This window comes from Dendropsophus ebraccatus, chromosome 3, assembly GCF_027789765.1.
Source record: "Dendropsophus ebraccatus isolate aDenEbr1 chromosome 3, aDenEbr1.pat, whole genome shotgun sequence".
NCBI classification, from domain to species: domain Eukaryota; kingdom Metazoa; phylum Chordata; class Amphibia; order Anura; family Hylidae; genus Dendropsophus; species Dendropsophus ebraccatus.
This window is the reverse complement of record NC_091456.1, coordinates 195,883,112-196,007,040: the sequence shown is the minus strand read 5'-3', so window position 1 is coordinate 196,007,040 and position 123,929 is coordinate 195,883,112. Positions and strand designations below refer to the sequence as shown.

General features: G+C 46.6%; 3 protein-coding genes and 2 long non-coding RNA genes across 7 annotated transcripts in view; all 5 read left to right on the top strand.

The window, feature by feature from the left end:
* Positions 1 to 13,290: 13,290 nt before the first annotated feature.
* LOC138786890 (uncharacterized) lies at positions 13,291 to 14,845 on the top strand. The gene is made up of 3 exons (XR_011362244.1): positions 13,291 to 13,314; positions 13,476 to 13,646; positions 14,344 to 14,845. It is a non-coding gene; the product is annotated as an uncharacterized lncRNA (long non-coding RNA).
* A 705-nt stretch (positions 14,846 to 15,550) lies between these two features.
* LOC138786660 (uncharacterized) lies at positions 15,551 to 83,621 on the top strand. The gene is given in 17 exon segments (XM_069963637.1): positions 15,551 to 15,636; positions 17,968 to 18,101; positions 18,266 to 19,323; positions 28,354 to 28,446; positions 28,742 to 28,853; positions 30,661 to 31,984; positions 32,576 to 32,663; positions 41,776 to 41,940; positions 42,408 to 42,699; positions 43,343 to 44,574; positions 44,576 to 44,681; positions 45,060 to 45,254; positions 51,900 to 52,031; positions 56,363 to 56,921; positions 58,549 to 58,654; positions 75,054 to 76,254; positions 82,636 to 83,621. Coding segments are annotated over 16 exon segments (7,761 nt in total). The 5' UTR covers positions 15,551 to 15,636; positions 17,968 to 17,989.
* Positions 70,925 to 73,562, top strand: LOC138786880 (uncharacterized). 3 transcript variants are annotated; one of them, XR_011362235.1, is made up of 3 exons: positions 70,925 to 70,976; positions 71,715 to 71,853; positions 73,353 to 73,562. It is a non-coding gene; the product is annotated as an uncharacterized lncRNA (long non-coding RNA). The 3 variants fall into 3 exon arrangements; XR_011362233.1 differs by having other exon boundaries at positions 70,927 to 70,984; XR_011362234.1 differs by lacking the exon at positions 70,925 to 70,976 and adding an exon at positions 71,160 to 71,247.
* A 6,280-nt stretch (positions 83,622 to 89,901) lies between the features above and the next one.
* Positions 89,902 to 94,391, top strand: LOC138786758 (gastrula zinc finger protein XlCGF26.1-like). Its single transcript, XM_069963792.1, has 5 exons — positions 89,902 to 89,989; positions 90,874 to 90,998; positions 91,203 to 91,578; positions 91,665 to 91,829; positions 92,978 to 94,391. Exons 3-5 carry the CDS (start codon positions 91,494 to 91,496, stop codon positions 94,225 to 94,227), a joined length of 1,500 nt encoding a protein of 499 aa, XP_069819893.1. The 5' UTR covers positions 89,902 to 89,989; positions 90,874 to 90,998; positions 91,203 to 91,493; the 3' UTR covers positions 94,228 to 94,391.
* A 17,019-nt stretch (positions 94,392 to 111,410) lies between these two features.
* The window catches only part of LOC138786760 (zinc finger protein 84-like), a 790,489-nt gene continuing 777,970 nt past the window's right edge, over positions 111,411 to 123,929 (top strand). Inside the window, exons 1-2 of the mRNA XM_069963796.1 lie at positions 111,411 to 112,157; positions 112,243 to 112,444. Of these exons, the coding sequence (XP_069819897.1) occupies positions 112,426 to 112,444 (19 nt within the window). The 5' untranslated portion in view covers positions 111,411 to 112,157; positions 112,243 to 112,425. The remainder of the gene's footprint in view (positions 112,158 to 112,242; positions 112,445 to 123,929) is intronic.

Sequence of the window (123,929 nt, the reverse complement as noted above, 5' to 3'; positions counted from 1 at the left end):
GGATTATTACAACCCGTCAACACATTGGATTGATGCAGAAAGTTATAATGGAGGGGAATTATATTCTTTGTGTTTTTGTACTTTTTGCAATAAAAAAAATATATAGTCACCAACTGAATCACACGTAACATCTCATGACATTTAAACCACAGCCCACAGTCCAATTAGCATACACCAGCCTAAGCAGAATACCCACGGCATAAATACATCGATTCTAGGCAGGGAATTATGCAGCAGTATCTAACTAACTTGCAAAAGGATAGTACCTGGATAAATGCAGCAAGAGTTTAATTTCATTTGGACACAGACTAAGTTATTACGGCCATGTGATTGACGCCAGACAGCCAAAATCAGGCTTCTTGGTAAGACATGTTTCCTGTAGATCTTGCTCTGCAAGTTTCCTTTTCAGGAACAGATGTCAGACAGCATTTTGATAGGATGGTGACATCGGAAATATCAATCTTAAGAAGTAATATTAAGCAGAATTGTCAAACTGTTCGGGTTCATGTACATTACACACATACAGCTCAGCTACATGTACATTACACACATACAGCTCAGCTACATGTACATTACACATATATAGCTCAGCTACATGTACATTACACACATACAGCTCAGCTAAATGTACATTACACATATATACAGCTCAGCTACATGTACATTACACATACAGCTCAGCTACATGTACATTACACACATACAGCTCAGCTACATGTACATTACACATATATAGCTCAGCTACATGTACATTACACACATACAGCTCAGCTACATGTACATTACACATATACAGCTCAGCAACATGTACATTACACATATACAGCTCAGCTACATGTACATTACACATATATAGAGCTCAGCTACATGTACATTACACATACATACAGCTCAGCTACATGTATATTACACATATATACAGCTGAGCTACATGTACATTACACATATACAGCTCAGCTACATGTACATTACACACATATACAGCTCAGCTACATGTACATTACACACATATACAGCTCAGCTACATGTACATTACACACATACAGCTCAGCTACACGTACATTACACATATACAGCTCAGCTACATGGACATTACACACATACAGCTCAGCTACATGTACATTACACACATACAGCTCAGCTACATGTACATTACACACACATACAGCTCAACTACATGTACATTACACACATACAGCTCAGCTACATGTACATTACACATATACAGCTCAGCTACATGTACATTACACACATACAGCTCAGCTACATGTACATTACACACATACAGCTCAGCTACATGTACATTACACACATACAGCTCAGCTACATGTACATTACACACATACAGCTCAGCTACATGTACATTACACACATATACAGCTCAGCTACATGTACATTACACATATACAGCTCAGCTACATGTACATTACACACATATACAGCTCAGCTACATGTACATTACACACATATACAGCTCAGCTACATGTACATTACACATATACCGCTCAGCTACATGTACATTACACATATATACAGCTCAGCTACATGTACATTACACACATACAGCTCAGCTACATGTACATTACACACATATACAGCTCAGCTACATGTACATTACACACATATACAGCTCAGCTACATGTACATTACACACATATACAGCTCAGCTACATGTACATTACACACATATACAGCTCAGCTACATGTACATTACACATATACCGCTCAGCTACATGTACATTACACACATACAGCTCAGCTACATGTACATTACACACATATACAGCTCAGCTACATGTACATTACACATATACAGCTCAGCTACATGTACATTACACATATACAGCTCAGCTACATGTACATTACACACATACAGCTCAGCTACATGTACATTACACACATATACAGCTTAGCTACATGTACATTACATATATACAGCTCAGCTACATGTACATTACACACATATACAGCTCAGCTACATGTACATTACACATATATACAGCTCAGCTACATGTACATTACACACATATACAGCTTAGCTACATGTACATTACATATATACAGCTCAGCTACATGTACATTACACACATATACAGCTCAGCTACATGTACATTACACACATACAGCTCAGCTACATGTACATTACACACATACAGCTCAGCTACATGTACATTACACACATATACAGCTCAGCTACATGTACATTACACATATATACAGCTCAGCTACATGTACATTACACACATACAGCTCAGCTACATGTACATTACACACATATACAGCTCAGCTACATGTACATTACACACATACAGCTCAGCTACATGTACATTACACACATATACAGCTCAGCTACATGTACATTACACATACAGCTCAGCTACATGTACATTACACATATACATCTCAGCTACATGTACATTACACACATACAGCTCAGCTACATGTACATTACACACATATACAGCTCAGCTACATGTACATTACACATACAGCTCAGCTACATGTACATTACACATATACAGCTCAGCTACATGGACATTACACCCACACAGCTCAGCTACATGTACATTACACATATATACAGCTCAGCTACATGTACATTACACACATACAGCTCAGCTACATGTACATTACACACATACAGCTCAGCTACATGTACATTACATATATACAGCTCAGCTACATGTACATTACACACATACAGCTCAGCTACATGTACATTACACACATATACAGCTCAGCTACATGTACATTACACACATACAGCTCAGCTACATGTACATTACACACATACAGCTCAGCTACATGTACATTACACACATACAGCTCAGCTACATGTACATTATACATATACAGCTCAGCTACATGTACATTACACATATACAGCTCAGCTACATGTACATTACACACATACAGCTCAGCTACATGTACATTACACACATACAGCTCAGCTACATGTACATTACACACATATACAGCTCATCTACATGTACATTACACCCACACAGCTCAGCTACATGTACATTACACATATATACAGCTCAGCTACATGTACATTACACACATACAGCTCAGCTACATGTACATTACACATATACAGCTCAGCTACATGTACATTACACATATACAGCTCAGCTACATGTACATTACACACATACAGCTCAGCTACATGTACATTACACATATACAGCTCAGCTACATGTACATTACACACAGGGCTCTGCTGCAGGCATATATAACACACACACACACACAGCTCTGCTCCACACACATCACACACACAGCTCTGCTGCATACACATCACTTCAGCTCATCCAGCACAGCAGAGTCCTGCATACACTGAGCAGCAGCCCCTGATCATGTGACTCCTCCACCACCATGTGACTGATCACATGACTGTGACATCATGGCAGGTCCTGGAAGCACAGGGGAAGCACACGGCTCCTGTACGGTTGAGACTAGAATGTAGTTGCCAGGGGTAGGTCCTACCTCTGGAGACCGGAATCTAGCCCATTCACTATGAGCAGGCTAGAATGTAGTTGCTAGAAGTAGGTCCTACCCCTGGAGTCCGGAATCTAGCCCATTCAGTAGGAGAAGGCTAGAATGTAGTTGCCAGAGGTAGGTCCTACCCCAGGAGTTGCTAAAAAGTAATTTTTACCCCTGAAGTACAGAATTTAGACTGTTCTCTACTGAGCAGGCTAGAATGTAATTGCCAGAGGTAGGTCCTACCCCTGGAGCCCGTAGTTGCCAGAAGTAGGTCCTACCCCTGGAGTCCGGAATCTAGCTCATTCACTGTGAGCAGGCTAGAATGTAGTTGCCAGAGGTAGGTCCTACCCCTGAAGCCCGTAGTTGCCAGAAATAGGTCCTACCCCTGAAGCCTGTAGTTGCCAGAAGTAGGTCCTACCCCTGGAGTCCGGAATGTAGCGCATTCACTATGAGCAGGCTAGAATGTAGTTGCTAGAAGTAGGTCCTACCCCTGGAGTCCGGAATCTAGCTCATTCACTGTGAGCAGGCTAGAATGTAGTTGCCAGAGGTAGGTCCTACCCCTGAAGCCCGTAGTTGCCAGAAATAGGTCCTACCCCTGAAGCCTGTAGTTGCCTACCCCTGGAGTCCGGAATCTATCTCATTCACTATGAGCAGGCTAGAATGTAGTTGCCAGAGGTAGGTCCTACCCCTGGGGCCCGTAGTTGCCAGAAGTAGGTCCTACCCCTGGAGTCCGGAATCTAGCTCATTCACTGTGAGCAGGCTAGAATGTAGTTGCCAGAGGTAGGTCCTACCCCTGAAGCCGGTAGTTGCCAGAAATAGGTCCTACCCCTGAAGCCTGTAGTTGCCCGTAGTTGCCAGAGGTAGGTCCTGGCTAAAAAGTAATTCCTACCTCCGGAGTCTAACCTATTCAGTGTGAGCAGGCTAGAATGTAGTTGCCAGAGGTAGGTCCTACCCCTGAAGCCCGTAGTTGCCAGAAATAGGTCCTACCCCTGAAGCCTGTAGTTGCCAGAGGTAGGTCCTGGCTAAAAAGTAATTCCTACCTCCGGAGTCTAACCTATTCAGTGTGAGCAGGCTAGAATGTAGTTGCCAGAGGTAGGTCCTACCCCTGAAGCCCGTAGTTGCCAGAAATAGGTCCTACCCCTGAAGCCTGTAGTTGCCAGAGGTAGGTCCTGGCTAAAAAGTAATTCCTACCTCCGGAGTCTAACCTATTCAGTGTGAGCAGGCTAGAATGTAGTTGCCAGAGGTAGGTCCTACCCCTGGAGTCCCTGGTTGTCAGAGATTGGGGGTGGGGGGCTTTGGTAACCTACATGGCAACTCATCACTCACTAAAAAGCTGAGCCTGACAAGCTCAGAGAGAGAGACAGCCACAGTCCTTACACCACACAGAGGGAACTGATCCATCTACAAGGAGAATGGGAGGTGGATGGAACTCACTGATCCATCTGCCACATTATACAGGCAGGAGAGATGTCAGCACATGGGTATTGTAAGGGTTAGTGCCAGAGATATGTAATTTCCTTAACAAACATCCAACCTTCCAGTATATATTAGCTGCTGTATGTCCTACAGGAAGTGATGTATTCTCTTTAGTCTGACACAGTGCTCTTTGCTGCCACCTCTGTCCGTGTCAGGAACTGTTCAGAGCAGTAGAAAATCCACATAGAAAACCTCTCCTGCTCTCCAGACTGGAAATAATAAAGTAATCTAAAAGAGGTTGCAGGGCGGTTCTATGGCCTCCCTTCCCTGCTTGCGCTCGCTTTGCGGGGTTTGCGGTCACTGACCGACAGTGTGTAGTGTAGGGACTCAGGGGACCTGCACGTGGTACACGAGGCAATATGGTTTAATCAAATTATATACCATCATCCTGGCATTGGTTTTTAAATGTAGCCGAGAAGCATTAGGGCCCATTCACACAGTGCAAGAACGGCGGAATGCCGCCAGCCTTAGTGTCTTAATGACACTCTATGGGAGGTGCACACTGCATCTCTCGGCGCTGAAGAATGAACATGTTCATTCTTCAGCGCGGGGAGAGGAGCCGCGTGCGCCTCGCATACAAGGTCATTATGACACGGAGGCTGGCGGCATTCCGCCGTTCTTGCTCTGTGTGAACAGCCCCTTAGTGTCAGCCATAGGTGTGAGGTGCAGCAGCTCCTTTCTCTCCATGCCGTATAATCTAAGAGGTTGTTTCTGATAGGCAGGCTTTAAAGGGAATCTGTCAGCACCGGGCCAGACCCAAGGTGCTGACAGTGTAGTATAGGTGTGCATGGTCACTTTCTACAAAGCCTCCCTGCAGTAATTTGTTTAAACTCCCACAAACGCACTCTAACCAAATGTCAAAGAGTACTGGCTTGGCATTTGGGCCACACCTCGGCCCGCCTCACCCCATTTTCATGCATTTTACCCATTAGCCTGCCTCCTGCTCCCCGTCGTAGTCACGTTGTTGCACGTCTGCACAGACAATTCCCTCTGAGGGCGTGCTCCTGATAACACCATTCCTGCATGCACCATAGGGGGGAAGAGGAGGGTGCAGAGGGCATTGGCTTCAGGCTCTCAGCATGTGTGCACCGCACTTCTGCCCAACAACGCATGCACGATTAGCAACATAATGATATCGGGGAGCAGGAGGCAGGCGAATAGGTATATATGCATTAAAAAGGGGAGGAAGAAGTAGTGGTGAGGCGGGCCGAGATGCGGCACAAATGCCAAGCCACCACTCCTCTTTGACGCTTGGTTAGACTGTTTGTAAAGTGGAAAAATCCCACTGCACAGAGGCTTTGTAGACAGGTTCAATGCACACAAGGGGATACACACTGTTAGCACCTCGGGTCCAGTCACTGACGGATTCACTTTGGGGCTATGTTCACACTGCGTATTTTTCTGTCCGTAGTGCAAACCGCGAATATACGCACGTAGTTTTGAGGTTGATGCGTTCGCTTGGAAGTATACGATATACGCCTGCACAATGCACACTACGTATGAGCTTACGGCAGGATCGTATACGGCGCCATGAAAAATGAACAAGACCATTGTTTGAGGACGGAAATGTTGTAACTCACGGCCGTGGATTTCAGTGCGGTCCCGTACGGAGTACTTATGTCAGCCAAATTGAACTTGATTTTTAGATCCAAAAGGTTCTGTGTGTTTTATTGGGCTGGGCGAAGATTTCCAAGTAAATGACCTGTTTCAGATCACTACGAAACAAGCTAGGGAAGCATAACAAGCATAACTACGGGCGTATGTTCGCAGTTTGTATCATCCGGCCGCATGTCGATTTTTCCCACGCCCGTAGTTTCGGCCGCACATGTACGGCGGCGTACGAACTACAGCCGGATTCATACGCAGTGTGAACATAGCCTAAAGCTTAAAAATGTAGAAAAATAAAAAAACTAACCCACATGGGGAAATGTTGTAACTTTTACATTCTGAACCCTGCCAATGAGCAGCACGCAGGGAGACGCATCCCCCAACTCACTCGGAATATATATGTATGTGTGTGTATAGGGTACCCAGCAACCTTGGTGCAGTGGGTACTGGGGTAATAATGGGGGGAAGGTGGGGTTAGTGTTAGCCATTTTATACCAAGATGACAAGTTGAAAAAAAATAATGTTTTATTCAAAAAATAACCCCCCCCCCCCCTCCTCGTTGACCACACTGGTCATTGACATTGTCCACCGAATCAGTCACAAGCCTGTTTACCAATATCTGAAAAACAAGAGGGGAGACACAAAAAAGGGCAGGAGCAGAACACCCATCATTTTGACACACCTTACAATATACAGCATCTTGCCAGATGCTGCTTACACTCCGGTACACAAGGGGTTAAGTGAGGATGCATCGCATCTCCACTTAACCCTTTTGGTGCCATACTGAACAATGTGGCCCACGATGGGGTTGTGAGGATGCACTGTATCCACACCAACTCCCTAGTGGCCAGACCAATCTCACTCTTTACCCATCCCCGCAAGGAAGGGGGGTTAAACGCCCCCTTCCTTTCTGGGATGGGTGCAGTGCGGGTAAAGCTTCCATACTCACCTTCAACATCTTCCTTCTCCAGAGCCCAGCACACTGAGCTTTTAGTGTGCTGTGCTCTGTCTCTTCAAATCTACCATCAGCCACTCAGCAGCTGAGGCGGGGCATTGCTGCAGGCGATGACTGGCTGAGCAAAGACTTGTGCAGTGTCAGCTCAGCCAATCAGCAGCTGATCACCTCTCCCCCACCCCAATAAACACAATGAAACAACACCCCCAGCTCTCCCCCACCCCAATAAAAACATGAAACCATTTTTTTTTAAATAAACTTTTATTACAAACAATTTAAAGATTAATATTGCACAGTGATCTGTCAGCAGGTTCTGGTTGTATAAACTAATAGTGTGTACAAGGCTTTTTATGCAATCAATATTATACCTTTATTTTGAAAATTAAGGTTATATTCACAGTTTTTTTTTGTATCCGATGCAGGGATATGTCGCAAAGATGTCTGAGACAGCCCATAGAGGTCTATGGAAATGCCGGAATTCTGGACACTTTCCTGATGCACATCAGGAAAGTGTCCGGAATTCTGGTGACAGGCCAGGCTGGGTGCAAGTGACAGGCCGGGGTGGGCGCCTGCATGGAGCTGCGGGCGCCTGCATGGAGCTGCAGGCACCAGCCCCCCGTCCCAGGCAGGCACAGTGCCAGTGCAGCGGACACTAGACTGGGAGCACTAGGCTGGGAGCAGACCACAGGCACTCTTGGCAGCATTCCTCTATCTAGCAACCCTCCCAACCTCAGCACAATGATGACCGCAGCAGTGATGTTTGCAGCCCCACCCATCTCATTCTCGCCAGCAGTGATAATTGCTGAGAAACAACTCCTCCCCCCCCCCCCCACACCTATCATGTGTTACAAATCCAGAAAATCTGTCCAGATTTCCAGACCCATAGGGGTACATTAGTCATGGACACATTTCAGGATTTTTTCTGAAGGGTGTCTGTTCCGGAAAATAGGTCAGGATTTTTCACATTCTGTCCTAATTTCATCCGAAATTCTGGCACAGATGCCCCCGTAGAACTATACGGGAGCACCAGAACTCTGGATGCTTTCCTGATGCACACCAGGAAAGCATCCAGAACTCCTGATTTGGTGGCCCAGTGTTCCTTTTACAGACCTCACTGTGCAACGATGAGTTCCCCTTACCCACCCTCACCCCTGCCACCTGGACCCTACCCTGCAATAAGGAGCGCACCCCGTACCCTGATTGAGTAGCACCCCTTGTATCTCCCGGCTGTGTCAACGCAGAGCACAGCGCACTACTCGCTCTCCCCTTGTGTCCCTGCCGATCCACAGCAATCCTCCACCCTGGACCCTTCGGAACCTCAAAAGTGCTCCCCTTCTTCCCCTTCCCCTCAGGAGTAATACCACCAGGACCTCAGGAGTGATCCTCCACATCCCAACTGTCCCCAACTACCCCACCTCAGATCTCGGCAGTGAAGACATCAGCAGTGATGGACAGCCTGATCGAACTGGAGGTGGCCTGACCAGGAACCATGAGAGCAGAAAAATTCCCCTTCAGCTGGGGGCGACAGAGGGGGGGGGGACTGGGGCAGCTGGGGGCGACAGAGGGTGGGGGGAACAGAGGAGACTGGGGCAGCTGGGGGAGGGGCTGGGGGTGCCAGATGGGACTGGGGTAGCTGGACACACCTCCTCCCGGCCGCACATGGAGCTCCTCGGTCTCTGGAGGCCGCGGGGACTGCAGGGTAAGGTGATCGCATTGCTGCAGGCTCTGGGGCTGTACAGCAGGATTGGGGGTTTACACTGCACCCCCTGATCCTGCTGTAAAGCTCCAGGACTCGTAGCAATGCGATCACCTTACCCTGCAGCCCCCGCGGCCTCCTCCAGAGACCGGGGAGCAGGGCTGTATTTACCTGTTCCGCTTGCTCTTCCCCCGGCTGCCAGTGTGCTGTGACATCTGGGGGCACTCCGCTGCCGGCTGTACAGGGAGGCGGTAGTCCCCATGTGGCCGGCACTCTCTGGGACATGTCCTTCTCCCCTGCAGTACGGAGTGCACCCTCTGCTCCCAGGCACCGCCCACCTCTGAACCCGCGCACTAAACGGGTTTAGATGGTCACTTGCGGTAGAGTGACTGTGATGGGCGTCTCGCTCCTGGTGTTTGGCCGGTAGAGAATGCCGGCCACAAGAACCACGTTCAGCCTTGTGCAGCTCTTTCTCTCCTCGTGCACCTCACCGCCCGCAATGATTTTTACGATGAATTTACGATTTTCACAAAAAATTCAAGTCAATTCTAAAATTCTGGGCAAATTAATTGAATTTGATTAATCGCCCAGCCCTATGGTCTAGTGTGCCAACATACATTCCACACACATCACATGTCCCCTTGTGTACTGTAGTGCTTCATATCACCACACCATGCTGGGAGATGTAGTTCTACTATGCCACTGCCGCCTCCTCCTCCTCCTCCTATGCTGTCATCCTCTAATCTGCTGCAGAACTAAAACTCCCAAAATGATCAGCCTATAAGCATGATGGGGGTTGTAGTTCTGGATGGCCACAGGCTTCAAAACTACAACTCCCATCATGAGCTGTTAGCAGGACATGGTGGGGGTTGTAGTTTTAGGGGGTAATCTCACCTCTCCTGTCAGGCTGTCACTGCTGATATTTTCACCGCTGAGTTCCGTCAGACCTGGGATGGAGGATCAGCCCCTTTGTCCGGGGGACGGTTATAATGCTGAGGTTCGGGTGGGGGTCCGGGGTATGGTGAGGTAGGGGGATCTTCGCCTTCAGTTGGGGGGGGGGGGGGGGGGGGTAGGAGAACTTCTGAGGTTCAGGGGAAGGGGGAGTGTGGAGGTGGACGGAGGGGAAAGCAAGCAGGGCGCTATACAAGGGGCACCACTCCATCGGGCTCCCGGTCAGAGGGGCACTCATCACTCTGCACTGTGAGGTCCCCCCATCTCACCCGCTGGGGCCTTCCTTTAAAGCTGCAGTTGGACACCATGGCAACAATCCAGGAATGGGGGGCCCGATCATTAATCATTACAGCTGTCCAGGAGCCCAGGGCCCGTCTTCATCAGTGAGGGGGGAGCTGTGCCACTCAGGGGGCATGATCTTAACTGCGAACCCGGGTGGGGGGGGGATGATGGGGGGGAGGGTACAGGCTGGTTAGGGGCTGTGACGGCCAGCACCGCAGAGGTCCGGTGGGGGGGGCGGGGGGGCTCGGTCATAGTCGATCATTACAGCGATTCAGGAGCAGAAGCCCAGAGCCCGTCTTCATCAGTAAGTTCGGGGGGGGGGGGGGGGGGGGGGGGGGGGGGGGGGGGGGGGGTAGTTGTGCCACTCAGAGAGCCACTCAGGGGGGGGGGGGTCCAGGTAGCGGGGGGAAGGGGAGTTGGGGGCTGTGGTGGCCAGCACTGAAGGTCCAGGGGACAAAGGGGTACGGTCAGTGCCACAGGGTGGGGGTATCACTGCTGGCGGCTGGGGTGCACTGGGCTTTCAACCAAAGCAATGGATCCACACACCCCTGACCCTGCAGATCATCTCACAACAGTGCATCCACACACCCCTGACCCTGCAGAACATTGCATACCAGTGCACCCGCACCCCCCCTGCAGACCATCTCATAACAATGCACCCACACACACTGACCCTGCAGAGCATCACATAACAGTGCACCCACAAACCTCTCCCTGCAGAGCATCACATAACAGTGCACCCACAAACCTCTCCCTGCAGAGCATCACATAACAGTGCACCCACAAACCTCTCCCTGCAGAGCATCACATAACAGTGCACCCACAAACCTGTCCCTGCAGAGCATCACATAACAGTGCACCCACACACCTGTCCATGCAGAGCATCACATAACAGTGCACCCACACACCTCTCCCTGCAGAGCATCACATAACAGTGCACCCACACACACACTGACCCTGCAGAGCATCACATAACCGTGCACCCACAAACCTCTCCCTGCAGAGCATCACATAACAGTGCACCCACACACACTGACCCTGCAGAGCATCACATAACAGTGCACCCACAAACCTGTCTCTGCAGAGCATCACATAACAGTGCACCCACAAACCTGTCCCTGCAGAGCATCACATAACAGTGCACCCACACACCTCTCCCTGCAGAGCATCACATAACAGTGCACCCACACACACTGACCCTGCAGAGCATCACATAACAGTGCACCCACAAACCTGTCTCTGCAGAGTATCACATAACAGTGCACCCACAAACCTGTCCCTGCAGAGCATCACATAACAGTGCACCCGCACACACTAACCCTGCAGAGCATCACATAACACATAACAGTGCACCCACAAACCTGTCCCTGCAGAGCATCACATAACAGTGCACCCACAAACCTCTCCCTGCAGAGCATCACATAACAGTGCACCCACAAACCTGTCCCTGCAGAGCATCACATAACAGTGCACCCACACACCTCTCCCTGCAGAGCATCACATAACAGTGCACCCACACACCTCTCCCTGCAGAGCATCACATAACAGTGCACCCACACTGACCCTGCAGAGCATCACATAACAGTGCACCCACAAACCTGTCTCTGCAGAGTATCACATAACAGTGCACCCACAAACCTGTCCCTGCAGAGCATCACATAACAGTGCACCCGCACACACTAACCCTGCAGAGCATCACATAACAGTGCACCCACAAACCTCTCCCTGCAGAACATTGCACCCACACACACTGACCCTGCAGAGCATCACATAACAGTGCACCCACAAACCTGTCCCTGCACAGCATCACATAACAGTGCACCCACAAACCTGTCCCTGCAGAGCATTACATAACAGTGCACCCACAAACCTCTCCCTGCAGAGCATCACATAACAGTGCACCCACAAACCTGTCCCTGCAGAGCATCACATAACACATAACAGTGCACCCACAAACCTGTCCCTGCAGAGCATCACATAACAGTGCACCCACAAACCTGTCCCTGCAGAGCATTACATAACAGTGCACCCACAAACCTCTCCCTGCAGAGCATCACATAACAGTGCACCCACAAACCTGTCCCTGCAGAGCATCACATAACACATAACAGTGCACCCACAAACCTGTCCCTGCAGAGCATCACATAACAGTGCACCCACACACACACTGACCCTGCAGAGCATCACATAACCGTGCACCCACAAACCTCTCCCTGCAGAGTATCACATAACAGTGCACCCACACACACTGACCCTGCAGAGCATCACAACAGTGCACCCACAAACCTGTCTCTGCAGAGCATCACATAACAGTGCACCCACAAACCTGTCCCTGCAGAGCATCACATAACAGTGCACCTACAAACCTCTCCCTGCAGAGCATCACATAACAGTGCACCCACAAACCTCTCCCTGCAGAACATTGCACCCACACACACTGACCCTGCAGAGCATCACATAACAGTGCACCCACAAACCTGTCCCTGCACAGCATCATATAACAGTGCACCCACAAACCTGTCCCTGCAGAGCATCACATAACAGTGCACCCACAAACCTCTCCCTGCAGAACATTGCACCCACACACACTGACCCTGCAGAGCATCACATAACAGTGCACCCACACACCCCTCAAAACAGTGGTTTACCTCCTGCTGATCATATACACCGCACTCTCTATACTGCTGCCTCATGAAAGGCCCGGGAAACCAGCCGCCTCATAGAAAACCGAGCAGAGGATGATAGCTCCTCCCACACATGAGGCTGGTCACATGGGCATGACATCATCAAAGGTCCTCAAGACCTACCTCTGGCAACTACATTCTAGCCTCCACCCTCCTGTACAGCTCTGCAGCTGGAGGTACAGTATATATATATACATAATGGTATGCCGGGCTGTATATATATATGTGTTCTGTACAGTGTATAGATATATGTGGAGTCTTATTCTTTATCAGTTGATCTCGCTCTATGAAATTATTGTGGGATGTGATTTCTTTTTTTTTCATGACACATTTTCAGGAACAAAGAACTTGGTCCGGGTTCACACTGCATTTTTCCTGTCTGTTTAATCTGTACGTTTGGGGCAATGACAAATCAACCAGCAAAACACAGTAATGATTGAACTCAAGGAGATCAGTGAAAAAACTCCTGTGAAGTATCAATCAGGAGTCTCCACTGATGCCCCAAAATGTAAATATGCAAAACAGGAGTCCGTGGAGCCTCGGTTGCGAGTCTGAAAACACGAGATAGCCAGATATCTCTAGCCTGATGCCACGGGGTGCCTCCATGATGGGGAGAGCACCACACCACCCTGATAGATAGCCCCTTAAAGTGACTGTACCATCAGGCCCGGGCTGAAGCACTGGAGGCGGCTGACCCACCCCCAGTGGGAGGAAACCCCGGATCCTCTATGACACGTCTCCATTAGAATCAATGGAGCCCTATCATAGAGGGGCGGGGGTTTCCTCCCACTGGGGGTGGGTCAGCCTCCTCCAGTGCTTCAGCCCGGGCCTGATGGTACAGTCACTTTAAGTCCCACTCGGTTGTAAGTATTGGAACATAAATAGGGAAACACCAGGGTGGCCCCTTTTTGTCAGCGTCTAACTCAAGGTGCGAGTATTGCGATCATGACAAGGACCACCCTGTTGTTTCCCTATTTATGTTCCAATACTTGCAACCGAGTGGGACTTAAGGGGCTACGTATCAGGGTGGTGTGGTGCTCTCCCCATCATGGAGGCACCCCGTGGCATCAGGCTAGAGATATCTGGCTATCTCATGTTTTCAGACTCGCAACCGTGGCTCCACGGACTCTTGTTTTGCATAATTTGTAAGTTTAACGGAAAACCTCATTCTAAAACCAATTCTAAATTGTCTTCTTTCCATTCAGAAATCTACAGTATTGGATCATGTGCTCAAGTTTCTGATTGACCCATCAACCATGGAGAGAGACAGGAACAAGATGGCCGAGAGGATAATAACCCTCACCCTACACATACTCTTCCTGCTTACTGGGGAGGTGAGGGATTCTGGGAGTGATGTCATCATGACATCATTCTTATCTATGGAATAACAGATGGATAGGACTGGAGAGGTGAGGGATTCTGGGAGTGATGTCATCATGACATCATTCTTATCTATGGAATAACAGATGGATAGGACTGGAGAGGTGAGGGATTCTGGGAGTGATGTCATCATGACATCATTCTTATCTATGGAATAACAGATGGATAGGACTGGAGAGATGAGGGATTCTGGGAGTGATGTCATCATGACATCATTCTTATCTATGGAATAACAGATGGATAGGATTGGGGAGGTGAGGGATTCTGGGAGTGATGTCATCATGACATCATTCTTATCTATGGAATAACAGATGGATAGGGCTGGAGAGGTGAGGGATTCTGGGAATGGATGGAGTGATAGTAATGTGTCTCTCCATACACAGGATTACACAGTAGTGAAGAAGTCCTCTAGTGGGCGCTGTGGGGCCCCTGGGTGTGAAGGATGGGGAAGAACCCTGAGCCCAATCCCGGGGCCCCTGATACATGAGGAAATGGAGGAAGAGAAGATCCTAGAAGTCACCAACAAGATGGTGGAGCTGCTGAGTGGAGAGGTGAGACTGTGGCTGCTGGGAATGCTGGGACATTATACAGTAACACCACTGGAGGGGTGGGGGGGATGACTGTGTGATCATTGTGTGTGTCAGGTTCCTATAAGGTGTCAGGATGTGGCGGTCTATTTCTCCATGGAGGAGTGGGAGTATGTAGAAGGACACAAGGATCAGTACAAGGATGTGATGCTGGAGGATCAGCAGCCCCTCCCATCAGCAGGTAATAGACAGGACTATATACACACCTCCTCTCTGTATTATCTGGATGGAAAGAATGAATTCAGTCTCTGTATGTGTTCCCTCCAGTCAGATCCAGTAAGAGAACAGCACCAGAGAGATGTCCCCGTCCTCTTCTCCCACAGGATCAGGATCAGGTAGATGGAGATGTTCCCTATGATCTGTACCTCCCACCTGACTTCTCCTCCTGTCTGATGACTTCTACAATATTTCTCTCACATCTTATGAATCAGGGGGAAGATCTGAATGATATTAATGCTATAGACATAAGGGTAAAAGAAGAACAGACAGATGACGGCAGTGATGAGCAGTATAAGGAGGACATCACTACAGGTAAGTGTCCTGGAGGAATATTATAAGCTCTGTGTCCTGTCAGTCTTCCCTGCTGTATATCCCCCATACAGTGACACATTATAGGAGATAACACACACTGTGCATCTATAATATGGACATGAAATACATAGGCCGATATCTACATCATCTGCTGTCACTGATGGGGGAAGAGTCTGCAATAGAAGTTTAGTGGAAACCACATGGAACAGGAAATGGACAAATGTTACAGGTCTGTGGATTTATTAAACATGTAGGTATCAAAGAACACGTGAGATTACCGACATGTTTAACACCTTTCCAGTTATATTTGCTGCACTGCCTGCAAAATGACTGCCAAGTTTTCAGGATTTCCACCAGTGCTGATTACAGGGAGGCCGCCGTGCTGGATCCTCGCTGCAAGGACAACACTGTGTCCTTCATACCATCAGTATAGGGTGATAGGAAGATGCGGGAAGCAGAAGCTGGTGGATGCACCTCTGCCAGAGTTTACAGATAGGGCGCGGTGGAAGCACAAGGCCGAGGAGGAGGAGGTCAGGCTCCAGAAACACCTTGGAAGGGAGGGTGAGCATGGCCGCTATGTGGAACACCTCCCTCAGTACTCGACAACATCCACCATCACCATCAGACATGGCATGTATTGGCAGGTGGCAGAATGGGGGGTGAGTACGTCTCAGCCTCCTGGTACTGACTGATGGCTCCTTGTTTAATTACTTACGAAATCAGACATCTGGCCAGAGCTCGACCTCTATGCCTTGGAGGATGCTGGCCTGCCCTGCAGCAAGTGTTGGCCGGACCTGGCGAACCACGAATTTTATCAGGTCCGTTCAACACTAGTGATGACTGAATTTTGTGAAATGTATTTCCCGTCTATCGGATCAGTTGTCAAGTTTTGATTCTTCTTCAAAGGAGTTTTCAATGTTTGGAAACGTCACGATCAGAATCTACACAGTCTCCATAGTTCTCTCCATTACTGAGGTATAAGCCTGTTTATTATTAAAATGAATATAAGGGTTTTTTTCTATTATGCAAATGAGGCTCATGTGCCCAGTGGGCGGTGCCCTGCAAGACAAGAGCCCAGGTAAGTCCAGTCCATGTCCTTTACATCCCGTCCCATGGCCTGCTTACATCCACCTACCTTGCAGCTAGATAAAGAGGAGAGGGGTTGAACCTAACTGGGCTCTTGGTGTGCTGGGAAACGCCCCCTGGGCACTTGAGATTATTATTGCTTATATCTCACTAATGGATAGGGCTACTGAAAAACATAAGGCATGATCGGAATCCTAATTAGAAGCTTTTTCTATCAGCCTCAGAGACCCCTAATAGTGCCAGCTTAATAGACCCCCTTATAATGCCAGCCTCACAGACCCCCAAATACTGCCATCCTCAGGAACCCCCTAATAGTGTCAGCCTAGGAGACCCCCTAATAGTGCCAGCCTCATGGACCCCCTAATAATGCCAGCCTCAGGGACCCCCTAATAGTGCTAGCCTTGGAGACCCCTAATAGTGCCAGTCTCAGAGACCCCCTAATAGTGCCAGCCTCAGGGCCCCCCTAATAGTGCCAGCCTAGGAGACCCCCTATTAGTGCCAGCCTAGGAGACCCCCTAATAGTGCCAGCCTCAGAGACCCCCTAATAGTGCCAGCCTCAGGGGCCCCCTAATAGTGCCAGCCTCAGAGACCCCCTAATAGTGCCAGCCTCAGAGCCCCCTAATAATGCCAGCCTCATGGACCCCCTAATAATGCCAGCCTCAGGGACCCCCTAATAGTGCTAGCCTTGGAGACCCCTAATAGTGCCAGTCTCAGAGACCCCCTAATAGTGCCAGCCTCAGGGCCCCCCTAATAGTGCCAGCCTAGGAGACCCCCTAATAGTGCCAGCCTCAGAGACCCCCTAATAGTGCCAGCCTCAGAGACCCCCTAATAATGCCAGCCTCAGAGACCCCCTAATAGTGCCAGCCTCAGAGACCCCCTAATAATGCCAGACTCAGGGACCCCCCAATAGTGCCAGCCTCAGAGACCCCCTAATAGTGCCAGCCTCAGGGACCCATAATAGTGCCAGCCCCAGAGACCCCCTAATAGTACCAGACCACTGCTTGTGTGGAGAGATATTAGGAAGTATTGACTGTCACAGAGCAGAGGCCGGCCGCTCACACAGCTCCTGCCCGTCTCACTGCTCGCCTGCTCGAACATGTGTGGAGCCGAATCAGCAAAAACAGAGTCCAAAACCCGCAGTGGCCGGGCCTGCACTCTGATTCTGCCCCAGTGAGTCTGACGCTTTCACAGCACACAAAGATCCTGAACCCGACCAATGTAAACTGTGATTTACATTACATTTAGGAGAGATACGGCTGGGGCAGAGATGTCATGTACACACCCGGTGCCATCACCACACACCACAGCGGGGAGTAACATCCGGAGCACACCCTGTCATTCTAGTTTTCTTACAATCTGCACCGACGCACACTGGCCAGGTGAGGGTGCCAATGCACAGTGCACATTTAATCCCTGTCATTTAGCTTAGACTGACTGACTAACATGACAGGTGAGAAGTTGTCACTTTCTGGATAAGATGCCGCACAAAAACTTAAAGATAAATGAACGTTTTTAAGGTAAATAATCTCTTTTCTATTGGCAGATGAAAAGATCTGGAGATCAGAGGGAAATCTGATTTATACAGAGATTAATGTAGATGATTATATCACACAAGATACATATGAAGAACATTCTATTCCCCCAGATATACCCCCAGCCCCTCACAGCAAAGATCTGGCATCTCATCCTGTTATACAAGTCCTGTCTACTGATCCATCACAGATTACTAATCAAAATAAGGAGAAGCCATTTTCATGTTCAGAATGTGGGAAATGTTTTATTCAGCAATTGAATCTCATTCTAAGTCAGAGAACTGCCAAGGAGAAGCCATATTCATGTCAAGAATGTGGAAAATGTTTTATTTTTAAATCATATCTTGTTAAACATCAAAAAACTCACACTGGGGAGAAGCCATTTTTATGTTCACAATGTGGAAAATGCTTTGCTGGGAAATCATATCTTGCTCAGCATCAAAGAATTCACACAGGAGAGAAGCCGTTTTCATGCCAAGTATGTAAAAAATGTTTTTCGCGAAAATCAAAACTTACTGAACATCAGAAGATTCACACAGGAGAGAAGCCATTTTTATGTCCAGAATGTGGGAAGTGTTTTACTCAAAAGTCAGATCTTGTGAAACATCAAAGAATTCACACAGGGGAGAAGCCATTTTTCTGTTCAGAATGTGCGAAATGTTTTTCCCAAAAATCAGATCTTGTAAAACATAAAAGAACTCACACAGGAGAAAAGCTGTTTTCATGTTCAGAATGTGGGAAAAATTTTACTGTGAAATCCAGACTCATTGAACATGAGAGAACTCACACTGGAGAAAAGCCATTTTCATGCTCAGAATGTGGAAAATGTTTTACTCAGAAATCACATCTTATTACACATCTGAGAATTCACACAGGAGAGAAGCCATTCTCATGTTTAGAATGTGGGAAATGTTTTTCCGAGAAAGCTAAACTCATTGCACATGAAAAAACTCACACAGGGGAGAAGCCATTTTCATGTAAAGAATGCGGGAAATGTTTTACTGTAAAATCAAATCTTGTTAAACATAAAAAAATTCATTCAGGGGAGAAGCCAATTAATATCACTCAGTGATCAGTCAGACGTCTGTTCTCCAGAAAGCAGATAGAAGCCAGATACCACAGCTATGTATTCCCCATGTACAGAGGAGATTTGGCGGTAATACAGATATCATATACCGCAGCTCCAAACTTCTCACCAATTGGTAATAAAATGTTTCTTCTAAACCTCAGTCTCCTCTCCCTCCATCTCATGTGGATATATATATATATATATAGGGTTATGATGTCAGTGCTCCTCATCAAGAAGACCCAACACCCCAGGGGGAATCGCTGCCGGAGATCCAACCTCCTCGGAAAGAAATGTATTTCTGTCCACAAGGTATGAACTTCAGGTTCCATCTTCTGGCATCTCTGACATTCTGAGGCAGGAACTTTGAGGCCAGAGGAGTATCTCGCCTCAGGTGGCAGATAAAGAAAATAAATATCAGGGGAGAGAACTCTTGTGCAGCTGACGGTTATTAAGCCATTTGGTAACACCAAGGTTACAGGAGCGGGTAGTCCTAAATGGGGGTTCCCTGCAGCGGAGACAGGAGTGGGGCAGCTACTCACAGGTGGCACTCGTCATTCATCTACTCTGTGACACATTAATGGACAGCCGGCTGGGAGGGCAGCTCCTCTATGCTGCGTCCCCTCCATGCTCCAGCCTGCAGCCCTCCAGCTCCATGTCCCCCAGCCCTCCGCTTCCCTTTAGCCGGGGGGCTGCCGCTGCTGGTGCCCTCTCCTCCTATTGTCTCCAGCCACAAGACAAGGCAGAATAGCACAAAGGGCAGAGGTGAGCAGACAGGCAGCTGGTGGATGTCCCTGCAGATGGCGGCCAGTTTGAATTTAACGCCAAGTTTTACCAGCGGCCTGCTTCTGCCTCTCTCCTGCACCTGACCCATGGAGTGTAAAAAAACCAAACACATTTACATTGTTCCCTATGGGAACTTACAGCTCGGTTCGGTAACTGCCTTCCAGAACTGATAGTGTTCAGGAACAGATATATTACTGTATCTTCTTTTTTTAAAGCCTGAATTAGATGCTTTGTAACGTTTATTTACAAGTGCTAATCACAAAGCATATACAGATGTAATAGTAACGTTTCAGTCAAAAGACCTTCATCAGACTCATTACTTGGTATACGCATGCTCGCCAGAGTGGAGCACTTCCTATGGGCATGGCATCCTGCTGCCAAGTACCTCCTGCAGCGATGCTTTCCATATTTGTAATCTGGACCGCATATCGATTGTTGTAGTCACCGGCCTCTTCTCTACTACAGATGTCAGGTAACTGGTGTGTAGTCACCGGCCTCTTCTCTACTACAGATGTCAGGTAACTGGTGTGTAGTCACCGGCCTCTTCTCTACTACAGATGTCAGGTAACTGGTCTGTAGTCACCGGCCTCTACTCTACTACAGATGTCAGGTAACTGGTGTGTAGTCACCGGCCTCTTCTCTGCTACAGATGTCAGGTAACTGGTCTGTGGTCACCGGCCTCCTCTCTGCTACAGATGTCAGGTAACTGGTCTGTAGTCACCGGCCTCTTCTCTACTACAGATGTAAGGTAACTGGTGTGTAGTCACCGGCCTCTTCTCTACTACACATCAGGTAACTGGTCTGTAGTCACCGGCCTTTACTCTAGCTGGGAGGAAAGGGTGTGGAAGTCGGCACTCCTGAACGTAGAAATATAAAATTTAACTTTTATTCGTGCATAATAAAATTCGATGGTGGGCATAGCAGGACCTATGCGTTTCGCGCTACTGCGCTTAATCATGGTCTCCTGTCTCTACTCTACTACAGATGTCAGGTAACTTGTGTGTAGTCACCGGCCTCTTCTCTGCTATAGATGTCAGGTAACTGGTCTGTAGTCACCGGCCTCTTCTCTACTACAGATGTCAGACAACTGGTCTGTAGTCACTGACATCTATAGTAGAGAAAAGGCCAGTGACTACAGACCAGTTGTCTGACATCTGTAGCAAAGAGGCCAGTGACTACAGACCAGTTGTCTGACATCTGTAGTAGAGAAGAGGCCGGTGACTACACACCAGTTACCTGACATCTGTAGTAGAGAAAAGGCCAGACAACTGGTGTGTAGTCACCGGCCTCTTCTCTACTACAGATGTCAGACAACTGGTCTGTAGTCACTGGCCTCTTTGCTACAGATGTCAGGTAACTGGTCTGTAGTCACCGTCCTCTTCTCTGCTATAGATGTCAGGTAACTGGTCTGTAGTCACCGGCCTCTTCTCTACTACAGATGTCAGACAACTGGTCTGTAGTCACTGACATCTGTAGTAGAGAAAAGGCCAGTGACTACACACCAGTTACCTGACATCTCTAGCAAAGAGGCCAGTGACTACAGACCAGTTGTCTGACATCTGTAGTAGAGAAGAGGCCGGTGACTACACACCAGTTGTCTGACATCTGTAGTAGAGAAAAGGCCAGACAACTGGTGTGTAGTCACCCCCTCTTCTCTACTACAGATGTCAGGTTACTGGTGTGTTGTCACCGGCCTCTTCTCTACTACAGATGTCAGGTTACTGGTGTGTAGTCACCGGCCTCTTCTCTACTACAGATATCAGGTAACTGGTCTGTAGTCACCGGCCTCTTCTCTATTACAGATGTTAAGCTAACTGGCCTGTAGTTACTGGGCCCTTCTCTACTCCACTTCTTTTGGATGGGTATGATTGGCCATTATACAATCGACAAGAACATGGTAGGAGACATTGGTTATACAGATCTGTTAGAGGCCAACAATCACATTTCAGAGTTCTATAAGAACTCTGGAGTGCAAGCCATCTGGACCTATTGTCCTATTTAAGAACTCTGGAATACAAGCCATCTGGACCCATTGTCTTATTCAACTTTAAACGAGCAAGTCCCTGCATCACTCCGACTGCACTTTACCTCCTGTTTCTCTCCCCGTACCTTATAGAGTGTAATCCCTTGCGGGCAAGGTCCTCTTCCCCTATGTACCAGTCTGCCATGTTTTTGATCTTGTATTGTTCCTGTTTGTTACCCCCTATCTGCAGCAAGCCGGGGCGTGTGAAAGAGAATGAGGGGATGGTGGTGGTTGTAGTTTTAGGCTTGTAGGTGGTTATGCATCTCCTGTGTGTAGCGCTGAGCTCCTGAGTGAGAGGTTCCTGGAGGGGGGCTGCACCTGGGTGTAAGGTGGTGAATGGTGTGGACCTGTAGTTCCCCCGGGGCCAACCCCAAATACTGCTGTCCGGTGATTTGGCCCTTGATGGTGGTGTGGTGCAGATAGACCAGGACAACAGGGAGACAAGGAGGGAGGCAGGATAACAATAACTCCTTTACTGATGAACTTGTAGGTGTTTACAGTTCTGTGGCATACAGCTGGTAATACTCGCGGCCTTGACTGGGTTACTGTGCTTGTGGAGAGATGATCTGCCTCAGATCCTGGTCTGTCAGTACGTGTGGGACGCTGGTGAGCACTGTGATCCTGTGGATCTCTTCCCCAATGATGCTTAACCCCTTTTACTTTATGTTTAAAAGGCCATAGCACTTGCATTTTTTCACCAAGAGACCCATATGAGCCCTTATTTTTTGCAAAACCAATTGTACTTTGTAATGACAGGCATTATTTTTCCATAACATATGCTGCGAAACCTAATAAATCTTACCCCCGAATTCAGAAAAGAGATGGTACAGAGACCTAAGGTAACTCTGCTACCCTATACAGTAAAGTCCAACAACTTGGGTTCCTGATCTGAGGATTCCCATTGACTAGAGATGTGCTGGCACTTTCCTGAGGGGGCGCCTGACAAACTTTCTCTCAAAGTCACTCTCTTTTGATCTGTTTATAATCTCTCTTTCTCCTTGTTCCCCCCAGCAGCTTTCCTTTTTTTACTCTATGGTGATGTTGTCTCCTCAACTTGTCTCAGCTACACACTGCATCTGCAAACCTTTTATGAGGAGCCTATTAGCATACTCCGCCCACTTTCTAACAAGTTCTAGAAGCTTACTACACTAGCTAGAGCAGTTCCCACTAAGGACAGTAGGTGTCACTGTTCTGTGTGGTGTGCAGTGTAAAGCAGTGATTTTCAACCAGTGTGCCGCGACACATGGTCGGGTGTGCCGCGGGGAAAGTTCCCCAAACTATGGTGCCCCTGTGAAACAAGAGGAAACAATGGGAGAGAAACCTGGGGATGTGGGAGAAACAGGGGAGAGAAGTATGGTGGAGAGAAGTATGGTGGAGAGAAGCATGGGGGAGAGAAGCATGGGGGAGAGAAGCATGGGGGAGAGAAGCACAGAAGAAGCAGGGGGGAGAAGTATGGTGGAGAGAAGCACAGGAGAGAAGTAGGGGGGAGAAGTATGGTGAAGAGAGGCACAGAAGAGAAGTAGGGGGGAGAAGTATGGTGGAGAGAAGTAGGGGGGAGAAGTATGGTGGAGAGAAGCACAGGAGAGAAGTAGGGGGGAGAAGTATGGTGGAGAGAAGCACAGGAGAGAAGTAGGGGGGAGAAGTATGGTGGAGAGAAGCACAGCAGAGAAGTAGGGGGGAGAAGTATGGTGGAGAGAAGCACAGCAGAGAAGTAGTGGGGAGAAGTATGGTGGAGAGAAGCACAGGAGAGAAGTAGGGGGGAGAAGTATGGTGGAGAGAAGCACAGGAGAGAAGTAGGGGGGATAAGTATGGGAGAGAAGCACAGCAGAGAAGTAGGGGGGAGAAGCACTGGAGAGAAGTAGGGGGGAGAAGTATGGTGGAGAGAAGCAGGGGGGAGAAGTATGGTGGAGAGAAGCACAGGAGAGAAGTAGGGGGGAGAAGTATGGTGAAGAGAGGCACAGAAGAGAAGTAGGGGGGAGAAGTATGGTGGAGAGAAGTAGGGGGGAGAAGTATGGTGGAGAGAAGCACAGGAGAGAAGTAGGGGGGAGAAGTATGGTGGAGAGAAGCACAGGAGAGAAGTAGGGGGGAGAAGTATGGTGGAGAGAAGCACAGCAGAGAAGTAGGGGGGAGAAGTATGGTGGAGAGAAGCACAGCAGAGAAGTAGTGGGGAGAAGTATGGTGGAGAGAAGCACAGGAGAGAAGTAGGGGGGAGAAGTATGGTGGAGAGAAGCACAGGAGAGAAGTAGGGGGGATAAGTATGGGAGAGAAGCACAGCAGAGAAGTAGGGGGGAGAAGCACTGGAGAGAAGTAGGGGGGAGAAGTATGGTGGAGAGAAGCAGGGGGGAGAAGTATGGTGGAGAGAAGCAGGGGGGAGAAGTATGGTGGAGAGAAGCACAGGAGAGAAGCAGGGGGGAGAAGTATGGTGGAGAGAAGCACAGGAGAGAAGTAGGGGGGAGAAGTATGGTGGAGAGAAGCACAGGAGAGAAGTAGGGGGGAGAAGTATGGTGGAGAGAAGCACAGGAGAGAAGTAGGGGGAGTAGTATGGTGGAGAGAAGCACAGGAGAGAAGCACAGGGGGGAGAAGAAAACAGGCCCAGGTTTCACAATGAGTGAGTATAAATACATTTAGAATCTATATTATTAACTATATGTATAATATGTACTGTTCTAGTGTCATTTTGGTTGGTGGTGGGTCCCGGGATTTTTTAAGTATAAAAAGTGTGCCGCGGCTCAAAAAAGGTTGAAAATCACTGGTGTAAAGCATGTGGTACAGAGAAATACACATAACAGTTTAACATAACACATGTTACCTCATAACATATATAAAATACAACTTGTGGACAGGTGCCATCCTTAGCCCAGACGCAGGCATTGCACTCTGGTATACTACATATCTCTTGTATAGTGCTCTGGAATTAAGGGCTCTCTATATAAAAAATAATAATAATAATAATAGTCCCTGTGAAACATCAGCTATGAGAACACTGGAGTTATGCCCATACACACACACAGGGCTCTGCTGCAGGCATATATAACACACACATACACAGCTCTGCTCCACACACATCACACACACACAGCTCTGCTCCACACACATCACACACACACACAGCTCTGCTGCATACACATCACTTCAGCTCATCCAGCACAGCAGAGTCCTGCATACACTGAGCAGCAGCCCCTGATCATGTGACTGATCACATGACTGTGACATCATGGAAGGTCCTGGAAGCTCAGGAAAGCCCAGAAAACCAGCAGATTGAAGATAAAGCCTTCCACACATGAGACTGGTCACATGGGTATGACGTCATCAAAGGTCCTTTAGCTCTTCCTCTGGTAACTACATTCTAGCCTCCACCTTCTAGGTAAGCACACGGCTCCTGTACAGCTCTGCAGATGGAGAGACACATTATTTGTGAGGGAAATTCAACCCTGCAGGTTCCTATAATAGTGAGGGGGTCTCTGGATTCTGGGGGGTCGCTGCCATTGCTCTCATATCCAATGTGTATACAACCCGTCATATTCAGCGTATACCGCTCTTCATATCCAGCGTATACCACCCTTCATATTCAGTGTATACCGCCCTTCGTATCCAGCGTGTACCGCCCTTCGTGTCCAGCGTGTACCGCTCTTCGTATCCAGCGTATACCACTTTTCTTATCCAGCGTATACCACCCTTCATATCCAGTGTATACCGCCCTTCATATCCAGTGTATACCGCCCTTCATATCCAGCGTATATCGCTCTTCACATCCAGCGTATACCGCCCTTCATATCCAGTGTATACTGCGCTTCATATCCAGTGTATACTGCGCTTTATAGCTAGTGTATACCGCCCTTCATATCCAGCGTGTACCGCCCTTCATATCCAGCGTGTACCGCCCTTCATATCCAGCATGTACCGCCCGTCATATCCAGTGTATACCGCCCTTCATATCCAGCGTATACTGCCCTTCCCATCCAGCGTGTACCGCCCTTCCTATCCAGGGTATACCGCTCTTCCTATCCAGCGTGTACCGCCCTTCCTATCCAGGGTATACCGCTCTTCCTATCCAGCGTGTACCGCCCTTCATATCCAGGGTGTACCGCCCTTCATATCCAGTGTGTACCGCCCTTCATATCCAGGGTGTACTGCCCTTCATATCCAGCGTGTACCGCCCTTTATATCCAGCGTGTACCGCCCTTCATATCCAGCGTGTACCGCCCTTCATATCCAGCGTGTACCGCCCTTCATATCCAGGGTGTACCGCGCTTTATATGTAGTGGTATATTACGGATTATTATTATTTGCACCATTATCCATAGTTAATATTTATTCCCATGTAAGATTAATAACATTACATGTTAACAGATCGGACGATTCCACATACAGTGACACCAAACATGTTGATTTTCTTTTTTTTTTTTTTTTTTTACATTTTTATTTTTCAATCACTTTTGAGGTCCCTCTAGAAACCTTTCATAACCTCTGGTGAGGTTGTAAGTTCTGATCTTAGCAATGCTATAACATGATCAGTGAGGTCGATACTTTGCTATTAGATTCTGTCTGAGCCAGAGATTAGCAGAGACACGGAAGGTAAGTATAGATCTCTGGCTGCCTAACAGGCACCTAACAGGTTCAGCAATTAAAGTGCCACCATTGATCTATATAGCTACATTTAAAGGATTAAAGGGGTAGTGTGGCGCTAAACAATTATTCACAAAATAACACACATTACAAAGTTATACAACTTTGTAATGTATGTTATGTATGTGAATGGCCCCCTTCCCCGTGTTTCCCCCCACCTACGCCAGACCTGGAAGGGTGATGCACTATACTCACCTTATTCATGTCGACCCCGGTCCGCCATCTTGTGACAATGATGTCATCTTTGGCCGCCCGAACCGCTCCATCCGTCTCTCGTGTCGGCCCCCCTCTGCCGCGTCATAACTGTGCTCAGCCGCGATTGGCTGAGCATAACTGTGCTCGTAATAAACGTAGCAAACATTTTATACTCTCCCATCCCGATCCTGCTCCCCCAGCCCAGTCTCCTTTAAATGTAATTACTGGAAAGTCACATGACCACAGGAATTGCCCGGTCAGCCAATCAGTAACTAAAGAAAGTTCATCTCCATCATCTGCACTTTCCTGTCTCCTCCCATGTTCCCCCATATCCCCTCCTGTCCATGTATATTTCTATCTCCAGGAATCTAGAGCCGCATTACATTGTCTCCTCCTCTTCCCTCCAGGATCCTCTGCTGATATCTTCTATATAAGAGACCGACCCATCAACCATGGAGAGAGACAGAGACAAGATGGCCGAGAGGATAATAAACCTTACCTTACAGATACTCTTCCGGCTTACTGGAGAGGTGAGGGATTCTGGGAGTCAGGGATGTAGCTAGGGTTCATGGGTCCCCATAGTAAAGAACTGCATTGAACCCCCACAATTCCTTTCCTGCGCATACACATCTACTCCCCCCAGCATTACTTTGTTATCCTGGCTCCCCAACGCTATGTTGCATTATAGTCTGGGGTGGGGCGGGATCTGGTGCGGGCCTGAGGGGTGGACAGTGTGCTGCCAGGGGCCTTCAGGGCTGTCTTTGAGCCATACCATGTAGGCAGACTACGCTTCGCTGGGGACAGCCCTGGGTGCCCTTTCTGCTGCATGGGTCCCCTTGCAATTGCGTGGTCTGCCACTCCTACGCCACTGCTGGGAGCGATGTCAACAGATGCGACTGGAGAGGTGAGAGATTCTGGGAATGGATGGAGTGATAGTAATGTGTCTCTCCATACACAGGATTACACAGTAGTGAAGAAGTCCTCTAGTGGGCGCTGTGGGGCCCCTGGGTGTGAAGGATGGGGAAGAACCCTGAGCCCAATCCCGGGGCCCCTGATACATGAGGAAATGGAGGAAGAGAAGATCCTAGAAATCACCAACAAGATGGTGGAGCTGCTGAGTGGAGAGGTGAGACTGTGGCTGCTGGGAATGCTGGGACATTATACAGTAACACCACTGGAGGGGTGGGGGGATGACTGTGTGATCATTGTGTGTGTCAGGTTCCTATAAGGTGTCAGGACGTGGCGGTCTATTTCTCCATGGAGGAGTGGGAGTATGTAGAAGGACACAAGGATCAGTACAAGGATGTGATGCTGGAGGATCAGCAGCCCCTCCCATCAGCAGGTAATAGACAGGACTATATACACACCTCCTCTCTGTATTATCTGGATGGAAAGAATGAATTCAGTCTCTGTATGTGTTCCCTCCAGTCAGATCCAGTAAGAGAACAGCACCAGAGAGATGTCCCCGTCCTCTTCTCCCACAGGATCAGGATCAGGTAGATGGAGATGTTCCCTATGATGTGTAGATGTGAGGCTCTTGCTCTCAGTCGGGTTTTCTCCTACACTATTATATCGATGATACTTGTTAGGTTGAAGCTCAGGGTTCTGGGAAAGGACAATACAATTTTCCTCCAACACGGCTCAGGCTCTTGCCCGATATTCTGCCCCTATAAAAGGTCCTTAAGAGGTACACCAGCTCCCTTCTGTCCTCCTCTCCTGTAGCTCCTCATATCTTCTCTCTGCATTAAAGATTCCTGCTGTCTCGTCTTCACCTTTTTTTTTTTCTCAAAGATCACAAATCAAGTTGAAAAAATCAACTATATTGCTGGTATAAACATTATAGTGAAAGAAGAAGAGACAGATGTGAGCGGTGATGAGCAGTATATGGAGGCCATGACTACAGGTGAGTAGTCACCAAGCAGTAGTAGTAATTGTTAGAAGCAGCAGAACAAATTGGGAAGATTCCATCTTCCTGCAACAATAGGACAGATGACATCATTTGAGATTTTAATAGCACAGCCTGTAAAGTTTTGCTGCATAAACACTTTATTTGGCGTGGTGGTGGGGTGTTAGTCTGTGCTGCTGCTTCTGACTATGGGAAAGAGAATGTACAATGAGTAGAAATTACACTTGCCCTTATGTCTTTAGCAGCAGCACAAATGGGGACTTAGCAGGAATTTTTTCGGCATGGGGGAGGGTACTTAAAGACATTAGCACCTCTCTACCAAAGGCCAACTGCTCACAATATCTTACGTCCAACTGGTAACGTCTTGCATCATGATTTTTTTTTACATACAAGTGTTCAAAACAATTTAGTTCAATGTTTTCAAATGTAAAATAATGCACTTGGGAAGAGAGAATTCCCTCTCTGAGTATCGTTTTGGCAGTTCTGTGTTAGCAAGGACTTCAGAAGAGGAGGATTTAGGGGCAGTGATTTCTGACACCTCACAATGAGTCACCAGTGCAGCCAGGCGATAGGGAAAGCTAATTGTATTATATATATATATAATGCATACTGGGCTATATAGCTAGAGGTATAACCAGTAGGAAGAGGTAGATTGTGATCCCGCTGTATAAAGCTCTAGTGACATCACATCTGGAATACTGTGTCCAGTTCTGGAGACCTCTCCTACAGAAAGATACTGATAAAATAGAACGGGTCCAAAATGGGCTACAAAAATGGTGGAGGGTCTGAGGCTTAAAACATTTCAGGATAAGGAAGGGGGGGGGACATGATGGAAACTAACGGGTCTCCTTGCTTGTCAGTTACCTTGCTTTGCACACTGAAAGGACAGAGAGCCGTGACTAATTCACGGCTGTCCCCCTGCTTTGCGTGCCGGATTAAAAAGCAATTTACCCGACATGAAGCCTATGGAGCCCGGAACCCCCGACACCATGGGAGACTCGGCTGCGAGGTTCGTGCAGCCGTTCTGGGAGCCCAATCAGCGCAGATGTGCTGATTGGTTCCCTTGGTATCGATATTGAACTCAAATTTCGGGCATTGGGATATTTCAATCTCTTAACACTGCCATTCTCCGAGACCCTCTTAGTTTGCCAGTGACCCCTAACAGTGGCAGTAACTGACCGCTGCTTGTGTGCGATGGCCTGGAGAGTATGCATAGTCACAGACCAGAGGTAATCTATGATACAACTCCTTCCTGTGTCACCACCTGCCTGGCCGAACAGGTGTTGTCAGAAGCCAGGCCAGCAGAGTTCTAGCGTTTCAGGGACGGGAGGGTCCCACGATGGAGGAAGAGTGGAGGGCTCCATGATGTAGGATGACGGGAGGGTTCCACGATGTAGGATGACGGGAGGGTTTCACGATGTAGGAGGACGGGAGGGTTCCACGATGTGGGAGGGTTCCACGACGTAGGAGGACGGGAGGGTTTCACGATGTAGGAGGACGGGAGGGTTCCACGATGTGGGAGGGCTCCACGATATGGGAGGGCTCCACGACGTAGGAGGACGGGAGGGCTCCACGACGTAGGAGGACGGGAGGGCTCCACGACGTAGGAGGACGGGAGGGCTCCACGACGTAGGAGGACGGGAGGGCTCCACGACGTAGGAGGACGGGAGGGCTCCACGACGGAGGAGGATGGGAGGGTTTCATGATGTCACATTCTGGACAAGATGCCGCACAAAAAAAAAAGTATTAAAATATTAAACATTTATAAGGTTATTACTCAAAAAAAAATATTTTCTATTGGCAGGTGACTGTACCCGAAGATCAGAGGGAAATCTGATATATTCAGGTTATAAAGCAGAGAATCCTATCACACAGGATACATATGAAGAATGTTCTATTATCAGAGCTCAACCCACAACTTCCCACAGCAAAGATCTGTCATCTGATCCTCTTAAAACCGTCCTATCTGCTGATTCATCACAGTTTATTACGCAAAATAAGGAGAAACTGTTTTCATGTTCAGCATGTGGGAAATGTTTTACTCTTAAATCAGCTCTTGCTAGACATGAAATAATTCACACAGGGGCAAAGCCCTTTTCATGTTCAGAATGCGGAAAATGTTTTGCTCGAAAAGCAGATGTACTTAAACATAAAAGCATTCACACAGGAGAGAAGCCATTTCCTTGTTCAGAATGTGGGAAATGTTTTGCTCGAAAAGCAGATCTTCTTAAACATAAAAGCATTCACACAGGAGAGAAGCCGTTTTTATGTTCAGAATGTGGGAAAAGTTTTACTTGTAAATCAGCTCTTGTTGGACATCAAATAATTCACACAGGGGAGAAGCCATTTTTATGTTCAGAATGTGGGAAAAGTTTTGCTCGAAAAGCAGACCTTCTTAAACATAAAAGCATTCACACAGGAGAGAAGCCATTTTCATGTTCAGAATGCGGGAAATGTTTTACTTATAAATCAGGTCTCATTGGTCATCAACTAATTCACACAGGAGAGAAGCCTTTTTCATGTTCAGAATGTGGGAAATGTTTTACTTATAAATCAACTCTTATTGGACATCAAATAATTCACACAAGAGAGAAGCCATTTTCCTGTTCAGAATGTGGAAAATGTTTTACTGAGAAATCACAGCTCACTATACATGAAACAACGCACACAGTACAAAATCAATTTTCTGAACTAGAATGTGGGGAACATTTTAATATAAAATCAGAGCTTGTTGAACATATCAGAACTCCCACCGGGGAGAAGCTGTTTCCATGTTCAGAATGTGGAAAATGTTTTAACCGAAAAGTAAAACTAATTGAACATGAAAGAATTCACACAGGGGAGAAGCCATTTTCATGTTTGGAATGTGGAAAATGTTTTACACGAAAATCAAAACTCAATGAACATGAAAGAATTCACACCGGGGAGAAGCCATTTTCATGTTTAGAATGTGGAAAAAGTTTTACTCAGAAAGCTAGACTAATTGAACATCACAGAATTCACACAGGAGAGAAGCCATATTCATGTGATAAATGTGGGAAATGTTATACGCGGAAAGATAAACTTATTATTCATCAAAGCAGTCACTTGGGAGAAGCCAGTTTAGAGCGCCCAATAATCACTCAAATGTCTGTTCTCTAAAAAGCAGATAGAAGCCGGATACCACAGCTATGTATTCCCCATGTACAGAGGAGATTTGGCGGTAATACAGATATCATATACCGCAGCTCCAAACTTCTCACCAATTTTTAATAAAATGTTTCTTCTAAACCTTAGTCTCCTCTCCCTCCATCTCATGTGGATATATATATATATATATATATATATATATATATATATATATATATATATAGGGTTATAATGTCACTGCTCCTCATCAAGAAGACCCAACACCCCAGGGGTCCTCAGAAAGAAATTTATTTCGGTCCAGATGATACTACAAGTTCCAGGACCTGACCCAATCAGATGCATAAAATCCGGTTCTATCTTCTGGCATCTATGACATTTGGAGGTCGGAGCTTTAAGGCCGGAGGAGTATCTCGCCACAGGCGGCAGATGACACAAGACCTGAGTGGGCGGCAGCGGCCTCCTCTGTATAGTTAGTGACTAGTTAGTTAGCAAATCGCTTCCTTAGGATCGGCCAGCAGGTTTTCGGGCGCTGGCTTTGAACTCTGTGACGCTCTCCCCAGGTGCTGCTAAAAGCCAGAACCTTCTCCCAGATTCCGAGGACTGGATCCAGCTTTTAGTGGCATGGAAATCAAAGCCAGCAGCCTGACAAGCTGCCAGCCGACCCTGAGGAAGCGACTTGTACAATACAGGAGCAGGGAGTCCGGTAATTAGTAAAGATGAGCGAACTGCTCGGACTTTTGGTCCGAAAGCAGTTCGCTCTCTCATCATGTCTTTGATCCTGGCCGCATAGTTGCGCTCACGGGAATATGCGGCCAGGATATTCCAGGGAACGCCGTTGAATTCCCTGGAATATCCTGGCCGCATATTCGCGGGATCGCAGCTATGTGGCCTGGATCAAAGGCATGATAATAAAGCGCCGATGCCGTCGGACTTTAGGTCCGCTCATCCCTAGTAATTAGCTGGCGTCCCTGCTGCTCTATGTACAGTGTATTAGCACAGGGTGTTGTACTTTGTAAGGCAAAAAATGAAATGTAAAATTCCTTATCACTGCAGCCAAACTTCTTATACCTGGGCTCTAGAAACAGGACACCCCTCCATCCTTCTACGTAAAGTATGTTGTTGTTTTTTTTTTGTTTTTTTTAAAGGGCCATCAAAGTTGCAGAGAGAAACCTTTGGAATCCGTCAGAAACAAAAGCAGGATTTGGCTTTTTTGGACGAACGTCTTAGTCTGTTAGTGAAAATATGATTAATTTAGAAATCAAACCTGCAAAGAAAAAAGTGGAGCAATTAGAGCGTAAAAAAACGAGTTTTTCAAGGGAAAGACGTTTTTTGAATTGTTTGGAATCCACAACGTGATGGAATACTGCAGTGACTCGAAGAAGCCGTGTTGAACGCCGTTCAGGTGGTCCATGATACCGCAGAAAGAAGGGATTGCTGTGATAATGAAGTTGAACAAATCAGTCAGAGAACAACAAAAAAGTCATCGCCAAGAGAACAAAATTATTGCATCATTCTTTATTAATTTAACACGTTTTGCCTAAGGTACTGCCTATTCATCTTAGTGTCTAGTTTTGATATGTGTGTGATTTTATTTCTAGTTTTCCCAATAAAAGTAATTAATACTAAAAATTATATTTTTTGCCTATTTTTACAAAACTTATATCTGAACACCCTCTAAATATTGTTGAATCTTCTTGAAATAAGATTAATTTACATACAATCTTCTGATGCCGGAATACCCCTTTAAAGTATAGGGGCAAAAAGGTGTGTAAATCGATGGGAAGAGGTAAGGAGGTGCTGGAAAAGTGCAGAGTCTAACTGGGCATTTACACGTTTTAAACAGTAATTCATGATTATCCTGGGAGCTCCGAAACAGTTTAAATCTTCGTACTACTGTACTGACACAGCCCTGCAGCTCTGTCGGGAAAGTAGTGCAAGGATTTAAACAGTTCTGAATTCCTGTCTGTGCACAGACCATCTCTGAATTCTTCCGTGCACAAACCATAATTGGGAAAATTCTGAATGCCCCCTAAGATGTTCATACAGTTCATGGCTGGAAGTCCCCATCATCCTGGTCTGGGCACACAGGAGAAAAAAAAAAGCAAGTAAAACAATTCTGACCAGAGGGGATGTCACTGGATGTAACTGCACTGTAATTATTCTCAGACTGTGGTAACTGTGTGAGGGTAATGTTGGTCTGTGTGTAGTGGCTTTTATTTAGTCACAGTATGGTGGTATTATTCAGTCATTAGTGGTAATACAGTATGTGGTCAGGGTGTGGTGGTACAGTATCCGGCCTTGTATATTATTAGTATAGGTAAGATTGGCTTTGCTTTATTGGGTTCTATGCAGTAAAAATACGGTGATAATATTTAGTTACTATGTTCTGGTGATACTCTATTTACAAAAAATTGGTTTGGGGGTAAAATATCAGGATGAACCTACAGTACCGTTTACTCTACTCTTTACATATGAACTTAAAGGAGAAGTCCGGCGAAATATTTTATTAAAGTATTGTAATGCTACCCAAAAGTTATACAAATTACCAATATACATCTATTACGCAAAATGCACTTAAAGTGCTTTTTTTCCCTGCAATTACTACTGCATCAAGCCCTCACTTCCTGGATAACATGGTGATGTCACTTCCTGGATAACATGTTGATGTCACTTCCTGGATAACATGGTGATGTCACTTCCTGGATAACATGGTGATGTCACTTCCTGGATAACATGGTGATGTCACTTTCTGGATAACATGGTGATGTCACTTCCTGGATAACATGGTGATGTCACTTCCTGGATAACATGGTGATGTCACTTCCTGGATAACATGGTGATGTCACTTCCTGGATAACATGGTGATGTCACAACCTGACTCCCAGAGCTGTGCGGGCTGTGGCTGCTGGAGAGGATGATGGCAGGAGGACACGGCACTGGAGGGACACGGAGCATCCCTCTGCCATCATCCTTTCCAGCAGCCGCAGCCACAGCCCGCACAGCTCTGGGAGTTGGGTCTTGACATCAACTTGTTATCCAGGAAGTGACATCACCCTGTTATCCAGGAAGTGACATCATCACGTTATCCAAGAAGTGAAGCCTTGATGTAGTAGTAAGTGCAGGGAAAAAAAGCTTTTTTAAGCATTTCCCATAATAAGTGTATTATGGTGATTTGTATAACTTTTGGGGGGCAATACAATACTTTAATAAAAAATGTTGCTGGACTTCTTTAATGTGACCTTTTCTTTGCTTTGAATGCACATGTAAAACTGTTCAATGCTTTTGTACTTTTTGAACAATTTGTATCCTGTAACAGAGCTTGTTAGGTGGTGCCACAGTGAACAGGGCAGGTGTGTTAAGTGGTGTTTGTGTTTCAGTGTATAGGGCAGGTGTGTCCAGTGGTCAGGATGTTAAGCCCAAATTACTTGACTAAAATCAGTCATTGTACGATTTCCAACTAGGGTGCCATGAGAGGTGTCATGATGCTGCGGCATTCTGGTGGGCATGCTTTCTTTACGCATCCGTAGAAGGATGCCCCATAACAGTTCAGCCTGTTCACTGTAGTGCAGGGTGGGTGGGCTGAACATCAAAGAGAAACTGTCAGCATCCTGCTCCTCCATTCGTGCACATAGGCTGCAGGCATTTCATGCCCGCAGCCTGGGAGAGGTCAGAATGTGATCTCTCCAGCAGGCACAGGGATATGACATCATCACACCTGCTGGAGGATCCCGTCCCTGCAGCTAACAGGCTGGAGGCTAGAGGAGAGGAAGAACACCTCTATGCCGCCTGGACTAGTTGTTTTTTTGGTGTACAATAGGGCCAATATTACTATATGGGAGGGGCGGTGGGCTGTGTACACAGGGGGCATTATCATTATTAGTGGGTGCGGTTACACAGCAGGGGGCATTATCACTATTAGTGGGTGGGGTTACACAGCAGAGGGCATTATCACTATTAGTGGGTGGGGTTGCTCAGCAAGGGCATTATTACTATGTGGGGGGTGCACAGCATGGGGCTTTATTACTATGGGAGGGAACAGCAGGGGGTATTATTATTATTTTCACCTGCAAGGGCTCTGGACACATAGGTATATGCAATATCATGCAATGATCCTTAGGAGGGCAGATGATGTTTCCCAGATTATCCACATTTTGATCCAGGGGATCTTTTAGTTGGCAAGAATCTATAAAAGGCAGTCTAATTTTCTTTGGCACCCTTTAAACTTGTAGGTCAATCCAATGGAAAGGAAATCTCCCTCGCCCCCAATCTCTTCTGGTACTACCAGCCTTTTCTCCGGGTTTTTTTTTTTTATTCTTCTTTAATGAGATTCCGGATGTATAAGGGAAAACACTTTCTTCTTTCTTGAGTCGGGTTGTACTTTTCTCCCATCGGTGATATCTACAGAATGTCGCAGCTCCTCCATGTATTCTGACAAGAAACTGTATCTTTGGTCCTCCTCCTCTACATGTGTAGACCATTTCCTTTCAGATCTTTTTCCTCCTCTAAGTAGAAATTTTCACTTACCACATCTGAATCTGATTTTTCTTCTACCAGAACTTTCCTTTTCTTTGCACTTGGGCCTAGGTCGGAGGTGAGGAACAGAGGACAGGGATGAAGGTATTTCCTGCCGTGCAAAAATTTTTAAAGTCCGTCAATTTCTAAAAGCCAGCAGTGGGGAAATAGATTACAAGTATGGACTTACCTCTCCCCTTTGCCCCCAGTGAGTGGTGGGACTGGCTTCGGGACCCCCGCCGGAAGGCATTTTCCCCTTGTGATGATGTCACAAGTCGGGCGGAAAATGCCTGTCCTGGCTGATAGACTGGCCACTCAGTGACTGGAGCAGCGTCCCGGCCCAATCACTGACTGGCTAAGCAGCCAGTCCATCAGCTGGGTCGTCACATGGCCCCGAGATTCTGGAGCCAATCGGGGGTCCTGCGGCTGATCACCGCAAGCATGGGGAAAGGTAAGTTGTTACTTGTAATCAATTTCCCCCATGCCCCTGCAGGCTGCCGGCTTTAAGAAATTGACTGACTTTTCTTCTTTAATTTGTCCATGAAGGGTGGCTGTTCTTCCTTGACGATGTAATCCATCCATGATTGACAGACTGGTTTCTCTAGAGATGAGGGTATACTTTTACTGCATAACAGACCTTTTTCGTCCCTGCTTTTTGTCCTGTCCTTTAGCCGAAGACTCCTTTTCTTCCTAAGGAAGGAAGGAATGTCTGGGAACAGCAAATGAAGTCACAGAAAATACCTACAGGACCAGTACTAACTGGGTCAGACAGAGTGGAAACAGCAGCAGAGACAGAGGTATATTCAACATGGGCCCCGGACCAGAAGGCTTAATGCATACGTAAACCTGGCGCATGATGCAGGGGTGAATGACTGCCACACATGACCAAAACCACAGTCTACTGCTGTCCCAGCTTTAATGGGAGGGAGAGAAGGAGGGGGGTATGACACATATAGCCAGAGCAAAGGGGAGGATAGAAGATATAGAACAGAGACAGGGAACCTGCGGCCCTCCCGCTGTTACAAAACTACAACTGCCATCATGCCTGGACAGCCAAAGCTATAGCTGTTCAGGCATGATGGGAGTTGTAGTTTTGCAACAGCTGGAGAGCCAGGGTTCTTACCCCTGGTATAGAAACTTATCAAAGAGTGAAATCTCAGCCCAAAATGGAGTTCACCTAGAAAGAGCCACAGATAATACCACTGCTTTAAATAAAAAGCACAAACCTGGGGTTGGCATCATCTCCAGACCAGCCATAAACCTTGTCTGGAGGGAATTATAGAGTGCATACCTGAATTAAGGGTCCTTTTAGACAAAGCAAAATTTGTTTTTTGTTTTTGCCGAAGAAATTATTATTATTTTTTTTGCCGAAGAAAACTTCTAAAATCGTTCACCAGAACATACAGAACGTTACTAAGATCATTGACTCTTTCCGATCCCAACAAAAGAAGGAAGGATAAGTTTATACACGGAAGATTGGTGAACAATTAACAAAGATTTTATGGTCAGCTTAAAAGATGCGATCGACAAACTACAAAGCCATTTTTTGATCGTTGCCTGCATACACACGGAAAGATTATCATTTAAATTCAAACATAATACCGATATTTAACACGATCATCGCCCCGTGTAATAGGGCCTGTAGTCTCATGGCGAGAATCTTGGCACCAACGACTGAGGCAGCGTGACAGATGAGAGTTATGGAGCTTATTTCTTTTTATTAATGACCAGAGAGGGAGCCGGATCACCTACACTCCTCTAGGTGCTGTCTATGCTTAGTACTTTCTGGAGTCTGAAGCTTGTGGCTTACGGCCCGGCCCAGATACCCTGTAACAATCTCATCCCACTGGATTAGTGGTTCGCTGACGGCATTCAAAAAGGGCGCCTTCATGTTCATACACCAGTCTCATCTCCTGTCCCATCTTCGTCCGACGGCCATATTGGATGGTACCACACAGATAGAGACTACATATGTTATTCACCTCAAGTAAAGTCATTGTTGCACTTCAAGACGTCGACCACCAACGTCAAGAGTGTCTCCACCATCACCTCAGGCAGCAGTAATAGAGAAGCCTCGGGGGGAACTACAAGTATCATCAGCCACCGAGGTGCAGTCCCCTCTATAACCTCTGTGGCAGTTTTTACCTCAGGAAGAGGGAGATTCACTTCCACTCGGCCGGTGACAGGGACTTTATTTATTTAATCAGTGATTCTCTCCCATTCCTGATCCCCCCCCCCTCACTCCAGTCTGCTACATGAGTTTTCGCACAAGGAATAACATTTTGTGCAATATTTATAATGGCGTTTGCCCTAGTTTGGAGAAGTTTGCGCCCACACTGCCATTTATATATTTTTTTAATGCTCGGAGGGGGCGTGGTTTTATTTTAGCTACTTTAGTCAGATTTATCATGTTTGATTTTTCAGTTTTTGAACAAATTGTGCCGCAGTGCTCTACTCCTACCCTGGCGGGGGAGTTTTTAGCCCCAAAATAATGCAGCACAAAAATATTGAAAGATTCATCTGGTCTATGAGGCCTGCGCCGACTGATAGATTTTGGACAAGTTTCTGGGTTTTTTTTGTACAATGCAGGAAAAATGCATCCACCTCTCTTCAGCTCATCCAGCACAGCAGAGTCCTGCATACACTGAGCAGCAGCCCCTGGTCATGTGACTCCTCCTCCTCCATGTGACTGATCACATGACTGTGACATCATGGCAGGTCCTGGAAGCACAGGGGAAGCACACGGCTCCTGTCCACCATAGATACTATGTGAGGGAGCAGGGACTGCGGCCATAGACGTCCTTCCTCCTGTACAGTAAGCAGTGATGCTGTGTATCCCGTCCTCTATGGGACTGTATTGTGGAGACGTCCACTGGGGGCAGCAGTGATGCAGTGGACGCTACAGGATGATTGTGGCCCCTGAGTGTCTCCTGCTTCACCTCATGGAGGAGAGTTCCATCATCTGCACTTTCCTGTCTCCTCCCATGTTCCCCCATATCCCCTCCTGTCCATGTATATTTCTATCTCCAGGAATCTAGAGCCGCATTACATTGTCTCCTCCTCTTCCCTCCAGGATCCTCTGCTGATATTTTCTATATAAGAGACCGACCCATCAACCATGGAGAGAGACAGAGACAAGATGGCCGACAGGATAATAACCCTCACCCTACACATACTCTTCCTGCTTACTGGGGAGGTGAGGGATTCTGGGAGTGATGTCATCATGACATCATTCTTATCTATGGAATAACAGATGGATAGGACTGGAGAGGTGAGGGATTCTGGGAGTGATGTCATCATGACCTCATTCTTATCTATGGAATAACAGATGGATAGGACTGGGGAGGTGAGGGATTCTGGGAGTGATGTCATCATGACATCATTCTTATCTATGGAATAACAGATGGATAGGACTGGGGAGGTGAGGGATTCTGGGAGTGATGTCATCATGACCTCATTCTTATCTATGGAATAACAGATGGATAGGACTGGAGAGGTGAGGGATTCTGGGAGTGATGTCATCATGACATCATTCTTATCTATGGAATAACAGATGGATAGGACTGGAGAGGTGAGGGATTCTGGGAGTGATGTCATCATGACATCATTCTTATCTATGGAATAACAGATGGATAGGACTGGAGAGGTGAGGGATTCTGGGAGTGATGTCATCATGACATCATTCTTATCTATGGAATAACAGATGGATAGGACTGGAGAGGTGAGGGATTCTGGGAGTGATGTCATCATGACCTCATTCTTATCTATGGAATAACAGATGGATAGGACTGGAGAGGTAAGGGATTCTGGGAGTGATGTCATCATGACCTCATTCTTATCTATGGAATAACAGATGGATAGGACTGGAGAGGTGAGGGATTCTGGGAGTGATGTCATCATGACATCATTCTTATCTATGGAATAACAGATGGATAGGACTGGAGAGGTGAGGGATTCTGGGAGTGATGTCATCATGACATCATTCTTATCTATGGAATAACAGATGGATAGGACTGGGGAGGTGAGGGATTCTGGGAGTGATGTCATCATGACATCATTCTTATCTATGGAATAACAGATGGATAGGACTGGAGAGGTGAGGGATTCTGGGAGTGATGTCATCATGACATCATTCTTATCTATGGAATAACAGATGGATAGGACTGGAGAGGTGAGGGATTCTGGGAGTGATGTCATCATGACATCATTCTTATCTATGGAATAACAGATGGATAGGACTGGAGAGGTGAGGGATTCTGGGAGTGATGTCATCATGACATCATTCTTATCTATGGAATAACAGATGGATAGGACTGGAGAGGTGAGGGATTCTGAGAGTGATGTCATCATGACATCATTCTTATCTATGGAATAACAGATGGATAGGACTGGAGAGGTGAGGGATTCTGGGAGTGATGTCATCATGACATCATTCTTATCTATGGAATAACAGATGGATAGGACTGGAGAGGTGAGGGATTCTGGCAGTGATGTCATCATGACATCATTCTTATCTATGGAATAACAGATGGATAGGACTGGAGAGGTGAGGGATTCTGGGAGTGATGTCATCATGACATCATTCTTATCTATGGAATAACAGATGGATAGGACTGGGGAGGTGAGGGATTCTGGGAGTGATGTCATCATGACATCATTCTTATCTATGGAATAACAGATGGATAGGACTGGGGAGGTGAGGGATTCTGGGAGTGATGTCATCATGACATCATTCTTATCTATGGAATAACAGATGGATAGGACTGGAGAGGTGAGGGATTCTGGGAGTGATGTCATCATGACATCATTCTTATCTATGGAATAACAGATGGATAGGACTGGGGAGGTGAGGGATTCTGGGAGTGATGTCATCATGACATCATTCTTATCTATGGAATAACAGATGGATAGGACTGGGGAGGTGAGGGATTCTGGGAGTGATGTCATCATGACATCATTCTTATCTATGGAATAACAGATGGATAGGACTGGAGAGGTGAGGGATTCTGGGAGTGATGTCATCATGACATCATTCTTATCTATGGAATAACAGATGGATAGGACTGGAGAGGTGAGGGATTCTGGGAGTGATGTCATCATGACATCATTCTTATCTATGGAATAACAGATGGATAGGACTGGGGAGGTGAGGGATTCTGGGAGTGATGTCATCATGACATCATTCTTATCTATGGAATAACAGATGGATAGGACTGGGGAGGTGAGGGATTCTGGGAATGGATGGAGTGATAGTAATGTGTCTCTCCATACACAGGATTACACAGTAGTGAAGAAGTCCTCTAGTGGGCGCTGTGGGGCCCCTGGGTGTGAAGGATGGGGAAGAACCCTGAGCCCAATCCCGGGGCCCCTGATACATGAGGAAATGGAGGAAGAGAAGATCCTAGAAGTCACCAACAAGATGGTGGAGCTGCTGAGTGGAGAGGTGAGACTGTGGCTGCTGGGAATGCTGGGACATTATACAGTAACACCACTGGAGGGGTGGGGGGGATGACTGTGTGATCATTGTGTGTGTCAGGTTCCTATAAGGTGTCAGGACGTGGCGGTCTATTTCTCCATGGAGGAGTGGGAGTATGTAGAAGGACACAAGGATCAGTACAAGGATGTGATGCTGGAGGATCAGCAGCCCCTCCCATCAGCAGGTAATAGACAGGACTATATACACACCTCCTCTCTGTATTATCTGGATGGAAAGAATGAATTCAGTCTCTGTATGTGTTCCCTCCAGTCAGATCCAGTAAGAGAACAGCACCAGAGAGATGTCCCCGTCCTCTTCTCCCACAGGATCAGGATCAGGTAGATGGAGATGTTCCCTATGATCTGTACATCCCACCTGACGTCTCCTCCTGTCTGATGACACTTACAATATTTCTCTCCCATCTTATGAATCAGGGGGAAGATGGGAACAACATTAATGCTCCAGAGACAGATGACAGCAGTGATGAGCAGTATAAGAAGGACATCACTACAGGGAAAGATCTGAACTCTATTAATGTTACAGATAAAATAGTAAAGGAAGAGACAGATCTGAGCAGTGATGAGCAGTATAAGGAGAACATTTCTATGTGGAAATATCTGAATTATATTAATGCTACAGACATGAAGGGAGAAGAAAAAGAACAAGAGCCAACTGACAGCAGTGATGAGCAGTATAAGGAGGACATCACTACAGGTAACCACCCAGGTGAGTAGTGACCACTGAACAGAGAACACTCACACATTCTCCTCACTCCGGATGTAACTATTCTTTCATTGTTGAATCTGTTGGCTGTAATTCACATTCCATCTTCTGATGCTGTTAGATGCTTTTTGGTGAAGGATCCCTGTAGTCTTTCACCTATCTGTCTGTGCTTCCATAACACATTACTTCTCCTGTATTTAGAGCGGTTCCTAAGCTCCTTGGTGTGTTTACACATAGAGATTTATCTGACAGATTTTTGAAGCCAAAGCCAGGAATTTGTTTAAAAAAGAGAAATCTCAGTCTTTCCTTTATGTCCTGTTCTCTGTTTATAGTCTCTTCCTGGCTTTGGCTTCAAAAATCTGTCAGATAAATCTCTCTGTGTAAACGCACCCTTAGGATCGGTGGAGGTCCCGGCAGTCAGATCCCCAGCGATCAGCTTGTTAGCTCATATGGGAATACCCCTTTTTATTGTGGGCCATTACCTACATACTGGGGCATGTGTAGAGCTGGGATCACCAGTACATGGGCGCTGTATGGGGTGTGGGGGGGGGGGTATTGGCCTGTGTGGCGAGCTGGGATCACCAATGTCACCTCTGTGGGTTCATGATTATTACAGAAATAATACAATCTGTTTTCTTCTTGGCAGCTGAGTGTCCCCGGAGATCAGAGGGACATCAGATATCTCCAGATATTACAGCAGATGGTCAGATCACACAAGATACATATGAAGAACCTTCTATTCCCCCAGATATACCCCCAGCCCCTCACAGCAAAGAGCTGCCATCTCATCCTGTTATACAAGTCCTGTCTGCTGATCCATCACAGACTGCTAAGCCAAATAATAGTCACAAAAGAAGTCATCACGGAAAGAAGTCATTTCTTTGTTCAGAATGTGGAAAATGTTTCAGTCAGAAATCAAAACTTGTTGCACATGAGAGAATGCACAAAGGGAAGAAGACATTTTCATGTTCAGAATGTGAAAAATATTTTTTACTAAAAACTCATCTTGTTAAACATCTGCGAAGTCACACGGGCGAGAAGCCGTTTTCATGCACAGAATGTGGGAAATATTTTACTTGGAAATCAAATCTTAGAAAACATCAGAGAATTCACACAAAAGAGAAGCTATTTTCATGTTTAGAATGTGGGAAATGTTTTACTCATCAATCAAGTCTTGTTCAGCATCAGAGAACTCACACAGGGGAGAAGCCATTTTCATGCCCAGAATGTGGGAAATGTTTTTCCCAGAAATCATATGTTACTGAACATCAGAGAACTCACACAGGCGAGAAGCCATTTTCATGCCCAGAATGTGGGAAATGTTTTAATCAGCAATCAAATCTTATTCAGCATCACAAAACTCACACAGGGGAGAAGCCATTTTCATGTTCAGAATGTGGGAAATGTTTTTTTCAGAAATCACATCTTACAGAACATCAGAGAACTCACACAGGGGAGAAGCCATTTTCATGCCCAGAATGTGGGAAATGTTTTAGTCACAAATCGACTCTTAATAATCATTGGAAAGGCCACACAGAGGAGAAGCCATTTTCATGTCCAGAATGTGGAAAATGCTTTACTGTGAAATCACATCTTGTTCAACATCAGAAAATTCACACCGGGGAGAAGCCATTTTCATGTTCAGAATGTGGGAAATGTTTTACTCGTCAGTCAAATCTTGTTCAACATCAGAAAACTCACACAGGGGAGAAGCCATTTTCATGCCCAGAATGTGGGAAATGTTTTACCCATCAATCAAATCTTGTTCAGCATCAGAAAACTCACACAGGGGAGAAGCCATTTTCGTGTTCAGAATGTGGGAAATGTTTTTCTCAGAAAGCACATCTTACTGAACATCAGAGAACACAGCACAGGGAAGAAAACAGTTTTATGCCCAGAATGTGGGAAATGTTTTACTCACAAATAGACTCTTAATATTCATCAGAAAATTCACACAGGGGAGGAGCCATTGTCCTGTTCAGAATGTAGGAAATGTTTTACTACAAAATGGTCTCTTAAATAACATAAGGAAGTTCACATAGGGAAGAAGCCAATTTAGAATCCTATTTTGATTTAGGAAGACCCTATAAGGAGGGGGATGGAAGTATAACCGCCTGTCACCATTACCTTGGTTAATGACACATTAAAAGAATTAATTGGGAAGTTGTCTGTGGTTTATTCCTATGTTGTTCTAATACATCCCCCTATTGCAGGCTCCATCCATTGAGATAGACGCAGGTAGGGGTGGTGGGGTCCATATCAGGTCTCCCTGCCATAAAGTGAGCCTTTAACCCCTTCAGGACTTGGCTAATCTTGATCTTTAAGGGGTATTTTTATTTCATCTAATATACTTATACTTTTAGGTCTCATCAGCATCTTTAGGGTTAACTGCCAGAATCCGAGCTCTGCTCTGGTTGCGGCAGTTTCCTGGCTATCACCAAACGCTTCTGTGCCTGTGAGGTTGCGTAAGTCATTGTTTAATGGGTATAAAAAACAGGAGGTTCTGATGAGGGCAGAGACCACCATACCGGTGTATGAAGACGCCTGTGACTGTGTTTGTAAGTACCCATATATGAAGATTACAGTGTTCTCCCAGAAGTCTTTGCCAGGGCTCCCACCGCTGATGTTTCGTTGGCAGAAGAAGACCTAGGCTTCTAGTGATGATGTATGTTCTTCCCTATTTAGTGTTATACTTTTGTGTATGCAGTATTACACCATTTCTTATAGTCAGTCTTATTTTACTAATATTATACTCGTAACTGATCCATTAATCCACCGTTTTCAATAAAATTACGTTGTATCTTATTTTGTAACCTTTAACCTCTTTTTTTCATTTTCATTTTTGCGTTTTCGTTTTTACCTCCTTGTGTTTAAAAGGCCATAGAACTTGGATTTTTTTCACCTAGAAACCCACATGAGCCCTTGTTTTTTGCGTCACTAATTGTACTTTGCAATGGCAGGCTGAATTTGATGATGTGATGTGTACTTTCTATCGGTACCTTGATTGCGCATATGCGACTTTTTGATCGCTTTTCATTACAATGTGTCTGGATTTTATGTAACCAAAAATGCGCAATTATTGCACTTTGGCGGGTCTTTGTGCTTACACTGTTTACCGTGCAAGATCAGGAATGTGATAAATTAATAGTTCGCATGCGGCGATAACAAACATGTTTATTTATTTTTATTTATAAAATGGGAAAAGGGGGATGATTCAAACTTTTATTTGGGGAGCGGGATTTGTATTAATGAAAAAACTTTTTTTTTTTACTTTCACAGTAATTAGAAGCCCCCCTGGGGTCCTCCTATACACACAGCACTGATCCCCCTGGGGGACTCCTATATACACAGCACTGATCCCCCTGGGGGACTCCTATATACACAGCACTGATCTCCCTGGGGCCCTCCTATATACACAGCACTGATCCACCTGGGGACTCCTATATACACAGCACTGATCTCCCTGGGGGTCTCCTATATACACAGCACTGATCTCCCTGGGGGACTCCTATATACACAGCACTGATCCCCCTGGGGGACTCCTATATACACAGCACTGATCTCCCTGGGGGCCTCCTATATACACAGTGCTGATCCCCCTGGGGGACTTCTATATACACAGCACTGATCTCCCTGGGGACCTCCTATATACACAGCACTGATCCACCTGGGGGACTCCTATATACACAGCACTGATCCCCCTGGGGACCCCTATATATACTACACTGATCCCCCTGGGGGACTCCTATATACACAGCACTGATCCCCCTGGGGGACTCCTATATACACAGCACTGATCCCCTTGGGGGACTTCTATATACACAGCACTGATCCCCCTATATACACAGCACTAATCTCCCTGGGGGTATCCCATATACACAGCACTGATCCCCCTGGGGGACTCCTATATACAAAGCACTGATCTCCCTGGGGGACTTCTATATACACAGCACTGATTTCCCTGGGGGACTTCTATATACACAGCACTGATCCCCCTGGGGGACTCCTATATACACAGCACTAATTCCCCTGGGGGACTCATATACACAGTACTGATACCCCTGGGGGACACCTATATACACAGCACTAATTCCCCTGGGGGACTCATATACACAGCACTGATACCCCTGGGGGACACCTATATACACAGCACTGATCCCCCTGGGGACCTCCTATATACACAGCACTGATCCCACTGGGGGCCTCCTATATACACAGCACTGATGCCACTGGGGGACTTCTAATACAACTACACTGATCTCTCTGAGATCAGTGTAACTGTATAACACAGCACCGATCCATGAGATCGGTACTCTATTGCTTTGGTCTGCTGCAGACCATTGTAATTGAATACATCACGACCCAGCTGATGGACTGGCCGCTCAGCCAGTCAGTGACAGGGGTAGGACACCCCTCCAGTCACCGATTGGCTGATCAGCCACGACAGGCATTTTGCCCTCAAGTCATGACGTCTTTACACCTCGGTGGAAGATTCCTTACAGCGAGGTTCCTGAGGCCGGTCACCGCGGGCACAGGGAGAGGTAAGTTCCTACTCCTGATCAAATTCCCCCCCTGCCCCTAGATGGACTTCTCCTTTAAGGTTATGTTCCCACACAGTATTTTGGCTCAGTATTTTGCAACCAAAACCAGGAGTGGATTGAAAACACAGAAAGGCTATGTTCACACTGAGTGGATGGCCGCCATTTAATGGCAAATAACGACCGTTATTTGAAAACAAGCGCCGTTGTCTTAAAATGACAGCCTAAAGATGTATCCGAACCTGGGGAATAAAACTTGGCAGAACATTGGCACAAAGAAATTGTCTCCTTGTTACCACAGGCGGCCTTCTCTGTCTTCAGATCTTTCTGTGTGTGTGATCGCATGTGAGGTTTGTGCCTGTGTTAAGACAACCCAAACCTCCCCTGTGGGGAACTCCGTGCTCTACTCATACCCAAGAGACCATGGTCCCATATTTCCATGAATTTTATTACAGAAGTGCCACCTGCTGAGGGCAAGATGGTCATATTGGTGGCAGCGAACAAGTTTAGGAAAATAATCCACTTTGTCCTTCTGTCCCTGTTGCCAAATGCCAAGAAACTTTCTGAATTATTTATTTTACATATTGTCAAACTTCATGGGATACCTTAAAAATATAGTATCCACTTGTGGGCTACAATTCGTTTCTCATCTTAAAGTGACAATGTCCCCCCCCCCTTTTTTGCATTCTGACTTCTCTACACAGGTGTAAAGGGTAAAGGGTTTTCTCGCCTTATTTTTATATCATACGTCATGGTGCTTGTTCCAGTAAAAAAAGTGATCTTTTATCAACTGCAGATTGTGCTAAGTTAAAGGGCTACTCCGGGTAAAATTTATATTTTAATATGTTATTTAATAAGGAAAGTTAGACAAATCCCTAATATACACTTATTATGGGAAATGCACCTATAGGGCAATTTCCCTCTATTTAGTACATCAGGCAGGCTCACTTCTTCAAGTGTGTGCACCAGCAGGGGGCGCATGTAGAAGTAAAGAATTAGAATAGACCTGAACTCTGTTTATAGTCTGTTCCTGGCTTTGGCTTCAAATTTTTGGCAGATAATCTGTCAGATAATCTTTCTGTGTAAATGGACCCTTAGTCCCATTAGCAGCACAACTGATGGGGTGCCTCCTCCCCCCTGTGCCCACAGGGAATGAGAATACTTAATGAACTTAAACACCTCCGACCCCACACACACACAATATGTAGGTTCCCCTGAGTCCTCCCACTTGAGTAAATTACAGTGTACATACGTGGGGGGGGGGGGGGGGGAGACACAATTGTGCTGCTAATGGGACTAAGGGAAAACACGTTAACTTCTTAAATGTTATCGTTAAATGATTGTCCTGATCCAGCGGTTCAAAGGAGAAAGACATAGCTGCTTCAAAATGACTTAAATCGCATTATTGAGGGTCGCCTAGAGGCTTCCTGAGGTAAAAATCCTTGGATCTCCGGGATTTGCAGCAACACCAACATAAGGAAGGTTCAAGTTCTGGGAAACTGTAGGCATCTGTGGATTCTCCCCACTTTGCTGCCTAACTCCTAGAGATATCGTCTCAAACACTTTCCGATAGAGCCCTCCGGTTCTCAATATGGTCTGGTCTGGTCTGCCTCCAAGTAGTCTTATTGTAAGTTTTGAGTCTCTCGCAGTATCGACTGCCCCGGGACATTAGATCTCATCTGAGAGGCAAACTCCAAAATCTCCCCGGGCTCATTAGAATAAGTTGGGAGAAACAGGACCTCTTGGGCCACTATGGAATCACGACCACTACTGAGGCTTGTTCTTTCCTGATCTTTTTTTGGATTCTTGGGACTATGGAGACCAGTGGGAATACATATGCTAGATGAAAAATCCAAGGTATGGACACTACGTCCACCACCGCCAGGTCGTCACCTCTCTACAGGCAGCAGAACGTCTCTAGCTTAGTGTTGCTTCTCCAGACGATCCACTAGGACGTTCTGGACTGTTCTGATGAGGGTTGTGTAACCTTGTTACCCTCCCCTCTGCCCAAGAGAAGATCCTCTGCACTTCTCTCAGAAGAGACTGGGATCTTTTCCCTCCTTGTTTGTTTATGTAAGGAAGGCACGTGGTGTTTCTTACATTTCCTGTTGAAGAAGTTGCATATGCCGGAGCACCCAAGGGACCGCCATAAACGTGATGCTCTAAATCACATATTAAGATTATTGATGAGCGAATAGCTATTTGATCGAATAGTGCGCTATTCATGCTATTCAATTGTGTTCGAATATTTGAATGGTAACGCATGGCGCTTTTGTTTCAGCCAATAAACATGCAGGGGGGAGGGACAGGCACCAGGAATAGGCAGGACTTTAAAACAAACCTCTAACTGTAATTGGCTGGCTAAACCATGTCACTTCCTGAATAGTGATTTTAGATTTGTGTCACTTGCTGGTTGGAGCTAGAGAGGGACAGGCTGTACACCAGGGAGAGAAAGCTTTTAGGTGAAGTTAGGTAGGGAAGGACCCCAAAATGCCCTTGTTAGGGCCAAAAGTATAAAAACCTTATATTTAGAAGCTGTTGTGAGACAGGCAGTGTGTTCAGACACCTACTGATAGTGTATACGGCTGTATACTGTGATTGCGGGATAATACCTCTTATCTTGCTACTACTGATTTGTGGTTATCGTTAATTTTCATTATTATGTATTTTAGGCTACGTAAAAGTATGGCTTTTGTTGCCAATGGTAACTACGGCCGTACTTTTGGCGCGGTGGAACAATGCCTTACTTTCAATGGGATCTCAGCTGGAGCGTATACACATCGTATATGCGCTGGCCGGGATCCCGTACAGAGCCGGAAATAACTGACGTCAGTTTTCTGCGGCCGCAATTCAATGAATTTCGGCCGTAGGAAACCCTGTCAATTGACATTATGAAGCGAGTGGCTCCGGCTGTTCGCTCCATAGTGTGCAGGGGGGAGTTCTGATGCGGGTGCACACTGATGTGCCCGCATCAGAGCGCTGCGGCCGGACAGATCATCCGGCCGGTACTTAAGTACCGGCCGCGAGAGATGCTCTCTCACGCCATGTGAACATAGCCTTACAATGCACCTGACCTGATACATACTGCTAGACCAAAATGTACACTTCTACTTTACATTCATAATTTGTTTGTGACTCTTCGGCGTACACTTGGGAAAATTGGGATGTTCACTCATCACTAGTGTTAGATACAGCCAGGCATGCTTCCTCTGCTGTCCTACATGCATCCAGAGGTGTTGGCATCATTTCCTGCAGTGTCATTGGGCACTTGGTACTTGGTGACCTCCAGGTCCCAAGTATTTTTCTCCCATAGACTATAATAGGATTTGATATTCATTCAAATATTGGGAGCTATTCGAATCAAATTTCGAATTATTGAATATTTTACTCTTCGCTCATCTCTAATTAAGATATTTGTAGCAAGGAGGATCCATAAAAGAATAAATACATACACAAAAAATGGCACCATATCTACCTGAATATGAAACCTAGGCACAGACAGGGGAAATTAAAAATGACAACATGCTCACCTGTCCCTGTACTCGTGCTGTGCCACATCATGGAGCTCCCATGCCCCACGCAATGTCCTCTCCTCCCAGGTACATCACAAGCGGGTGGGATTTATCCTGCTCAGCCAATCAGTGACTGCAGCGGTGTCCCACCCCAGTCACTGACTGGCTGAGCGGGGCATCCGTCAACTAAGTCGAGATGTAGCCGGAGGGGAACTAAGAAGACAGTCGGCTGGGTTCCAGGAACGGAACACGGCACTGGGACAGGTGACTATAACTTCTTTTTTATGTTCCCCCACCCCCAGCCTGGAATAATTTTTTAGCCTTGTGCTGGACTGTCCTGTGTGCCCCGGGGGGAGACACCCCATCAGTTAAGCTTCTAAAGAGGACGATAGGTAAGAGTGAGTTTCCTATTTACCATCATGGTCACTCCTCCATTGGTACTTCACCATTCTTGTGTTATAATGGTTTCTGCGGAGTGGAGAGTCCATGTTGTCTGTGTTCCTCCATTTTATGCTTTGTGTACCACTTTGTAAGCAGCTGTGGGGGAAGAGGCCCCCCTGCTCGGACAGCTATCTATGTTTTACATCTATGAGAATTTGTTCTTCCATACACTTTGCTTTACTTCAAGGTCTGAGAATCCTTAGATAATCCAATAGATGAGGGCAAGGACTGGAGACTGATACCGGGAGATGTCGACCATCTGGAATCTGGGTTCTCCTCCTACCTTATTTTTTTTAAGCTTTCTTGTTAGGGTACAAACACACACGGCATATACACTGCGATACGCAGCAGATACGCAGCAGATTAGATTTAAATAACTGAACACAGCATCAAATGTGCTGCGTATACGGTGTGTGTGTTTGTACCCTTACCCGGGTACAAACCCACACACCGTATACACAGCAGATACGCAGCAAAAACTCAGCAGATTTGAAGCAGATTTGGTGGTGCAGATTTGATGCTGTGTCCATTTATTTAGATCTAATCTGCTGCGTATTTGTTGCGTGTTTGCTGCGTATTTGTTGCGTATCGCAGCAGTAAATAAGCTGCGTATACGGTGTGTGGGTTTGTACCCTTAAGATATAACATAGGGGATGTTCCTATAATTCACAGAATCAGCTTGGACCCACGTGTCCCCTGTGGCCCTCGGCAGGTTGCAGCTGTCAAACCACCTTCCTCATAGACAGCCCCCAGGTATATCTGACAGACTACCACTCGGAGTTCTACCCTAAGATCCTAGATCCTAGAAGTCACCAACAAGATGGTGGAGCTGCTGAGTGGAGAGGTGAGACTGTGGCTGCTGGGAATGCTGGGACATTATACAGTAACACCACTGGAGGGGTGGGGGGGATGACTGTGTGATCATTGTGTGTGTCAGGTTCCTATAAGGTGTCAGGACGTGGCGGTCTATTTCTCCATGGAGGAGTGGGAGTATGTAGAAGGACACAAGGATCAGTACAAGGATGTGATGCTGGAGGATCAGCAGCCCCTCCCATCAGCAGGTAATAGACAGGACTATATACACACCTCCTCTCTGTATTATCTGGATGGAAAGAATGAATTCAGTCTCTGTATGTGTTCCCTCCAGTCAGATCCAGTAAGAGAACAGCACCAGAGAGATGTCCCCGTCCTCTTCTCCCACAGGATCAGGTAGATGGAGATGTTCCCTATGATCTGTACATCCCACCTGACTTCTCCTCCTGTCTGATGACTTTTACAATATTTCTCTCACATCTTATCAATCAGGAGGAAGATGGGAACAATATTAATGCTCCAGAGACAGACGTGAGCAGTGATGAGCAGTATAAGGAGGACGTCACTACAGGTAACCTGAGTTTAGCATCTAATAAATATTTGCACGTTGAATACTGGTTCATAAATACCACTTACACTATAAAACGGGCGCAACTGACATTTTATCCAAAAAATAGTTGCGAAGCCTTTGATAAATGTAACCCTTAAAGTAGTTACAGCTTTAACACTTGAAAGTAGAAATATCTTGGCATGTTATACCTATCCACTTTCCCTTTAAGAACACTGCTCATAGCAGATTAACTGTAGAGTTCAGCTGTGTGGCAATTTAATAGAAATTGGTGACTTAGTTGTTAATTGTTACTATCAGTCCAATTAAAATAGGACTTTACTGACCAGGATTCTCATAGTTTTGCTGCTTTGATTTGAGAAAAGAACAATCGTACTCACAGGAGACTGTGCACATCTGTCACACAACACCCCCAGGAAGGTATGCAGGAGATTGATTACGCGAAAGACGATCTATACCATCTCTGACCGGAGGGCTAATAGAGAATGGCAGGGGGCACGGAAACAAGAAGCAATTTCTCCAACCCTGGTCTAGATGAACAAGAAGAACAACAACACATAAAGATGGATCCTTGCATATTGGACAAACAGTGACTTCCTAATTACGTGACTTGATTGTCTGCCTAGCAGGCGCAAAGCTAGCAGACATTCACACATACAAGAGGCTGGACCCTGAGCTACGCAGGTTGGGATGTGGTTGCTGCCCCCCTGATGGATCTGTATAACCAATCCCTGCTCCTTGTTCCTGATGACTGGAGAAGGGCCAATATTATACCCATTATACTGGGGCTGCAGTCCTGTTTTTGAAATGCTGCTCAGTTTCTGCGCTCATCGCCAGTCTTTTAACAAGCACCAGCCCACCCCAAGAGCAGTGGGGCAGGCCCGTCGCCCCCCGGTGTTACAGAACTGATAAGAACAAATGGAGCTGCATCACAAAGGGGAGGGGATATCAGCACACGAGGGGGGAGGCGGGCCTGCCCCCAGTGCTTCGGGGTGGGCTGGGGGTCGGGAAAGACCAGAGGCGAGGGAATCTGGCAGCGTTTTTAAAAGGATCATGTCACCGGCACCGATCAATTTAAGGGGGAAAAAAAGCTTTTAAGTACCTGATGCTCCATTGGATTTAACATCTAGAGTAGAAAAGAGGCCATTGACTATAGGCCAGGTAGCTTGACATTTATAGTAGTAAAAATTATGAAAACACTTGTAAAAAAAAGAAAATAATGGATAACCAAAGAATCAACAATTTGATGGATCCAAACCAGCATGGTATTACTGCGGGCCGATCATTTCAGACTAATCTCATTGCTTTCTTTATGTCGCAAAAAAGCTGGATGAAGGTGTGGGGGATATAATGTAAACTACAGGAGCTGATAGAGAAGTTAGAGAAAATTTGACCTAAACCCTGGATAGTTCAGTATATTTCTGGTTGGTATCAGAGGGTTGTCGGTAATGTCGTGTATTCCAAACAGAGACTGGTAACACGTGGTGGCCACAAGGATCTGTTCTGGTGACATAGGTAGGTAAGGATAGTGACATAGGAGAAGGGTTGATAGGTAAGGATAGTGACATAGGAGAAGGGTTGGTAGGTAAGGATAGTGACATAGGAGAAGGGTTGGTAGGTAAGGATAGTGACATAGGAGAAGGGTTGGTAGGTAAGGATAGTGATATAGGAGAAGGGTTGGTAGGTAAGGATAGTGACATAGGAGAAGGGTTGGTGGGTAAGGATAGTGACATAGGAGAAGGGTTGGTAGGTAAGGATAGTGATATAGGAGAAGGGTTGGTAGGTAAGGATAGTGATATAGGAAAAGGTTTGGTAGGTAAGGATAGTGACATAGGAGAAGGGTTGGTAGGTAAGGATAGTGATATAGGAGAAGGGTTGGTAGGTAAGGATAGTGACATAGGAGAAGGGTTGGTAGGTAAGGATAGTGACATAGGAGAAGGGTTGGTAGGTAAGGATAGTGACATAGGAGAAGGTTTGGTAGGTAAGGATAGTGACATAGGAGAAGGGTTGGTAGGTAAGGATAGTGACATAGGAGAAGGGTTGGTAGGTAAGGATAGTGACATAGGAGAAGGGTTGGTAGGTAAGGATAGTGACATAGGAGAAGGGTTGGTGGGTAAGGATAGTGACATAGGAGAAGGGTTGGTGGGTAAGGATAGTGACATAGGAGAAGGGTTGGTGGGTAAGGATAGTGACATAGGAGAAGGGTTGGTGGGTAAGGATAGTGACATAGGAGAAGGGTTGGTAGGTAAGGATAGTGACATAGGAGAAGGGTTGGTGGGTAAGGATAGTGACATAGGAGAAGGGTTGGTAGGTAAGGATAGTGATATAGGAGAAGGGTTGGTAGGTAAGGATAGTGATATAGGAGAAGGTTTGGTAGGTAAGGATAGTGACATAGGAGAAGGGTTGGTAGGTAAGGATAGTGACATAGGAGAAGGGTTGGTGGGTAAGGCTAGTGACATAGGAGAAGGGTTGGTGGGTAAGGATAGTGACATAGGAGAAGGGTTGATAGGTAAGGATAGTGATATAGGAGAAGGGTTGGTAGGTAAGGATAGTGACATAGGAGAAGGGTTGGTAGGTAAGGATAGTGACATAGGAGAAGGGTTGGTAGGTAAGGATAGTGATATAGGAGAAGGGTTGGTAGGTAAGGATAGTGACATAGGAGAAGGGTTGGTAGGTAAGGATAGTGACATAGGAGAAGGGTTGGTAGGTAAGGATAGTGACATAGGAGAAGGGTTGGTGGGTAAGGATAGTGACATAGGAGAATGGTTGGTGGGTAAGGATAGTGACATAGGAGAAGGGTTGGTAGGTAAGGATAGTGACATAGGAGAAGGGTTGGTGGGTAAGGATAGTGACATAGGAGAAGGGTTGGTGGGTAAGGATGGTGACATAGGAGAAGGGTTGGTGGGTAAGGATGGTGACATAGGAGAAGGGTTGGTAGGTAAGGATAGTGACATAGGAGAAGGGTTGGTGGGTAAGGATGGTGACATAGGAGAAGGGTTGGTAGGTAAGGATAATGACATAGGAGAAGGGTTGGTAGGTAAGGATAGTGACATAGGAGAATGGTTGATAGGTTAGGATACTGACATAGGAGAAGGGTTGGTAGGTAAGGATAATGACATAGGAGAAGGGTTGGTAGGTAAGGATAGTGACATAGGAGAAGGGTTGGTAGGTAAGGATAGTGACATAGAAGAAGGGTTGGTAGGTAAGGATAGTGACATAGGAGAAGGGTTGGTAGGTAAGGATAGTGACATAGGAGAAGGGTTGATAGGTAAGGATAGTGAAAGTAGGGAACATTAGGGTCCCATTAGATGGGCTGACCAATAATGTACATGAGCACCTATCTCCGAGATCGGCACCGGGACCGACAGGAAGCGTAGAGAGGTGATAGGCATCACTATTACACACAGCGATGTGCAGTCGGTGGCTGATGAATTTGGTGTCAGATCTAAAGACACGATCATTGTAATCAGCTGATCATTTTATCTATTACATGGAGCGAGAATCCGCCTGATTCGGTCCATTATAGCCCTTACCCTGCCCCCTAAGTAGACTGGGACAGTGGACTGATATCAGTACCATCCCCTACAGACAATTGCACTTCAGGATAATGTAAAAAAAGAAAACTGTTATAAGTATATTAAGATTTTTTGATTATTACTCAAAATAATTGGATTTTTTTTTCTTCTTGGCAGCTGAGTGTCCCCGGAGATCAGAGGGACATCAGATATCTCCAGATATTACAGCAGATGGTCAGATCACACAAGATACATATGAAGAACATTCTATTACCCCAGATATACCCCCAGCCCCTCACAGCAAAGATCTGGCATCTGATCCCTCTAAACAAGTCCCATCTACCGATTCTCGTCAGACAGTTAAGCCTAATAAGAAGCAATTTTCTTGTTCACACTGCGGGAAATGTTTTACTCTACCTGATCTTATTATACAGGTCCTAGCTGAATCATCAGAGAGTGTTAAGCGAAACAAAAGAGTTCACATGGGGCAAAAGAAATTTCCATGTTCAGAATGTGAAAAATGTTTTACCACGAAACCAATTCTTGTTGAACATCAGAGAATTCACACAGGAGAGAAGCTATTACAATGCACAGAATGTGGGAAATGTTTTACTCATAAGTCACATCTCCTTAGACATCATAAAACTCACACAGGGGAGAAACCATTTTCATGTCCAGAATGTGGGAAATGTTTTACTCAGAAAACCCATCTTTTTGTACATCAGAGAACTCACACAGGAGAGAAGCCATTTTCGTGCGTAGAATGTGGAAAATATTTCACTCAGAAACGGACTCACACAAGTTCACACAGGGGAGAAGCCATTTTCATGTGGAGAATGTGGGAAACGATTTACTCAGAAACGGACTCTTATTAAACATCAGCGAGTTCACACAGGAGAGAAGCCAATATAAAACACGAAGGGGCATATGTATCATTGTTTTTGTAGTCTATTTTTAGGGGGGGGGGGGTATAAAATTTTGCACAGCATTTATAAAGCAGTTTGCACTATTTTCGAGCAGTTTATGTGGGCTGCGCCATTTTTGAACTTTTTTCTATTTTTGGCTCAGCGGGGGGGGGGGGGGGGGGGGGGTGTTAGGGGCATGGTTTAAGTTAGCTACTTTTTTGCCAGATTTATCATGTGCAACTTTTTTTTTGTTTTCCACAAGAGAAAATAACCTGAAAAAATTGTGCAGTATTTATCAAGGCCCCTGCTCCAAATAATAATTTTTGCACATGGATCAGAGGTTTTTGTGCAGCGCGTAAAAAGTTCGCTAGCAGGAGAAAAAATGCGCTAACAATGTTTGAAAATATTGGTGTATATGTGCGTAGTGTATTAAAGTGTAGTGGGTATACGTGTGTCTAGTGTTTTACAGAGGAGTGTAGGGTATATGTGTATATAGTGTATCACTATGAGAAGGGTAGGGTTTAGGAATAGATATAACTTCCTGTCTTGTCTCTCCCTTTCTCTCTCTCACAAGAAGATCTCTAGAAAAACATTGCCCTCCCCCTTTTAAATCTTTTTTTGCACAACTGATTCTCGTTTTGCCAATGTAATGATGCATGTATTATTGTAAATCTTATTTGTTTGTCCAAGAGAAGGGCAATCCTTCAGCCATGGTTCCCTAGAGGTTTCCTCCACAGGGTTTTTTCCCTCTCCTGAGTGCTGGAGGGTCAGTTGAGGATTAGGTTTGTTTAGCACAATTTTCATAGTTTTTGCCTTATACTTTTATGGCATTGTAAATAGAAAAGTAAATAATAGAGATGAGCGAACCGGGTTCGGGTTCGGGTCGATCCGAACCCAAACGTTCGGTATTTGATTAGCGGGGGCTGCTGAACTTGGATAAAGCTCTAAGGTTGTCTGGAAAAACATGGATACAGCCAATGACTATATCCATGATTTCCACATAGCCTTAGGGCTTTATCCAAGTTCAGCAGCCACCGCTAATCAAATGCAGAAAGTTCGGGTTCGGATCGACTCGAGCATGCTCCAGGTTCGCTCATCTCTAGTAAATAATAATTATTAACTGTCACAGCTTTGGTTTGGCGGTTCAGAAGTCAGGTGGAAGTGTCAGGCTAGTTTTGGTGGACTAATTTTAATACATAGAGGATGTTAAACCTCATGGTGATGAACAGGCTGAGTCTTGGAAGTGATCAGTGGTAAAGATGTCATAATGGTAACGTCATCCACGGGTGGGCACAGCGGTAAAGCACAGGAATGAGAATATTCAATAGGGCCATTGGTGCTAGAATAGAAACCAGATCCCATTAAGTCGCCCCTCTGGTAAGGTGACCCTGGCCCAGACGGCTTCACCCTACTACAAGACCTTTGCCCACCCCCCTTCTTTGAGAAGATTTCCTCTCTGCATTCAATTCCCTTACTAGTGGTTCCACCCTTCCTCCTGACTCACTTTGTGCATATATAACAGTAATCCCCAAGGACGGTTAATATGTGTCTCTCTGTCAGAACTATTTGCCCCATCTCCCTTTTGAACCTGGATCTCAAACTGTTTGTTAAGATCCTTGCTTTTCGGATGACCTCTCTCCTCCAGGATATTATTCACCTTGACCAGGTCAGTTTTAGGCCGACTCGTGAGGCAAGGGACAACACTTAACATCATGCATCAAGTCGCAAGTTCCCGCCTCCCAGCCATGCTTCTCTCCACTGACATCGAAAAAGCCTTTGACATAGTAAGGTGTCCTCCACCATCTCGGTCCAAATATGCTGGCTTGGGTTGGTTATCTATACTCTTGTCCGTCCGCACAGGTCTCTGTCAATGGTCTTCTTTCCACGCCATTCGCCAATTCCAGCGGCACGTGGCAGGGATGTCCCCTTTTCCCCCTTATTTTTATCCTTACTCTAGAACCTTTCTTAAGCCATGTGCGCCATAACCTGTTTCAGGAGTACCCAGACGATCTCCTGCATACGCAGACGATCTCTTTTTCCTCGCTAATCCTACTGTCTCTTTACCTAACTAAAAAACTAGCTGTCTGAACTAGCTACCAACCAATCCTTGGCTAATCGCGAGATAAATCTACAAAAATCTGAAGCCATTAATATATCCTTACCTTCTCTGACAGTCCAATCCCTGGCAGCATCCTTCCCTTTTAAAACCTCCTTAACTTACTTGGAAGTGCAGCTCACCTCTAACATTGCAAACTTACATGAGGTAAACTTTTCTCCTATGTTAAAAAAAAGTCGCAGACGATTTGCAGAAGTGGCACAAGGGTACGTTTTCATGGTTTGGCCCATCTCCATTTTAAAGATGAATGTGCTCCCTCGCATTCTCTATGTGATTCAAGCTTTAAAGATTACTATACCCTTGATCTACTTCCGTCAACTCTCCTCTCTGCTTGCCAATTTCGTTTGGGCTCACAAACCTCCCTGCCTGGCCAGGACCAAACTCCGTTGTCCGAAGGCAAGTGGTGGAGTCGGATTACCCAACCTACACCAATATTATCACCACTCATCTTGCTAGGGTACTGGACTGGCGCAGACATGCTTCAACTAAACTTTGGGTCAAGGTTGAGGCCGCCAGCTCACCAGCTTCCCCTGCAGCGGCACCCTGGATACCTTGCTCTGCCCGTTTTGTGGGCACACACACTGAACCATTGTTCCCACGCTAAAAACAGTAGTTACTCACGGGAAATGATGTTTACCCGAATACATGACAGCACCACCAGAGAGAGAGAGAGGGACTCCGCCCCGAGGGACAGGAAACCTGAAGAGATAAGAGGGGCGGGCCTCAGTGAATTTCTGAGACCAAGGGAGAGAGCCCACCTTATTAGTAGCATTGTTTATAAAAGAAAACAAAAAAAAACATCCTCCACCAACGCAAAAACATTATATATATATATATATATATATATATATATATATACATACATACACACACATACACACACCCAGTGTACTACACCAGTGAAAAGAAAAAAGAAAACAAAGGGTGGGAATTCCCTGGTGCTATCATGTACTTGGGGAAACATCATTTCCAGTGAGTTACTACTGTTTTCCTGTTTTCCCCTTCAACATGACAGCAGCACCAGAGAAAGTTCCACAGATAGACTTAGGGCCCTATTCCATTATCATTAACGATGAACGATCTCAAACGACTGCTTTGCGAGCTTCTTAAAATCATTTGCAATGGTCTTTCATTTTAGTCGTTAGTGCAGTCATTTTGACCTCGATCGTTCGCTTCAAAGTGATTCAACGGAACCATAAACAACAGATTATCGTTCAAGTAAGTGGTGGAGAGTTATTTTTTTCCCCATTTTATCTGTCTCCAAAGGGCATATTCTTTTCTTTCTTTCGTTTATTCGTAAAAAAATTAATATTAAATGTTCTCAAGCAATAAATTTGTATATAATTGTATAATTGTAGAAAAAAAGATTGAGGCAACCTTCTTTTACATAGCAAACCGCCACTTCAGGTGGGCGCACGGCTTTTTTAGTACTCAATGTATCCCATTGCTCAACATACATTTTCCCAAGAAATACTTTGACTGAGCTTTCTCTTTAATTTGAGGCACAAAATAAAAAATCGCTGTTGTGTAAACTTCCTGCCACTTCCGGTTGGCGCCAAAATAAAAAAAAAAAAAAAAGCAACGCACACGTTTCTTTCCCTTTTTCGGACGCAATGTATCCCGGAATACTATGAGCAAGCTTTCACTGCGTTGCCCTCTTTAAAAAAAGCTGTTGTTGCGTAGCTATACTCTTCCAGCTAGTTATCTCTACCTGGCAATGCCCCAATCCGGGGGACGATCGAATAGGCCCTGTCCTCCGCACGCAATTTCTCGGGCCTCAGGCGAAAGGAATTACAATAAAAAATGCGTTTATTGAGACTGCAGCGGCCTTCACTTCCAGTTTGTGTTTGCGATCAAAAAGGCCCTGTCCTCCATACGAAAGTTCTCGGTCAAACACGAGGTCCATTCTAGGGCAAAAACCCCCCCACAAAAACATTCGGGGGAACCCCCCAAAAAACTCCTCGTATATTTGAATAAAAACCCACACACCGCTCGCTGCCACGTACCCTGTCTGTTGAGAACTACTACCGTGGTTGAGTTATCTGACATGATCTTTACATCTGAATTTCCAATATGCACGGAAGCAGCATGTAGGGCTTCTAACACAGCTGACAACTCTCAAAAATTTGACGACTTATGGTGCGTTTACACGTAACGATAATTGGCCCGATCGTACGATTAACGATGTCGGAGTAAAGTTTTTTTTTTCCTAACGAGCAGCGTTTAGACGGTACAATATATCGTACGGAAAATTCGTTTTGCGAACGCTTAAGCCTATCTCAAACATTGGTTAAATCGACGAACGACTGTTCACACGGAACGATTTGCGAATTTTTTGCGAACGACGATTTGATAACATGTTGAAAGATCAAAATGAGCGATGTATCGTTCGTCATTTGATCGTTCGCTGCGTTTTCACATACGATTATCGTTCGAATGCGTGTAAACGCACCATCATCTTTAAAAGTCTCATTCCAGACCCCCTGAAAGTTGAGAACGTCCAAGTGGGCCCCCCAACCTCTAGGACTAGCATCTGTCGTAAGGACTCTAGGGACTAAAGTTACCAAACTAAGCCCCACAGAGAGGTGATACTGTCTAACCATCAAGAGAGGTTGTCTAAAGTCTGGCTAGAGATAATAATCCGTTTATCTAATCCCTGAGGACAACCATCCCATTTAGGGCACTATTACATGGAGCGATTTTTAATGATTAACGACTAATCATAAACGATCGCAAACGAGATTGTTTATCATTCACCATATTACACAGAACAATGGTCGTTAGTTACGATCGTTACTATAATAGTTTATTCCTTCTGATCCCAGCAAAACAATGCACAATGTGCAATCACACTGAATGATTAGTGAAAAAATGCAGAACTTGAGCGAACGAATGTGGAATTACAGCGAACGATTAACGATAATAGGGCCTTTATTCAGTAACTGACTGTAAAGGCATAGCATGGATCTGGGCCCAGGTAACTGCTGGAATGGAAGCTGTAAGTAAGCCTAATAAAGACACACACCGGTCAAGTTGTAGTCAAAGGTTTTTGAGAGACCGCCATCACTGACGACTGTATTTTTTCTATCTTGTCCTCTGGAAGAAAAGATCGTTGACATGCAGAGTTCAGTATAATTCCCAGAAACTTCTTTTGCAGAACTGGAATTAAAGAAGATTTTTCATAATTTACAATCCAACCAAGCTTTTTTTTAGTATGGCAAGAGTCCTATCTATGAGACTTCTGCTGAGAACCAGAAAATCGTCCAAGTAAAGAATGAACAGACCTTGTCCTTCTATTATATGGGCTGCCATTTCTGACACGATTTTTTGTGAAGACTCTGGGAGCAATAGCGATGCCAAATGGAAGGGCCTGAAACTGCAGGTGTAAAAGCTTGTTGTCTATCCAAATTGCAATCCTCAGGTATTTTTGAAAGTCTCGTGAATGGGCACATGCAGGTAAGCGTCTTTTAAGTCTATAGGCCATAAAACAGTCTTTTGTGAGGAGGTTTATAGTTGACTTGATGGTCTCTATCTTGAACTTTTGGTACCTTACATATCTGTTTAGGGGTTTAAAATTTATGGTAACCCGGTAAGACTAATCGGATTTTTGCACCAAAAAGAGATTTGAGTAAAAATCTAGACCTATCTGGGACTGTGGTACAGAAATTACTATGTTTGTCCATTAAAGAGAGGCCTTCTATCTCTAAGGATTTTTGCCCCTCTCCCTCAAGTGATTTTTTGTGACCAGAAAACGAGTGGGTGGCAGGGAAACTAAATCGAAACTTAAGCCATCTTGGAAATACCCAAGAACCCAGGAGCTTCCACAAATCTTTACCCATTCCTGAGCGAAGTGGCGCAGCCTGCCACCCACTCGTTCCCTGACGTCACTGGGAGGAAGATTTCTTGTTAGCATCAGATTTCTTGGAGAAGAGGAACCCCTTTGACTTGTTGGTTCCCCTACCCAAGGTGGATCTGTCTGAGCCTCTTTTGCAAAAACCTCCTCTACCTTGGCCTCGAAAGCACCGATACAGTCAGAATTGGGAAGTAGAGGGAAAACCCTTCTTTTTATCGCCGTATTTCTCCAATTGATCATGTAACACAGGCCCAAAGGGAAAATTTCCCCACTTGTACTCATGTCGACACCGCAGCTGTTACTGGAAAGGAAACTAGCATGGTGGCTCAGTGGTTAGCACTGTAGCCTTGCAGTGCTGGGGTCCTGGGTTCAAATCCCACCAAGGGCAACATCTGCAAAGAGTTTGTATGTTCTCTCCGTGTTTGTGTGGGTTTCCTCCAGGTACTCCGGTTTCCTCCCTCACCCAAAACATAATGATAGGTGAATTTAGATTGTGAGCCCTAATGGGGGCAGGGAGTAATGCAATAATTGACATAAAGTGCTGCGGAATCTGTGTGCGCTATACAAATAAAAGCATTATTATTATAAACTGGAGTTGCCATAAGCTAGTGCCTTTCTGGAGGACCTGAAGGCTCAGTTACATAACCGCTCTGCCTGCTTCTTCGAGACGTGGTACTACTGCAACCAGTCTTAAACCAAAGAGACTAATACTTCAACATTCAAGACACCAATAGCCCAGTGAAAGGTTTCTTTCTTCTAGCTGGTGTAGTACAATAAGGAGGCAGCTATGGTAACTTCCTGAGTGTGGTGTGTAGATGTATAGCTATAGTGACCCATCTCCAGCATGGCGCCTCTCTATAATACAATAAAGAACAACCAATATATTAACAAATCTATATCACTATAATACAGGATCCATTCTCTGCCCGACCTTAGGGAAACCCCAAACTCCTTTATACTACAAATGCTCTACTGTGTACATATACAGCTCAGCTACATGTACATTACACATATACAGCTCAGCTACATGTACATTACACATATACAGCTCAGCTACATGTACATTACACATATACAGCTCAGCTACATGTACATTACACACATACAGCTCAGCTACATGTACATTACACACATATACAGCTCAGCTACATGTACATTACACACATACAGCTCAGCTACATGTACATTACACACATACAGCTCAGCTACATGTACATTACACACACATACAGCTCAGCTACATGTACATTACACATATACAGCTCAGCTACATGTACATTACACACATACAGCTCAGCTACATGTACATTACACACACATACAGCTCAGCTACATGTACATTACACATATACAGCTCAGCTACATGTACATTACACACATACAGCTCAGCTACATGTACATTACACACATACAGCTCAGCTACATGTACATTACACACATATACAGCTCAGCTACATGTACATTACACACATATACAGCTCAGCTACATGTACATTACACATACAGCTCAGCTACATGTACATTACACATATACAGCTCAGCTACATGTACATTACACACATACAGCTCAGCTACATGTACATTACACACACATACAGCTCAGCTACATGTACATTACACACATACAGCTCAGCTACATGTACATTACACATATACAGCTCAGCTACATGTACATTACACATATACAGCTCAGCTACATGTACATTACACACATACAGCTCAGCTACATGTACATTACACACATACAGCTCAGCTACATGTACATTACACACACATACACAGCTCAGCTACATGTACATTACACATATACAGCTCAGCTACATGTACATTACACATATACAGCTCAGCTACATGCACATTACACACATATACAGCTCAGCTACATGTACATTACACACATATACAGCTCAGCTACATGTACATTACACATATACAGCTCAGCTACATGTACATTACACATATACAGCTCAGCTACATGTACATTACACATATACAGCTCAGCTACATGTACATTACACACATATACAGCTCAGCTACATGTACATTACACACATACAGCTCAGCTACATGTACATTACACACATACAGCTCAGCTACATGTACATTACACACACATACACAGCTCAGCTACATGTACATTACACATATACAGCTCAGCTACATGTACATTACACACATATACAGCTCAGCTACATGTACATTACACACATACAGCTCAGCTACATGTACATTACACACATATACAGCTCAGCTACATGTACATTACACATATACAGCTCAGCTACATGTACATTACACATATATACAGCTCAGCTACATGCACATTACACACATATACAGCTCAGCTACATGCACATTACACACATATACAGCTCAGCTACATGTACATTACACACATATACAGCTCAGCTACATATACATTACACACATACAGCTCAGCTACATGTACATTACACATATACAGCTCAGCTACATGTACATTACACATATACAGCTCAGCTACATGTACATTACACATATACAGCTCAGCTACATGTACATTACACATATACAGCTCAGCTACATGTACATTACACACATACAGCTCAGCTACATGTACATTACACATATACAGCTCAGCTACATGTACATTACACACATACAGCTCAGCTACATGTACATTACACACATACAGCTCAGCTACATGTACATTACACACAGGGCTCTGCTGCAGGCATATATAACACACACACACAGCTCTGCTCCACACACATCACACACACACAGCTCTGCTGCATACACATCACTTCAGCTCATCCAGCACAGCAGAGTCCTGCAAACACTGAGCAGCAGCCCCTGATCATGTGACTCCTCCTCCTCCATGTGACTGATCACATGACTGTGACATCATGGTAGGTCCTGGAAGCACAGGGGAAGCACACGGTAGAGCCTAGAATGTATCCTCTCCTTTGAGTTTCTCACTGTAGGGGATACATTCTAGCATCTTCAGTAGTGAAAATGCTAGAATGTATCCTCTCCTTTGAGGCTCTCACTGTAGGGGATACATTCTAGCATCTTCAGTACTGAAATGGCTAGAATGTATCCTCTCCTCTGAGTGTCTCACTGTAGGGGATACATTCTAGCATCTTCAGTACTGAAATGGCTAGAATGTATCCTCTCCTCTGAATATATCCTCTCCTTTGAGTTTCTGCAGGGGATACATTTTATCATGTTTAGTATTGAAATGTCTAAAATATATACCCTCTCAGAGGAGAGGATACATTCTAGGCACTATAATGAATCCCCTATAGTGAGACACTCAGAGAAGAGGATACATTCTAGCCATTTCAGTACTGAAGATGCTAGAATGTTTCCCCTACAGTGAGAGCCTCAAAGGAGAGGATACATTCTAGCATGTTCAGTAGTGAAAATGCTAGAATGTATCCCCTACAGTGAGAAACTCAGAGGAGAGGATATACTCAGAGAAGAGGATACATTCTAGCCATTTCAGTACTGAAGATGCTAGAATGTATCCCCTACAGTGAGAGCCTCAAAGGAGAGGATATACTCAGAGGAGAGGATACATTCTAGCCATTTTAGTACTGAACATGCTAGAATGTTTCCCCTACAGTGAGAGCCTCAAAGGAGAGGATACATTCTAGCATGTTCAGTAGTGAAAATGCTAGAATGTATCCCCTGCAGTGAGAAACTCAAAGGAGAGGATATAGTCAGAGGAGAGGATACATTCTAGGCATTTCAGTACTGAACATGCTAAATGTATCCCCTGCAGTGAGAAACTCAGAAAAGAGGATACACTCAGAGGAGAGGATACATTCTAGCATGTTCAGTACTGAAGTGTCTAGAATGTATCCTCTCCTCTGAGTTTCTCACTGCAGGGTATGCATCCTAGCATGTTTAGGGCTATGTTCACACATAGTATTTCGGTCATTCTTTCTTCGACCAAAACCGAGTGCTGTGTTTTATGTGTGAACATAGCCTAGTAATGTAAAGTCCATCGAGTATCCTCTCCTCTGAGAGGGCATACATTCTAGAATGTTTAGTACTGAAATGTCTGGAGTGTATCCTCTCCTCTGAGAGGGCATCTCCACCAGGTGTACCCTCTCCTCTGAGAGGGCATCTCCACTAGGTGTATCCTCTCCTCTGAGAGGGCATCTCCACTAGGTGTATCCTCTCCTCTGAGAGGGCATACATTCTAGCAAGTGCAGTTTTGAAAGGTCTAGACCACAGGTGTCAGACTTCATCCCTCGGCTGTTACAGACTACATTTCCCATCATGCCTTACTTGTCCAGACATGGTGGGAATTGTAGTTCTGCAACTGCTGGAGGGCCTGAGTTTGACATCTCTGGTCTAGAATGTTCTCTTTTCTAACTGCAGGGTATACAGTCTAGTATGTATCCTCTCCTCTGAGCGTATCCTCTCTTCTGAGCTTCTCCCTGAGCGGGTCATATTACACAGCATGATTAAGAGGTGAAAGCGAGCGGCGATGTGTTAGGTCAGTGCTCGCTTCCCCTTTGTTCCCTGCACATTTTCTGTGTTATTACACACACAGACAGTGACTGGGGGAACTGCGGGCAGCTGCGGGAGGGGCAGCCCAAAAAATCCTTAGATTGTTCAAGCTGCCCATTGTAGACAGCAGCACAATCGTGATCTGGATTACTCGACCAGTTTGAAGACCACAATCAGCTGATAACATGGATTATTACACCAAATGATTATCAGACGTAACGGCCAGGAAACCTTTGGTGTAATACACCATTGTCTGTACAAGGACCAGGACTGGTGTGTGTGTGGTCTGTATACAGGGGAGAGGACTGGTGTGTGTGGGGTCTGTATACAGGGGAGAGGACTGGTGTGTGTGGTCTGTATACAGGGGGAGAGGACTGGTGTGTGGGGTCTGTATACAGGGAGGAGAGGACCGGTGTGTGGGGTCTGTATACAGGACTGGTGTGGGGGGGGGGGCTGTATACAGAGGGAGAGGACTGGTGTGTGTGGTCTGTATACAGGGGGAGAGGACTGGTGTGTGTGGGGTCTGCATACAGGGGGAGAGGACTGGTGTGTGGGGTCTGTATACAGGGGGAGAGGACTGGTGTGTGTGTGTTCTGTATACAGGGGGAGAGGACTGGTGTGTGGGGTCTGTATACAGGGGGAGAGGACTGGTGTGTGTGGGGTCTGTATACAGGGGAGAGGACTGGTGTGTGTGGGGTCTGTATACAGGGGGAGAGGACTGGTGTGTGGTCTGTATACAGGGGAGAGGACTGGTGTGTGGGGTCTGCATACAGGGGGAGAGGACTGGTGTGTGGTCTGTATACAGGGGAGAGGACTGGTGTGTGGGGTCTGTATACAGGGGAGAGGACTGGTGTGTGTGGTCTGTATACAGGGGAGAGGACTGGTGTGTGGGGTCTGTATACAGGGGAGAAGACTGGCGTGTGTGTGGGGTCTGTATACAGGGGAGAGGACTGGTGTGTGGGGTCTGTATACAGGGGGAGAGGACTGGTGTGTGGGGGTCTGTATACAGGGGAGAGGACTGGTGTGTGGGGTCTGTATACAGGGGAGAGGACTGGTGTGTGTAGTCTGTATACAGGGGGAGAGGACTGGTGTGTGGGGTCTGTATACAAGGGGAGAGGACTGGTGTGTGTGGGGTCTGTATACAGGGGAGAGGACTGGTGTGTGTGGGGTCTGTATACAGGGAAGAGGACTGGTGTGTGTGGGGTCTGTATACAGGGGGAAAGGACTGGTGTGTGGGGTCTGTATACAGGGAGAGGACTGGTGTGTAGGGTCTGTATACAGGGGGAGAGGACTGGTGTGTGTGGGGGGTGTATACAGGGGGAGAGGACTGGTGTGTGTGTAAGGTTTGTATACAGGGGAGAGGACTGGTGTGTGGGGTCTGCATACAGGGGGAGAGGACTGGTGTGTGGTCTGTATACAGGGGAGAGGACTGGTGTGTGGGGTCTGTATACAGGGGAGAGGACTGGTGTGTGGGGTCTGTATACAGGGGAGAAGACTGGCGTGTGTGTGGGGTCTGTATACAGGGGAGAGGACTGGTGTGTGGGGTCTGTATACAGGGGGAGAGGACTGGTGTGTGGGGGTCTGTATACAGGGGAGAGGACTGGTGTGTGGGGTCTGTATACAGGGGAGAGGACTGGTGTGTGTAGTCTGTATACAGGGGGAGAGGACTGGTGTGTGGGGTCTGTATACAAGGGGAGAGGACTGGTGTGTGTGGGGTCTGTATACAGGGGAGAGGACTGGTGTGTGTGGGGTCTGTATACTGGGAAGAGGACTGGTGTGTGTGGGGTCTGTATACAGGGGGAAAGGACTGGTGTGTGGGGTCTGTATACAGGGAGAGGACTGGTGTGTAGGGTCTGTATACAGGGGGAGAGGACTGGTGTGTGTGGGGGGTGTATACAGGGGGAGAGGACTGGTGTGTGTGTGGGGTGTATACAGGGGGAGAGGACTGGTGTGTGTGGGGTCTTTATAGAGGGGGAGAGGACTAGTGTGTGGGGTCTGTATACAGGGGGAGAGGGGACCAGTGTGGGGTGTCTGTGTACAGGGGTTCTCTCCCCCTGTATACAGACCCCACATACCAGTCCTCTCCCCTGTATACAAACCCCACATACCAGTCCTCTCCCCCTGTATACAGACCCCCCCCCACACACACCAGTCCTCTCCCCCTGTATACAGACCCCCCACACCAGTCCTCTCCCCCTATATACAGACCCCCCACACCACTCCTCTCCCCCTGTATACAGACCCCCCACACCAGTCCTCTCCCCCTGTATACAGACCCCACCCCACACCAGTCCTCTCCCCCTGTATACAGACCTCACACACCAGTCCTCTCCCCCTGTATACAGACCCCACACACCAGTCCTCTCCCCCTGTATACAGACCACACACCAGTCCTCTCCCCTGTATACAGACCCCCCACACACACCAGTCCTCTCCCCCTGTATACAGACCCCGCACACCAGTCCTCTCCCCTGTATACAGACCCCACACACCAGTCCTCTCCCCCTGTATACAGACCACACACACCAGTCCTCTCCCCTGTATACAGACCCCACACACCAGTCCTCTCCCCCTGTATACAGACCCCACACACCAGTCCTCTCCCCCTGTATACAGACCCCACACACCAGTCCTCTCCCCCTGTATACAGACCCCACACACCAGTCCTCTCCCCTGTATACAGACCCCACACACCAGTCCTCTCCCCCTGTATACAGACCCCACACACACCAGTCCTCTCCCCTGTATATAGAACCCACACACACCAGTCCTCTCCCCTGTATATAGAACCCACACACCAGTCCTCTCCCCCTGTATACAGACCCCACACACCAGTCCTCTCCCCTGTATACAGACCCCCCACACCAGTCCTCTCCCCTGTATACAGACCCCACACATGCCTGTCCTCTCCCCCTGTATACAGACCCCACACACCAGTCCTCTCCTCCCTGTATACAGACCCCACACACCAGTCCTCTCCCCTGTATACAGACCCCACACATCAGTCCTCTCCCCCTGTATACAGACCCCACACACACCAGTCCTCTCCCCCTGTATACAGACCCCACACACCAGTCCTCTCCCCTGTATACAGACCCTACACACCAGTCCTCTCCCCTGTATACAGACCCCACACACCAGTCCTCTCCCCTGTATACAGACCCCACACACCAGTCCTCCCCCCTGTATACAGACCCCACACACCAGTCCTCTCCCCCCTGTATACAGACCCCACACACACCAGTCCTCTCCCCCTGTATACAGACCCCACACACCAGTCCTCTCCCCCTGTATACAGACCCCACACACCAGTCCTCTCCCCCTGTATACCCCTCCATGCTACTATGGATATTGCAGCTTCCTTCACTCTGTTTCTGCACAGTGAATGGTGCAGCAGCTCACTACTTCCTACTTCCGGTCGAGGCCCCGCCCCTCCTGGTGACATCACACCTCAAAGGAGAGGATACACTCTAGCATCTACCGGAAGCACACGGCTCCTATACAGCTCTGCAGGTGGAGGGGTATATATATATACAGTGGTACCTTGGATTAAGACCGTTTTGGTTTAAGAGCTCACAGTTTTTCAAAATTGTGACTTGGTATAAGAGCATTGCTTTGGTGTAAGAGCTCCCTGTACTGGGTGGGAGGGGGAGTGGGGGAGGGGCATGGTCTGCATAGCGGGGTCTACAGCCCTGTACTCTGACCCAGGAAGTCTCCCTCACCTTCCCAATCATAGCAGATCCACCTCAGGCTGGGGCTTACATCAGAGGACAGGACTGAGGAGGTAATCTCTCCATAGCTGTAACCCCTCTCTCCCCGGACAGAGAGCGCTGCATGTATGTGCCCACATCTGCCCTGCTCATTCCTTCCTGCTCCCTGCAGTCTCTGTCCGCCCTTGTGTTTCCCATCCTCTCCATTACTGTACAGTAACTTATAATATCACAGATTCTGCTGTTTCTGAATGTTTCATCTGTTTTACTTGTTATTCAGAATAATAAATCATTATATTTGGGGTGTGGAAACAATTGTCTGCAGATCAGTGGTTTCTTATGGGAATCACTGTCTATATATATTAGTGATGGGAAATCTCTTAGTTCTCTATGTAGTAGTGTAAGAGGTTATTTAGTTGGTTACTTTTGTTGCTCCGGGAGACTGATAAGTAGTCACTAGGAATGTTTAGTTCTCCTTTCGCAATGTTCAGGTTCAGTAACATTATCCGAATGCTCTGTGTTTGATTCCTGGTGGCTGTAGAAGTTAGACGAGGATCGGACACCTTCCGTCTCTCCTCCGGTGCCCATCTGCATCAGGGACCCTGTAGAACTGCGGAGATCCTCCTGTGGAAGCGAGCAGCTCGACCTTATCTGCTCTCCCTGCTGCCGGAGGACTGAGTGTAAGTGAAGCCGAGGCCCCATCCTCATCCTACCTCAGTATTCAGGTATAACCCAAGCGGTCAGTGCTTCAACTACCCAAGGCCTTGTCCGCACATCACCCGCTGCTGCCACACACGTGTCGCTGCCATCTTGCCTTCACATGGCTCTGTATGGTGTATGACATCTGCTTCCCTCGGACTCCTGAATTAACCCTTTCTCCGTACTAGTGCTAAAAGGTGTCAGTAACAGCAGGTTTCCAGCCAACTCATTAACCCCTTCTTTACTGATACAGTCTTCTTCCTTGATACACAACACCCCATCTACCTTATTTTTGGGTTGTGGAACGAATCGTCTGCATTTAAATTATTTCTTATGGGAAAATTTGCTTTGATATACAAGCAATTTCGTTTACAAGCCCATTCCCAGTGTAACAGGCAGAGTATCCCCTCAGTCCACACTATGTCCTAGGTTAAAGTGGTCTAGACTAACTCATACCCCTCATGTTATTACATTTTTTGGGGGATTCAGCTTTGTCTAGTAAGTTAAGTGAAAAGCTGACTTACGTAAATCTTAAGAGTCTAAACACAAAGGGGACATTAATCATTGCGTAGTAGCGTCCCTCCCTCCCCGGCTCCCCGTAGCGTCCCTCACTCCCCGTCTCCCAGTAGCGTCCCTCACTCCCCGTCTCCCAGTAGCGTCCCTCACTCCCCGTCTCCCAGTAGCGTCCCTCACTCCCCGTCTCCCAGTAGCGTCCCTCACTCCCCGTCTCCCAGTAGCGTCCCTCACTCCCCGTCTCCCAGTAGCGTCCCTCACTCCCCGTCTCCCAGTAGCGTCCCTCACTCCCCGTCTCCCAGTAGCGTCCCTCACTCCCCGGCTCCCAGTAGCGTCCCTCACTCCCCGGCTCCCAGTAGCGTCCCTCACTCCCTGTAGTGCCCTTCACTCCTGGCTCACATTGTTCTCCACAGATTTATATTGGGCCCTAAGTGTAGATCTTGGTTGTAAATCCTTAAAAGGCCCCAACAATCGTACGTCCTGGCTGCACGAATGAGCATGAGATTGTGCGCTCCATCATATCATTGTCTGCTGTACATTGCTTGACAAACAAGCATTTTCTCATTTCTCGGCTGGTCGCTGACCCTTTAAGGCTGTGTTTACACATTGAGGTTTTTGAGTTAGTTTCTCAAGTGCCACAACCTTAACCTACCAGCCCTTCATTGACTTACACATAGAGCTCTGTATGTCAATCAAGAAGCTGGAGAGGAGGCTGTGGCTATTGTGTCTCTACCTTGTCCTTTTGGCCTCCATCTTACTAGTTCATATCAATATATTAGTAACAACAGATGATGGAGAATAATAAGGATCATGTGAAGATGCCGACTACAACACTTTACTTCTAACATCAAGAATCTGTTCTGACAAGTGACCAACTCATCCATCATCCACACTGATATCTCCTCAATGGTTTCCCCATATAACCTCCGATAACTGTTCTACATTGTCTCATCTTCTTCCCATACAGAATCCTACAGTACCGGATCCTCTGTACATTATACTGATTATCCAACCATGGAGAGAGACAGAGACAAGATGGCCGAGAGGATAATAACCCTCACCCTACACATACTCTTCCTGCTTACTGGGGAGGTGAGGGATTCTGGGAGTGATGTCATCATGACATCATTCTTATCTATGGAATAACAGATGGATAGGACTGGGGAGGTGAGGGATTCTGGGAGTGATGTCATCATGACATCATTCTTATCTATGGAATAACACGGATAGGACTGGAGAGGTGAGGGATTCTGGGAGTGATGTCATCATTCTTATCTATGGAATAACAGATGGATAGGACTGGAGAGGTGAGGGATTCTGGGAGTGATGTCATCATGACATCATTCTTATCTATGGAATAACAGATGGATAGGACTGGGGAGGTGATGGATTCTGGGAGTGATGTCATCATGACATCATTCTTATCTATGGAATAACAGATGGATAGGACTGGGGAGGTGAGGGATTCTGGGAGTGATGTCATCATGACATCATTCTTATCTATGGAATAACAGATGGATAGGACTGGAGAGATGAGGGATTCTGGGAGTGATGTCATCATGACATCATTCTTATCTATGGAATAACAGATGGATAGGACTGGAGAGGTGAGGGATTCTGGGAGTGATGTCATCATGACATCATTCTTATCTATGGAATAACAGATGGATAGGACTGGAGAGGTGAGGGATTCTGGGAATGGATGGAGTGATAGTAATGTGTCTCTCCATACACAGGATTACACAGTAGTGAAGAAGTCCTCTAGTGGGCGCTGTGGGGCCCCTGGGTGTGAAGGATGGGGAAGAACCCTGAGCCCAATCCCGGGGCCCCTGATACATGAGGAAATGGAGGAAGAGAAGATCCTAGAAGTCACCAACAAGATGGTGGAGCTGCTGAGTGGAGAGGTGAGACTGTGGCTGCTGGGAATGCTGGGACATTATACAGTAAGACCACTGGAGGGGTGGGGGGGATGACTGTGTGATCATTGTGTGTGTCAGGTTCCTATAAGGTGTCAGGACGTGGCGGTCTATTTCTCCATGGAGGAGTGGGAGTATGTAGAAGGACACAAGGATCAGTACAAGGATGTGATGCTGGAGGATCAGCAGCCCCTCCCATCAGCAGGTAATAGACAGGACTATATACACACCTCACTCTCTGTATGTGTTTGGTGCTGTTTAGCTTAGTTGTCTATGGGGCAGAGGAGTGTTGGGTCCCATTGAGCACTGTAGGAGATACAGGATTGAATAGTCGGTCATTCAGACTGAGTGTTTTTCTAGTTGTTTCCATCTTTAGATATTGGGATGAATTCCAGGTTACTTGTCTGAGCACGGAGAGGATTAGGATTTTAGGACCTAGATACGAGTCCCTTGAGCAGTGTTGTGGTGGATGCAGCTTCTCATCCACAGGTCTAGAATCATTAAAGGGGTTATCTAGCGCTACAAAAACATGGCCACTTTCTTCCAGAGACAGCACTGCTCTTGTCTCCAGGTCAGGTGCAGTTTGCAATTAGGCTCCATTCATTTCAATGGAACGGAGTTACAAAACCTGCACCCAAACTGGGGACAAGAGCGGTGCTGTGTCTGGGAGAAAGTGGCCGCTCCAGGAATACGGGGAGTTGTGCGGTAGTGGAGCAGGTTGTGAGTTATTATTACGTAGTGATTAAATCTGATTCTTCTTGGCAGCTGAGTGTCCCCGGAGATCAGAGGGACATCAGATATCTCCAGATATTACAGCAGATGGTCAGATCACACAAGATACATATGAAGAACATTCTATTCCCCCAGATATACCCCCAGACCCTCACAGCAAAGAGCTGCCATCTCATCCTTATATACCAGCACTATATACTGATCCATCACAGACTGCTAAGCAAATTAAAAGTCCCAGAAGTGAGTGTGAGAAATCAGATCTTGAGAGACGTCAGACAATTCACACAGGAGAGAAGCCGTTTTCATGTCAAGAATGTGGGAAATGTTTTACTGTGAAATCCATTCATGCTAAATATCTGCGATCTGAGAGGCCGTTTTTATGCCAAGAATGTAGAAAGTGTTTTAGTCATCTCGTTGGACGCCAAAGAAGTCACACAGGGCAGAAGCCATATTCATGTCCAGAATGTGGGAAAACCTTTAATCGAAAATCACATGTCATTGGACACCTAAAAACTCACACAGGAGAAAAACCATTTTCATGTCCAGAATGTGGGAAATGTTTTACTGAGAAATCAGGTCTTGTTAAACATCAGAGAATACACTCGGGGGAGAATCCAATTTTATGTTCAGAATGTGGAAAATGTTTTACTTTAAAATCAAATCTTGTTGAACATCAGAAAATACACACAGGGGAGAAGCCATTTTCATGTTCAGAATGTGATAAATGTTTTACTCGGAAATCACATCTTGCAGACCATCGCAGAACTCACACAGGAGAAAGACCATTTTCATGTCCTGAATGTGGGAAATGTTTTACTGAGAAATCAGTTCTTGTTAAACATCAGAAAATTCACACAGGGGAGAATGCAATTTTATGTTCAGAATGTGGAAAATGCTTTTTTCAGAAATCGGATCTTGTTAAACATCAAATCACTCACACAGGGGAGAAGCCATTTTTATGTCTAGAATGTGGGAAATGTTTTAGTTTAAAATCAAATCTTGTTGAACATCAGAAAATTCACACAGGGGAGAAGCCCTATTCATGTTCAGAATGTGGGAAATGTTTTACTCGGAAAGCGCATCTTATTGACCATTACAGAACTCACACAGGAGAAAAACCTTTTACTTGTCCAGAATGTGGAATATGTTTTGCGACAAAATCGCATCTTGCTAAACATAAAAAAAAAAATCACATCGGTAGAAACCAATTCAGAGCATTAAGTATTAAGTGAAATGTTTGCGTGAACACTGAAGGACTGAGCATCGCTTACTATGTTCTATGTTTAATAAATTATTTCAGAATAATTTACCAAAATTTGTTGACGATATTTTGGATTACTGCGGCAATTTTTTATTTTTTTTGCAATAGAAAGCAATACAACATCTATGTGTGTGTGTGTGTGTGTGTGTGTGTGTATATATATATCTCCACAAGAGGGGCACTGCACAAAAGCAGGCTGCGTTCCTTTTACGAGAAGAAGCGCCAATTGAGCGTGAAACGGTCGTAGCTTGCTTTCGTTTGTTTGTATCCACGAGCGTGTAAGAAGAATCAGTGACATCTTTTGCAGTATCGGATAAGCGCCGCATCATCTCTTTTCTACCAATCTACATAACTTTCTGAAACCAGTTGATTTAAAAGAAAAAAAGTATCCCTTTAAGTAAAATTATTTAAATTTTAACAATAATCTTCTGTTGTAAATGCGGCAATGATCAAACAACTAACAAAATTTTGCTCGTACCCAGTTGATCGCACGTTTTGAGCTGACCTCAAAATCATTGTTAATTGTTCTCAAGCCTTTCAATGTAAACACTCATCAGCCACAGTATATAGCTACGAACGCAATTACGAACATTCACGGTGTATATACAAACGTAATTACGGCCATATTTATGATAGCATTAACGAGTTTTCTTAGCGATTTATCTTTATGTCTAAGCGTCTATTGTTTAAAAGAAGAAAAAAAAATCATTGCTTGTCGTTCGCTAAACGATCGCTTAGGTGATTTATCTGTATGTGTGAAAGGACCCTAAGACCACTCCCTTTTTTTGTCCCTTATAGAATTTACTGTTCTAACTACATGTGTCCGGCCAGGGTGTGTGCAAGATGGAGTACGGCTAGGGTTTCTAAGGAGAACGACCAGTAACATTGGCAGAACAGTGACCGGGCCTTATTACTGCACGTGGGGTCTGAGAACAGGATTACACACACACAGCTCTGCTCCACACACATCACACACAGACAGCTCTGCTCCACATACATCATAGGAGAAAGGTCCAGAAAGAGGGCGGAGCTATTCTAATGAGGTCCACATAAGAGGCAGTTGTGACAGGCATTCTCTGAGTAGCTGAGTGCAGAAACATCCTCTGAGGTAAGTACAGCCTGTGAGGAGATTTACTGCAACTAATGGATATAGTGTGACAGATGGGAGTTGTTGAGTCAAAGAACTTTTTTTTTATTGATGAACTTACCCAGAGAGCGAGCCTCATTCACTTACTTATCTAGGTATTCATAATGTGGGGCAACTTCTCCACATACCCTTAGTATATTCTGGAAGCAAAAACGTTGTGGCTTACGGCCTGGCCCAGATAGTCCTAAGGCTGCATTCACACTGATCACAGACATGGAAGACCTGTAACGGAACGTGAGAATACAGCCTAAAGGACTCCCATTCCACTGGTTTGTGGTTCACTATTTATCCTATTAACAAAGGGCGACTCCATATATACCACTGTACCTCAAGATTGACATCAGCAACCCATCTCTGGCAGTCGGCCATATTTAGAGATATTAAAGGGGTAGTGCGGCGCTAAACAATTATTCACAAAATAACACACATTACAAAGTTATACAACATTGTAATGTATGTGAATGGTCCCCTTCCCCGTGTTTCCCCCCACCCATGCCTGACCCGGAAGTGTAGTACTCTATACTCACCTGATCCGTGTTGCCCCCTGTCCGCCATCTTGGGACAATGATATCATCTCCGGGCAGCCGGCCGAACCGCTCCATCTGTCCCTCGTGCCGGCCGCCCTCTGCCGCGTCATAACTGTGCTCAGCCGTGATTGGCTGAGCACAGTTATGCTCAGCCAATCACGGCTGAGCAGCTGATGACGCGGCAGAGGGGGGCCGGCACGAGGGACGGATGGAGCGGTTTCGGCTGGCCGCCCAAAGATGACATCATTGTCCCAAGATGGCGGACGGGGGTAGACACGGATCAGGTGAGTATAGTGCATGACACTTACAGGTCTGGCGTGGGTGGGGGGAAACACGGGGAAGGGGACCATTCACATACATAACATACATTACAATGTTGTATAACTTTATAATGTGTGTTATTTTGTGAATAATTGTTTAGGGCCGCACTACCCCTTTAAGCACACAGAAACTGTTCTAGTTATATGCTTCAACTGCACTGCTGCACCTCACTACCTCGACTCCTGTTGTCTGATTTTCTCTCCATCTAATCACCATCAAGGGCTTCTTCATTATCACCTAAGGCAGCAGTAATAGAGGTGACAGCAGTAATAGGGGGACTTACAAGTACCATCATCACCATCTATAACACCTCAGGGGGAACTACAAGTACCATCATCACCCTCTATATCACCTCGGGGAACTACAAGTACCATCATCACCCTCTATATCACCTAGGGGGAACTACAAGTATCATCATCACCATCTATATCACCTCAGGGAAAACTACAAGTACCATCATCACCATCTATATCACCTCAGGGGGAACTACAAGTATCATCATCACCATCTCAGGGAGAACTACAAGTATAATCATCACCATCTATATCACCTCAGGGAAAACTACAAGTATAATCATCACCATCTATATCACCTCAGGGAAAACTACAAGTACCATCATCACCATCTATATCACCTCAGGGACAACTACAAGTATCATCATCACCATCTATAACACCTCAGAGCGAACTACAAGTACCATCATCACCATCTATAACACCTCAGGGGGAACTACAAGTACCATCATCACCATCTATATCACCTCAGGGACAACTACAAGTATCATAATCACCATCTATATCACCTTAGGGAAAACTACAAGTACCATCATCACCATCTATATCACCTCAGAGGGAACTACAAGTACCATCATCACCAGCCACCTAGGTGCAGTCCCCTCTATAACCTCTGTGGCCTTATTTACCTCGGAGAGAGTTATTACTACTCGGCCTGTGACAGGATATTTATTCATTTATTCATCATAACCTCCATCCTCCCTGACATCCCCTCACTACAGACTGCACACACATCACACATACACAGCTCTGCTCCACACACATCACACACACACAGCTCTGCTGCATACAGATCACTTCAGCTCATCCAGCACAGCAGAGTCCTGCATACACTGAGCAGCAGCCCCTGATCATGTGACTCCTCCTCCATGTGACTGATCACATGACTGTGACCACACGCTCCTGTACGGCTCTGCAGGTGGAGGGGTATATACATGTATATGTGTGTGTAGTCAGTAGCTTCATTAGGATTATTAACCCCTTCATTACTGGGCAGTTGTCCCGTGTTCCGTCTATAGCCTGGGTTACATGTAATATCAGAGACTTCTCTGTATTTTCAGGTTTTCAGTCCAGTTCCGGAAATGTTTAAAATAACTATTTAATTTGTGAAACATAAAACTTACTCATCCCCCTAATCAGACCGTATTACATTGACACATAGCTACACGTACCTTTATGACACTTTCCCTGATACTTCCATAATTTTTCTCTGAATTGAGCTGATGGCGCCTTCTAAACTTATGAAATCTCCTCTTTTACTTCTCAGCCAGGTGCCAAGGAGGTGGAGTCAAGCTGCTGAAGTGCCACATACCGGCACACCTCCTTGTCAAGAATGTGATAGAGAGGAGGATATGGCACTTGAGCGTCTCTCCCCCTCCGAGACATGAACCACATCTATGAGAAGCATATTCAGCCCGGAGGAGGGAGCGACTGCTCTGGAGGAACAAACTGCTTGCTGTAGTGTGTAATCTGATATTAATAGGTTTAGTAGTAGATATGAAGATGTACTGGGGTCATACTGTAACCTCTGGTGTGTTATACAGGGGGCAGGATGGAGCCGGGTTACATAGGCATAAACTTGTAGGACATAGAGAGAGGAGAGTGACCTCCGAACCTCTCACCATCACACATCACATTTACTGGACGGTGGAGTTTCAGTCTCTTTCCGTTTTTCACGTTTTCTCAATGTCTCTAGGATGTCCTTTTCGCCTCCATCATACTAGTACATGTAAATATATCAGTGGATGATAGAGAATAATAAGGATCATGTAAAGAGGCGTCCGACTATAAGACTATACTTCAACCATGAAGAATCTGATATCTCCTCAATGATTTCCTCATGTAATCTCCTGTAACTGTTCTCATTGTCTCCTCTTCTTCCCAAACAGAATCCTACAGTACCGGATCCTCTGTACATTATACTGATTATCCAACCATGGAGAGAGACAGAGACAAGATGGCCGAGAGGATAATAACCCTCACCCTACACATACTCTTCCTGCTTACTGGGGAGGTGAGGGATTCTGGGAGTGATGTCATCATGACATCATTCTTATCTATGGAATAACAGATGGATAGGACTGGAGAGGTGAGGGATTCTGGGAGTGATGTCATCATGACATCATTCTTATCTATGGAATAACAGATGGATAGGACTGGAGAGGTGAGGGATTCTGGGAGTGATGTCATCATGACATCATTCTTATCTATGGAATAACAGATGGATAGGACTGGAGAGGTGAGGGATTCTGGGAGTGATGTCATCATGACATCATTCTTATCTATGGAATAACAGATGGATAGGACTGGGGAGGTGAGGGATTCTGGGAGTGATGTCATCATGACATCATTCTTATCTATGGAATAACAGATGGATAGGACTGGAGAGGTGAGGGATTCTGGGAGTGATGTCATCATGACATCATTCTTATCTATGGAATAACAGATGGATAGGACTGGAGAGGTGAGGGATTCTGGGAATGATGTCATCATGACCTCATTCTTATCTATGGAATAACATGGATAGGACTGGAGAGGTGAGGGATTCTGGGAGTGATGTCATCATGACATCATTCTTATCTATGGAATAACAGATGGATAGGACTGGAGAGGTGAGGGATTCTGGGAGTGATGTCATCATGACATCATTCTTATCTATGGAATAACAGATGGATAGGACTGGAGAGGTGAGGGATTCTGGGAGTGATGTCATCATGACATCATTCTTATCTATGGAATAACAGATGGATAGGACTGGAGAGGTGAGGGATTCTGGGAGTGATGTCATCATGACCTCATTCTTATCTATGGAATAACAGATGGATAGGACTGGAGAGGTGAGGGATTCTGGGAGTGATGTCATCATGACATCATTCTTATCTATGGAATAACAGATGGATAGGACTGGAGAGGTGAGGGATTCTGGGAATGGATGGAGTGATAGTAATGTGTCTCTCCATACACAGGATTACACAGTAGTGAAGAAGTCCTCTAGTGGGCGCTGTGGGGCCCCTGGGTGTGAAGGATGGGGAAGAACCCTGAGCCCAATCCCGGGGCCCCTGATACATGAGGAAATGGAGGAAGAGAAGATCCTAGAAGTCACCAACAAGATGGTGGAGCTGCTGAGTGGAGTGGTGAGACTGTGGCTGCTGGGAATGCTGGGACATTATACAGTAACACCACTGGAGGGGTGGGGGGGATGACTGTGTGATCATTGTGTGTGTCAGGTTCCTATAAGGTGTCAGGACGTGGCGGTCTATTTCTCCATGGAGGAGTGGGAGTATGTAGAAGGACACAAGGATCAGTACAAGGATGTGATGCTGGAGGATCAGCAGCCCCTCCCATCAGCAGGTAATAGACAGGACTATATACACACCTCCTCTCTGTATGTGTATGGTGCTGTTTAGCTTAGTTGTCTATGGGGCAGAGGAGTGTTGGGTCCCATTAAACACTGTAGGAGATACAGGATTGAATAGTCGGTCATTCAGACTGAGTGTTTTTCTAGTTGTTTCCATCTTTAGATATTGGGATGAATTCCAGGTTACTTGTCTCAGCACAGAGAGGATTGGGATCTTAGGACCTGGATACGAGTCCCTTGAGCAGTGTTGTGGTGGATGCAGCTTCTTATCCACAGGTCTAGAACTATTGAAGAGGTATTCCGGACATGGGTTGTTTTAACATAGTAAAGTAACCTCACCTCTCGGGCTCCAGCGTAGGTGAAATCCTGCCGCTCCGTCCCTTATTTGGTCACTTCCAGGTGTCGGGGTTGTGAGGTTCGGGGGGGGGGGGGGGCTGGCCAGCCAATCAGAAACTGCATAGGAGTGGGTAGGCCTCCAACATCTCGACCCCAAAACCCAGAAGCGACAAGGGGGTGTAAATTGGGTCTGGTCTTTCATCCTGCGCTATGGAATAGAACTCTGGCAGCTTAGGGGACGTCTAGGTGGGTAAAAATGTTACTCCAATGCAGAGAGGTAAGAGAGTGTCTAGCTCATCATCCACCAAGCTTTTTAACGTTATTGATAAAAAGTGATCAAATCTGATTCTTCTTGGCAGCTGAGTGTACCCAGAGATCAGAGGGACATCAGATATCTCCAGATATTACAGCAGATGGTCAGATCACACAAGATACATATGAAGAACCTTCTATTACCCCAGATATACCCCCAGCCCCTCACAGCAAAGAGCTGGCATCTGATCCTTTAACCCCCGTCCTATTCTCTGAATCACCACAGACTGTAGAGCAAAATAAAAGTCACAGAAATATTCCTCATCTAAAAGCTTGTACACAGGAGAAGTCATATTTCTCTTCAGAAGGTGGGAAATGTTTCGCTATAAAAACAGCTCTTGAGAGACATCAGACGATTCCTGCAGGGGAAAACACATTTTTGTGTCATGAATGTGGGAAACGTTTTACTAAGAAATCAAATCTTGTTAAACATCAAAAAACTCACGTAGGAGATAAATCACTTTTATGTCCGAAATGTGGGAAATCTTTTACAGTGAAATCTATTCATGTTAAATATCTGCGATCTGAGAGGCCGTTTTTATGCCAAGAATGTCAAAAGTGTTTTAATCATAAAGTTAATCGTATTCTAGGTCAGAAAACTCAAAAGGGAGCGAAGCCATTTTCATGTTCGGAATGTGGAAAATGTTTTAACTATAAAAATGATTTAGGAGTACATCAGAGAATTCACACAGGGGAGAAGCCATACTTATGTTCAGAATGCGGCAAATGTTTTGCTCGGAAATCACATCTTGTTGGACACCAAAGAACTCACACAGGAGAGAAGCCATTTCCATGTCCAGAATGTGGGAAATGCTTCAGTCAGACATCACATCTTATTGACCATAAAAGAACTCACACAGGGCAGAAGCCATATTCATGTTCAGAATGTGAGAAAAGTTTTAACAGCAAATCACATCTTGTTGGACACCAAAGAACTCACACAGGAGAAAAACCATTTTTGTGTCCAGAATGTGGGAAATGTTTTACTATGAATTCACACCTTGTTCAACATCTAAAAAATATACATCAGTAGAAGCTAATTCAGAGCATTAAGTAATGTGTGCAATGTTTGCTTGAAAAAATGTCCACACTTGCTGTGTTCTATGGGTAATAAATTATTGCGGATGAATTCACAAAATCTTATTCAAGATATGTTTGGAGTACTGCAGCCATTTTTATTTGTGCATTAAAAATCAATAAAACAAATAATATATATATATAAATATATATACACTCACCGGCCACTTTATTAGGTACACCTGTCCAACTGCACATTACCACTTAATTTCTAATCAGCCAATTACATGGCGGCAACTCAGTGCATTTAGGCATGTAGACATGGTCAAGACAATCTCCTGCAGTTCAAACCGAGCATCAGTATGGGGAAGAAAGGTGATTTGAGGCCTTTGAACGTGGAATGGTTGTTGGTGCCAGAAGGGCTGGTCTGAGTATTTCAGAAACTGCTGATCTACTGGGATTTTCACGCACAACCATCTCTAGGGTTTACAGAGAATGGTCCGAAAAAGAAAAAACATCCAGTGAGCGGCAGTTCTGTGGGCGGAAATGCCTTGTTGATGCCAGAGGTCAGAGGAGAATGGGCAGACTGGTTCGAGCTGATAGAAAGGCAACAGTGACTCAAATAGCCAACCGTTACAACCAAGGTAGGCAGAAGAGCATCTCTGAACGCACAGTACCTCCAACTTTGAGGCAGATGGGCTACAGCAGCAGAAGACCACACCGGGTGCCACTCCGCTCAGCTAAGAACAGGAAACTGAGGCTACAATTTGCACAAGCTCATCGAAATTGGACAGTAGAAGATTGGAAAAACGTTGCCTGGTCTGATGAGTCTCGATTTCTGCTGCGATATTCAGATGGTAGGGTCAGAATTTGGCGTCAACAACATGAAAGCATGGATCCATCCTGCCTTGTATCAACGGTTCAGGCTGGTGGTGGTGGTGCCATGGTGTGGGGAATATTTTCTTGGCACTCTTTGGGCCCCTTGGTACCAATTGAGCATGGTTGCAACGCCACAGCCTACCTGAGTATTGTTGCTGACCATGTCCATCCCTTTATGACCACAATGGACCCAACATCTGATGGCTACTTTCAGCAGGATAATGCGCCATGTCATAAAGCTAGAATCATCTCAGACTGGTTTCTTGAACATGACAATGAGTTCACTGTACTCCAATGGCCTCCACAGTCACCAGATCTCAATCCAATAGAGCATCTTTGGGATGTGGTGGAACGGGAGATTGGCATCATGGATGTGCAGCCGACAAATCTGCGGCAACTGTGTGATGTCATCATGTCAATATGGACCAAAATCTCTGAGGAAGCTTCCAGCACCTTGTTGTATCTATGCCACCAAGAATTGAGGCAGTTCTGAAGGCAAAAGGGGGTCCAACCCGTTACTAGCATGGTGTACCTAATAAAGTGGCCAGTAAGTGTGTATATATATATATATATATATATATATATATATATATATATATATAGTATTTAATGACTGAGTTCAAAGGATTTTTAGTAAGTGAAGGCTGCATATCAGAGGTTCAGAGGGTGCGGACAGTGACATAGGAGAAGGGTTGGTAGGTAAGGATAGTGACATAGGAGAAGGGTTGGTATCCTTACCTACCGACCCTTCTCCTATATCACTATCCTTACCTACCAACCCTTCTCCTATATCACTATCCTTACCTACCAACCCTTCTCCTATGTCACTATCCTTACCTACCAACCCTTCTCCTATGTCACTATCCTTACCCACCAACCCTTCTCCTATGTCACTATCCTTACCCACCAAACCTTCTCCTATATCACTATCCTTACCCACCAACCCTTCTCCTATGTCACTATCCTTACCTACCAACCCTTCTCCTATGTCACTATCCTTACCTACCAACCCTTCTCCTATGTCACTATCCTTACCTACTAACCCTTCTCCTATACCCCTATCCTTACCTACCAACCCTTCTCCTATGTCACTATCCTTACCTACCAACCCTTCTCCTATACCCCTATCCTTACCTACCAACCTTCCTTACTCTATGTGATAGCTGACTTCCTGCCCGGCCGCCGCTCTCCGTTCACACGTGCCGGCGGCCGGGCAGGAAGTCAGCTATCACATAGATTAAGGAAGCAGCAGGAGGGGGGAGCGGAGGGGGAGGATAGCTGCAGTGATGAGCGGCTCCCCCTGCGCGGCATCGCGGCGGCGATCTCAGCCATATAACCCGGCTACTACTCTCCCATCACCTGCACATGCTATGAGCAGGTGGGGAGAGTAGTAGTTGAGAGTAGTCCACAGCGGCGGCAGTGGCGGGCGTTCGGTAGCGGCGGGCGGCGGGCTTACTGTGATGTACTGATTGCTTACATTTATGGAATACTTTGGGGAGCAAGGACACTTGCTCCCCAAAGTATTTCATAAATGTATTCAATGAAAAACACTGTATATTACATTACATACACATCCATTGTAATTCCAATGGAGTGTCCAGCAGGGGCGCACTATATATAGAAGTCAATGAGTACCATTGACTTCTATATATAGTGCGCCCCCTGCTGGACACTCCATAGGAATTACACCTTTCGTCGTGACGTCACTGCTTCTGAGAGAATTCTAACACTTCCTGATACACTAAATTAAGGGAAATAGCAGTATAGGAGCATTTCCCATAATTAATGTACATTAGAAAATTGTATAACTTTCCATCAGTAATAACATATAAAAAAATAATTTTCGCCGGACTTCTCCTTTAATTGCAAACTACACCTGAACTGGAGACAAGAAAGGGGGAAAAGTGGCCATGTTTTTGTAGCGCTGGATAACCCCTTTAGGGTGCGTGCACACTACGGAATTGCCGCGTATAACCCGCGGCGTATCCCGTCGCTCGTCGCCGCACGCGGCGGCGCGCATTTCCGCCGGTGCCATAGACACTGTTCTGTGCACGGGCGGATTACGCGTTCCTTCGAAAGAATTGACATGTCAATTCTTTCGACGGAACGCGTAATCCACCCGTGCACAGAATAGTGTCTATGGCACCGGCGGAAATGCGCGGCGCCGCGTGCGGCGACGAGCGACGGAATACGCCGCGGGTTATACGCGGCAATTCCGTAGTGTGCACGCAGCCTTAAGCTTCCTGCCTAAATCCCTGAAATCATTTTAAGGACGGTCCACCTACCTCTAATTTTATAATTGGAGCCAATGTACCCCATGACCGCTACATGTACATTACACATATACAGCTCAGTTACATGCAGCAGCAGCACTGACAGGGTGGGAGCCATTGGCTCCCTTCCTGTCAGTCACTCTTGTGGCCGCAGGAAGGGTTTTCCCTGCGGTCAGTCACAAGTGGCAGCTTTGTCCTTGTGGTGCCGGCGCTCCAGTGACATCACTAGAGCATTGGCGCCAGGACAAGGGGAGCGCGGCCTCTTGTGACCGCAGGGAAAACCCTTGCGGCCACAAGAGTGAAGAGAAGAGGAGACGCCCGGACCCAGGTGAGTATAAGTGTTTGTTTTATTGTGTTATATACTATATGGGAGGGGGAGCACACAGGGGGTTTATATAGAACTGGGACAGCACACAGGGGGTCTATATACTTTTGGGGGAGCACACGGGGGGCTATATATAACTAGGGGAACACACAGGCGTCTATACACTACTGGGGGAAGCACACAAGGGGTATATACTACTGGCGGCTGCGCACAAGGGGTATATACTACTGGGGGAAGCACACAGCGGTCTATTGTTGTGGAGTGCGTGTCGAGGGGGGGGGGGGCCCACATAACTTCGCTTGGGGCCCCAGAAATGCCAAGACCGCCCCTGATTACACATATACAGCTCAGCTACATGTACATTACACACATATACAGCTCAGCTACATGTACATTACACACATATACAGCTCAGCTACATGTACATTACATTACACACATACAGCTCAGCTACATGTACATTACATTACACACATACAGCTCAGCTACATGTACATTACATTACACACATACAGCTCAGCTACATGTACATTACATTACACACATACAGCTCAGCTACATGTACATTACACACATACAGCTCAGCTACATGTACATTACACACATACAGCTCAGCTACATGTACATTACACATATACAGCTCAGCTACATGTACATTACACACATACAGCTCAGCTACATGTACATTACACACATATACAGCTCAGCTACATGTACATTACACACATACAGCTCAGCTACATGTACATTACACATATACAGCTCAGCTACATGTACATTACACATATACAGCTCAGCTACATGTACATTACATATATACAGCTCAGCTACATGTACATTACACATATATACAGCTCAGCTACATGTACATTACACACATACAGCTCAGCTACATGTACATTAAACACATACAGCTCAGCTACATGTACATTACACACATACAGCTCAGCTACATGTACATTACACACATACAGCCCAGCTACATGTACATTACACATATATACAGCTCAGCTACATGTACATTACATATATACAGCTCAGCTACATGTACATTACACACATACAGCTCAGCTACATGTACATTACACATATACAGCTCAGCTACATGTACATTACACATATATACAGCTCAGCTACATGTACATTACACACATACAGCTCAGCTACATGTACATTACACACATATACAGCTCAGCTACATGTACATTACATATATACAGCTCAGCTACATGTACATTACACACATATACAGCTCAGCTACATGTACATTACACACATACAGCTCAGCTACATGTACATTACACACATACAGCTCAGCTACATGTACATTACACACATACAGCTCAGTTACATGTACATTACACACATACAGCTCAGTTACATGTACATTACACACATACAGCTCAGCTACATGTACATTACACATATACAGCTCAGCTACATGTACATTACACACACATATATACAGCTCAGCTACATGTACATTACACACATACAGCTCAGCTACATGTACATTACACATATACAGCTCAGCTACATGTACATTACACACATATATACAGCTCAGCTACATGTACATTACACACACATACAGCTCAGCTACATGTACATTACACACATACAGCTCAGCTACATGTACATTACACACATACAGCTCAGCTACATGTACATTACACATATACAGCTCAGCTACATGTACATTACACACATACAGCTCAGCTACATGTACATTACACACATACAGCTCAGCTACATGTACATTACACACATATACAGCTCAGCTACATGTACATTACACATATATACAGCTCAGCTACATGTACATTACATACATATACAGCTCAGCTACATGTACATTACACACATACAGCTCAGCTACATGTACATTACACATATACAGCTCAGCTACATGTACATTACACATATACAGCTCAGCTACATGTACATTACACATATACAGCTCAGCTACATGTACATTACACACATATACAGCTCAGCTACATGTACATTACACACATACAGCTCAGCTACATGTACATTACACACATACAGCTCAGCTACATGTACATTACACACATACAGCTCAGCTACATGTACATTACACACATACAGCTCAGCTACATGTACATTACATATATACAGCTCAGCTACATGTACATTACACACATACAGCTCAGCTACATGTACATTACACATATACAGCTCAGCTACATGTACATTACACACATACAGCTCAGCTACATGTACATTACACACATACAGCTCAGCTACATGTACATTACACACATACAGCTCAGCTACATGTACATTACACACATACAGCTCAGCTACATGTACATTACACACATACAGCTCAGCTACATGTACATTACACATATACAGCTCAGCTACATGTACATTACACATATACAGCTCAGCTACATGTACATTACACACACATACAGCTCAGCTACATGTACATTACACACATATACAGCTCAGCTACATGTACATTACACATACATACAGCTCAGCTACATGTACATTACACACATACAGCTCAGCTACATGTACATTACACATACACAGCTCGGCTACATGTACATTACACATATATACAGCTCTGCTCCACACACATCACACACACACAGCTCTGCTGCATACACATCACTTCAGCTCATCCAGCACAGCAGAGTCCTGCATACACTGAGCAGCAGCCCCTGATCATGTGACTCCTCCTCCTCCATGTGACTGATCACATGACTGTGACATCATGGCAGGTCCTGGAAGCACATAGCTTAGTTGGCCGGGAAAAATTGAGCTCCTCCCACACAAGTCACATGACCGTGATGTCATCAAGGGTACATAGATTCACTTGGAAATAGCATCTACCAAGCACACGGCTCCTGTACAGCTCTGCAGGGGGAGGTACAGTATATATATATTTGTGTGTGTTGGTGGGTGGGATAAGTATGTAGATGCTTGAGGCCATTAAAGGGGTAGTGCGGCGGTAAACATTCACAAAATAACACACATTACAAAATTATACAACTATGTAATGTGTGTTATGATTGGCTGATCACAGTTATGACGCGGCAGAGGGGGGGCGATATGAGGGACGGCTGGAGTGGTGCCGCCGGCCTCCTGAAGACTACGTCATTGTCACAAGATGGCGGAGAGGGGTCGACCCGAATGCGGTAAGTATAATGCACCAACACTTCCGGGTATACGGGCGTGGGTGGGGGGAAACACGGGGAAGGGGGCCATTCACATACATAACACACATTACGGTTGTATAACTTTGTAATGTGTGTTATTTTGTGAATAAATGTTTACCGCTGCACTACCCCTTTAAGATTATTAACCCCTGATACATATGAGGAGACAGAAGTTTTCTGCTTATTCATAGCTCTGTTACTCGCTTGTGGAACATAGAACCTATAGTCATACATGTCATTAACCCTTTCCTGTTTTTCACTTTAATGCTGCAAAACTGGAAGAAAAAAATTTCCATTTCTGGGAGTTGCGTATTTAAGCTGTTATCGTTTTTTTGTCTACTCAGTACGACTACAAGTACAGGCGACTTATATGACTTTTATTTTATTGTTCTTGAAGGGGAACTGTCAGCAGGTTAGACTAATCTAACCTGGTGATCTGTCCCTATTGCACAGGAGACGCTGAGGAGGAAGGTATGTCTCTTACCTTCCTCCTTGGCGCTGTTCCCGTGCATCTGTTATATATACTGATATCTCCTTGATAGTTTCCCCATATTACCACCTGTAACTGTTTTACATTGTCTTCTCTCTATTCAGGTTCCTGCAGTAACAGATCCTTTGTTACTTGTTCTGATTGTTGAAGGATGGCGAGAGACAGAGACAAGATGGCCGAGAAGATAATAAACCTCACTCTAGACATACTCTTCCTGCTTACTGGAGAGGTGAGGGATTCTGGGAGTGATGTCATCATGACATCATTCTTATCTATGGAATAACAGATGGATAGGACTGGAGAGGTGAGGGATTCTGGGAGTGATGTCATCATGACATCATTCTTATCTATGGAATAACAGATGGATAGGACTGGAGAGGTGAGGGATTCTGGGAATGGATGGAGTGATAGTAATGTGTCTCTCCATACACAGGATTACATAGTAGTGAAGAAGTCCTCTAGTGGGCGCTGTTGGGCCCCTGTGTGTGAAGGATGGGGAAGAACCCTGAGCCCAATCCCGGGGTCTCCACCTCACTACAAAGAGAAGATCCTAGAAGTCACCAACAAGATGGTGGAGCTGCTGAGTGGAGAGGTGAGACTGTGGCTGCTGGGAATGCTGGGACATTATACAGTAACACCACTGGAGGGGTGGGGGGGATGACTGTGTGATCATTGTGTGTGTCAGGTTCCTATAAGGTGTCAGGACGTGGCGGTCTATTTCTCCATGGAGGAGTGGGAGTATGTAGAAGGACACAAGGATCAGTACAAGGATGTGATGCTGGAGGATCAGCAGCCCCTCCCATCAGCAGGTAATAGACAGGACTATATACACACCTCCTCTCTGTATTATCTGGATGGAAAGAATGAATTCAGTCTCTGTATGTGTTCCCTCCAGTTGAGAACAATATTAATGCTCCAGAGACAGATGACGGCAGTGATGAGCAGTATAAGGAGGACATCACTACAGGGAAGGATCTGAACTCTATTATTGTTACAGACATTAGGCAAGAAGAGCCAAATGGATGGGGCGATGAGCAGTATAAGGAGGACATCACTACAGGTAATAACCCTGGTGAATGAGGACAGGACGCAGCCAAGGTCAATCAGTTCGGTATGGCTGTGTCTCCCACCGAGGTTACGCGTTTTCATGGACAATTCAAACCCTGGAGATGTGTGTGACCTTAAAGGGAGGCAAATAACGGGGTGAAACTGCATATACGGATAGTGGTGTTTAGGAACCAAGGCAACGAGCTGTCAACTATAGAAAAGGCTAAACTAAACTAAAAAGCAAATTTAAGCAATTTTGCTAATGCAGAGCATTACTTTTGCATTCTGTATCACCTAAAAATTGCAAAAGCGAACCTTTCACCCCGCCTGACCCCCCCGGTGGAGCCCCATATACTTAACCCTTCCACGAAGTTCCGCTCCTGGACCTGGTCCCGCCGCCGGAAGCTCTGTGCGTGCGTTAGATGCTAATTACTAGAGATAAGCCCGATGTCCATAGAAAATTACTGCTCCAGTGCTTCTGCATCAGTACTGACCAGACGTAGGGCCCCCACCAGGTAGTGACCAGACATAGGCCCCCCACCAGGCACTGCCCAGACGTAGGCCCCCCACCAGGCACTGCCCAGACGTAGACCCCCCACCAGGCACTGCCCAGACGTAGACCCCCCACCAGGCACTGCCCAGACGTAGGCCCGCACCAGTTTTTGCAACTTTTTAAAATGTCGCTTATGATAAATTGGGAGCTAATCACAGATTATGTGAATCTTTGGGGTGAATAATCTAAACTGGCAAAATGTTAAAAAGTTGCATCTAAATAATTTTTGCCTGTTGAACACTGGTTCATAAATAGAACTTAGGTCAAAAAGTAGGCGAAAATCCAATTTTTTACCTAAAAATAGGTGCAAAGCCCTTGATAAATTTCCCCCAAGGTTTTGAGTATGTAATGTGAGCGCCTCTCACTATTACACTATCTACCACCTCAGGCAGCCGTCTTCTGCAGCTTATGCCTCCTTGTATACTCTGGGAGCACCTAACACCAAAATGACACAAATTCAAGAAAGAAGGAGGTCGGGTCGGTGAGGATCAGGTCTCGTCTTTCATCCTGCTGCATTGGGAAGGAGAAGGACATTGAGAGTTAGAGGAGACTGCTTTCAAATGTGTTTATTAAAATAAATCACCATAAAATCTGATTCTTCTTGGCAGATGAGTGTACCCGGAGATCAGAGGGACATCAGATATCTCCAGATATTACAGCAGATGGTCAGATCACACAAGATACATATGAAGAACATTCTATTACCCCAGATATACCCCCAGCCCCTCACAGCAAAGATCTGGCATCTCATCCTGTTATACAAGTCCCATCTACTGATCCATCACAGATCGTAGAACAGAATCAAAGCCAGCGAAGAAGCGCTCGACGTCAGAAAGCTTGCATGCAGGAGAATCCATATTTATGTTCAGAATATGAGAAATGTTTTACTAAGAAATCACATAAGAAAATTCACACACGAGACAAGACCTTTTCATGTCAAAAATGTGGGAAATGTTTTACTAGAAGATCACATCTTGTTAGGCATGAAAAAACGCACAGAGAGAAGGAACCACGTTTATGTTCAGAATGTGGCAAAAGTTTTACTAACAAATCACACTTTGTTGAACATCTGAGATCTCACAGTGGGGAGAAGCCATTTTTATGTCAAGATTGCGGCAAATGTTTTACTAGTCGGTCGCATCTTTTCAGACATCAAAGAATACACACAGGGAAGAAGCCATTTTCATGTTTAAAATGTGGGAAACATTTTACTCAGAGATCACATCTTAATGAACATCTGAGTATTCACAGTGGGAAGAAGCCGTTTACATGTCAAGAATGCGGCAAATGTTTTATTTTGAAATATCATTTTGTTAAACATCAAAAAACTCACAAAGAAAAGAAGCCACTTATGTGTTCAAAATGTGGGAAACATTTTACAGTGAAATCACTTAATGATAAATATCTGCAATCTGATAGGTCAGTTTTATGTGAAGAATGTAGAAAGTGTTTTAATCGGAAAGTGAATAGTCCACATCAGAAAACACAAACTGTAGCAAAGCTATTTTCATGTCTGGAATGTGGAAAATGTTTTAACCATCAAAGAACTCTTAATAAACATAAGAGAATTCACACAAGGGAGAAGCCAATTTCATGCTCAGAATGTGGGAAATGTTTTGGTAATATGTCACATCTTATTGACCATCAAAGAATTCACAGAGGGGAGAAGCCATTTTCATGCTCAGAATGTGGGAAATGTTTTGCTGCGAAATCAACTCTTGTTAAACACGAAAAAACTCATACGGGTGAAAAACCATTTTCATGTTCAGAATGTGGGAAATGTTTTACTAGGAATTCACATCTTAACTCGCATAAAAAAAACTTACATTGGGAGAAACCAATTCAGATCTCTAAATAATGTATGAAATGCTTAGTCCACGCTTTAGGACTGGAACATGGCTTGTTATGTCTTATGGTTAATATGTTATTTGGGATAAATTCAACAGATTTTGCTGCAAGAGCACTGCAGTCATTTTTTTAATTTTTGCATTGTAAGTAATAAAACATCTATATGTATGTTTATATACACCGTACTGTCTCCTGATATTCATTTAGGTATTCATGTCAGTGGATTTGTGGTTGGTGAAGGATATCAGAGGGTTATAGGTTATGGTGTATATTCCCAGCAGAGACTGGTTACTCAAGGCGGACACAAGGGTCTGTTCTGGGTCCTGTTCAATATGTTTAGAAGGTCTAGTAGGTAAGGATAGTGACATAGGAGAAGGGTTGGTAGGTAAGGATAGTGACATAGGAGAAGGGTCGGTAGGTAAGGCTAGTGACATAGGAGAAGGGTTGGTAGGTAAGGATAGTGTCATAGGAGAAGGGTTGGTAGGTAAGGATAGTGACATAGGAGAAGGGTCGGTAGGTAAGGATAGTGACATAGGAGAAGGGTTGGGAGGTAAGGATAGTGACATAGGAGAAGGTTTGGTAGGTAAGGATAGTGACATAGGAGAAGGGTTGGGAGGTAAGGATAGTGACATAGGAGAAGGGTCGGTAGGTAAGGATAGTGACATAGGAGAATGGTTGGTAAGGAAGGATAGTGATATAGGAGAAAGTTTGGTAGGTAAGGATAGTGACATAGGAGAAGGGTTGGTAGGTAAGGATAGTGATATAGGAGGAGGGTTGGTAGGTAAGGATAGTGACATAGGAGAAGGGTTGGTGGGTAAGGATAGTGACATAGGAGAAGGGTTGGTAGGTAAGGATAGTGACATAGGAGAAGGGTTGGTAGGTAAGGATAGCGATATAGGAGAAGGTTTGGTAGGTAAGGATAGTGACAGGGGAAGGGTTGGTAGGTAAGGATAGTGACATAGGAGAAGGGTTGGTAGGTAAGGATAGTGACATAGGAGAAGGTTTGGTAGGTAAGGATAGTGACATAGGAGAAGGGTTGGGAGGTAAGGATAGTGACATAGGAGAAGGGTCGGTAGGTAAGGATAGTGACATAGGAGAATGGTTGGTAAGGAAGGATAGTGATATAGGAGAAAGTTTGGTAGGTAAGGATAGTGACATAGGAGAAGGGTTGGTAGGTAAGGATAGTGATATAGGAGGAGGGTTGGTAGGTAAGGATAGTGACATAGGAGAAGGGTTGGTGGGTAAGGATAGTGACATAGGAGAAGGGTTGGTAGGTAAGGATAGTGACATAGGAGAAGGTTTGGTAGGTAAGGATAGTGACAGGGGAAGGGTTGGTAGGTAAGGATAGTGACATAGGAGAAGGGTTGGTAGGTAAGGATAGTGACATAGGAGAAGGGTTGGTAGGTAAGGATAGTGACATAGGAGAAGGGTTGGTAGGTAAGGATAGTGACATAGGAGAAGGGTTGGTAGGTAAGGATAGTGACATAGGAGAAGGGTTGGTAGGTAAGGATAGTGACAGGAGAAGGGTCGGTGGGTAAGGATAGTGACATAGGAGAAGGGTCGGTGGGTAAGGATAGTGACATAGGAGAATGGTTGGTGGGTAAGGATAGTGACATAGGAGAAGGGTTGGTAGGTAAGGATAGTGACATAGGAGAAGGTTTGGTAGGTAAGGATAGTGACATAGGAGAAGGGTTGGTAGGTAAGGATAGTGACATAGGAGAAGGGTTGGTAGGTAAGGATAGTGACATAGGAGAAGGTTTGGTAGGTAAGGATAGTGACATAGGAGAAGGGTTGGTAGGTAATGATAGTGACATAGGAGAAGGTTTGGTAGGTAAGGATAGTGACATAGGAGAAGGGTTGGTAGGTCAGGATAGTGACATAGGAGAAGGGTTGGTAGGTAAGGATAGTGACATAGGAGAAGGGTTGGTGGGTAAGGTTAGATACTAGAGATGACTGAACTTTTGAAAAGTTCAGTTCCACCCATTCACAAAATTTCGTATTGATTTGGTTTTATGCTCCAAAAACCTGGGCAGTACACTTTTAGGTCTACGTTCTTTGGAGCTGTTTTTGGAACCATGCATGATATACGGTAAAATATATATTGACGTCCCTCTCGAGTACAGACGCTCAGCTGGTACAATGGTGATTATTATACAGATGCAAATACAGACAGTGATGCAAACAGTTGTAGCTGTGGTCACTTACCATGACGATGCGGGGCTTGGCTGTAAAGCAAACACATGCTGCTGTGCGGTTCCTGGAATTCCTTGACATGTAGACCTCTCTTAGACGAAGAACGCCGCTTATTGCCAAGCCCCAACACATATACTTGTCAGACACACACCCTTCTGGTTCTGGTACCATCAGATCTAGCTGGACCCCCTAAAACGTTTCTCCCTACCCTGGGGTCCTAGATAGGTGCGGGACATGTGTGGGAGTGGGAGATTTAACATCTGGAGAGTGATAGAGAACTGATTCCCTGTGAAGCGGCCATGCTGGGCAGAAGGCCTGATCTGTACAGCTAATAAAACACTATGGGGGAGATTAACTAAGCCAATTCTACTGGTGTAAAGAAGAATTGGCTCAGTTGCCCCTAGCAACCAATCAGAATCCACCTTTCATTCCTCACAGACTCTTTGGAAAATAAAAGCTGGAATCTGATTGGTTGCTAGGTGGCAACTGGGCCAATTCTACTTTACACCAGTTTGATAAATTTCCCCTTATATCTACTGTGTATATATCTTAAAGGAAATCCAAGGCAGAGAACGCCCGTCCCCCCGTTAGAGTCCCAAATACTTACCTTGTGCTTCAAGTCCCGCTCCAGAAGTCGGTCCCACCGCGGAGAAATTGCTGTCCAATGGTCTGTGCGCGCAGTATATGTAAATGACAAGAGGTGAGTCTGACGTCCATAGAAAATCACTGCATTTCTCCACGGCAGGACCGACTTCTGGAGCGCGACTTGCAGGACGGGGTAACTATCCGGGGCTCTTCCGAGGGGTCGGGCAGGCTTTACCCCAGGTGCTGGGGTGAAAGGTTACCTTTAAGGAATAATATTCCAGTTCTCCTCACATATATGTTATGAAGAAGAGCAAAGATGGCCTACAGGGCGGGGCCTAACACCATTTGCCAAATAGGCCAGGGTGCAGGCCTACCGCCAGCGGGATAAGCTGTATGCAGTAAAGTACATGCCACAGTGGTTACATGGAGTAGCAACTATAGGCAGCGGCAATATGTGAGTTATTTCTGAGTTTGGACACCAGGCGCATATCCTCCTCTACTGAAATCATGTCCCTGCCGGGGTGCACCGCACCTCCTTCCTCATTCCATCGCTGTGAAGTGAGGCAGTGCTGCAAAACTTGGACACCAAATGCTGTCCTGCACGAGGATAGAAATACTGCAGTGCTTTCCCCACGCGTGGCTGCAGACAACAGAACCAACTCTGTGGCTGCGCTGCGTCAAGGCAACATGGCGCATTGTCTTCGCATGAGGCACGTCAATCTTTTTTTTTTTTTCTTTTTAACTTAATTAAGTTTTTGCATGTAAAACAGACACAACAAGCACTACAATAAAGTAATACAAGGAATCAGCAAAATACCTTCAAATTTTCAGTTAACAGAAGCATAAAACCGAGGTGGAGAAGCAAGTAAATAACAGTTAATGGCCGACAAAAATCACTTTAATAAGTATTTGGACACGATCGAGGGGGACCATTGTTTATGCAAACGTGGAACAACTAAAGTGCTAGGATGAATAGTAGTTTCATGATAGCATTGTTAGTTTACTCTGCAAATCACTTCATGGATGTATGGAGGAGTAGGAGATTCCCATTGAAAACCTCTCCTGCTCAGGATGGTTCCTGACATGGACAGAGGTGGCGGCAGAGAGCACTGTGTTGCACTGGAGAGAATACACCACTTCCTGCAGGACATACAGCCGCTGATAAGTATAGGAAGACGAGAATTTTTAATAGAAGTAAAGTAGAAATCTATATAACTTTCTGTTGCGATGCCCTAGCCCCTAGGGGCCACTCCGCGGTATACAGATGTTGTGAGGGTGCAGGAATCGGGGCAGCTGTAGGAGAATATTGTCACGGTGTAGGCACTAGGGTGCTACAGCTGGAAACCGGGCTCCTGACCGTGCGGGAATACTGGGCATGCGATTCTTCGTTGTCCTTAGTCAGGGCACCAATGATCACACCAATGCCAAGGTTCAGAAACAACGGTAGTTGTGTATTTATTGTAACGGTGGTAACTAGTAGTAACAGTCTCTCCGGATGCAACCGGGAATAAGGCAATCTTGAATAAAGCAGAGTAATGGGTGATGCTGCAATAGGCTGTGAGATTAGCGTGCTGAATAATGGGAGTAGTAGTGATACTGAAGCAGAGATGCTGGGTGGAATGAGACTTGAATTGAATACTTGCTGTTGATGATTTGAGAAGATGATGATGAGATGAACTGAAGAATGACTGAAGAATCGACACCCAGATGAGAATCTTGAGACTTGAGACAGGAACACAGCCAGTGGATTGGAGCAGCAGAGCACAACGCAGGCCTCTCTCTTTTGCAGGGAGAGAGAGGACTAACACAACCTATCCCCTATGTGGCAGGGAATAGACTGAGGTAGCACAGGAAGTCACATGGTAACTCCAGCCAAAAGCTCGATGACCATTGGTGTTACCATGGAAGCAGGGCACAGTCACGTGACATCCAGCCATTGCATCATCACACCATTAGGCATATACAGAGGAATATACATGAGGAGTACCATCCATGAACACTAGGAGGCGACATAATACCTTTAGGCACTGATACCTGAATACACATGCAATAAATGACTGAAATGGCAGATCTGAATACTGCAGGGGTGACACAATACACGCAGTTTGCAGTGAACCATAGCTTTCCGGAACAGAACTGTTTATAATGAAAGTGTGAGCATGAGAATGGCTGTTCCGGGACACTGCACTGTCACCAGTTGATATGAAAGAAAAAGATTTTCGCTGGAGTACCCCTTTAACTCTGAGCGGTTAATGCAGCTTTGTGCTAGTCGTTGCGGTGCAGGGGGCTAGCGTTGCAGGACGGAGGTCCCTCCTCCATCCTGTACTAGTGCAGTTATCCACACCAGAGATCCCGGTTACTTGTCCTCTGCTCACACTGGAGATCCCGGTTACTTGTCCTCTGCTCACACTGGAGATCCCAGTTACTTGTTCTCTGCTCACACTGGAGATCCCGATTACTTGTCCTCTGCTCACACTGGAGATCCCGGTTACTTGTCCTCTGCTCACACTGGAGATCCCGGTTACTTGTCCTCTGCTCACACTGGAGATCCCAGTTACTTGTCCTCTGCTCACACTGGAGATCCCGGTTACTTGTTCTCTGCTTACACTGGAGATCCCGGTTACTTGTCCTCTGCTCACACTGGAGATCCCGATTACTTGTCCTCTGCTCACACTGGAGATCCCGGTTACTTGTCCTCTGCTCACACTGGAGATCCCAGTTACTTGTCCTCTGCTCACACCGGAGATCCCAATTACTTGTCCTCTGCTCACACTGGAGATCCCAGTTACTTGTTCTCTGCTCACACCAGAGATCCCAATTACTTGTCCTCTGCTCACACTGGAGATCCCGGTTACTTGTCCTCTGCTCACACTGGAGATCCCGATTACTTGTCCTCTGCTCACACTGGAGATCCCGGTTACTTGTCCTCTGCTCACAGTGGAGATCCCGATTACTTATCCTCTGCTCACACTGGAGATCCCGGTTACTTGTCCTCTGCTCACACTGGAGATCCCAGTTACTTGTCCTCTGCTCACACCAGAGATCCCAATTACTTGTCCTCTGCTTACACCGGAGATCCCGGTTACTTGTTCTCTGCTTACACTGGAGATCCCGGTTACTTGTCCTCTGCTCACACCAGAGATCCCGGTTACTTGTCCTCTGCTCACACTGGAGGTTAACATTTTGTCATTTTAATCTGTTTTCCCTGAGTCCTATTAGCATCACAACAGATGGGGTGTTCTCCGCCCCTATGAGCTCCTAGGACGAAGGAATTTTAATGGTTAAACTTGTGACTCCACCCCCTGAGGCTATATAGTGGTGTCTATCCCCCCCACACCTCAGTTAATTTTAAAGTAGTAGAGAAGGGAGGGACTCTTGTGATACTAATAGGACTCAGGGAAAACACATTAACATGACAAAATGTTAACTTCCCTTACGTCCTATTAGCCTCACAACAGATGGGGATCTAGCAAGAAATATCCCCACTGGGAGGGCACTTCGTAGATACAGCACTCAGAACAGATCTAGCGAACGCAGTTCACTTAGTGAGGATGGAGTCTAAGCGATAATGTTTGACAAAAGTCAAAGGGGAAGTCCAGGTTGCTGATAAGCAGATATTCTTAATAGGAACCGAGCAACGTTCAGCCCAAGATGTGGACACTGCCCTAGTGGAGTGGGCTCTAAGAAATTCTGGTGGCTGGAATCCTTCTAGGTCATAACATGCAATCCGAAATCCATCTCGAGATAGAGGGCTTGGAAGCTTTTTTGCCCTTGAATCTTCCCTGGAATAAGATGAAAAAATTTTCCTCCTTACGGAATTCCATCACCCTTGCCAGGTAAGCCCGAAGTGCCCGTACTACGTCAAGTGAGGAGAAATCCATTTCTTCTTCTGGTGGAGGAAAAAAAGCAGGTACCAGAATTGATTGATTTAAATTCGCCTGAGAAGGCACCTTGGGTCTGAATGAAGGTAAGAATCTCAAGATGACTCTGTCCGAAAAGAATGACACATATGGCTCTGAGGAGCCTAAAGCCTGTAATTCGCTTACTCTTTTAGTTGACACAATTGCTAGTAGAAAAACAACCTTCAGAATGAGGAACTTGAGTTCTGCAGCCTCTAAAGGTTCAAAGGGTTCTTTGCAAAGACATTTGAGGACTAGGCCTAGATCCCAAGCGGAGACCGGTCTTACTAATGGAGGTCTCAGTCTATCAATTGCTCTGGTGAAATCCCTTATTTCTTGGACGAGTAGTAACTTACGGCCTAAGAAGGCTGACATGGCCGCAATTTGAACCCTTAAGGAGCTAGGCCTCAAACCCCTGTCAAAGCCATCCTGCAAGAAGTCCAAGATCTCTGGTATTGTTGGAGAATTCGGATCGATGTTTTTAGGAGTAGCCCAGCGCTCGAAGATCCTCTTTATCCTTTCGTAGGATCTGTTGGTCGCCTCACTCCTAGAGTGAGAAAGCGTTTCCAACACCCTTTGAGATAACCCATTGGCTCTCAATATGGGCCTATTAACCCCCAGGCTGTCAGATTGAATGATTTCAGGTTGGTGCAGAACTGGCTGTTCTGGGAGAGAAGGTCTTGCTGCAGCGGTAGTCTCCAAAAGTTCCCTTTGCACATGTTCCAAAGAACCGGAAACCACTCTTTTCGGCCAGAACGGAAAGATTGCAATCACTGATGCCTGGTCTCGCCTGATCTTTGCCAATACTCTCGGTATCATTGATACAGGCGGAAAAATGTATGCCAGCTGGTACTCCCAAGGTATGGACATGGCATCTATCACTACTGGGCTGTCTGTCGGGTATAGGGAACAGAAGTTCTGGAGTTTGGTGTTGGCTCGTGTCGCCATCAAGTCTATCTGGGGAAGACCCCACCTGATCACCAACTGATTGAAGATCTCCTGTTTCAAACTCCAGTCCCCTGGGATTGTAAGTCCCCGGCTGAGGCGATCCGCTTGTACATTCTGTTCCTCTTTGATATGGGTTGCAGATAACCTCGTTATCTTCCCCTCTGCCCAGTTGAAGATCCTCTCTGCCTCCTTGAGGAGAGCTTGGGACCTGGTGCCTCCCTGTTTGTTAATATAACAAACGCAAGCGATATTGTCTGTCCGCACTTTCACTGCCTTGTTGATGATATTTACAGCAAAAAATCGTAGAGCCAGGGCAATCGCTCTCAATTCTCTGGCATTGGAAGACATCAGAGATTCTTCTGCCGACCAAACCCCTGAAACTTGACGTTCCTCTAGATGTGCTCCCCATCCTGTTCCAGATGCATCGGTTGTAAGGACTACCCATTGGGGTCGTTCTATCTGCTGACCGTGCTTTATATTGATCCACCAAGAAAGAGATCTCCTGCTGCGCTCGGAGAGCCTGATTCTGTTGTCTAGGGTCTCTTGGGACCTGTCCCATGTCCGCAGGAGTTCTACCTGAAGGGTATGCATGTGCCACAGGGCCCAAGGCACAGCATTGGCTGTGGACGAGAGGAGACCTAAAAGTTTCATTACCATCCTTATAGGAACCTGTCTTGGAACTGTAAGATACTGACATCCTTGAACAATCCTCTCTTTCCTCTCGGTCGTCAAGAATAGTCTCATTTCTACTGTATTGATTACAAACCCTAGAAATGTCCTGGATGTTGCAGGGATAAGGTCTGACTTGTCGTGATTGACTATCCAACCTAGCTGTTGGATGAACTGCAGAGTCGTGCGGACATGCGCGTTGAGGAGGTCTTCTGTGGCTGCTATGATCAGCCAGTCGTCCAAATAGGGGATTATCCTGATCCCCTGTAATCTCAGTTCCGCTACTACAGAGGACACCACTTTGGTGAACACGAAGGGAGCAGTGCTTATGCCAAAAGGTAGTACCTTGAATTGCAGATGTCTCAGCTCTTCTTTGATGTAAACTGCAATACATAGTAGTTTCCTGTGCGGAGGCCAGATCAGTATGTGGAAATATGCGTCCTGCAAATCGAGGGATGCTAGGTATTCATTTCTGTGAAGGACGAACTGGACTGAACTTATGATGTCCATACAGAATTTTTTCTTTACAATGTATTGATTGAGGAAACGTAAGTCTATTATTAACCTCCACTTGCCGGAGGGTTTGGGAACTAAAAATACTGGGGAATAGACGCCTCTCCCCCAGTCTTCTGGAGGAACCTCCTCCAACGCCTGTTTGGAAATTAATGACTGGATCTCTTCTTCCAGGATCCTGCCTCTCTGAGGTCCTGGTCTGTGAGAAATTAAATATCTTTCTGGGGGAAAAAGATCCAGCGATAGGGAATAACCTTCCTGAATCAAATTTATGACCCAGGGGTCTTTTACTGCAGCCCCCCAGATCTCGTAAAAACATATTAGTCGACCTCCCACTGGAAGGTCCGTACCGTCAAAAATCTGCCTTTTTGGAGGTTCCTTTGGCCTGTTGTCTTGTGTTTCCTCTTCTAGAGGCATAGGCTCCTTGTTACGGCCGCGGCGGCGCCCCGCGTTCCGGGCCGCCGCCGCGACCGCTACCTGCCCTATGCAGCAGCCGGTGTCCATAGTCGGGGACCCGGCGCTGCTGTCACCTCGGCCCCGGGGGGCGCCTCACCTCTCCACGCTCCTGTCTCCCGCTGTGCCGGCCGGCGCGCGCGGCCCCGCCTCCCAGGGCGCGCGCGCGCCGGCTGTCTCAGATTTAAAGGGGCAGTGCGCCCCTAATTGGTAGTTGCATCCAATCACTCCCCTATTAATCCCAGCATGCCCTGTCCTTAGTGTTGGAGCCTCTACATGCTTCCCATAGCGTTTGGCCCAGCCCCTGTGGTTCCTGAGTCCTATCTGTTACCTGGTCCCAGTCCCTGTTCCTGAGTCCTATCCGTTACCCGGTCCCTAGTCCCTGTTCCTGGTTCCTGTTTCCCTGTCACTCCATCTGTTCCTGCGTTCAGCCTGTCACGTGCGCTCTCACCTGCAGACCTTTGCCAGTGCCATCTCCTGCCTACTGCTCCTGCCACGCCTCGCCTGCCGTCACCAGCAACCAAGCCAGGGGTAGCGACCTGGGGGTCGCCTGCCGCAGCAAGTCCATCCCGCCTTGCGGCGGGCTCTGGTGAAAACCAGCGGCCCCTTAGACTCCGCTCCCTGGTGAGGTTTGTGCCATCGCTGGTGCCGGTCCAGTGGATCCACTACTCCGGGCGTTACAGTAGGCTCCAACCATGGATCCCGGCGAGGTGCCAGATCTCCGTGACGTCGCCAGAGTGGTCGCGCAACAGGCTCAACAAATCCAGAAACAGTCACAGCAGATCCAGCAACTCACTGCCGCCTTACAGCAGCAGACTACTGCCCAGCGCACACCATCTCCTGACGCTGCTTCTTCACTCCGACTGGCTCTCCCAAGCAAGTACTCTGGGGACTCTAAGTTGTGCAGAGGATTCCTGACTCAGTGCACCATGCACATTGAACTTTTGAGTAGTCAGTTTTCCACCGAGCGCTCTAAAGTGGCTTTCATCATCAGCCTATTAGAGGGTAGAGCCCTGGCCTGGGCCACGCCACTGTGGGACCGTGATGATCCTGTTGCTGCCAATCTCCGGGCCTTCCTATTCGAGTTTCGCTCCGTCTTTGAGGAACCTGCCCGTGCTTCTTCGGCCGAGACTGCTCTCCTCAACCTCTCTCAAGGCAGCTCCTCTGTCGGTGACTACGCCATCCAGTTCCGCACCCTGGCAGCTGAATTGGACTGGAACGAGGCCGCCCTGTTGGCCACCTTCAAGAAGGGCCTGTCTAGTCGAGTGAGAGACGTGCTCGCTGCCCGAGACCTGCCTACCTCCCTGAACGAACTCATTCTACTGGCCACCCGAGTTGATACTCGTTTTTCGGAGAGGGAGGAGGAGGTTCGGCATGAACATTTACTAACCCATTCCCGTCGCCACCCCCAGCTGGCGCCGGTTTTCCAGAATCCTGACCTTTCGATGTCCCAGCCCTCTCCTGAGATTCCTATGCAGGTGGAACGGGCTCACCTGACGCCTGATGAAAGAATCCGGCGCCTGGAGCAGAATCTCTGTCTCTATTGCGGTGGTTCCGATCACTTCCGGCTGGGATGTTCCCTACGTCCCCAAACATCCGGAGGACGCTCGCACCTAGGTCCGGTGGGACAGGTGTCCCTAGGTGCGAATGCCACCATTCCAAGTCTGTCTATGCCTGTTTCCATCCGGACTCCCTCAGGACAAAATCATCAGACTACTGCCTTCCTCGATTCTGGCTCAGCAGGCAGTTTTATTGCGGCAACATTGGTCCAAAGATGGCGGCTACCCGTGACCCGACTAGCCAGGCCCCTGACTATCTCCTCGGTCACGGGCGAAATTCTTACCGACCGTGTGTACTACCAGACCGCATCTTTAGTCCTCCAGGTGGGTCCTTCACATCAAGAAGAGATATCCTTCTACGTTCTGCCCCATTCTTCCCCCGCGGTCCTCCTGGGACTCCCGTGGCTACAAGAACATGCCCCTCAGCTGGACTGGAGAACCGGGGAGATTCTCAGTTGGGGTCAGGACTGTTCCCACCAGTGTCTCAAGTCACCTCAGACCAAGTGTATTTTGTCATTTCCTGTCCCGGCCAAGCCTCTATCCGGCCTACCGGCAGAAGACCAAGACTCGGCGGATGCCTTCTCTGCCGAGGTGTACCCTCTCCCCGTACCCAAGACTAAGGTCGTGTCCTCTCACCACCGGAAGAACTTACAGAAGGTCCCTTGCCACGTTATACCGCCTGATCGCCTAGTACCAGTCGTCACCTCCACTCTTCAGAGAGTACCCCCCGGAAAGACTCATGTTCACCCTGCGCTTCGAAGAGGTATTTTGAACTGGGGACATTCCTCGTTGGAGGCCGGGCACCCGGGAGTCCGTAAGACCGGCCAACGGATCTCTCGCCACTACTGGTGGCCCAGCCTATCCCAAGATGTCAAAGACTTTGTGGCTTCCTGTGCCATTTGCAGGCAAGAAAGAGGGGGAGGCCAAAGGGGGGGGGGTACTGTTACGGCCGCGGCGGCGTCCCGCGTCCCGGGCCGCCGCCGCGACCGCTACCTGCCCTATGCAGCAGCCGGTGTCCATAGTCGGGGACCCGGCGCTGCTGTCACCTCGGCCCCGGGGGGCGCCTCACCTCTCCACGCTCCTGTCTCCCGCTGTGCCGGCCGGCGCGCGCGTCCCCGCCTCCTAGGGCGCGCGCGCGCCGGCTGTCTCAGATTTAAAGGGGCAGTGCGCCCCTAATTGGTAGTTGCATCCAATCACTCCCCTATTAATCCCAGCATGCCCTGTCCTTAGTGTTGGAGCCTCTACATGCTTCCCATAGCGTTTGGCCCAGCCCCTGTGGTTCCTGAGTCCTATCTGTTACCTGGTCCCAGTCCCTGTTCCTGAGTCCTATCCGTTACCCGGTCCCTAGTCCCTGTTCCTGGTTCCTGTTTCCCTGTCACTCCATCTGTTCCTGCGTTCAGCCTGTCACGTGCGCTCTCACCTGCAGACCTTTGCCAGTGCCATCTCCTGCCTACTGCTCCTGCCACGCCTCGCCTGCCGTCACCAGCAACCAAGCCAGGGGTAGCGACCTGGGGGTCGCCTGCCGCAGCAAGTCCATCCCGCCTTGCGGCGGGCTCTGGTGAAAACCAGCGGCCCCTTAGACTCCGCTCCCTGGTGAGGTTTGTGCCATCGCTGGTGCCGGTCCAGTGGATCCACTACTCCGGGCGTTACACTCCTCTACCTCTAGAGGAATAGCGGAACTGCCGAACCCTCTAAGGGGTTCTCTCTCTCCGAAATCTGCAAAAATTTTGCTGGGTCTGAGGGAGAGACTTGCCTTTTTTGTCTGAGAGGTCCAACATGAGCTGATCCAGCTCAGTGCCGAACAGACGCCCAGGAATATATTCCAGATTGCATAAAAAGTATTTCGATGAACAGTCACCTGTCCAAGGTCTCAACCATAAAGCCCTACGGCTTGCGGTTGATAAGGACATGGACCTAGCGGCAAGCATTACTTGCTGCGATGAGGCATCGCACAGGTAATCGATACCCATATTTACCTGTTTAAAACGGGTTAGAATATCATCCCTCCCTACTCCAGTCTCTATTTCCTCTTGAACCTTCATGAGCCATCTTCTCAGTGCTTTGCTGACTTCTAGTGCTGAGATAGATACCGCCTCTTGTGCGGCAGCTGCTGAGTACGCTCTTTTTAGAGAAACTTCCAAACGTCGATCCATAGGATCCTTTAGGCTTGATCTTTTGGATAACTTTGCGACCGCCACGTCCACTTTAGGGGCAGGCATCCAATCTGTAGATTTTTCTTCTGCCAAGGGATATAAGGTTTTAAACCTGCGAGATAATACCGCCGCTTTTTCAGGTTTCTCCCATTCCATTCACATCATGTCTAGTACCGCCTCATCAACATCAAAACCTCTGCGACCTCTAGAAGTAGACGGCCTGTCGTCATCTTCATCCGGCTGGTTTTGTGCCTTGACAGCCCTAAGAAGTTTGGCAAACTTCTTGGTTGGAAAATAGGTCCTGACTCTCTCCAAGTCTTCATCCTCATCTGGGACGTATCTACAACTTCATCAACTACCGTATAGTCCTCCTTTTCTGGAGAACCGTGCCTGGGGGACTCCTCCCTCCTGGGTCTTTTCCTGGCCACAATCTCTGGCTGAAGCAGGGAATCCTTGAGGTTCCTGAAGGCTTGATTAAGGCCTGTAAGGTAAATGGTACTTAGTGTAGGTTCTGTACCGGAGTAGGGGGAATGGATGTGTATATGCTTACCACTGACAGACTGTTCCATATAGTCTTTCACCCAAACAACCACATTGTGGATAGTAGGCTCCCTGTTCTCCGCAGGGGAGGAACGGCACTCAAGTCATTTTATATATTCCCAATCCTCTGGAAGGGTCTTATCTATAATAGTGAAATAAAATTAGAATCCCGACCAATAAAAAAGGGGTTAGAGTTTGGTGCTGCGCACCACCTACCACACTGTGCACAGGTCAGGTGTTTCTTTTTCAAAGTGTTTTTCCTCCCAGGAGCACCTCCTGAATCCTCTCTGGAAGACATCCATTAAATCATATAGCAAGCATAAAACTTATTATAGAAATCTTTGTTAGCTAACTCACCCGTGGTCAGAACGTGCTCAGGATCTACAGCAAATAGACACCAGCAGTACACACTGTAACACAGCAGCGGCCCCCGCCAACTCGTGGGTTTAAATGGCCGAACTGGCGCCAAAAGGTTAGGCCACGCCCCCCCCCCCCACACCCCCGAACGCCGGTCTGAGAAAGAAATCCAATGCGCTCTAGCTGGAAGCAACAGGGATCTGCTAGGAGCTAAAACTGGAACTGCAGAAAACTTATAAAATACCTGAAATCTGCCACGTTCGGTGACCGGAAGTGCATCACGGGTAGCTGGTACGTCACTTCCGGTCCTGGACTCCGAGAAAATGGCGGCGCCCATCGATGGAGACCCGAGGTCTCTCCCAGAACCGCCCGTATCTCACCCAGAGGCCCGGAGACTGTGTATACGCCCTGGAGCGCTACCCTCTAGTTCCAGATCTGTTCAAACATCCTGGAGCTACAAGGGACGAAAGAAAATAACAGGTGTGGGGGGGATAGACACCACTATATAGCCTCAGGGGGTGGAGTCACAAGTTTAACCATTAAAATTCCTTCGTCCTAGGAGCTCATAGGGGCGGAGAACACCCCATCTGTTGTGAAGCTAATAGGACGTAAGGGAAATCCCGGTTACTTGTCCTCTACTCACACCAGAGATCCTGGTTACTTGTCCTCTGCTCACACTGGAGATCCCGGTTACTTGTCCTCTGCTCACACTGGAGATCCCGATTACTTGTCCTCTGCTCACACTGGAGATCCCGATTACTTGTCCTCTGCTCACACCGGAGATCCCGATTACTTGTCCTCTGCTCACACCAGAGATCCTGGTTACTTGTCCTCTGCTCACACTGGAGATCCCGGTTACTTGTCCTCTGCTCACACTGGAGATCCCGATTACTTGTCCTCTGCTCACACCGGAGATCCCGATTACTTGTCCTCTGCTCACACTGGAGATCCCGATTACTTGTCCTCTGCTCACACTGGAGATCCCGGTTACTTGTCCTCTGCTCACATTGGAGATCCCGATTACTTGTCCTCTGCTCACACCGGAGATCCCGGTTACTTGTCCTCTGCTGAGCCTATATATATATATATATATATATATATATATATATATATATATATATATATATATACATGCAGTACTTTGTGTTGTCCGTAGGGGAGGGGGGGCCCGAACAGGTTTTTGCTATGGGGCCCCACGAATCCTAGCTACGCCCCTGCCTTCATCTCTGCAACTTAGTGGTATGGTAAGCACTGACAGCAGCCAGACTGGACAGAAAACAGACAGAAGGGAAGCCGCTACTGATTCCTTAATGTGCGAGTAGTTTTTATTTTTTTTTAAAGGGGTGGATGGAATTCTCCTTTAAGCATAGTGGATGTGGGTACTAGAGCAGCCATAGACAGTCAGGCTCTAAGTACTCAGAACTGGCTCCACAGAGCGGAAAAAAGAAGAGCGGAACCAGAACCAGTACAGGTAAGGAACCTGCTGAGGGCCCGATTACACAGGACAATTATTGTGCAAAAAATCGTTAAATCGTTCGAATTTTAACGATAATCGTTCTGTGTAATTGCAGGCAACGATCGAAAAATCGTATGTCGTTGATTTAGATCTGAAGCTAAAATTATCGTTAATTATTCGCTGTAATTCCCACGTTCGTTTGCTCAAGTTCTGCGTTTTTTCACTAATCGTTCAGTGTAATTGCACATTGTCCATTGTTTTTCTGGGATCAGAAGGAATAAACGATCGTAGTAACGATTATCGTTCTGTGTAATATGGTGAACGATTTCTAGTTTGCAATCGTTTATCGTTAGTCGTTAAAAATCGCTGCGTGTAATAGGACCCTGAGAGTTTCATCCAGCACAGCAGAGTCCTGCATACCACTGAGCAGCAGCCCCGCATCATGTGACTCCTCCTCCTCCATGTGACTGATCACATGACTGTGACATCATGGCAGGTCCTGGAAGCACACGGCTCCTGTACAGCTCTGCAGGTGGAGGGATATATATGTGGAGTTCCCGCTGGCAGCAGTCAGGACGCTCCCTGGCGCACAGTATGAAGGATGACGCTGGTTGTTAAGCACTAGGGTGATTCTTTGTTACTTCCTTAAAGTGGTTGTCAAGGCAACATCAATAGTTGCTGTTCTTCTTATATTTCAATTACTATAAGGTCACATGACTGCGCTCAGCCACAGGAGCCGTAAGATAAGGAGAGCAGGGGGGGCGGGGGGACTGGGGAGGGGGCCTGTAACTTTTTTTTTTTTTTTATGTTCACACGTACAGAATCTGCAGCAGATTTGATGGCGCTGATTTGAAGTTACAGATTCAAAGCAAAGCAAATCTACTACACATCCTATACGTGTGAACGCACCCTTACGGGAAAACTAGTAGCCGGTTCCTGCATACGAACCTGCTGATGGCCGCTTACTCCCTCTTACCAGTGTGGGTCTTCTGAAGTCCTGCGGTTTTGGTGACATTCAATCCTATAAAAATACGCACATTATTTGGAACCCTGGGGGCGTATTCTTATAGGATTGAATGTCATCAAAACCGCAGGACTTCAGAAGACCCACACTGGTAAGAGGGAGTAAGCGGCCATCAGCAGGTTCGTATGCAGTTCTTTAAGTTCAGCCATGGAGAAGAGTTCCATCATCTGCACTTTCCTGTCTCCTCCCATGTTCCCCCATATCCCCTCCTGTCCATGTATATTTCTATCTCCAGGAATCTAGAGCCGCATTACATTGTCTCCTCCTCTTCCCTCCAGGATCCTCTGCTGATATCTTCTATATAAGAGACCGACCCATCAACCATGGAGAGAGACAGAGACAAGATGGCCGACAGGATAATAACCCTCACCCTACACATACTCTTCCTGCTTACTGGGGAGGTGAGGGATTCTGGGAGTGATGTCATCATGACATCATTCTTATCTATGGAATAACAGATGGATAGGACTGGAGAGGTGAGGGATTCTGGGAGTGATGTCATCATGACATCATTCTTATCTATGGAATAACAGATGGATAGGACTGGGGAGGTGAGGGATTCTGGGAGTGATGTCATCATGACATCATTCTTATCTATGGAATAACAGATGGATAGGACTGGGGAAGTGAGGGATTCTGGGAGTGATGTCATCATGACATCATTCTTATCTATGGAATAACAGATGGATAGGACTGGGGAGGTGAGGGATTCTGGGAGTGATGTCATCATGACATCATTCTTATCTATGGAATAACAGATGGATAGGACTGGGGAGGTGAGGGATTCTGGGAGTGATGTCATCATGACATCATTCTTATCTATGGAATAACAGATGGATAGGACTGGAGAGGTGAGGGATTCTGGGAGTGATGTCATCATGACATCATTATCTATGGAATAACAGATGGATAGGACTGGAGAGGTGAGGGATTCTGGGAGTGATGTCATCATGACATCATTCTTATCGATGGAATAACAGATGGATAGGACTGGAGAGGTGAGGGATTCTGGGAATGGATGGAGTGATAGTAATGTGTCTCTCCATACACAGGATTACACAGTAGTGAAGAAGTCCTCTAGTGGGCGCTGTGGGGCCCCTGGGTGTGAAGGATGGGGAAGAACCCTGAGCCCAATCCCGGGGCCCCTGATACATGAGGAAATGGAGGAAGAGAAGATCCTAGAAGTCACCAACAAGATGGTGGAGCTGCTGAGTGGAGAGGTGAGACTGTGGCTGCTGGGAATGCTGGGACATTATACAGTAACACCACTGGAGGGGTGGGGGGGATGACTGTGTGATCATTGTGTGTGTCAGGTTCCTATAAGGTGTCAGGACGTGGCGGTCTATTTCTCCATGGAGGAGTGGGAGTATGTAGAAGGACACAAGGATCAGTACAAGGATGTGATGCTGGAGGATCAGCAGCCCCTCCCATCAGCAGGTAATAGACAGGACTATATACACACCTCCTCTCTGTATTATCTGGATGGAAAGAATGAATTCAGTCTCTGTATGTGTTCCCTCCAGTCAGATCCAGTAAGAGAACAGCACCAGAGAGATGTCCCCGTCCTCTTCTCCCACAGGATCAGGATCAGGTAGATGGAGATGTTCCCTATGATCTGTACATCCCACCTGACTTCTCCTCCTGTCTGATGACTTTTACATTTTTTTTTAACACAGCCTACACATCAGAGTGAAGATTTGAACAATATTAATGCTATAGACATAAAAGTAAAAGAAGAGGACACAGATGTGAGCAGTGATGAGGACATCACTACAGGGAATGATCTGAACTCTATTAACGTTACAGACATAGGGGTGAAAGAAGAAGAGGAGACAGATGACAGCAGTGATGAGCAGTATATGGAGGACATCTGTACAGGTAATAACGCAGGTGAATGGACAGGACGCAGCCAAGATGAGGTTAATCAGCTCAGCATCGCTGTGTCTCCCACTGAGGTTACACGTCTGCAGGGACAATCTAAGCCCTGGAAATGTGTAGAGCTGTCACTGGGGTAACGAGAAGCAGAGGTGCGGGAGCTTCACAGCCGCTCCGGGAATACGGGGAGTTGTGCGGTAGTGGAGCAGGTTGTCAGCATAGACAGAACAGGGCAGATACAACTACTTCTCTGAAAGCCGCTAGAGGTCCATATCCGGATGGGGTCACAACTCTGGTGGCTTAGGGGACCTCTAGGTGGGTGATAAAGTTAATACTTTGCAGAGAGCTCATAGGAGACTGTTTACCTCAGCAGCTCATGCTTTCAGATGGTTTTATTAAAATAAATCGCCCCGGGATCAGCTGTGTAGTGTAGGGGGCCCAATCAAAAGTTTGCTATGGGGCCTAGCATTTTCTAGTTATGCCCCTGCTGGTGATATATAGCTGTGGATGAAGGAGGGCCGGATAACATCAATGCTGGTGATATATAGCTGTGGATGAGGGAGGGCCGGATGACATCAGTGCTGGTGATATATAGCTGTGGATGAGGGAGGGCCGGATGACATCAGTGCTGGTGATATATAGCTGTGGATGAGGGAGGGCCGGATGACATCAGTGCTGGTGATATATAGCTGTGGATGAGGGAGGGCCGGATGACATCAGATGGGAGGGAGGTCAGGTTGCTGGGAAGGTTCCATGATGTCATATCCTGCTCTCATTCTCAGCCTATAGTTGCTCTTCAGGATGTTGTGCATCAGACTTACTATACAGAATACAAGGTTATCAAGTATAATAACACTAAGATGTGATTCTTCTTGGCAGCTGAGTGTCCCCGGAGATCAGAGGGACATCAGATATCTCCAGATATTACAGCAGATGGTCAGATCACACAAGATACATATGAAGAACATTCTATTACCCCAGATATACCCCCAGCCCCTCACAGCAAAGAGCTGCCATCTGATCCCTATATAACAGTCCTATATTCTGACTCACCATGGACTGTAGACCAAAATAAAACTCACACACGAGAGAAGCAATTTTTATGTCTAGAATGTGGGAAATGTTTTAATGACAGATCACATCTTGTTATACATCAAAGAACTCATACAGAGGAGAAGCCACTTATATGTTCAAAATGTGGGAAATATTTCACTGTGAAATCAATTGATGCTACATATCTGAGATCTGAGAGGTCGTTTTTATGCGAAGACTGTGGAAAGTGTTTTAATCAGAAAACACAAACAGCAGCAAAGCTATTTTCATGTCTGGAATGTGGAAAACGTTTTACCCTTAAAAGAAATCTTAATAAACACCAGAGAATTCACACAGGGGAGAAGCCATATTCATGTTCAGAATGTGGGAAACGTTTTACTCAGAAATGTAATCTTGTCGGACACCAAAGAATTCACACAGGGGAGAAACCATATTCATGTTCAGAATGTGGGAAATGTTTTGCTAATACATCGTATCTTCTCGAACATCAAAGAATTCACAAAGGGGAGAAGTCCTTTTCATGCTCAGAATGTGGTAAAGGTTTTACTGTGAAATCATATCTTGTTAAACACCAAAAAACTCACACAGGAGAAAAACCATTTTCATGTTCAGAATGTGGGAAATATTTTACTAGGAATTCAAATCTTGTTAAACATAAAAAAAACTTACATCGGGAGAAACCAATTCAGAGCACTGTATGAAATGCTTAAAAAAGTCCACACGGAAGGACTGGGACATCGCTTGCTTTGTCTTATGGGTAATACATTATTTGGGATAAATTGCTGCAAGAGCGCTGCAGTCATTTTTAAAATTTTTGCATCGTAAGTAATAAAAGATGTATTTGTATATATATTTATCGATACACGGTACTGGCTCCTGATATTTATTTATTTGGATATTTGGATATGTCGGTGGATTTGTGGTTGGTGAAGGATATCAGAGGGTGGTTGGTAATGGTGTATATTCCCAGCAGAGACTGGTTACACATGGCCGCCACAGGGGTCTGTTTTCTAACGCTGGATAACCCCTATAACATGTGACCTCCTAGGGGCGGGTTTAGCTATAATACTTGTGAAAGTGAAACAGGAAGTGACCCTCTTCAGCCTTTCACTAATAATGGGTGCGTGCACACTACGGAATACGCGCATAAAAGCCGCTGCAGATTCCGTCGCTGGCCCCTGCTCGCGACTCCATTCTAGGCACTGACGGATTCCGCCGTCCGTCGAAAGAATTGACATGTCAATTCTTTCGGCGCACGGTGGAATCCGCCTGGCCATAAAATGGTGTTTATGGCACGGGTGAAGATGTGTGCTGCTGCAAGCAGGGGCCAGCGACGAGATCCGCAGTGGCCTTTATGCGCGTATTCCGTAGTGTGCACACACCCTAAGGGGGAAAGGGTCTGCAAAATGAAAAAGGGGGAGGATATAAAGGCATAAAACCATCCTTAAAGGGGTATTCCACAGGATAGGGGAAAAGTAGGAGGTAGTGCGGGGGGGGGGGGGGGGTTGTGCCTCTGTATCCCCTGCCGATCTCCGTATCAGGCTTCACCGGCCCTGTTATGCATAGATCCGCGGGTCTATCTAGGCGCAACCCGTGTCTCCATTCATTCCTATGGAGCCAACTGAAAAGACAGCGCTCTTCCGGCATACTCGGCTCTTTCTGTCGTTCCAAAGGAATGAATAGAACAGCCGGGGGAGCCCGATACTGAGATTGGTGGGGGGTACAGAGGTCGGACCCCCCTCGATCCTTCTATTTTTCTCCTATCCTGTGGATAGGGGAAAAGTGATTTTTCCTGGACGACCTCTTTAAACGTTCAGGCTATAGTTTCTATTTATCTATCACATTTTAAGCAGACACTTTCCTGTTTAGGAAGTTCTGTAGATCCTAAATGACAAACGTGGGGAGGGGGATACAAGGGGGGGGGTTATAGTATACATTTTCCCCAGGAAAGGTCACATGGCTATCAGGATGGTTTTGCGGGCAGCGGACGACACATAAAATAGCATCCTCTTCTCCATTACTAATTGTATAGTTGAGTTATCAGGAAGAATGCCTGGTAGACACCATGGAGGTGTAAGAGGGCAAGCAATCAAGGTGGAGATGGGTGACGAGGAACGTTTTCACCTGGTTCCAGAAAGTTTGAATATGTTGGCAGGACCACAGGCAGTGGGGCAGGTATGGTCCGTGGTGTTACCTATAAGCGAACCTCTGTGTGTTTATCTTCTAACTGTGTAGTGGTCGGAGAAGAAGGGGTCCGTCCAATCCTTGTCGAAAAGATTCTACAATGTTTTACTGATATACCTGTAAGCTTGGAGGAAATAAAACAGGTGAGGCGCCACCACTTCAAATTTCTGTCTAAACAGGTGTAGACACCCTGTCTGCCATCTACGAAAAATAGGAGGCTGTTTGCTTCGGTGGAGGTTGTGGGTATTCGTCAGTGTGAGTAATAATGAAGGGTGAGGGTTAAGAGAGAGGATACGCCGGCTTTTAGTCCAGGTTCTCCACACATTATCCATCAAAGTGGATATTGTTTCACTTCCAGGGGAAGTTCCAAGTGGCAGGAGTGCAGGTGATAAGGTGAATTTTACCTTTTCATCCACCTTATTCCCAAATGACTATCCCTGTCCAAATTGAATAAAGCTGAGTGCTAGCGACAAGGAGAAAACACCAGACACAAATAGTCAGTATTGCCTTCTCTCTCAGCTGAGATAGAAGTATACTCTTCTTCTTTATTTAGTTTCACATTGATTATATCCTCCTTCATTATAGGCGGAGTTTCAAGTCACAAAGAGTATACATGTAATATGTGGTTATTCCATAAATGGTTAGCTATATCCTGTTCGGCGCAGTGAGCTGGTTAGTGGTTATTTATTAGACATAATCTTCTTCTTTTGTGAGTTCAGGGTGGTGTCCTCTCGAAGGGGCTGCCAACATTCCAACATGTCTCGTAGACCAGTCTTGTCCAACTAGAAGTGCTTCCAAAGCTGAAGGCATTTCAAGGAATACAATGTTTTTTCCCAAAAGTATTAACCCTTCATGGTCACCTTCACACAGGTGATAATTAGAGATAAGCGAATTTGCCGAAGTTCGGGTTCGTATGAACCTGAACTATCGGCTTCTGATTCCCGCTGTCTGCAGCCTCCGTGAACAGGGTGGATACAGCCTGAGGACCGCCTGGAAAACTGGGATACAATCTATGCCAATGTCTTCGACCACTTGTAGGTCACCAAGTCCCCCATGAAACCTCTCTAAACGATGAGAACCCCTCCGGAATGACACTGGGACATTAGGGGGGGCATGCCTGGGTGCACCCAACACCCCAAAATCGCAGTATAATGCCACTCTCCGCAGTTGCGAAGGAAAAATTTTTGCAAATGCTTTACGGCAATGTTCACACATTTCGTTCGTATTTCTTGCGCAGCGTTACATACATGATTCCAATGTGCGTATGCAGAGCATCATGTTATTTGCACGTATCACGCATCATGCTCTACGAACATTACTGGAACAGTATGTATGACGTGCCTTTTTCTGAGCTACTGGCACAATAGGTATAAGGTTAACGTGCTCTTAGTGGGCTAAACCAGGGACACTAAGTCACTTGTACACTGGAATGTACACTGGTACTGGAATGAATACAGCTGCTGCTGTTATATTACCTATTTCTTAACACTGAGAAGTGCTTTGGATGCAGACTCCAGAGATGACCTTTTTCGCTGGATCTTAGCCCTGAAAAGGACTTTTAGGTTCTGTAGTAAGCCTGCCTAATAGAGATGAGCGAACTGGGTTCGGGTTCGAGTCCATCCGAACCCGAACGAACGGCATTTGATTAGCGGGGGCTGCAGAACTTGGATAAAGCTCTAACGTTGTCTGGAAAACATGGATACAGCCAATGACTATATCCATGTTTTCCACATAGCCTTAGGGCTTTATCCAACTTCAGCAGCCACCGCTAATCAAATGCCGAAAGTCCGGGTTCGGATGGACTCGAGCATGCTCCAGGTTCGCTCATCTCTACTGCCTAACCAAAACGCTACTTAAACCTATCTCTCCCTGCTCAAAGATCTCTCTCTGACTAGGTTGAAAGCGCATCTACGGTCGAGAGACGGAAGTCAAGTCTTAAACATTCGAGGTCATGTGGTTCAGCCATCCAATGAGGGTAGACGCCGTTTTCGCGCTGCATGCATAATCCCAGGGTCCCTCACGGCCTCCCTGCATGGTGATTGGATTAAAAAAAGCGCCAAGTGCGATGGGAGGGCTTTCGAATGTTTGCCGCGTATTCGACACACTACTCGATTGTATTTGAATCTTTCGAATACCGCAATATTCGTTCGAATACCAGCTTGATCGAATCGTATTCTCTCATCTCCACTGAGGAGTAACGGCAGAGATTGTAGTGTATATAATAGTTTAAGGAATATTACTAACTTAATCAGGTTGGTCCTGCCCATAAAGGAGAGAGAAAGATGTTCCCATGTAGTAAACTGCATTTGTAGATATTTCTGGAAGGGTCGTATACTTTGGCTATATAATTGCGATGGCTTTCCGCTAATTGTAACCTCTAGATAAGGTGAAGAGGATTTACACCACTCAAAGTCGTATTGCCATGCCCACAATGGTTTTACAGGCCCTTTCAACAGAAGGGCTGCTGATTTAGACGTGTTCATGTTAAAACCCGACAGTGAGCTATTGGTAGTCAGGGCTGACATTACTGTGGGGGTAGGGATGTTAGGGTTATAGATAAATAAAAACAGAAAAGTAAAAGCAAATAGTTTTTGTGACAAATTTCTAAGGTTAATACCCGTGTATGGGTAGTTGGTATTCAGATATCTCAGTAAGGGTTCAATAGGTTGAGTAATAAGGGGGCAGAGGGCATCCTTGACGGGTGTCACAGTGGATATACATGAGGGGGGAGTTGTATCCATTGATAGTACTGTTTGGGAGCATTGTTGTAAAGTTGATAGAAAAGAGAGGAAGCGGTCTTCTCCAAATGATCTGTGTTTCAGAACTGTGTTCAGGAAGGACCAGTCGAAGGCCTTCTCTGCATCCTATCCCAACAACATCATGGTTGGGGACTGTGGGAGTTTGGCCATTACAGTGGCGGCTACAATAAGGATATTGGCCTGGAGGGCGTGGCCTGGACATGGCGCCGAGCGGACGTGTGTAGAGAGAGCTCCGTCCTGCCGCCGGCCCTAACCTGCTCCATCAGCGTCTGAAGGCAACCGAGACGAGCGTCCATGAGGGGGAAGTCTCACTCGCGTTCCCCGATTGTCCCGGCATCCACTCCCGGTCGTACCCGCAGCGGCATCCAACGGTTTTTCACCGGACCGACGCCACGAGGCCGTACCAAGATGGCTGCCCGGACGGACCCAGCCACCTCACAGTGCGGCTCTCCGGAGCTGCGGAGCGCCTCATCCTCCTCCATGGCGCTGTCGCAGGACTACCCCGCACTCCTCAGGGAACGGAGCTCGTCACCACAAGCTTCCAGCTCTGTCACCCTGCAAGGGGCTGAGCTACAGGTACTGCAATCACAAATGGCGGCCATGCCTACAAAGGCAGACATGGAGGGGTACATAGGAAGAATGGAAGCTGTATGCAAGGCAGAGATCAGATCCCTCAAGGAGGACTTTAGATCCTTAACTTCCACTGTGCATACCCTAGAGCATACTACTACGGAGCTGCAGACTGCCCAGCATACACAGCAACAGCAGCTGGATTTACACGCTCGACAACTGCAGATTTTATTTGATATGGCGGATGACGCCGAGAATAGAAACCGGCGCAATAATATTCGAGTGAGAGGGATTCCAGAGGCGGTGCAACCGCCAGACATTATGCCGACACTGCAGGGAGTGTTTAACATGCTTCTGGGCAAGCCACCCACAGCACCTATGGACATTGATCGGGCCCACAGGACTCTAGGTCCACCTAGCACTGACCCAGCCAGACCAAGAGACATTGTGTGCAGAATCCATTATTTTCAGCTGAAGGAGGACATAATGCGCAAGGCGCGGGAGGTGGGCTCCGTTGATTTTGATGGCGCCAACCTATTGCTGCTCGCTGACCTGTCGCGAGCTACGCTAGCAAAGAGAAGGGCGCTCCGCCCCCTGCTTGTTCTCCTGCGTGAGAAGAACATCCCCTACTCTTGGGGCTACCCTTTTCAGCTACAGGTCCGACATAACAACCGCACACTCCACCTGCGCACGCCGGATGATCTCCCGCAGCTGCTAACGGAGCTACAGCTGCCACAGGTCTCCATTACAGATTGGCCGCTTCTACCACCGTTCACCCAGCCTCCCATGCACAGAGGATACTCGGGCCCACAGCGCCCCGCGCAGTCCCGTAGAAGAAGACGGCGATCCTCGGCTCGCGATCACGACCCAGGCCGTCCTGAACTCTGAGAGCGAGTGGGCAGTCGGTTTGCCGGTAACTGACATATGAGGCGGGTAACCTAAGTGGCGCTTTTCCACCGCCCTGACTATGATGGAGCGTTACCGTTCAGCCTCTTAGGGTTCTACAGCTGTTTGGTGGGGCTTTGTTTCGTCCTTCCTCAGGCTTTTCTAGATGGATGCCTTCCATTTTATTCCATTTTACTGTATTGTTTCCTATTGCACGTGGGTGGTAGGGGGGGTTGGGAATTATTGTTATCTTGGGACAGTACTGGGCGTGTATGGCCCTTCCCACCCCTCCCCCCTTCTCCTCCCACCCCTCCCCCCTTCCCATCCCACCCCTCCCCCTCTCACCCTCTCCCCTCCCCCTCCGGCCGAGTTGCTAAGGCAGGAGGGACGAGCTGTTGGTCAGCAGGAGGGGTTCATGTCCTTCCTATCCCTGCCCCCCTCCCCATACCTATCTCCCCTCCCTCCCCCCCCCCTCCCCCCCCCCCCCCCGAGACACTTGACTCCCCCCCCCCCCCCCCTCATTTAATTTGATTACACCTAGTGGTTCTCGAGTCTTTAGGGGGCTGCTCGTCTGGTTATGGTTATGTTCCTACTATGCAGGTTCAAGGTGCCGAGGCACAGGATGCTTCGCTGAGACAGTTCCAGTCACCTTCCACATAGTTAAATTGACGCGTTAGTTGACGCAGTCGTTATACTACTCTCTTTCCTCTGTCCTTAGTGGATTGAGGCGGACGGGTTCCTTCAACTCTGTCCTTAGTTTCGTTTGTCTGCTGTTTGCCTTTTCTTTGATAGGCTTCCAAGCTGTTTTTTTCTTTTTCTCTCTGCCGTACTCTCTGCTTCTTTCTGCTTCTTTTCTACTAACCCCTTCCTGTTTTCTCATCTCCCCTCCCTCCCCCCCCCTTCCCTGCACCATGTCTTCTCTGAAGCTTACCTCTTTGAATATCAGGGGGTTCAACATCCCCGAAAAACGAGCACAGTTGTTGTACCACATGCATAAACAAAGAACTCACATACTCCTGTTGCAGGAGACACATTTCAAGACAGGGCATATACCTGAACTGCCAACCAGATATTATACGCAGTGGTACCATAGTTCCAACCCGGTGGCTAAGTCCAAGGGAGTAAGCATAGCGTTACACAAATCGTTGCCGGCCTCGGTGTTGGACTCAAGGGCAGACCCCTCGGGCCGATTCCTTTTTCTTAAACTCCGTGTGGCTGACCGCATCTTTACCATTGCGAATTTTTATTTCCCAAATCAGTTGCAGATCCAAGCGGGGCGGAGATTCCTGGGTGCACTGGCTGATTTTGCGGAGGGGCTCCTCGTCACGGCGGGTGACTTCAACCTGGTCCTGGACAAAGATCTGGACTCTTCCTCGGGTAGGTCGGCACTGTCCTCCTCCCAATCCCGCACTCTGAAAAAACTGCTCTTTGACTCTAGATTAGTGGATGTGTGGAGGATCCTGCACCCAGGAGTGAAGGACTATACATTTTACTCCTCGGTCCATGATTCCTACACCCGCATTGACTTCTTCTTAATTGACCATCACCTTCTCTCCTGGCACCCTCGGACGACTATTGACCCCATGATTTGGGCTGACCATGCGCCAGTCACGCTTGTTCTGCCCCTTCCAAATCCTGTCCCGCGGGAGTGGTCTTGGCGGCTCAACCCAAACTTATTAAAAGATATAGCTTGTCAGGCTGACATTAAGAAGGCCATAGACCACTTTTTCACTGATCATGCCTCTGATGATACTCCCCTTCCACTCCAGTGGGAGGCGCTCAAGTGTGTGCTTAGGGGGGTCTTTATACAGCACGGGGCCCGGCTGAAAAAGGGACATGCCCTCGAGATACAACGGCTCCTGGCCAAAATACACGCGGCGGAGACGGCCCATAAACAGACACGGGACCCACAAACACTGGCAGAACTGATTGAGCATAGGACACAACTACAGCGCCTCATCGACAAAAAGTACGCCCGCTTTAGAGAGCGGACTCGGCGTTTTTTTATGAATACGCTAACAAATGCGGCGCGGCCTTGGCTAAATTCCTGCACCCTAAAAATCTGAACACATATGTGCCCACAATTACCACACCCAATCGTGGTACATGCCACTACCCCGGGGACATAGTGGAGGCCTTCAGGGATTATTACCGCTCCCTTTATAATCTCCGTGGCCCGCTAGCTGATATGCCTCCAGCCCTTTTCCAAGAGAGAGTGGAGTCTTACATTTCTTCCACAAAACTACCATGTTTGGGGGCAGAAGTGGTTGCCGACCTCGACACCCCATTCACGGCGACAGAGCTGGCGTTGGTCGTGAGGGAGACCCCAAGTGGGAAAAGCCCTGGTCCGGACGGCTATACCGCGCAATTTTATAAGCAGTTTTCACAACTCTTGTCACCCTTCCTAGTAAAGGTCTTCAATTCCATCTCTCCGACTTGCCCCCTTCCGGCGCAGTCTCTCATGGCCACAATAGTTGTTATTCCCAAACCGGGGAAGGATGCAACCTCCTGTGCCAACTACCGCCCCATTTCCTTGATCAATGCGGACGTAAAATTCTATTCCAAATTAATAGCGAACCGCCTGGCCATGCACCTTCCCCATCTTATCCACTGGGACCAGGTGGGATTTGTGCCGCAGAGGGAGGCAAGGGACAATCTCAATAGAACCTTGCTTCTAATGTCCCATGCACAGAAGAAGGCTTTGCCAGTCTGCTTGGTCTCGGTCGACGCCGAAAAGGCGTTCGACCGAGTCCATTGGACCTTTTTGAGGGCTACCCTGAGGCAGATTGGTCTGGGCGAGGGATTGCTGGGAAAGATCATGGCCCTTTACGGTGGACCTACTGCTCGGGTGCGTGTTAATGGCCTTATGTCCGCGCCGTTTGCCATAGCGAACGGCACGCGACAGGGATGTCCCTTGTCGCCGATGCTATATGTGCTGGCCATGGAGCACCTGGCGGCGGCGTTGAGACTGTCTGCTGATGTCAATGGCATTCGACTCGAGCACTCCCATCATAAATTGGCTTTGTATGCAGACGACCTTTTGCTTTATGTGTCTGACCCTTTGGTCTCCCTCCCAGCGGTCCTTCGTGAATTTGACCGGTTTGGCCAGGTTAGTAACTTTAAAGTGAACTACACGAAGACTGAGGCCCTTAACGTCTCCCTTCCAGCTACTTTGCTGACACAGCTACGCAGCTCCTTTTCTTTCAAATGGCAGGATAGGGCCGTCAAGTATCTGGGAGTGAACGTACCCTCGGATCTCTCGCAACTTTTTTCCCAAAATTTTCTCCCTCTCTTGACCCGTACGAAGGCTGAATTGACTTCCTACAATCGCCCTCAGCTCTCTTGGTTCGGGCGGATCAACGTAACAAAAATGGACATTTTACCGCGCTTCCTCTACTTCTTTCAATCGATCCCCATACGTCTCCCTATGGTGTTTCTGAGGCGGCTCCAAGGCCTCATTAAGAGGTTCATATGGGGCTCCCTCAGACCACGCCTTAAATACAAGACACTCACGCGCTTTAAACAGAAGGGGGGGGCGGGCCTCCCAGATCTGACCCTTTATCACAGAGCGGCGGTACTGATGCGGGTGGTGGACTGGTTTCATGGCGCTGGCCATAAACAATGGGTCGGCATAGAGGCAGAACTGACCCCTCTAGCTCTAAAATCACTTCCATGGGTCTTGCCGGTGCAGCGCCCACAAATGTCTTCGTTCGCCCTACTGACCGGTGACTTCCTACGGGTCTGGGACATTGTCCTGCCCCGCCTGGGCCTGTCCCATCGGCCTGGACTGATGAGTCCATTATTCGACAATCCGGCTTTCCCGCCGGCCTGTGGCAGGGACCGATTCTTGTGTTGGTCTGCGTCCGAGGGTGTCCGGATCATTCAGGTGCTAAGTGGGTCTGCCTCGTTGCAGCCTCTTGCTGCGCTTCAAAAGCTTAGACCCGAGCAGACACTGTCATGGTTGGAGTACGCCCAACTCCAGGCTTACCTGAGGCTGCAATTTCCGGAGGGAATCAGGATGTCCACTGCCACTGACC

Coding starts and splice junctions, on each gene's coding strand:
- LOC138786758 (XM_069963792.1), top strand. CDS start 91,494: ATGGAGGAGTGGGAGTATGTAGAAGGACACAAGGATCAGTACAAGGAT. Junction 91,579..91,664: donor GCAGCCCCTCCCATCAGCAG/GTAATAGACAGG, acceptor TGTTCCCTCCAG/TTGAGAACAATATTAATGCT. Junction 91,830..92,977: donor TAAGGAGGACATCACTACAG/GTAATAACCCTG, acceptor TCTTCTTGGCAG/ATGAGTGTACCCGGAGATCA.